We start from the raw sequence: 144179 nt of genomic DNA, 5'->3' as shown, positions 1-144179 counted from the left end.
ATAAGACCTAAATCCAATACGAAAAAAGGTTCAGTGCCTCTGTGGACTGGACTTAGTTGTCCAAATCATTAACCATTAATGATACGAGTGATTATCTAAATTTAAATAAAAAATCATCTTTGGTGGTGTATGTCTATAATCCCAGCAGCAACAGGAGGATCAGTTCAAAGCCATCAGCTACATAATGAATATAAGTCCAGGCTAGGCTATATGAGACTTTGTATTTAAACACACACACACACACACACACACACACACACACACAGAGAGATAAACACATGACACATGCATGTGTGTGTTTGTGTGTGTGTGTGTGTGTGTGTGTAGGTCAGAGGACAATTTTGGAGAGTCAGTTCTCTTCTTCCACCATGAGGGTCCCAGGGATTGAATTTGGATTGCCAGGCTTGACAGACAGCAAGACCCTTTACCTGCAGAGGACTTGTCTTTAAAATAAAATACACTTAAATATAAATCAATTAAAAACTGAATAGTAAAGTGTAGTGGTGCATGCCTTTAATCCCAGCACTTGGGAGGCAGAGATAGGCAGATCTATGTGAGCTTGAGGCCAGCCTGGTCTACAGAGTGGGCTCCAGGCCAGCCAGGGCTATGTAGAAAGACCTTTTCAGAATTCATTTCCTTGACATAACACTTTCTATTGGCTAGTGACTACTCACTTCTAAGTGAAGATATAAAAGATGTCTATCGCTGTAGGAAATTCCACTGCCTGGCACTGGACTAGAGGCCATCCCTCTAGCACAGAAGTTTTCAATTAGAATACAACAATTTATGATATTTCTGTTTGGGGGGTGGGTTTGTGTGAAAGCTAGAGGTCAGGTGATAAAAATGAAGCACAGAGAATGGGCTAAGTGTGAAATCCCCCAATGTTATGAAATTGTGTGAAAGACATATATTAGAAGTAAGTTTTTACCACATATTAAATACGCAAATGTTATACCATATGGTGTCTGTATTTGGGAAGGGGAAGAAAGATGTTTAGTGGGGGAAAGACTGATCCAACTTACTAAGAATTCCTAATTTTAGTCTTTACTAAATATGATGGCTTTAGTGAGCACTTCATTGCCAAAAATATATATAAAACTAGAGAAAAATATCGTTATTTCCTTTTTCTCCAAGGATAGAAAGATCTTATGACTTTTATCTTAGAGATAAGAATATATTACTTTTAAAATGCCAACTTTTGCATGTAACTAGTCAAAAAATTGTAAAGGTTTATTTCTTGGTTTTGGGTTTTTATTTTTAGACAGGGCCTCATTATACAGCCCTGACTAGCCTGAAGCTCATTATGTAGACCAGGCTGGGACTAAAGGTGCTCACCATCATACCCTCCCCAAAGTAATTTTTGACCCAAAAATTTGAACGGGTGTAATTGTAGCATGCACATGTTAAAAGTACCTATGTAAATTCTCCTAAGGTACTTGAACTAAGGGTCAGTATAAGTTCCTTTGATTAGTAAAATATGGTTTACATTTTGAGTTAAACACACAACACACACACACACACACACACACACACCAGTGTTGTAAAAATCAGATATAAAAGGTGGTCATGTATCTTATGACTCCACTTTATTTTTTTTTCCACTCTACGGTTTATTGGGTTTAGAACTGGACCAAGTTACACGAATACAAAACAAAGCACACTGTCCCAAAACAGAGTAGGGACTAAGGGCTGAGGATCTGTTACTGGTCTTTGGGGGAGTTCTGAGGGGAAGGGCAGTCAACCTTCCCACTGCAGAGGTGTGGCCACAAGGGTAGAAAGGAGAGGGAGCCACCTGGCTTTGGTCACAAAACTCAGGGCCTGGCACTAAGCCGGGACAGACAGATGGAAGAGAAGCCTCAGAAACCACCCTGCCCAGGAAGCCAGGGACAGTCAGCAATCCCACCGTGGTGGGTTCAGACCTATACTCAGGGGCTGCTATAAAGGAAAGGCAGCAAAGCAAGAGGAAGGAAAGACACTGACTAGTGGTCACTGGGGATACTTGGACCTGTGGAAAGGGTGGTGGGGAAGTGGGCCACCTGCCACTAGGCAGCTAGCCACCTGCCACTTCGGCCAATGTATCGCACCCATTTGATGACATCATGATCACTGTAGTTCAGCTTCGGTTTGAATACCTTCAAGTAGCTCACCTTGAGGCCAGAAGGCGTGAATGACACCTCAAAGTTCATGGAGATGGAAGGGTCAAGCCCATTTCTTCTTATCATTGGTGGGCAGAAGCTCAATCTCCGGGCTGATCTGTGATTCCTTCATGCCTGCCCTGAGCTTGATCTTCCACGCAATGGCGTTCTCGCTGGCCTTGTACTTTTGCAGATCACCTGCACCCCGCTTGTGTTCAGTGGGGTTGGGATCCTCGCCTCAATCTTCTGGGCCAGAAGTGAGGGCATGAAGTTGGACTTGAAGACTACCTTGCTCTCCAGTTTGGTGCGTCCCACTTCCCGCACCAATGGGATCACCCGGAAAGGAAGGATGATGTCCTTGGTAGGACGGTATCTCCTGAGTTCAAACTCTCCATCAGGTGGGATGAAGCTGATGCTGATGCTGAAGTGGGATGAAGTTCAGAGTCAAACCTGCTGAGTCGCACACACTGGCGGATGGTGCAGTCATCAATGGCAATTGACTGTTTACCGCTCTTGCCTGTTTCATCAGCTGTGCCTTTGCCCGGCTTTTCAGTGACAACCTTGTCATTCATTGCAAACTTGCACTCGGTAACTCTTCATCACCACCCGGCCTGACATATGGGCACCTAGCACCTGCACCTGTGGGGACATAAGCAGGTTTATGCTCTGCAGAACATCTAGGAAGGCTTCATTTCGGCGATGCTTGATGCCTTCCCGCCGCCAGCCAGTCTGCCCAATCACTTGGTTGGGGATCTGGGATTGTTCTTCTTTTGTCTGATGCTGGCTCTTGATGCCCTGCTGAGTGATGAAGGTGTTCAGTGCGCCTGTCTCCGAGTTCTGTGGGTAGCCAAAGTCCAGAATCTCATCCAGCAGCTCGTATATGAGCACAACATTGTTCTTGATGTTTTCCTCACTGAACTTGCCAAAATAAGCAGCCGTTACATCGCACAGCTTATAGAGGAATTCCAAGACCATGGCAGCATTGACATTCTGCTTGTTGACTGCTGCGGACAGCTTAACATGGAAGAAGCTGGTGTGAGCGATGTTTGTGACAGGGCTGCGCACCTGCTGCCGCGCATGGAAGACATTGACCCAAAAGGCATCCACTGCATTCCTCCCGAAGTCATCCCTGTAGACCGGGGAGATGAGCACCCCCCCTTGTGATTATAGATGAATAAACCTCCAATCATGGTGGCGGCTCAGTCTCTGTGACCCATTGCTCTGAGAACAGACCTGGAGTCAGTAGTCCCCACAAGGCCAGCCTGACCACTCTCGGATTCCAAGATGTCTGCCTGACCCCTGCTCGCCTCTTTGTTTTTATTTTTGTTTTTGTTTTTGTTTCTTAAGACAGGGTTTCTCTGTGTAGCCCTGGCTGTCCTGAAACACACTCTGTAGACCAGGCTGGCCTCAAACTCAGTGAGATTCGCCTACCTCTGCCTCCCTAGTGCTGGGATTAAAGGCGTGTGTTATGACTCCATTTTTTGTGAAATGCTTAGGTTAGGCAAATGAGAACCAATATAAATAATCAAGATTTATAGTGGCAGCAGCATACACCTTTAGTCCCAGTACTCAGAAGGCAGGGGTGTTGTGGGAGTATCTTCCGCTGCCTCAGCCAATAGTCGCTGAAGCACGAGCCCACAGTGCAGCGGGGAGCGACTTCTGCTCCGTCAGTCAATAGCCGCTGAAATACCAGCCCACTGGGGCGTGGTATATTTCTCTTTTAAAAAGAGACACAGATCCAGATCAGGCCCTTTTGGTTCCGGCGATTGGTCCCGGCTCCTGCTCCCGGCTCCTACTCCAGCGACTAGGCTCCCTTCCTGACGGTTTATGGTGTATGTAAGTTTTACCCCCCAAAATAAATAACCCCTTAAAACATAGCTGGTGTGGGATTGATTCGCCGATACAGGGGCAGGCAGATTTCTGTGAGTTTGAGGCCAACCCGGTCTACATAATGAATTTCAGGACAGCCAGGAATACACAGAGAAACCCTGTCTTGAAAAACTGACCAGCCAACCGACCAGCCAACCAACCAACCAACCAACCAACCAAACAAACAAACAAACAAACAAACAGATAAACAGACAACCATACAAAAAAGATTTATAGGTGTCTGGAACTAGTTGGGGGAGGGCAGGGAACTCGAATGACTGTTACCCGCTGCCAAACTTCTTGGGAAATTAAAAGATTCTACAATCCTTTCTGGTAATTGACAACAACTTTGTGTACAGTGGCTTTAGCCCACTGAATTAGATTTAAAAAACTTCACATGAACATTAAAAAAAAACATAACTTGAAAAGTAGTGTTTCGGGGGCTGGGGATGTAGCTCAGGTGAGAATGCTTACGTGGGACACGGCATGTACAAGGACCCTGGTTCCGTCCTTCGCACCACCCAAAGCAGCCACAGCATCGCTGGCCCATCCTCCAAGTGCTTGGGAAGTGGCAGCAGGAGGATCAAGGTCATCCTTAGCTACTAGTGGATTAATGGCTAACCTGGGCGACACCAGACCTGTCTCAGAAAACTAAAAAGTAAAAAAAAAAAAAAAAAAAGGAAATTGTGTGTGCATGTGTGTGTGCGTGTGTGTGTGCGTGTGATTTAGGAAGAAATATTTTCAAAGAATTGCTTCTAAATTTGTTGGCTTATAGCCAAGTAAAGTCTCTCATGAATACTAACAGCTAAGTCACAGGATCTTCTCACACACTCAAAAAAAATTAAAAAAAAAAGAATAATCACCAAACATTTTCAGTCTGATAAGTTCTTCCAACAGTATTCCTCATTAAGTAATTTGCAGGGCTTTCTGGTGAGTAAAATAATGAACAAATAGCTTGTTTTGATTTGGCTTTGTTTGTTTGGTTTGGGGTTTTTTGTTTTGTTTCCAGACAATGTTTCTCTGTGTAGCCCTGACTATCCTAGAACTTGCTCTGTAGACTAGGCTGTCCTTGAACTCACAGAGATCCACCTTTCTCTGCCCCTCCAGTGCTGGGAATAAAGGCAGGCACCACAAGCCAGGAGCTCAGTATCCCAGGCAGGCCTTGAATTTGCTAAGTACACGAGGCTGGCCATGAACTTTTGAACTTCCACCTCCTAAGAGATGGTATCACTGGCATACATAACCATTTCTGGCTCAGGAATTTTCACTTCTGCTCTTCATTTATTTCTGTGACAATGCTCTTGAACACTTAGACAGTAACTTAGACAGAAAGGGTGAGGTTATAAAACAAATGCAAATTAATTTATATTGGTTTGGAAATATGTGACCAAAGACTAGAAATTGTGTGTTTACTCAAAGTTTCTACATGAAGAAGAAAAGCAAAATGTCCACTGTTTTCTAAGTCTCCATTCATTCGAATTGTTTTGCCTGCCACCACGGCCTGGCAAACACTCAATTCTTGAGTGTTTTCTGTGTATTAGAAACTAGTATAGGAGATAGGAATGAACTGGGAGCCAAAGAGGCAAATCTCTGAGCCACAGAGTTTACAATTTAGTGGAAGAGACAGGGAAGCATCAGTATTAGAGATGAAGGCGTTACATTTAGATGGTGAATACGCTCTTTGAAATTAGAAAATGTATTAGGTTACAGGAAATGACCAGGGAAAGCAAAAGATGGCAGCATTCATTGAGCTAGGACTTGTGAGAGGTAAGTCAACTCATTAGGATTCTGGAATAAGAGCATTCTAAGCCAAAGCAACAGCTAGTGCAAAGGTCCTATGGTAGATGTGTGCCTGGCACAGTCGAAGAACAGCAAGGAGGCCAGTCTGACTGGTTCTAGTCCATAGCAAGGTATATGGGAGTGGTGGTGGTGATTTAGTTAGCAAGGAGCTATAAATGGTTGTGGGCTCTAGAAACCAAACCTGGGTCTTCTAGAAGAGCAGCAAATATTTTCCTTATTTGAGAGATGGAGTCTCACTCTGTAGTCCTGGATGTTCTGGAACTCACTCTGTAGACCTCATTGGATCAAACTCACAGAGATCCTCCTGCCTCTGCCTCCTGAGATTAAAGGCATGCGCCACTATGCCTCGCTTCAGCAAGAGACTGCTGAGTCATCTCTCTAGCTCCATATTAAACTTGGGCTTCTCGATATATGTTTGAAGTATAATCAATAAAATGGAATTTGCTTATTGATTAGCAAACTATTGTGAAAGAAAGCAAGGAGCCAATGTGGGCTCCTTATTGGAGTTTTCAGTTCAAGTAATACGAGGCAGCCGGGGAAAAGCAGGAGTTAGAAGACTGGAAGCTGAATTTTAAACATGTTAAGATGCTTATAACATATCAGTGTGTAAAACTTTAAGACAATTCTGAGGCCATTACTAAGCTCTCAGTCTTAGTGCCTTAGTGCCCCTCTCCTTCCCTGGGAAGCTAACAACTATACATGCACATACTAAAATATTGGGAACTTTTCATCTCCCTATGGCCTTGTGAATGTTCTCCAAATAGAGCTCCGTTCCTAGAATTGGGACAAGATAACCCACAGATGTTCACAGATGTTTTGACTCTGTCCCTGGAAAGGGGTCAGAATGACCCCCAGATGTTCCCTGTTACCTCGCCTGATCTGGTAACTGCTCTCCAGCTCTGGCTCAGACCACTAGTTATTAAAAGCCCCCCTAAATAAGGCAGTCCTACTACTTGGAAAACAACCCCTGAGCTACCCCCTTGTTTCTATGGCTTTTCCTTTAAAAATGGCTTATAACAGGCATTCAGAGTCCTTGACATTGAATGCTATTGACCCTACCGTGGCAGAATTAAAATCCTCTTGCTATTACATCAACTGAGGTGTGAGAGTGTATTCTTGGGGGTGACTCATCCTTGGTAATTGGACTCTAGGGTTCAACAAGTGGAGAGTTCTCAAGTTGGCCTTTAGATTTATGGGTCTGAGATTAAGTGGGGAGGTGCAGGCCTGGGAAAGAGTGCTAAGAGTTCTAGAAGCCAGGGAATTAGATAAGATCACCAAAGGTTGGTTAGACATAGAAGAGATTGCAGGCGTAAAATGTGGGGCATTCCACTACTAAAAGGTCAGGAAAGCAAACAACTGGCTGAGATAGAGTGACTCATGGAAGGGAAAAACAGAAACGCAACCTGCTCCAGCCATGAGAAAAACTGCTCAACAAAAGGAAGTAAAAACAGGGGTTGTTGGTACCAGGCCTGTACCTCATTTCAGCACTCAGGAGGCTGAGTTTGGGGGAGTTACATGAATCTGAAGCTACACAGTAAGTTTCAGGTCAACCTGTGTGCTGAATAAGAGATCCCTAACACACACACACACACACACACACACACACACACACACACACCCCATTCATACATACATAGAGACATTTGAAATACATACGTACATACATGAAAACTATCAAATGCTCCTGATTACAATTCAGTACCCACTGACCAACAATTTTAGGGCTTTAATGCTAGGATTTTCTTTTTTGGTAAAGATTTATTTATTGTGTATACAGTTTGTCTGCATGCACGCCTGCATGCTACAAGAAGGCATCAACTCTCATTATAGATGGTTGTGAGCCACCACGTGGTTGCTCGGAATTGAACTCAAGACTTCTGGAAGAACAGCCAGTGCTCTTAACCTCTGAGGCATCTCTCCAGCCTTGTTTTGGTTTTGGTTTTTTTGAGACAGGGTCTCTCTATGTAGCCCTCACTATCCTGGAGTGATATATAGACCAGGCTGGCCCGGAAAGCACAGAAATCCGCCTAGCCTTTGCCTCCTGAGTGCTGGGATGGAAAGCCTGTGCACACCAGGCTACCACACATTTTTATTACTTCTGAAACGTCATGCATCCCTTCTATCTCATTTTAAAATATGTTCCCTCAAGATATACAGAAACTTCCTGCTCAACCATTTGTGAGGAGTCTGCTGTGAGCAAAAAGTCCATGGACTGAATGGAAACAAAACTGCAGAAGTAGACATTTCTGCCTGACAAGACGTTAGAACTAAGACAAGCCTACCCAGTGGCCTCATGACTAGCAAGGCCCAGCCCACTTAAGTTGTGGGATCCTTTGCTGTTAGACATGAGTGGAAACAGACTCCGGCTTTCTTCCACTGAGCTGTGCCTGTCAGATATGAGTTATGTCCAATGCAGATTGGGTAAGTGCCATATTATGGTCATATTGTGGCCAAGGAAGGAAATTGAAACCACTTTTGTAGTTTTGGGTCCTCCATCATTTAAGGCAATGGTTCTCAACCTGTGGGTCTTGACCCCTTTGGGGGGTCGAGCGGCCCTTTCACAGGGATTGCCTAAGACCACTGGAAAAACAAGATATTTACATTATGATTCATAACAGTGCAAAATTACAGTTACGAAGTAGCAACAAAAATAATTTTATGGTTGGGGGTCACCACAGCATGAGGAACTGTATTAAAGTGTCGCAGGATTAGGAAAGTTGAGAACCACCGGTTTAAGGAGAGGCACAGTAGGTGGGGTCCAGTCAGATGACTCAGGGCCTCATGGGTACTCTTGGAAATTTCTTCAATTTTTGTTTCAATCCACAAAGGCAAATTTGGTGAGTTATGATGCCATTTGGCATCTTTTATAAGCAGCTGCATCTATGTTTACATCATTTCAGAAGTGGTTATATTCTGAAGATAAGACATGGTTTCTAAATGAATAATATTTGAATTTGCTTCTTACTTCGGTAACTTTTCCATGCCTGTTTTAGACCTTCAGAAATGTGTCATTATTTGAAAAGGATTAACAGGGCTAGGGATGTGGCTCAGTCAGTAGAGCATTTGCCTAGAATGCACGAAGTCCTGGCTTCCATCCTCAGTACCCCATAAAACCAGGCATGATGGTATATGCCTGTAATCCTAGCACTGGGAAGGTGGGAACAGGAGGATCAGAAGCTCAAGGTCATCTTTGGTTATGGTTGCATAGTACATTCAAACCCAGCCAGGTCGACCTGAGCAGCTGGCCCAAATAGTAATAGTGATGACGATGACAGTGATGGGTACCTTGAACTGACTCTTATATTCAGGTTTCATTTTCATTTTTTTTTCAAGACAGGGTGTCTCTGTATAGCCCTGCCTATCCTGAACTTGCTCTGTAGACCAGTTTCGGACTCAGGGATCCACCTGCCTCTGCCTCCCTAGTGCTGGGATTAAAGGTGTGCACCACCACCGCCCAGCTCATTTCCATTTTTAAAGAAGGCAAGAGCATACATCCACAAAAATTCATATATGAACTTTGAGGCCAGCCTCAGCTACCTTGTATTCTATTTTAATTCTTAACTTTTTATTCTAAAATCACTTACTTTTCAAAATAGCAGATGGCCACATGATGTCACAAAGAAAAGGATTCAAGGAGGCTCCTGTGTGTCAGAAGAGCTGGGGCCTGGCAATACAAAATGTGCGATCCTTTCAACACCAAGTTTCTGGCAGTGTGTGGTAGCATCTTTGGCCACCTTACTTTAAATATGAATAGGATTACATGAGGTTGCCGTTGGTTTGTCCATCTGATTGTGGCACTCTTCTGAGACTAAAAAGTTACTTCTTACAGCCTGGGTGCTTACAATAAGTACCTCTGAGAGACATAAAAATACTGTGGCAAAATATTTTCATTTACTGGGCATTATAAAAACAAAACAATTTGACCTAAAAGAGGAAGGTCCAGACCCTTTGAGCAAAGGCAATGGAGTACTGCCAGCCACAAGCTTCCTGCCTGGCACTTAGAAATGGTATCTGGGAATGAAAGAAGCCTCTCATCACAGGAAATACCCAGGGAAGAGACAGAGCCACAATTGTACTCAATTCTTCACATTAAAAAGTATGGACAAAGGAGACGGATTCGGAAAAATCCGTGGAGAAAACCTTCCCACATTCAGGTATTAAAATGGATGTTTTCATCCTATGTAGTTACCATGGAGACTGGGGCACGAGCTGACATTTTGCACTGTTATTTGACTCTTGGCAACAGGGAGAAAACTTTGAATTGGACATATTTTATGAAACAGTCATTTGCAAAATTGCTAAGGGTTTCATCAACTATCAGGATTCAGACAAATCATTCTATACTTTATTTACAAAAATTTATGTGCATTCAAGTTTTGTCTGCATATGCATCTTTGTGAGGATGTCAGATTCCCTGGAACTGGAGTTATAGAGTTATGAGCTGCCATGTGGGTACTGGGAATTGAACCCAGGTCCTCTGGAAGAGTAGCAGTGGTCTTAACTGCTGAGCCCTTCTTCAGTCCCTCTTTCTATACTTTTACTTAACCATTGTCAATGGCCACTTAACCAAAGCTCCCGCATCCATCCTTGTTTCTCTTATCACTCAACAAAGCAGCTACAATCATCTTCCTAAAAGGCACTTAAATTCCATGACTACAAATTGCCTAGCTTTAGTGGTTTTTTAAACACAACCACCCTACTCCCCCCAAAGTCCTCATTGTTATCATGACCTACAAGGGAACTCATGAACTCTTGGCTCTTTCACACTGTCTCTCATTCACATAAGCTGTTCCTTATAATCAGGCACTTTCCCATCTTGGAGTTTGCGGAGTTGCTCTTTGTTCCTATAAGGGCAATTTTAAATTAGAACCTACCCCACCAGCAACTGTAAAGAAACTCCTCTTTCACACCTTTAATCCCAGCACTGGGGGGGGGGGGGCAGAGGCAGGCAGATCTCTGTGAGTTCAAGGCTAGCCTGGTCTACAGAACTAGTTCTAGGACTGCAAAGGCTACACAAAGAAACCCTGTTTCAAACAAACAAATAAATAAACAAACTCCTTCCTCCCTCCATCTCTCTTTCTCTCTCTGGGATAAGACAGAGTGTAAAAGAATTATCTCTACTCAGAAAATGTAACTGTCTCACTGACCAAAAGAATAAAACCAACATCACCATTTCCCTAGTTGCAAAACTAACTGACAAAGCTTATGGGAAGTGAGGAAGACTGCACACATTAAAAAAAATCTTGGAGAATAAGAATTTTTTTTCCATTTCAAGTGTTTTTATTTTGGTAAATGTAGCTTATAAAATCTCAGGATATAATACTCATACATAGATACATAGAAAACCCAAATACCAATACTGACTTGAACAAATTAAGCATGGTTTTCATGTGCTGTGTGTAGTCTTGCATAACCAACATTTAGGTTTTAAGGTCATTCCAAGTCACATGAAACCACACTTTGTGAAACTTTTGAGTTTTTGATGACTCTATAAGTTTCAGTTTAAAGGACTAACACATTGCATTATGATCAACAGCCCTGGAATGCAAAATGGAGAAAATACAACAAAATGTAACTCAGACTTGACAGTCTCAAGTTGTTTTCTTCAAAACATATGAAAGAAAAAAATCTGCTAGTTTTATGCATTCATTGGGAAACTGTCATAAAGAGGTAAAAAATATACATAAGCAAAAGCCTACAGATTCCAATGAAGGAATACTGGGGATTGAGAGGACAATAACTGAAGAAAACATATGGACATACATGGAACTACGAAATAAACTCTTTATTATGATAAAATTAATAAATGGTAGTTTACACCCCAAATCAGCACCCCAGAGGTTAAGGCTAGCCGGTCTGAGTTTGAATCCAGCTTAGGCTACAGGGTGTTACCAGTCTTATAAAAACAGAAACTACTCACACATCTCTGGCAAACAATAAAAGAGAAAATGGGTATGTAAGCACTTGGTAAACTGTAAAAGGAGTACATATCTAAGCTTCTGTGTGGATGCATGATTTTCTTACATGTTAAAAAATCAAAATCCCAAATAACATTCTATCATTTTTAAGAAGAAAATTAGCCATAATCATATTAATGGCTTGTTGTATTAAGCATACAAATCGGTAAACACTGTTTAGAAAGGCCTTAGAGAAGTGATTTCCTCTTCAGTTAGTAGGTAAAGAAATGTTGATAAATTCAAAGGTTGAGGGAGTGAGCTTCCTCTGACAATTAGTGTCATTTTCATATAAGCAGGATTTTAACACACATGACTTTGAAGACAAAAAGATTCCTAACATCAAGAAACTAGTTATCATATAGACTTTATAAAGAGCTCACACAAAGGAAAAAAAAATAAATTCACAGCTCATTTAACTACAGAAGCAGGCTCTAAGTCAGATTCTAACTTATAGTGCAACTTTTCATAGGTTAAAAGAGACGTGTAAAAAGGAGAAAATTAAGGACAAAAGGATAAAACTCTAATCATGTAAACTTAGAGGCTCCAAACACTATTTGCTTAGCACCCATTTCCAGGAGTAGACTTTTTGTAAAGTCAGTATCAAGTCATTCTCAGACTGTGAATACTTTAGTTTTAACAGTGTTTCTCTACATAACCCCAGGCTGGCTTCAACCATGGGTTTCTGCCTCAGCATTCGCAATGCTAAGATTACAAACTTGAATCACCACAGAGGCCTTTTAATATTTTTTGAGACAGGGACTTTACAATCTAAACTGCCCCTGAACCCACTTAAATCCTCCTGCCTCATCCTCCATAGCATTGGGATTACAGACATGTGCCATCACACTTACGTCATAAGGACGCTGGAAAATATGAGGCAGACTACCTATAGTTATGTAACATGGTTAAGCCACTGAAGCTCCGTGGGCCTCTTTCCTCATCTGTCAAGTCTCCAGAGTAACATTCAGAACTATAGAAAGGTTCACATGAGAGACTATTTACATGTAGTTCTCAACTCTAACTACAACTTAAACTGAGAAATGAATGACCAGAGCAATGTTGATGCCTGGGTCCCATGCCATAGATTCAGACTGAATTATTCTAGGCTTGACCCTTGGCACCTGTATACTTTTAATGCTCTCCAGTAAACTCCAATGTATAGTCACTCCTGAGAGCCACAGGCCTGCAGCTCTATCAGAGCTTCTCAAGGTATCTCAGAGGATGGCCTGGGGATTCTGCCATATGCAGATCAGGACTCAGAGGAGTATAGGGTCAGAGTTTGTCCCTCTAACATGCTCTTAGGCCATGTGGTGCTACACTGCCACTCTATAAATGGCCACAAAGTACAGAGTGATGGTCTTCTACTCTTCCCAAACAACTTTTAGCAACAATGATCTTAACTTTGGCAAACAACTCTCGTTCCTTGTTCCCAGAACTGGAGTAGGACAATATACCGAGCCAGGTGTGGCAGTGTACACTTGTAATTCCAGCATTCAGGAGACTGAGGCCAGCTATGCCTACATAGTGAGCTCTTTCAAAAACCAAAATCCCAGACAAAAATAACAGTAAGATTCTGTTAAAAAATGAGCACAAAGGGGTTATGTTATACATGTAAAACATAACCCTGAAGGGATTATATACAAATTACAAGCACACCCAGTTGTTATGGTACCACTGTTCCCCACATTCATTACAAATGACATAGGTCATTTGTTCATCTGGGTTTGAATTCTGCACCCAAACGGGAAGGAAAAGTGTTCCTCTGGCAATTACAGTGACCTTGCAGTTGTATTTCTCACAGCGCTTGCACTTTATTTTATCTGTCTGTGTGCCGTCAACTGTGTGGGGAAGGTGATGTTCCTGAATACTGGCTTCTGTGTAGAAAGCTCTCAGCTGCTTCAGTTCCTCATTTGCCATGTCCAGGACACTCATTTCAGCAAATTCTCTTGTAGACATGGTTCCAGACAGCAGGCTTTGTTGTAAATGAGAATTCCTGGGGTTGTGCAAATTGGCAACTTTGCTTCGAATACAAGTTTTGTATTTTTTGATGTTGCTTGAATAAAGGGCAAAAATATGCTCTTCAATTTCTCTTGCAAATCTCTGCCACAAATGAGTTTTCATGTCATTTGTGGAAAAACTAGCTAACGCTCTGTAAAGAAGCTCTACACATTTAGATCTAACAGACACCAGGGGATCTTGTACCACACTTGAGCTCTTGCTAGTAGATTCAGGGTCAACACCCTCCAAATATTCTTCATTAATTTCCATTTGAGTGGTGCTACTTTCAGACCCAACTGCTGCAGCATACTTTTCAGCATCTTGAGATGCCAGCCTAGAGAGAGAACTGCAGAGACCTGCCATCTCATCATGGCTAAAACCTGATGCCTCATCCTGGCTCACCTCCAGAGAAACTGCTGCACCTTTTTCTTCATTAACATTAGAAGGGAGTAATTTAAGGCTTTCCTTTGTTTTGAGGTGTGTACTCTTATAGAAAGTTCTCCACTTTGCCAGCAGACACTTGGCCTTCCTTTTCAAAGACACGGAGGGGCAGTTTTTGAGGACTCTGTATACAGCTCTGACTAACTCTGTTTCCTGGAGATGCTCCTTAGACACATATATCATTTCAAGCTCAGTCAGATGTTTGCCAATATCCTCAAAATACCTTTTAGCCACCAGCTGCTCAATCAGGGAAGCCTTGGCAATGATACGTTTTTTGTCAGACATCTTCACAGCTGCAAAGAAAAAAAAAGATGGCTCAATCTTTTTAAGTTTGCCTTTACTAGTTGCAGCTCTTGGAGTGTGAACTAGCACTTCTGCCAGTTATCCATGTGATGCTTTCTGAAAGAGTAATGTGATATAAACGGGTGTGGCAGATTAAATAATACAGCAATGTGAACTAGTCAACTTTCAAGATTTCTAGTCTCAATAGCAGAAGGAAAAAAATGACGGCAAAGTTTCAGCAGAACATTCAAGGACTTGATAGATTATCAGCTATAACTTTTCCACCTGCACTGTACACATCAGTTTCTTTCTAGATTAAGATTATTCAGGAACCTAGCACGGTGGTGCAAACCCAGCACTTGGGATGGAGACTAAGAGAGCATGAGTTTAACACATGAGCATCCCAGTGCAAACCCAGCACTTGGGATGGAGACTAAGAGAGCATGAGTTTAACACAATATTTAGATACAGAGAAAATTTGAGGTTAGCCTGGAATGCATGAGACCCTGTCTCAAAAAAAAAATAAGTTCATCTTGGGTGGAATCTGATAATCATGTCGGGAATAAAATCATGCTCATGTAAGCAACCATAAGACAATGCTAAGCAAACACTGGGCTATTTTCTCCTCATATTCGGTTATGAGATTGATATACCTAATGCCTTTATAATCTTTGTACTGATACTTTTCTGAATATAAAGAAGGAAATAAAACAGAAATGGGGATACTAATGTTGGAACCAATGTAAAGAAACAGATATTACAGGTTAGGAAGCAGGTCTGGTGAACTCTGAAAGTCAACAGGATACAATGTGCTGACATTTGAGCTGTTGGAAAAACAGGGTCACATTCAGATGACCCACTTATTCCTTATTTGGAAATACTTTTAAATTTAGAGAAAAGTTGTGAAAAATAACAATACCGGTATTCCCTTTATGCAAATTCACATGCCATATAAATGCAGTTTAAAAAAATCCCCTATTATAGGGTCTTTTTTTAAGTTTGAAGAAAATTATTTTCTCTTTTTATAATTTTACAAGTATGGGTGTTTTGCCTGCTTGCATGTATATCTGTGTACCATATACATGCCTGGTATCAGTGGAGGCCAGAAGAAAGTACAGATCCCGGTGGATTGGAGTTATAGATGGTTTTCCTTGCAGAGTTTGGCTTCATTAACTCCTATGTGTGTGTTTTCCTCTGTTAAAAGTCCTTCAGACATTCCCCTTAACTGACAGGACAGAGTTTAGGCTGTGCCCATGTGATGAATAGCGCACCTCACCCTGCTCCTCTGCCTTGACTACTTTCAACCAGACATGCATGCCCCCCCCCTTTTTTTTGGTTTTTCGAGACAGGGTTTCTCTGTGGCTTTGGAGCCTGTCCTGGAACTAGCTCTTGTAGACGAGGCTGGCCTCGAACTCACAGAGATCCGCTTGCCTCTGCCTCCCAAGTGCTGGAATTAAAGGCGTGCACCACCACTGCCCAGCCCAGGCATGGGCCCCATTTCACAGTTGTGCCTTTGCACAGCAGCTCCCTAAACTTGGTCTCATGCTATCACCACAGGTGCTTCTTACCCCGACTGTGTATTAGAAATCATCCAAAGAAATCAAACAAAAACTAAAGTAAACAATGCTAGCCAGATAGAATGAATTGGAGTCTCTGGGGGTAGGACTTGGACATTTGTTCAGTTCTCCAGCCAATTCTGATTTAAACCACACACAAGAACTGACCCCTCCAACCACTTCACGAATAGGCTGCCATTAGTTTCAAAAAAAGTTGTACTCTTGCTCCTGGAGTGAATACACAGAACCTCTCTAACTTCAGACTTTGTTAGGTAAATCCTATTATATAAGAAACCATTAAAAACACTGCTGTGTACAATTCAAATTAGAAGCTTTTATGATTATAATGTAGTAAATGTTGAAATGTATACAATTTCTGATATTCTCGAATACTTACCTCTTAACAGTGGGAGGCAATGAATGTTTACTGAGCAAGTCTATGACGCTATTCACGCTCAGGTTACCTCAATTTGCACAGTAAGTCTGGGAGATGAATTTCATCTAACAACAGAAAATCTGTGAAGAACATAAAATCACTACAGTGTTTTCATGTTTACCATATTTAAGAACATTTTTTTCTATAGTTCCCACAAAGAAGTAGTACCTCTTTTATTCCCTTGACCACAGCTGCCGAAGAGTTTACAAGATTCTTTCTTCTGTTAAACAAGTGACAAAGCGTCCGGGATGCTTCCTCTCCTTTCAGCGTATGAGCTTCAATTCTAGTCACTATATAGCAACTTGCTTGGACTCATGCACTGTATGTAAGTCCTGGAAGACAAAGTCCACCTCAATTCCTGTTCTTTAATAAAATCATTCAAAGATCTTCTATCATAAAACTAGAAAGGGGATAATGAGAAGAAGGCAGGGGAAATGAGGGTAAGGGAATTTATCAGAGGGGGAAGAGAACATGGAGCGGGTAGCGGGTGATGGAGATAAAGTAGAATAAAATATAGTGACTTCTACAAATAAAAATGCCATAAAAAACCTATTCTGAGCTGGGTGGTGGTGGTGCACACCTTTAATCCTAGCACTCGGGAGGCAGAGGCAGGTGGATCTCTGTGAGTTCGAGGCCAGCCTGGTCTACAGTGGGAGTTCTAGGAAGGCCAAGGCTACACAGAGAAACCCTGTCTCGAAAAACCAAATCAAACCAAAACCAAAACAAACAACTCCCCCCAAACCCCAAACCAATCCAAACCAAACAAGCAGCAAAAAAACCCAAAAAAACAAAAAACCCCTACCACTCTGTATGCTAACAAAAATTTTTAAAATTCTAGATAAAAAAACCATTAAAAATGGTGTCCACTGTGGGCTGATCAGGTAGGTCTTAGCAGACTCTTGGATATGGATGCTGAGAAAAGTCTAGTTCCTGGAAGTGAGGGAGTATTAACAAATTGACTAAGTTTACTCATCATCCTGTACCTCTACTTCCTCATCTTCAAAATGGGGTGACTCTGCCACCTTGGATTAGTATTCAAATTAAATGAGATAGTTCCTTTTGCTGGTGACCCCCTCCCCCCCAACGCCCCAGACAAGGTTTCTGTGTGTAACACTTCTGGCTACACTACAGCTAGCTCCTGTAGACCAGGCTGGCCTCGAACTCACAGAGATCCACCTGCCTCTGCCTCCCGAGCGCTGGGATTAAAGGTGTGGGCTACCACTGCATGGTTTAAATGAGAAATCTTAATGAAGGGCTTAATCTTTATAAAGGGACTGACAATTATATGAATTTACAATAGAAATTTTAAAAATTTGCCAGGGGTTGGCAAGAAGGCTCAGTGAGTAAAACTTCTTATCACCAAGCCTGACCATGTGCGTTCAATCCCTAGAACATAGCAAAGGAAGAGAACTGACGAGTTGTCCTCTGACTTGGACAACATGATACATATGCATTCACACATAAGACATAAATGTAATTTTAAAATAAATAATTTTTCCAGGCATACTGGAACACACAATCCTAGCACTCAGGAGGCTAAGACAGGAGGGTTGTCAATTCCAGACAGCATGAATTTATAGTGAGGTTTTCCCCCTAAAAACCATATTTAAAAGATTTAATATCTACCATACCAGGTGTTGTTCCAGGGCAGGAGGTCAGCAAATGCTTTCTGTAAAAGGACAGATAGGAAACACTTTAGACTTCCGGCGCAGGGACTTTTCAACTCGACTACTTTTGTAGAAAGAACAACAGACAGCAAATACTGAATGGAGCTGGAGTAATGGCTAAGCAGTTGAGTGTGTAAGGCTCTTGCAGAGGACCCGAGTTCAGTTTCCAGCACCCACATGTGATGACTCACGACAGCTTTTGTAACCTAGGCTTCGGGAAGATCTGATGCCTCTGGTTCCCAGTGGCACCAGCACTCATGTGCACATACCCACACATCTATCTACATACAGTAGAACATAATGCAACATGCGGCTGGCACTGGGGAGATGGCTCAGCTGGTAAACTGCTTGCTGTGCCATGGGGACCTGGGTCTGGATCCCAGGCATCCACATCAAACGCCAGGCTCGTGGTGCACACCTGCAATTCCAGCAATGGGAAGGGAGAGACAGGTGAATCTTTGGAGTTCACTGGCCAGGCAGTCTAGCGGAACTGGTGAGTTTCAGGTTCAAAGACAGCCCGTCTCAAAATCTCAAAAACCAAGTGGGAGGGACGGTAACTGAGAAAGACTGAACTAAATTCAGAGTTCTAAATTGAACTCTGGCTTCCAGGCAAGCATGGGGGAGGGGGAGGAGCGGTAGTGCTGAACAGGAGGCTAAGTTTGTAGAGTGCTTACCTAGCAAGCACAGGGGCCAGAGTTTGCTCCTCAGCACGACATAAAGCCCTAAAACCGTGTGGTGACTCACACACAGGCCAGTAAGGGCTACAAGAGACCCTGTTTCAAAGTAGAAAATGGGCAGTCTGTATTTGGCCACAGGACACTGTTTGTTAATGCCTTTCTTCAAGCAATCCTGTCCCACAGAAAGATTTGAAGTCACAAAAATAATTTTTCAAAACGAGTAACAATCGTGGTAGAAAACTGATGGAATTAATTAGAATTTTACTTGGCCCAGTATATCGAAAATACTTTTTCTTTTAGAGAAATGTGATGCTAGGGATCAAACCCAAGGTCTTGTGCACACTAAAGATGTGCCCTACCACTGAGCTACACCAAGGTCACACCCCAATACTGTCCTTTCAAAATCTGATATGAACAGGTGTTTTAATCTTTGTGTGTGTGTGTTAATTCTCAAAAACTCTGATGCGCTTTACATTTATAACACGCTCTAATTCAGATCAGACAAATTTCTTGTCAGTTGGAGTTCAGTCCCAGAACATATGATGCAAATATAATGCTTATACATTTTACTGTTAACGCTTGAGTGTGTGTATGCACACACACACATACACAGACACACATATATATGATATGCGTGGACATATAAAACCTTTTATAGTAAGAGCAGGTCCTACAATGTGTTGTCTGAATGTAATTACACGCTTGGAAGTATGGAATTATTATGGGAAGGGCGTACACACATCTGCACTAAAATAGCCTAAACGTGAAGAAAAAACGCCAGGAACGCTCACAGTGAAAATTTCCAGAAGCTTAGGGAACACACCAGCAGCAACCCATCCTTTAAGTCTCTCTCCAGAGCGACGGGGAAAAATCGAACCTTCTAGCACTAGGTTATACCTAACAGTCGAGCTTTCCAGAAAGGCCTTGGCCCTGAGGGAACAGGAGACCGGGGACGGGGCGGGGGGGGGGGGGGGGGGGAAATCGCCGGCAGGGGCGTTGCTTTTTTTTTTTTTTTCTACGCAGCCGCATAAGGATCCAGCGCGAGGGAGAGCAAGAGGACCAGGCCCGCCCAGAGAGACTCCGGTGGGTGGGGTTGAATACTAAACAAAGCCTGAAGAAATCCACCCCCGGGGGACGTCCCTGAGACCTAAAGAGTAATGGCGTGCAAGCGTCCAAGCGACCTTAGCTAAAGGGAGGAGGGAATTCAACCTTAGAGCCGCCCGGACACAGGGCGCGCCGGAGCGCCTCTGCGAGCGGGGATGGGCTTCCACTGGAAACCGGAGTTAGCCCTTCAGCCGGGGGCCGAGCTAACGGAAATGGCGGAAGGCCACGCTCCAAAAAGCGCGCTCGCCGCCATAGCATCCTCAGCGCCGCGGGAAGTGCCGGAGCCGCCCTGTCGGCTCCGGAGGGAACTTCCGGGTCTCAGGGCCGGATGACGTAACCCCCACCAGCCCTAAACATTTTGGCGCGAGAACTCGGGCTAGGGACCCGCCGCTGACGTGCACGCGAAATAGCGCCTGCGCAGAGCGATCCGGAGCGGCGGGGGGCGGGCTCCTGGCTGTGCCCTGAAGGAGGGGCTGAGGCCCGTAGGGAAGCTGACTCGGCTGCTGTTTTTCCAGTGGCGAGGTTTGCTGACGGGCCCTCCAATTTATTCTCTTTATTTTTCTGTCAAAACAGTAAAATAGACGAACAAAACAAAAGCAGGCGGACCGTGGTGATGGATGCCAGTAGGCAAATGCTGAAAAATAAAGACTGGGACAGGAGGATCGCGAGTTCGAAGCCAGCCTGAGCCAAGGCTTTTAAAAAGGCTGGACGGGATACTCGCCTGCCTAAATAAATAAAACTAAAAACCTCCACCAGAACAATAAAATAAATTATAAATGACTGAATGGCGACTTGTAATAATAAGCATTATTTTTTTAAAAAATAAAACTAATCAATAGAAAATAAAAATGGCTGAACTTGGTGACCTATAATCCAAGCACTCCAGAGGGCCTAGCACAAAATGGAGTTTGTTTTGTTCCTTCATTAGGAGACTGTCCACAAGTTCAGGACTAGCCAGGGCTACATAGTAAAACCCTCTCTAAGTAAATAAAAGACTGCAATTAGTCTAACAAGCATTGCTCTGTTGCTTGCATCAGATGAATGAACGAAAGTAGTAAACATTCATTAGTCATGATCGACCTGAATTCACCTGTGCATACTGTTAGTCTGCAAGGACTCATTCAAACCAGAGGTGATCGAGCTAGAGAATGTGGCGGTCTCCTTTGTCAACCTCCAATTCCAATACACTTGGGGGGAAAGATTTCTGGAAGCAAACTCTCCTGTTCTGTGCACTGGGTACCTTCAGAAAGCAGGGCGCTTCTGTGATGAATGGAATAGACTTTACCTTAGGAGAGAGAGGACGAGCGACTCATGCTGATCAGGATAGGGGATACTTGATTATTTTTATGTTTTGGACTATGTTAATATCAGGGTATGATTACAAAAAAGTCTTGGTTTTGGTTTGGTTTAATACAGAATCTCGTTCTGTTGTCTAGCCTGGCTTAGAACTCACTGTGTGGTCAAGGTTGGCCTCAAACTCAGGATAATCCTCTTGCTCTCCACATGCTGAGACTATGACAGTATGCTGCTCTACCCAGTATAGAAGTCTTGGTTTTTGCTATGGTCCATCACTCCCGGAAAATAGCCCCATTTGATGTGAAGCTCTTCGAAATTATTTGTGTTCGACAAAACATCATGGTCTTGACTGTTGTTTTGACACACCTGAAAAAAGGGGGCTTCAGTTGAAGAACTGTCAGATTGGCCTGTGGACGCAAAAGGTTTCAATTGCTGTAGGAGGACTCAGCCCACAGGGGAATGGCAGGATTAGCCTAAGGCCTGGGGTGTGTGTGAGAAAGGGAGCTGAAGTGAGCCTGGGAGCAAGCCAGTAAGCAGCATTTCTCCACAGTTTCTGCTTCAAGTTCCTGCCCTGACTTCCTTCAACCATGGACTACATGTAACCTGTAAGATGAAATGAATCCTTTCCTCCCCAAATTGGATTTGGCCATTTAAAGGAAAACTGTCAGCATCCGGCTCAGGGTTCCAGGGACAAAGTTCTCAGCAGGAAAGAGATTTATTTGCCCCAGAGGGACAGAGGGCAGGGATAAGGGACAAAGACAAGAGATAAGGACAAGGAAGAAGAGGAAGGGAACAAGGGAAAGGGGGTAAGGGTATTTGTCCCAGGGGGCAAAGGACTGCCTCTGGATGGAGAGGAGACGGATGTGACACGATGTGGCAAGTAGGCAAATGGTGGTTTATAAAGGTAAAGGGGGAAACCCCTGTTAGGATGAGGTGTTTAAGTGTGCGTGTTAATTAGGTGAGCCATAGGGGGCTTTTGATTGCTGGACTTCAATACTTTCATAGCTAGACATTGGTAGTCACTCTCAGGACAAGGAAGTAACCAAATAAGGGAATACACCTTGGTGGCCAGTTTTAGGAATGTAGTCTCTTTGTAAATTGGGAAGAAGGGCAAGGCCTGCCAGAACCATGCCCAAGACGCTCAAGTTGGCCAGAGACCCTTCATTCTTTGTGTCCCTCACAGCAACAGAAACCAAACTTGGATGTGAGCCAGTAAGATTTGTTGCTGAAGATCTGACAGCAAGGGTTTGTAGGCAGAGGTGGGTGGTGCAGAATGGGGAACTGGGCCAAACACTGATTGGATATCGAGAGGGAGAGGTTGTGGGTCATTTCAAGTATCGGGACTCTGCTTAAGGCCTAGGAGAAGTTTTAGGAGCCTGACTTTAAGACTGGTTTACAAAGAATCGTTATCACTCTTTTACTGTTGAAGGAGGTTCAATCCCCAGTAGAGCATTAAAACCCCAAACCAAACAGGTCTATTAAACTCTTAAAAAACTTCCCTGAAGAATTAGTGTAAAACTTAAAAGTTATTTCAAAACCTGCCAGTAGCGCCTTCAGGGACATTATAACCAACTTCTTATGGCCCTGCTATACTGAGGAGAAAAAAAAGGCATTACTCAAAAAATGTGAAAAACAAAGTCAGATATAACCCAGACTCTCCTCTGGTGTGAAGGAAAAAAAAAACCCCTCAGAACTAAACCACAGTATATCACCTATGATGCCAGCTATAATTACCATGAAGAGCTGCCATGGTCACTACAATTGCCACCTGGGGCTAATATGTGTTTAGATACAACTTAAAAGTTCCTCAGCTATGCTGCCCCGACGCTGAGTTCTCAGCTACTATAGCTAACGGGTACTGTGATTCATAGCACAGGTAGACAACAGTTCCATCACTGCAGAAAGTTCTGTTGAACAGTCCTGGCTCATCTGGAATGACTCTTGAGATAGGGATTCTCTGAGTAGCTCTGACTGTCCTAGAATTCGCTCTGTAGACCAGGGTGGCCTCAAACTCACAGAGCTCTGCCTGCCTTTGCCTCCTGAGTGCTGGGATTAAAGGTGTGTGCCACCATTGCCTGGGAGGTCTTTGGTGTTTTTATTTGAAGGTTTATCTATTTTGATTTTCTGCATATCAGTGTTTTGCCTGGTTGTGGATTTGTATATCATGTGGGTAGTTGGTACCCACAGAGTGCATCAGTTCCAGGTTCCCTGGAACTGGAGTTGCAGATGGCTGAGCCTTGAAACTGAGCCCTCTGCAAGAGCTGCAAGTGCTCTCAAGCAGCGAGCCTTCTCTCCAGCCCTGGGTCTTTGTTTGAAGAATCATCTTTCAACAGTTTCAATACTCTGAGATTCTCTCGGATAAATTTCATTCTGTGCCGTGAAAACTCCTTTTCAATTCAAATTAGGTCTCTGAGTGGCAGCGTTGATTTCCTGAGCTCCCATAGACAGCCCCTTCCTGTAAATTCCCAAGGAACGGAGGCAAAAATCCTTCCTAGGGCCTCTCCAGAGGCTAGTGTTACTCCTTACTCAGGGAAGGGCTGCAGATGTTGTCCAAGGAATGAAGTCAGAATAACGGCGTCTTTTGGGGGCTCTAAGGTGCTGACTGACGTTCATTTCCTGATTAAACACTAGGGCCAGACTTTGAGTTTAGCTGGGGATGTTCATAAAGGTCAGAGAACATAAAGGATGGGATTTTTTTTTTAAAAAAAGAGCTATTCCCTTCAAATCTCAAGAGCTACAGAATAGCAGAAAACCTTTTAAAAAAGCAAAGGGTAGAGAAACACAAACTTCATGATTAACTGCTACAACAGATGCCTCAGACATACAGAGGTCAAAGGACATAGAAACAGTGTCTCTTCCAGGAAAAGTTACTTTTCTGCAAGATCAGACAGTGGCTAGCTGGTGGGCCAGGCAGAGGCAGGTGGATCTGTGAGTTCAAGGATAACCTGGTCTACAGAGTGAGTTCCAGGACAGCCAGGACTACATAGAGAAACCCTCTCTTAGAAAATAAGAAACAAGTGATTCTTACCTAGGAGTTGGGGAGTGGGGAAGTGGATGCTACATAGCCCTTTCTCCAAGCTCAGTAGGGCAACTGGATTTCTGCCTATATTAAAATATAGATATTTATATATAATTTAAAGTTTACAAATAACATTTATTTATTATTGTGTGTGTGTAGGTCAGAAGAGGACAACTTGTGAGACTCAGTTCTCTCTTTCTACCATGTGAATTCCAGGAATCATACTTAGGTGGTCGGGCTTGGTGGCAAGCACGTTTACTGCCACCACCACTGTGATGTGTGTGTGTGTGTGCGTGTGTGTGCGTGTGTGTGTGTGCATGCGTTCATGTGTATATATAGCATAGGTTAAAGACTTTTCACCTTTTTGTTTTGTTTTTTTTGAGACAGGGTTTCTCTGTGTAGCCTGGCTGTCCTGGAACTCACTCTGTAGACCAGGCTGGCCTCGAACTCACAGAGATCTGCCTGATTCTGCCTCCTGAGTGCTGGGATTAAAGGCGTGAGCCACCACACCTGTCTAAGACTTTTCGCTTTTAAAAACTGTGTTAAGTGACATTTCATTGTTGTAAGCCCTTTATTTTGGAGACAAGGTCTCACTCTGTTTCCCAGGCTGGCCTTGACTGCACAGTGATCCCCCTGCCTCAGCCTCCTGAGTGCTGTGTTTTTAGGCAGGCACCAGCAGTCCTGGTTTGATAGAACCTTTTACATTTAATTGTCACAGAGTTGAGATTTCATTTTCTCTTGTTGAGAAATAAACACAGTAAACTGGATACATCTTAAAGTTATATCCTGGTCTTCCAGATGAAGATTTGCTCTCAGGTGCTTCCCCTCAACCACAGGATGAGGGCCTATCTGACCTCTGGCTCCATAGATCTGTTTTGTCTGTCTCCACCTTATCAAAAGACAGGCTTACCGGGCTGGGAAGGTGAGTCAGTGGGCAAGGTGCTTCTTGTACAAGTGTGAAGACCTGCGTTCCTGTCCTCAGCACCTCTGTGAAAGCTAGGCAGAGTGCCACACATCTGTAACCTCGATGCTGAAGGCGGGGCCTTGCCTAGTCCCTGAGCTCCCCGTTTGGTGAGTGACCCTGTCTCCAAAAGTAAGGTGGACGGGCTGGAGAGATGACTCAATGACGAAAAACACTTGTTCTGGCAGAGAACCCAGGTTTATTCATTTCCCAGCTACCTGCATAGTGGTTCACAACTGTCTGTAACTCCAGGTATAGGGGGCTCACTTGCTTTACTCTTTACTGACCTCCCCACCCTCTCTCTGTCTCTTTCTCTGTCTCTCTCTGTCTCTCTCTTTGTCTCTCTCTCTCTCTCTCTCTCTCTCTCTCTCTCTCTCTCTCTCTCTCTCTCTCACACACACACACACACACACACACCCCACAGACTCATAGTTCTAGGTTGGCTCACTCAAGTTTACGTCTATGGAATTTATGACTGTGGTAGGTTTGTTTTCACTCTGTGTGATGTTGCCTCATATACAGCTAACATAATGAATGCATTTTGATGTCGGTGCTCATTTGAATTGTTTTCATTTTTGTTTTGTTTTTGAGATAGGGTCTCTCTACACAGCCCTGGCTGTCACTGTACAGCACTGGCTGGCCTTGAACTCACAGAGATCCACCTGCCTCTGCCTCCCAAGTGCTGGGATTAAAGGCATGGGACAGCACTCCTGGCCTTGTTTTTGGTTTTGGACAATCACGAAAGCTATGGGGATATTTTCATCCACATCTTTTGGTAGACATATGCCCTGCTCTTGAGTATATACTCAGGAGAGGAATAGTTGGGAAGTAGGGTAGGCATTTTTTGTAGTTAAACTGCCAAATAGTTTTCTAAAATGGTTGTTGCAATTGACACTCCTATCAGCAAGGTGCGGGAGTTCTCATAGCTTTATATCCTCAGCAACCCTTAGTTTATCACCGAGTCTTTTAATTTTAGAGATTTCTAGGGTGATCTCCTTGGGGAAGTGATCCTCGACTCATCTTAGGAGCACCTGGTGTGGCTTTCATGAGAAATGTGCCCCATACACTCTTGTAGGCACTTGATCCCCAGCTGGGGGCTGCTGTTTGGGAAGCTTGCAACTTTCCGAATGTGAGCCTTGCTAGAGGGGGCAGGTCACTGGGGGAGGGCTTGCATCTTGCAGTGGGCGTTATCTCCTGCCCGTGTGTGCTTTAGGTGTGGTCTCTCTGCTTCCTGCTCCCGCTGCCGTGCCTTCCCTGCCACTGTGGACATCTGTTCTGCTGCAGTCATAAGCCCAAAAAAGCTTCCTTAGGATGAGTTTGGTTATGGTAGCTGCTTCCAGCAGCGGAAAAGTAACTGGTAAACTTGCAGAGCTCTCTGGAGTTCAGGCTGAGCCTCAAACCAATGAAATTCGAATCTCTCGGTCAAAGCCTAGTCATTACCATGTTTTAACAGTTCTCCTGGACATTCAAGATGGAGGGCCACTACCTTCATTGGTTGTGATTCTGCCCTTAACTTCACCCCAAAAGTCTTTCAAGAACCACTGATTGGGTGGGTGGGTGGGTGGGGAGCCTGGAGAGATAGCTCAGTAGCTAGGAGCCTTGGTTGCTCTTGCAGAGGCCCTGGGTTTAGATCCCAGCATTCACACGGTAGCTTGCAACCACCCTTAACTCAAGTTCCGGAGGCCCCGCCACTGTGGGCGCCAGGCATGCGCAGGGTGTGCGCACATAACAAGCAGGCAATATGCTCATAGACATAAACTTTAAAAAGAAAACCACTGTTGCAAAACATTAAGAGTTGAAACGAAATGCACAAATCCCTTAGAGCACAAAACATAGCACACATTCTTCTTGATACTGAGTTAAGACATAAACCTAGAGATCCCCAAAGTCTCACCCGCACCCCCGCCACCCCCTTTGGGATTTCATTAAGAAGCCAGTTGACCCCTGGAAATAACTCACTAAAAGGGCCCTTGGTGTGACACCGCCCCCCCCCCCCCCGCCCCAATTGAGCTCTGGAGGCTGCCTTTACTCCAGGAGACCTTTTCCTCAACCAGAAGCTCCCAGCTCCACCCCTACAAATAAACACGTACAAAGTAGAACAGAGGACGGTGGGAGACACGCCCAAGCTGTAGGACAGGAGCCGACTCCGGCCCAGCGTTGATTCCAGCATGCTTCTCCACGGAGTAATGGCGGGGGGGGGGGGGGGGGGGAAGGGTAGAGGGGGTGAGGGGAGGGGACACGGACTAGAAATCAGGTGCGGCTTGCTGCTTCTCCAATTGTAAGTTTCCTAACAAACTTGATTGACCTAAGCCGCCTAGGTGTTAGGGGTGCGTGGTTCCACATGCTATCACAGGACAATTTACAGTGAGAAACCCGGAGGGGAGTGATTCAGGAAGACGACAGAGCAAGTTCAAGATGAGCCTAGTTAACATAGTGAGACCTTACATTCGATTTTTAAAAATTAGGTTAGAAAAGAGGGTGACATGCACGAGACCCTAACCAATCCCTAGTCAACCACAAAATTTAATAAATAAATACAAGAAAAAAGAGCCAGTTTTAGTTTCAGAATGTCCCGCTGGAGAGATGACTCAGCGCGTAAAGACCCTTGCTGCCAAGCCTGGCAGTCTGGGATTGGTCCCTGGAGCTGACAGAAAGGTGAAAGGAGAGACCTACCGCCTGGCCTCCAGGCGCTCGTCGTGTTTGTGGTCAACTGTTTGAGCAGGTATATTGCCTGAAATGGATAAGCCCACAAGTCCAGCTTTTGCATGATGGGACCTAGGTTGTGGACTTTGAAGGGGCAGCCCCAGCTTTAAGTGTACCTTGTAAACGGCTGGTCAGAGTGCCTGTTTACCTAGGTAAAGAGATCCTGACCTCAGCCTTCTTTGTGACCTTTCTTTCTTTGAAACAACAGGAAGCAACAGGATCTCTTTAAATTTTTTTTTTCTTCTTCTTCTTTTTTTGGTTTTTTCGAGACAGGGTTTCTCTGTAGCTTTGGAGCCTGTCCTGGAACTAGCTCTTGTAGACCAGGCTGGCCTTGGACTCACAAAGATCCGCCTGCCTCTGCCTATTGAAACAGGATCTCATGTAACCCAGGCTGGCCTGAACTTCATGTGTAAATGCCAAGGGTGGCCTGGATTTTTTTTTAATCCTTCTTCCTCTACCTCCTGAGTAGCTGGGATTAAAGATATGTACCACCACCACCACGACACACACACACACACACACACACACACAATTAAGTACATTTAAAAAGCATTTCTAGTCTCATCTAACATTAGTACTTAAATCACTCATTTTGTTCACCTTCCCTCTGGCCAGCAAAGAGAGAGACCCGTGAGTCAGTTTCTTCAGTGCCTGCACTTTACCCAAGCCCTCCATTCTTTCTCTTTTGTTTTCCTCAAGATCAGTGTGGGCAGAGAGTAGGAGGAGAGAGGGTACCATTTCTTATTTGATTAGGGTGTGTGCTTGAATGGAAGCGCCACCCAACAAAGATAGCTGTGTCTACTTCCTAACCCTGGAAACCATGCATGGGACCTTATTTGGGAAAATGTCTTCATACTTAAGCTACCATAGATTGATGGCGGTTGAATAAACAAAGAAATGATGAAGGACCCATAGATCTGGCTTCACTCATATTCATAAGATGAAAATTCAAGAGCACATTTCTTTCCCCACAATTTTGTTGCTAGACATTATTCAAAGTACTCAAAATTGTCAAGAAAATTAATCAAAACTCCATTTCATCAGAAAGATGTAGGAAAAAGTACAAGAAGAAACGAGGCAAGGAGATGGATGCTATTTCACTTAAATACCTCCTCTTGTCTGTTCCGTTGACTGTCTCGTTGCTATTTAGAAATCTGAGCTGAGGCCCAGCATCTGGGATTTGATTCAGTCCGTGTGGCTGGTTTCCAGGACTATAGGCGGCAGCCAGCAATCCCGCTCCCGACGTGTGGTCTGCTCCACGGAATGGCTCACTTACTTTGGTCGCTGGGCTCTCCTTTTATAGGGAGGTTGTTTTGTAACAGTTCCTTCAAACAGCGAGTAGTCATGAGTGTTGACCCACAGGGCAAGGGGCTGTGCTTCCTTATCTGCCTGACTATCTTTCTTTTTTTTTTAAAACCATGCAACCTCATGGTACTTTCTCCCAGACTGATAACTGTATGTTTCACCCATAGCCCTCACCGCATGCCTGGAGCCAGGAGCCAGGCAGTCCCTTCATCAGGGGGGAAAAAAAACCCTGATGATAAAGAATGGCTGTGTTCACTGCAGTCTTTTGTGGAGACACGTTTGGCCAGAAGTGTACTGTTCTGATTCATTGTGTATGAGAGAAGCGCTTCTCGGCTCACCCTCATTTGCTCCGCAGTAAACTAATGCACAGTAACGACACTGTTTGACTTCTGTGATCGCGCTTGTGGCTGCTGCTTTTCATTTGAAAGCAGACTCAAAGGCCACCTGGTTTCTTGTTGCTGAAGAGAATGGAAGGTGGCATCTCCTTTGTCGGGAGGTGATCACTCAGCCTGGTATTCTGGCTAGAACGGACACGGTCTCAATTCCAGCTTTTGCATGACGTTATCTAGGGGTGGACTTTGATGGGACAGAGCCAGCTTGCTCACTTTGTAAATGGCTACTCGGGTGCATGTTTACTCTAGGCAGGGGGAGTTTTAGCTCCCTGACAGCAGCACCTTCTGCGACTTTTCTTTTTCTTTTTGAAACAGGATCTCAAGTAGCCCAGGCTGGCCTTGAACTCCATATATAGCCGAGGATAACCTTGAATTTCTTATTCTCTTTTTTTCCACCACCCAAGTGCTGTGATTACAGGCATGCCCCGCCAGGTCCAGTTGATGTGGCACTGGAGCTTGAATAAAGAGTTTCTTGTATGCTAGGTGAAGATTCCATGACTGAACACCAGCCACCCGCATCCCCCTTTGGAGGATTTTGACTTTTGAGCAGAGTACCGGGGAGGTTACATTACTGTGGGGCAAAGATGACATCCTTAGCAGGCCATTCCTACAGCGACTCATTGTTCTGCTTCTCCCACCGCAGTTCACTTCCAAGGCTTCTGTGTCAACACACGCAGGCACACACGCCCACACACGCCCACACGCATACACGCGCGCGTGCGTGCGCACACACACACACACACACACACACACACACACACACACACTACTGTCCTTGCTGTAAGTTCCTTGGGGTCTGTTTCTTTTGCTTGCTACCAGTCCACACTGACACGGCCTTTTTTGTGTGTGGCTCTGGAATTCCAGGACAAGAAGATATTGACATTTAGCACGGAGCAGAAATTTCCCTTTGGATTAAGGCATTGGATGCTACTTGTATGAAATATTACTCAAGAGAAGTTACACTTGAAGCTCTTCTTTCCTTGTCAGAGACCAGTCAAATGAGTCACGGAACAAGTAAGCCATTAGTAAGGCTGAACTGAGAGAGAATGAGAGATCTGTAAGACTGGGTTAGAAGGAGTTTGGTACCCAGAGAGAAGCAAAAGTTCACCGAAGGGAAGGGGAGGCATGTGGAGAGAGAGAGTTGCAGATGCCTGTCTGATGACAACTGCCTGGTGGTAGGCATGCTAGGACAGTGACTGCCACCAGGGGGTGCGGCAGTGAAATCTTCTGAGAGAAGATTGCAAAAGCTGCAGGATGCACAGAGGCCTGCGTCTGACTATAAGGGAGACTCATCTTGGGATAGAAAACACTTTTTTTTCTCTTTCTTTCTTTTATCTCCCCCTCTCACTTTATCCCTCTTGTCTTTTTGTTTTGTTTTTTGTTTGTTTTGTTTTGAGACAGGGACTCTCTGTGTAGTACTGACAATCCTGGAATTCACTCTGTAGATCAGGCTGGCCATAAATTTACTTGTCTTTAATCCCTGCCTCTGCTGGGGTTAAAGGCATAGACTGAGTCCTGTTTGGCTTTTTGAGACAGCGTCATGTAGCTCAGGCTGGCCTTGAATTTGCTAGGTAACTTTGAACTGCTGATCCTCCTGCCTCAGTCCCTTGTGTGTTTACAGGAAGTTTTAGAAGGAATAACAGGATACAAAAGGTACTCTAAACACTTCTCAGCAAGACCAATAGATAGGGAGCGATGAGATCTCTAGGTTCCTATCTGTGGGATTATTTCCCTGGGCCTCAGGTCCTCTTGCTACTACACTGGCATTCACGACTAGTAGCCAGATGATGTCCAGGGCCCACTGGTGGGGGCCCTGGGGAGACATTCCCAATGTAAATCGCTGGTTGCTGGATTATACATGAATCTACATGTAACTGAAGTCGCAATCTGCCTGGCGTTGAAATGTGGATTCACTCCAGGTCTTTCAATCGTGGAGCAAAATTTCACATACATGACATTTTGACAGGGGTAAAGTGGGGTTGGGAGCAGAAAACTTTTGGTTTCTAAAAGCAATTTCTACTGAAGTATTACATACATAGAAAATTCAATGCATGAGCCATTAAGTGAACTGTTTAATACTTTTCACATACTGAACATGCTCACTCAGTAGCAGAAATCACATATACATGCACATATATAGAAATATACATACATACATACACACATACATACATCCGACACACCCCTCAAACACTAGAGTTACTTGTTTTCTACAACTTTCCCTGGTGGTCCCTTCCAGCACCTTCCCACAATGATAAACCCCAATTCCTTTTTCATTGATTAATTTTGCCTGGCTTTGACCCTTCTACAACTTATAAAGCATAGAACATACTTTCTGACTGCACTTGATGTGTGCTGCCTTTTTAAATTTATTTTTATTTTATTACTACTGTTTTTGAGGCAGGGTCTTATTATAGAGCCCTGGCTAGCCTGGAACACGCCACGTATTCTACCCAGCTGGCCTTGTACTCAGAGATCCTCCTGCCTCTGCCACCCGAGTGTTGGGATTTAAAGTCTGGCATGACATCCAGATGGGTGCTCCGTTTTAAAGGTCTACCTGTGTTGCTCTGAGCAGCACTGCGCTCGCTATTCATTCTCATTTCTTCATAGCATTTCATGGGACGCCTACAGCAGTTTATCCATTCTGCTCATGATGGACATTCTGGATGCGCAAGCTGTCCACTGGGGCTATGACCAACCGGTGCTGCTGCTATGCATTCCCACTGTGATAGAATTCAGATTTGTTAGGACTGTTTTGCGGGGGGGGGGGCAAAAACGATGCATAAATACAAGTTCACAGGGCCAAATAGGTATAGCATTTGTTCCAGAAAAAAGGTGAATTCAAATGAGGTTTGAGCCACACGGTCAGTGTAATAAGTTGCAGAGAGGGAAGAAGTAACTATTTCTTGCTTGGTCATATTTAATCCAGGACCCTTCATGCTGTGGGACATGAACCCAGAGTTGGAGATTCTATGACAAATGGAGAAAACATTAGCCTAGAAATGGAAAAAAAATCCTTATATGATGCTCCCAAATTGGCTAAAGATATATACATGAGAGAATTATTTTTCTTTGAATTTTCACTTGTAACTTTGTTATCTTTTTGTCATGCCATTCCTGTATTTTTTGTTCTTTTTTATTGATATTTATTGAGCTCTACATTTTTCTCTGCTCCCCTCCCTGTCTCTCCCCTCCCCTCTTCAACCCTCCTCCAAGGTCCCCATGCTCCCAATTTACTCAAGACATCTTGTCTTTTTCTACTTTCTACTTCCTGTGTAGATCAGATCTATGTAAGTCTCTCTGGCTGGCTTTCTTTGCTTTATGTTTAAAAACCACCTATGAGTGAGTACATGTGATAATTGTCTTTCTGTGTCTGGGTTACCTCACTCAAAATAATGTTTTTCAAGCTCCGTCCATTTTCCTGCAAAATTCAAGATGTTATTTTTTTCTACTGCGTGGTACTCCATTGTGTACATATACCACATTTTTCTAATCCATTCTTCGAGTTCTTTGTATATTTTGGAGATAAGACCTCTGTCTGATGTGGGGTTAGTGAAGATATTTTCTCATTCTGTAGGCTGTCGTTTTGTCTTGTTGACCATGTCCTTTGCTTTACAGAAGCTTTTCAGTTTCAGGAGGTACCATTTATTAATTGTTTCTCTCAGTGTTTGTGCTGCTGGGGTTATATTTAGGAAGTGTTCTCCTGTGCCAATGCGTTCAAGTGTACTTCCCACTTTCTCTTCTATAAGGTTCAGTGTGGCTGGCTTTATGTTGAGGTCTTGGATCCATTTGGACTTGAGTCTTGTGCATGGTGATAGATATGGGTCTATTTTCATTTTTCTACATGTTGATATCCAGTTACACCAGCACCACTTTTAAAATATGCTTTCTTTTTTCCATTTGATATTTTTTGCTTCTTTGTCAAAAGTAAGGTGTTTGAAGATGTGTGGATTGATATCTGGGTCTTCTATTCAATTCCATTGGTCCTCCTGTCTGTTCTTATGCCAATACCAGGCTGTTTTCAGTACTGTAGCTCTGTAGTAGAGTTTGAAGTCAGGGATTGTGATGCCTCCAGAAGTTCTTTTATTATATAGGATTGTTTTGTCTATCCTGAATTTTTTGCTTTTCCATATGAAGTTAAGTACCGTTCTTTCGAAGTCTTTGAAGAAGTTTGCTGGGATTTTGATGGGCATTGCGTTGAATCTGTTGATTGCTTTTGGCAACATTGCCATTTTTACTATGTTAACTCTGCCTACCCAAGAGCACAGGAGATCTTTCTACTTTCTGGTGTCTTCTTCAATGTCTTTCTTCAAAGATTTAAAGCTCTTGTCATACAAGTCTTCCACTTGTTTGGTTAGAGTTACTCCAAGATATTTTATGCTATTTGTGGCTATTGTGAAAGGTCTTGTTTCTCTGATTTCTTCCCCAGCCCTTTTATCATCTGTGTACAGGAGGGCTACTGATTTTTTTTTGAGTTAAGCTTGTATCCTACTACATTACTGAAAGTGTTTATGAGTTGTAGAAGTTCCTTGGTATAATTTTTGGGATCGCTTATGTAAACTATCATATCATCAGCAAACAGTGAGAGTTTGACATCTTCTTTTCCAATTTGTATCCCCTTGATCTCCCTTTGGTGTCTTATTGCTCTAGCTAGGACCTCAAGAACTACACTGAATAGATATGGAGAGAGTGGATAACCTTGTCTTGTTCCTGATTTCAGTGGAATTGTTGGGAGTTTCTCTCCATTTAGTTTGATGTTGGCTGTTGGCTTGCTGTATATTGCCTTAACTATGTTTATGTATGTTCCTTGTATCCCTGCTCTCTCCAAGATCTTTATTATGAAGGGATGTTATAATTTTGTCAAAAGTTTTTTCGGCATCTAATGAGATGATTATGTGGTTTTTATTTTCCAACTTGTTTATATGGTGGATTACGTTGACAGCTTTTTGTATGTTTAACCATCCCTGCATCTCTGGGATGAAACCGACTTGATCATGGTGGATGATGGTTCTGATGTGTTCTTCGATTCGATTTGCCAGTATTTTATTTAGTATTTTTGCATCAATGTTCATGAGTGAGATTTGTCTGTAATTCTCTTTCTTAGTAATTTCTTTCTGTGGCTTAGTATTAGGGTTTTTTTATGATCCAGTCTATTTCGTGTTCTGTAAGCTTCTTGTACCTTCATAGGCATATCTTTCTTTAGGTAGGTAAAGTTTTCTTCTAGGTTAAATAAATTTTCTGTGCCTTTGAGTTGAACTTCTTCTCCTTCTTCTCTACCTATTATTCTAAGATTTGGCCTTTTCATGGTGTCCCATATTTCCTTGATATTTTGTGTTATTCCTTTGCGGTCCCTTTAAGGATTAACCACGCCCACTCCCAGCCACTTCTGACCTCCTGGTCGCCATCTTAACTCTCTCCTTGCGTCCGTCCCTTGGCGTGTGCACACGTGTCTTTGTTTTTCTCTGTTTGTCTTTATGCCTTTCTGTCTTTCTCTTTTTAAGTAATAAATGTCTCCCTCTTCTTTAAGTAATAAATGTTTAGCTTTATGTATAGCCTTGTGTCCATTTACTCTACCATCCACCGCATCCAGGCGCCTGACTCTGCTGCTTGCCCAGGAAACACTGCTCTGGCGGCAGCCTCTGCCTGGCTCGCAGGCCGCTCGGGGCATCCCAACCTATTATCTTTTTAAAGAACAATATTTTGGGTTAAACTTTTGCTCGATTTAATGTTTTCTTTAACTGATGAGTCTATTTCCTGTATTGTATCTTCAGCACTTGATATTCTCTCTTTCATCTCTTGTATTCTATTGTTCATGCTTGCATTTGTGGTTCCTAATCTTTTTCTTGTGGTTTCTATTTCTATAATTCCTTCAGCTTGTATTTTCTTTATTGTTTCTATTTCAGTTTGGAAGTCCTAAATACTTTCTTTATATGTTTGATTTCTTTTTCTTGGTTTTCTTTAAGTGATTTGCTGATATCTTCCAATTTTTTGTTTGTCTTTTCCTCAATTTCTTTAAGGGAATTTCTCATTTCATCTTTAAGAATTTCAAACATTCTCTTGAAGTTATCTTTGAGGTTATTTTCTTCTGGTTCATCCATATTTGGTTGTTCAGGTCTTGCTGTTGTAGGGTTTTTAGGGAATTCAGGTGTTGTGTTGCTCTTTGTGGTGTAGTGTGTAATCTTACCTTTTCTACTCATCTTTTCCTCTAATAGATGTGGTTGTGGTGTAAGACTTTAGACAATTCTGAAGCCATTTATGACAATTCCAAACCCTCTCAGCCTCCGTGCCTTAGTGCTTCCCCTCCTCCCCTGGGAACCAAGGACCTAACAGCTACACATGCACGTACTCAGTTCCTGAACAATTACCCATACACGCATGTTTTGATTTAGTCCCCTGGGAAACGGGGTCAAAATGACCTCTTACCTCATCTGATCTGACAATAACTCTCCAGCCAATTATTGTTATTAGCCCTTTTTGAATAAGTCAATCATAATGGTCAAGGAACAACCCCTCTTGTTTCTATAGGGCCTTCTCCTTTAAAAGCAGACTGTACCAGCTATTCGGGGGCTCTCGGCTTCCCGAATGCTGAGGGACCCTGTCATGACAGAATTAATAAAATCCTCATGCTTTTGCATCTGCTGTGGTGTATGAGGTGGTCTCTGGGGGCGACTCCTTCTCGGGTTGGACACTAGATTCCAACAGTGGCTGTCTGAGATTCTGTTGAATAATCTACTAGGTGCCAGTGAATCCAAAGCTCAGATGGTTGTTCCTCATGGTACAGTCAGTGCCACAGTTCTAGTTACCCTGATGGTTACTCAGTGTTCCTGGAGATAGCTCAGCACTCTTGTGCCTTGCTCTGCTCCCTTGCAGTTTGCTGTCTCAGGCCTACTTTGGCCTAGGTTGCCATCTTTGCCCTGTTTCTGTAAATCCTGTTCTGGTTCCCCTACTGCAGAAGTCCCTGGCTTGGTGACTGTTCTGACTTGGTCCCTGTTATGGTGGCAATCGCTGACTTTGGATCTGGTCACTTCCTCAATCCTGATCCGCCATTGTCCTGGGACCGGATTTGCTCCTGGCCTCTGCCTCAGGTAGAGCTTATTTCCTAGGGCCCTTTCTGTCCTAGGTAGTTAGTTCAGAGTCACTCCTGTGAAATTTGTTGCCCCAGGTGGAGTTCCCTGCCTCAGGGCAAATGTGGCATAGGCTACTGGCTTCGACCTGTATCTGTAAATCCTGGTCTGGATTCCCTCCTGCAGAAGTTCCTGGGTTGGAGTTGGCCCTGGAAAGGTTTCTGGCTCTGATTTCTGGCCTTGGAGGTCCCAGGCTTGGGTGCGCCCAGGCCCACAGAGAACCTGCTTACTTTCTCAGAGGTCCCAGACTCACAGTTGGACCCACAGAGGTTTCAGGTTCTTGCCTATTCCCTTTGATGTCCCAGACCAGTACCTAGACCCACAGAGGTCCTGGCTCAGGCCTACTCCCTCTGAGGACCCAGACTCATGCCTGTTTCCTTGGAGGTCCCAGGTTCACTCACGCCCAGACTGGCATAGGTCCTGGCTCAGGCCTAGTTCCTGGGAGGTCCTAGACTCACGCTCAGACCCACCAGGGTCCTGGCTTAGGTCTACTCCCTTGAAGGTCCCAGGGGTCTTCATGTCTGGACCCCCAGCCGTCTCTGGCTCTGGCTTGTAACTTTGCTATCTTAAGCCAGTTTCAGGGCAGTCCTTCTTCATTCTAGGTCACATCCTCACCACCACACTATCCATCTCCCATGTCGTAAGTTGTTAAGGCTAGAATTTTCTGAAGCCTCATTATGATGTTGGGAACATAATTCCAAAATGCTTGTAAACAGCCACTCCAAATCTAAGCTCTCATCTTCCACTGGAAAAGGAAATCTTATTTATAAATTTGTAATAAAACAAACCTGCCAGGCTCTGAAAAATGCCAAAGTCCATGATAACGTACCAGTTCATGATCAGTTAGAATACAGTGGCATCTACACAGCACAGGGTATTTTGGATGGAGAGAGAACACAACTTTTTGGCATTTGTAATTATAGTCTGTCTGAATTGAAGAGAAAGGCGGTTGAATACAGTTTTATGTTGGTACTTTTTATTTGTTCCTTTTGTTTGTTCATTTTGTTTTTTTGAGACAGGGTTTCTCTTTGAAACAGCCTTGGCTGTCCTGGAACTTGCTCTGTAGACCAGTTTGAGGCTGGCCTCAAACTCACAGAGATCCCCCCCCCTCCTCTGCCTCCTCACGTGTCTGAGATTAAAGGTGTGCTCCACCAGGCCAGTTTTATTAGTATTTTCTAAACAGGATCTCATTTGTAGCCCAGGCTGGTTTCAAATGTGCTATGTAGCTAAGGATGACCTTGAACTTCTTTCTTTCTTTCTTTCTTTCTTTCTTTCTTTCTTTCTTTCTTTCTTTCTTTCTTTCTTTCTTTCTTTCTTTCTCTGTAGCTTTGGAGCCTGTGCTGGAATTAGCTCTTGTAGACTAGTCTGGCCTCGGACTCACAGAGATCCCTCTGCCTCTGCCTCCCAACCTGTCTGGGATTAAAGATGTGCACCGCCACCACCACCTGGCAACCTTGAACTTCTGATCTTCCTGACTTTATTCACTGCTGAAAATTAAACCCAGGACTTTATGCATGCTAAGCAGAACTCTAGCAGTTGAACCACATCCCAGCCTCTGCTGGCACTTTTTAGATATACAGTCTAAGCACGAGAGAGCCTCAGATTTGTCAAAGGACTTAATCTCAGGTGAAACCTTTATACTGGATCTCAGGAGTGGCAGTGCACTTGTTCAGAAGAAGCAAGGCCCTAGGTTCAAGCCCTAGAATGGAAAGAAACAAATAACACTGCACTACCTAAAACCAATGAATTGGGAGAAATTTATGAGCGCTCAATAAAAGCCAGTTTTTAAAACAGAAATGTATCTTGCTATTCACTATCTTTGCTTCTATTCTGTCTTGGGGCAGAATTATCAGTGTCAGCCTGAAAGCATTTATACGAAATGATGCTAAGTAGTCATTATTCAATTCAGCCTGTAAATTTCTCCCAGACTCTTTAAGTATTCTAAAATGCAAGACCATTTGTTTAAAAAAAAAGCCTGTGAAGCATAGTAACAAATTATAACATGGAAACATGTTCGCGAGTGTTCCGGAAATTGTAAATGCCTTCACTTCATGTGTGTTTCATTTTGAAGAAATTAAATCACCTAAGTACTGTTTTAAAGTCCGACTGGCACAGACTTTAAACATCAGGCCTGGAAAAAAGTGCGTTCCAGGAAGGACTGTTCACCTTCCCTCAGAGAAAGCGAGCCCTCTCCCAGGAGCGCAAGCTTTGTGTTCAGTGTCCTGGCCTGGTAAGGAGCCAGTGTTCCTGGGCGGCTTCGCTGGTTGTCATAGTCACATCTGCTAGATTTCAGAGAGTGTTGAGTGGTGGGGACTATTAGTTTCAGGTGTATGACTTTTGTTTCCGCTGCATTTGTTTAACTCTGTGGAGCTGTGTTACCCTGCCTCTCTAAAACACCTGATGGGCCTAATAAACAGATGAACGGCCAATAGCGAGGCAGGAGCACGGCTAGGAGGGACTGGCAGAGAGTCAGTACAAATAGAAGAACTGAGAACGAGGAGAACAGGGAGCACAAGGAGCAAGCGAGTGAGAGGAGGACTCCAGGGTCCAGCCACCCAGCCAGTCATCGAGTAAGAAGGAAAGTAAGAGACGCAGAAGGTAGAAAGGTAAAAGCCCAGAGGAAAAGGTAGTCAGGATAATTTAAGATAAGAAAAGCTGGCAAGAAACAAGCCAAGCTAAGGCCAGGCAATCATAACTAAGAATAAGCCTCCCTGTGTGATTTATTTGGGAACTGAGTGGTGGACCCCTCAAAAAACCCCAAAGAGCTAAAACTTGGACTACATATGAGTCTAATGGCAGGTGGCTAATCTGTATGAGTGTCTAGTGTTCTTTGCACAAAAGCATTGTACTGTTTTGTTTTGTTTTTTGCCTGTACTGTCTTTTCAGGGCTATGTGTACAGTGAACAGCTTCGGTGAATATACACAGTGTCTTCTTCCTGGAAGACAGATGCAGTGCACTCTCTCTTTCTTCACTCTGCTTTTGAACAAGGTCTCATGTAGCCCAGGCTAGGGTCAAACATACTGTATAGCCAAGGATGACCTTAAACTTCTGATCTACTGGGATTACAGGCAGGCAACACCACTTCCAATTTATGAGGTACAGAGGATTGGACCCAGGATTTTGGGCATGCCAAGGCAAGCATTCCACCAAGTCGCCTAAGCCCATTTTAAGCAGTTTTTATGAATACAAAGTATCTCAACAGAGAAAAGAACCACAATTATGTTTTCCAGAATCATACACATAAGTAAACATAGAATCACTAACATATCCTTTTATCTTACTATGACATAAGGTGATTAACTGGTTATGATTATAAAAAGTTAAATACACAAGTTTGACTATAAAAGAGCAGAATGAGCCATTTAGCCAAAAAAAACCCGTTTAATGTCATTGTTTTGAAGTAGTACCTTAAAAGTTAAACAATTAAACATTTTAAAAAACGATTTACTTTATTATTTTATGTGTATGGGCCAAAGTGTACCCATGTGTACCACACACATGTAGGTTTTCATGGAGGTCAGAAGAGGGCACTGGATCTTCTGGAACTGGAGTTGCAGATGGTTGTGAGCTGCCATTTGGGTGCTGGGAATTGAGCCTGGATCCTCTGCCAGAAATGCCTGTGTTCTTAACCACTAGGTCGTCTCTCCAGCCTCAACAACTAACCATTTATCTATACTATTTTTTTCCTGTTGCTGCAATTCTAGAAATGTTATTTAGAAGAGTCCATAAGCTCACATAGAAAAAGCAGATTTACTAGGTAGGGGGAGATGGGCTGGCATTTCCACATTTTATGACACGCTGTGGAGAATTCAGAAATACAGGAAGAAGGCACAGTGGTGCGACATAAGAAGCAAGTCTTAGTACATTTGAGACAAGAAAGAAATCTTCGGATGTTTCTGTTGGAACATTGCACATTTTCAGCTTATTTTATAAATGGAAGGGTCCTATGATATGATATAAAAAGAAACCCCAGAAAAAATGGCCTACAAAGCCACATATAAAGAGGTTATAAAGGAGGGCAAGGCATTTAGCCCTCGACAGATAAAAAGTCATCTGGACACAAGCCTGCCAGCAGTAAGACACCATCCACTGCAATTTCTCCAGTCTTGCCTTTGCCACGTTCTGCTTCAAAAATGACCTAATAATGGAGAGAGAATAAAAGGTTACTTCAAAACAATGCCCTCATTGGACTATTGAACAGCTGTTAGCACGGACTAAATTTGGGTCTCTACTGTATAGAAATTGCCTGTCATATTGTCCACATGGCAATGTCTTGGCTATATAAGCGGCATGTTTCCCACATGTCAAGTCCTCACAGTGGGGATTCTGTTTAGAGAAGACAAGGGTCACAGCTAACTCTGGAGGGTTTTGAAAAGTCCTGTGTCTGGTAGTGGTGTCACCCGCCTTTAATCCCAGCCCTCAGAAGCAGGAGGATCTCTGTGAGTTTGAGGCTACCCTGGTCTACAAGAGCTAGTAGTGCCAGGACAGTCAGGGCTGTTACACAGAGAAACCCTGTCTTGAAAAAAATAAAAAGTCCTGCTCTGTAATTCTGAGCAGGAAACTTTTGGAATTTACATTTAAGGAAAAATCTTTGTTTACTTTTAAGTGTGTGTGTGTGTGTGTATGTGTGTGTGTGTGCGCGCGTGCGTGCCTGCCTGTGTATGCACACACACGGGAGAACAGATGTTCATTATGCAGCCAAGGATGACCTTGAACTACCACTCCTCCTGGGTCCACCTCTGAGTACTGGAATTGCTGGCATGCCCCACCAGGCCTGGTTTATACAGTACTGGGGACTGAACACAGGGTTTTGTGCATGCTAGGCACCCATTCTACCAACTGAGCTACACCCCAGCCCCTCTCTGTTCTTCTATTGTGTGATTTTTGACCTTTCTCTCTCAAGAACCAGCTCTTGCCAAAGTCCTCCAAACTCAGTAGCCTCTTGATCATTTTATCCTATTTGTTCTTTATCAAGTTCATTAACCAACTTCCTCTTTGAGCAGTTGCCTTTTCCTTTATCAAGCCTACTTCTACAGTAAAAGATTAACTCAGCAGGTCTGAGTTCTCCAAAACCTGAACATTTGAAAGACAGTTTTGTCCTTGACTGCTTGTTGAGAGTTGGCTTCTAAGCACGTGAAACTGCTTGGTTAAGAGTATTTTTGTTTACCTGTAACCTTTAGCTAAGTCAGACGGCTTATGCTCAGAATGTGATTTGTGATGGGGGCCTTGGGTTATATGATATCAGGGTAGCGGCTGGAAATGCTGAAGAGTGAATACCTAAGGTCAGACATGCCAGCCATCATGCGGGCAGACTGATCCACATTAGCAACTTTGAGAGCCTGGAGAGATAGCTCAGTGATAAAGTGTTCGCCTTGAAAGCATATGGGCCTGAGTTCAGTCCCCAGAACTCGTTTGAAAAAGCCCTGTGTAGTGATGTGTACTTATAATTCCAGTGTTGAGAAAACAGAGGCAGGTTGATCCCCCAGGCTTGCTGGTCAGCTACTTTGTCATACTTGGCAAGTTCAAGGCCTGTCTAAAAGAAACGAGGTGTACAGGGCCCAAGGAGCAATACTTGAGTTGGCTGTACTATGGCTTTCGCATTAACATACAGACATGTATACACACATACACACACACACCCCTACACGTACACCATTGGATACCGAGGCCTGGGTGAGTTTCTCTGATGTGCAGTACTTTGTGAGTTTTGTCATTTGTCATATGTGGATATTGGGAGAATTAAAATCTGCTCAGGGGTCTATGGGGCAAGGAAAACTATAAGCTTCTGTCTGGTCCTTCCTGACCCCTGTGCTTACATCCCATTTACTTCTTGCTGATTTTAATGTATATAAACCACAACTGAAATTTGTAACAGCCTTTATCAGTTCTATTAGACCTCCTAAAAGATCATTCCCCCCCAAGTGTGGGAATTCTACAACAGCCACCCCTTCAGTTCAGTTAAAATATCCTTAAAACAATCATATTCTGGCTGCCACTTATTGAGCTAAGTTCCATAGAGTGAACGAGAAACCCTTTTCTTGCTTGCTTATTTGTTTTTAACATATCCTAGAATGCATAGCCTGGTTGCCATGGAACTTAGAAGGGCCAGACACACCAATGGGTCATTTGGGAAGAACTGGACAAGTACCCTCATTAGTCAGGCTGACTTGGCAAGTCTTGCCTATCTTTGTACTCCTGAGACCTATGGACACCAGCAAATACTTTGTCGAATCACTGAAGAAGGAAAAATGGAACTATGGGATTCCTTCTCCACTTACACTTTTGGTAGTAGTATCAATTCCTTGGTACAACTGGATTTTTCCTGTCTTCCATCTCTCGTCCTCATTTTTCGTCTCTTCCCATGCCAGAGCACTGTTGCTGTTTTTCACGAACACTCGAAGTTTTCCTACTTTGTCGCCAGCCAGCCGGTAATCAAAGAGCAAACAGAAGTTGCGTCGGGGTGTCAAGTTGGGGAGGAGAAGTTTCAGTCGGCCAATATCCTTCTTGTGCCCTGCCAGTGCCGGGACGGCCATATAATAACCAATAGCTTTAAGAGAGCAAAAGACCATGAGAAAGGGTCTAACTCTACTACGTAAACAAGCGAGAGAAATGAACAACAGTCTCCCATAGGACATGCGGAAGTCCTTTATATTCGAATGGAATAGTCATGCAAAAGTGAGTCCTATGGATTGGAGAGTTGAAATCTTTTCCTATAGAGAGAAGAGCTCTAAGGGTCAGAAAGCTGAGGAATTTTCCACATTCACAAATAAATAAGAATATAATGGAATGGTCACTGAGCCCTGAAGGTAATTTGTGGCTAATGAGTTCCAGAACATTTCCACCCTGAGTATTTGAATCTCAGAATGCATTTTCCATGGAATCAAGAGTGACTTGTGTTGTTACTGATACAAAGCACTCTAATAAAAGCAACTTAAGGAAGGATTTATTTTGGCTCACAGTTCAAGGATATGGCCCACGGTGGTGAAAGAAGTCCTGGCAGCAGGAGTTTAAGGCAGCCAGTCACATTGCACCCCACTTCAGAAAGGAGACAATGATGAACCCTCACCATCAGCTCACATTCTCCTTTTTATCCAGTCCTGAATCCCAGCCCAGGGAATGGTGCTGCCTTCATTCTAAGTGGATTTCTCCATCTCAGCTGAAAGCTAGATAACCCCACAAAGGCATTCCAGAGGCTAATCGACTCTAGATAATCTTTCGTAGGTATGTTTGTCTCTTAGGTGATGTTAGATCCTGTCAAGCTGACAATACTAACCATCACAGGTATGATGGCCAGCTACTTAGGTGGATCCAGAGAGAACTACCTCATAAAAATATACTTGACCTACATTGTCCTAATGGCTTCTTAAGGCTCAACCACCATGTGGTAGCATATCATTCTTGAGTTCTGATGTAGAATGACAGGAAAATATTTTCTTCTATGTTTGTGAGGCTTCTAAGTACCTTGTAACCTGGGGAAGTGGACTTTCTGTCAATTTCTATTCTTTTCATTGTGGCTTTGGTGAATTTCAGCAACTCTTTAAGAATTATTATTATTTTATGCATATGGGTGTTTTGTCTACATCTATATTTGTACAAGTACATGCCTGATGACCCAAGGAGCGAGGAGAGGGCATGGAACTACATGGAACTGGAGTTACAGATGGTTGTGAACTGCCGAGTAGTTGCTGGGAACTGAACCCAGATCCTCTGGAAGAACACCATTGCTCTTAATCCCCGAGCCATTTCCCCAGATTCAGCTAAAATAACTCTTACACAGCATGGTCTGAAGAAATAATTCAAAAAAGAATTCCCAAAGGAGTTGGGAGGAAGACACTGGGATGGTGTGTAGTAGTCTGGTGTAACTTCTGGAGATGCTTGCAGGACCCTGACTGATGCTGCCTTAGTCTTCCCTGGATCTAGACACTGCTGGGTCCTCTTCCCCAGCAAAAGCATAGTTTTGCTAGGTGGGCAACATGACCCTCGATAACAACTATTTGGAAAAGGAGAATGCTGACATACTTAAAATGTTTCTGGCCGTATACAACATCTTTTCTGTGTAAATCTTCCATCTACCTAAGTGGCCAGACTTGCATTCTCCTGTCTCTCTGCCTCTGTTTAAATTGTTTAAAGCTTAACCTGAGGCTGGGACCTGAAAGAGACGTAGGGGTGACAGCTTATGTGGAATGCTAGCCTAAGGTGCACATAAATTAGCAAACTATGCTAGTCAAGGCCAGCTTCTCTATGGACATCAGCCAGAGCCAGACATGTGCTAAGAGTCTTATTCTTTATTGATCTGTGTGTGTGAGCAGTGATTTCTCATTGGGGTGGTATATTATTTCTACAACAGTTGCACCAGACTCTGTAACCATTGTAACCGTGTAACCGCAATGGCTAATATTGATTGTCAGTCTGACAGGCTCTGGAGTCACCTAGGAGACAAGCCTCTGGGTACGTCTGTGAGAGATTGTCTAGAGTAGATTAACCTCTGGAATGTCTATGTGGGGTTGTCTAAATTTAAATTGAGGTGAGAAAATCCACTCAGAATGGAGGCAGCATCATTCCCTGGGCTGGAGTCCAGGACTGGATAAAAAGAAGAAAGTGAAGCTGATCTGAGTATTCATCAGGTTAAACTCCAGGATGCCCAGTGGAGTTTAAATTTCAAATAAACCGCATGTTTAAGACCTGCTAAGAAGTCTATCTCAAATGAAGGCATCCTGTACTTTATCCAGTCACTCTATCAGCTATACTCTTGCTTCTGTGACCTCTTCAATCCCAGCTAAAGGCTTGTCTTCCAGCTTTCATCTTTCCTTGAAGCTCTCCAATACTACCAACTCATTCCATTTTTTTTCTCATCTACATTTATCTCTATAGGGGAAGACAAATCCGTCTTCAGACCTGATGGACATGCCGGAAGAGAGAAGGTGTGATGTGCGTGCCTCAGATGCTGAGAAGCTAGGGGGTCATTTGCAAATTGGGTGTTTGCAAATAGAAGACTTCTCACTGATGAAAATTCAACACAAGGCAATGCTGACTAGGTGAGCTGTCAGTCTGGGACTCCCCGTGTGCTACAGAGGCGCCAGCGTCTACATTCGCATGAGGGTAGAAAGGAGGACCTCGTGTTAGTTCTCAAGACAGTTTCTCCAAGGATGTATTATCTCTTCTTAAAGTTGTCCACTGCCTTGATTCTTTAGTGGCTGGCCCACCAGAACAACTGCTGTGCGGGCTACATTCCTTCTACCCCAAGTACAGGTTCTAACAGGAACTCTTGGTACAGGATAGTAAAGTTTTCTGGCTGCAGGTATGGGCTTGCAATGAAATCCCTTAAGAAGGAATTTGTCCTAAGAAAGGATCTTTTAACCCAAGGCTGAGCCTGCCCATCCCCAAAGAAATACAACTCTACTGGTGGGGAACTGAGCTGGGAGCTGTTTCACAGTTGTTGCTGTTGTATGGCCAGCTTTCGGGGGAGCAGGTTTCCATATGTGTTCCACATTGTGTCTGCAAGTCAAATCCTTCATCCAAGGGGAAGACAGGGCCTGCCAATCGGTCTGAAGCAGACACTACAAAAGGCCGGACGTTCATGGCTCAGCGCTAACGTTGAGAACAATCCAAGGCCAGGTGGTCACGAAGAATCCCTTAGGTAACCCAAAGGGTAGCTGAGTCTTGGAGTTTAGGTTATTAACTTGACACTCATCGTGACTTTGATCCTTTGAGAAGTGTGACTCCACTATAACTCCAGTGTAGACAGAGGTCCTATTACCTTTAAAGATTTGCTTCCTATCAAAACACAACCTGAAAACTACAGAGGACTGTGGCTGGCTAACTGGGGGGGGGGGGGAGGGAGATCTCAGAGACATCCCTCCACCTTCCTCTCTTTCCCATCTCCATCTCCCTCTCCCTCTCTTAGAAGAGGGTAAATATCAAAGAGGGATGCTGGGACACATTTCCTGGGTCTTAAGATAAGGGTGAAGAGGAAATAGATGCTACACCAGTTACTCATTCATCAGAGGCCACCTCAGAAGGTCAAAGGTTCCCAAAGATGATAAACAACCATCTTCTCAGCAGTAACAGGACTAACCCTATAGTAACAACAGCCTTCTCCCTACGTCTCCTAGAACATGTAGCAGAGAAATTTAAATACCATTGTCTCGACCAGCAGGATTCCAGTCAAAATCATCTTCTCTATCCTGTTTCCAATCACAGACTCCATGATCAAAGCTGCAGTCAACTGAGATGTTTAAGTCTGCTAAAAAAAAAAAAAGAAGCATATTCAGAACCAGTAAGATCATCACGAAAATAGCTAATTTGGAGCTCTGGAATGTCTGGGATGTCATGGGTTTAGCTGCACAGAATATAGCTCATGGCAACTGACATGCTTGTAGGGGTAGTTTAAACCAGATGCACCATCTTTAGACTTTTACATTTTATGAGCATGAGGGTCTTGTCTGCATGTACATCTGTGCACAACGAACGTGCCTGGTGCCCATAGAGGTAAGAAGAGGACATTATATGGTTAATTATATGTATATTATGTTACAGATGGTTATGAGCCAGCATGTGGGAGAGAATAGAAGCTGGGCCCTCTATAAGAGCAGCAAGGGTGCTTAACCCACTGAACCATCTCTCCAGATCCCCTATTTTGAGCTATGTCTGTAGAGTCATTCTCAACAAATTCTGTTGTAATCTTAGAAAATAAAACAAAAGGAACCAAAAAAGATGGCTCCATGGGTAAAAGCACAATGACCCTCATTAGTGAAGCAAAACAAGGAATATAACTGGTTGTTCATAAAATTCAGAACAGAGTCAAAGCACAGAAAACAAGTGTCTATGGAGCGCTCAGCCATAAAACATCGAACTCACAACCCTTCCTACAAGGCTCAGGTATTTTGTAACAGTGAGGGCAAACTGACCAATACACACATCAAACCAGCATTTCCCTTGACCGACATCAGCTCAGAACCAGATAGAGATGAATAGCCCCTGTGCCCTTAAGGCAGTGACTCTCAAGCTTCCTAGTGCTGCGACCCCTTAATACAGTTCCTCAAGCTGTGATGACCCCCAACCATAAAATTATTTTCATTACTATTTCATAAGCATAATTTTGGTATGAATTGTAATGTAGATATCTGTTTTCCGATAGTCTTAGGTGACCCCTGTGAAAGGGTCATTTGACCCCCAAAAGGGTTGTGACCCACACAGTTTGAGATCCGCTGCTCTAAGGCCTCTGAAATTATTCAAATGATCCAAACATGAATGGTCCCCCTTGCCCTTCCCCATTGACCTTCCTTCTACATAACCCTTATAGACCTTGGTCGAGTTTTCCACTAGCTCTTGCTCAGTGTGTCCCATTCACTTGTGACTGTACGCAATAAACCAGTGTCTTAATAGCATAGGCCTCATGTTGCCACCCAGTCACCTCCATTCATTAAAATCTAGTGGGCATTTCAGGATTCCAACATTCCTGTTAGAAATTTATCAGGGGCATACTGCATCAAATAGGCTGACCTACTGGCAGTTTCTCAATTGTATTTTTCATTGTTGTTTGCTGTGACGGCAGAATGACTGCGTAGTGCAAACATATCAAAGGAATATGAGCGGAGTCAGCTAGTGCTAGGCACTGGTTCAAAACCAGTGTTACTTTTATGTAAAGCAGAGGTCTGCACTTTAGCCTACTGGCTACTTGTTCCTTTACGCTACAAGGACAAAGGAAGCTATGCGGTTCCAGAGACCATATGCCTCACAAAACCTCACGTATTTGCTCTCTGGCCCTTACCACAGAGGAGTGTGCTGACTCATGATGAAAGATAACAACGGCAGAGCACCATGAAAGAGGACAAAGACCAAGATGTTTCTGATTTAAAGCTAAGGCAGCCCCCTTTCTCTCCAGCGTAGCCCTGACTGGCTGAAAGGTACTACATAGAGCATAATGGTTTCTCACTATAGAAAGCCCACTTGTCGCTGCCTCCAGAATGCTGGCATTAAAGGTGTGGATGATCATGTTAGACCAACCTGGTATTAAAACTTTTAAAATTACATTGTAACTATGCATGCGGAGATTAGAGGACAGTCTGTGAAAGTCAGGTCTGTCCTTGCCCCATATGGGTCCTGGGGATCAAAATCAGGTTGTCAGGTTTGATGGCTGGTGCTTTGACCTTCTTCTGAGCCGTCTTGATGGCCCATAAGTTGCTTTTTCTTGACTCATCGCAATTTGCCTCCCCTCCTCAAAGCCCTGTCATTTAATTTGATTATAAAAAATATCTGTCATTGGACCCTCAATAAATCTAAGACTCCTAAGTGGGCAATCCAGGCTCCACAGATAGTGAATGCTGGAACTGAGCCTGAGCCTAGATCAGGCTGAGATCCATGACTGTCCATTTTTTAAAAAAAATATTTATCTATTCATTATATATATATACAATATTCTGTCTGTGTGTATGCCTGCAGACCAGACGTCATTACAGATGGTTGTGAGCCACCATGTGGTTGCTGGGAATTGAACTCAGGACCTTTGCAAGAGTAGGCAATGCTCTTAACCGCTGAGCTATCTCTCCAGCCCCATGACTGTCCATTTTGCAGAGGCTAGGTTTGGCTTTGCGGTGGGGCAGCATTGACGGGGGACAGGATATCCTATCAGAGGCAGCATGATAGAGATCTTAATGGGAAAGGGGCTCGCTTTTAGAACCTGGAGAGGCGCTCCATTAAGAGAGATGACCTAGCCAGGGTAGGGGAGGCACATATCCCAGCACTCAGGAGGCAGAGGCAGCTGGATCTCAGTGAGTTTGAAGCCAACCGGGTCTGTAGAGTAAGTCCAAGGACAACCAGGACTACACAGACAAACTTGTCTAGAAAAACAAGAACAAACAAACAAAAAAAAACCCCAAAAGAACAAGAAAAAGGGAGGCACCCTAAAGTACAAGAGACACAGCAGCCATGGAAGCATGTGGGTGGGATGTCCAGAGGAGCAGAAGCCTTTATAGAAGCCCCTTTGAGTGCCTGGTGGTGGTGGTGGTGGCACATCTTTGTAATCCCAGAACTCGGGAGTCAGAGGCAGGCAGATCTCTGTGAGTTCAAGGCCAGCCTGGTCTGCAAAGCGAGCTCCCAGACAGCCAGAGCTACACAGAGAAATCCTGTCTCGAAAAATGAGAGGGGGAAGGGAGAGGGAGAGAGACACTCTGGACAAAGGGGCTAGTTGGGCTTTTATGTTTTCCTTAACTGATAGGAAGTTTCATACCATGAAGTCTAATTCAGTGTAGCCTATGTGATAAATAACATGGAAGAGTTAGGTCCTGGGTAAGACTATACTTGATTGACTGTTAGGCCACAACACAGCATGGCATCACAACTCTGACCCAGAGGGAGAGCTACAGGGATATATGTCTGTGAGATCTGGCCTCTTACAGTGCCTGACCTGGCATCTTAATGTGATCAGCTTCTTAAAGGGGCAGAGCCATGACCTAGCTCTAACAAGCAGAGTAGGAACGAGTTGGGAAGAGGAATAGAATCAGTGAGGCAACAGGGATGAAAATGATCAAAATACTTTATAAGCATATATAAAATGTCTTAATGAAACTCATTATGTATAACATATGATAATAAAAACCTTTAAAAATGAGCTACTATTTAAACACCTGTGGTTAGGGGTAAAGGGATTTCCTCCTGGCCTACTATAACCGTCTTTTATCATGGAGGAAAGGATGCTGAGCTAACCTACAGAGTCCTGTAGTCATGATGACACAATAAACAGAACAATACAGTGATGAGTAGGTCTATAGCAGTAGTAATAGAATCACTAAGAGTCCTTAATGGGAGAGGGTCACTGGACTCTCACCTAGGATTCCAGTCATCTGCTCCCTCTTGACCCCCTCCCTTCAGCTGCACATAGTCTTGGGAGACACTAGAACAGATAGGACCTGAAAATAAGGCAGGACTCCATGATGCAGCTTTAGTGACGTCATCATCACCTTTGCTGGAATGGGACTTTGCAGCGATACACTATTTTTCATTCACTCAACACTTCTTTGAAGGAAGCCTCATAAGCTCATTGTTTCACCAGCTTAGACGGGTGGGGAGGATACTTTGGTCTGTTATTAGTGCCACCTCTAGAGAGAATGGATATTTGTTTACTCATTTCTCCCCAGGGAGAGTATCGCACACTGGTTCTACACCCGCGGTGTAGTGAGTTCTCACTTGGTTGCTTACGACTGAAGCAGTAACTTCGGGAAATGAAAGATGATGCCGGAGTGAGCAAGCACAGGCTCTCTAAGCTGTTTTTCTCTCTCTCCCAGGGGCTGGTGCTGTGCTGTGTTCTTGAAGCCCCTCCACCTCATAAGGTAAGTTTATAGAGCTATCTAGTGTTTGTCTCCAGACTGGCTTGTAGGCCAGCTTCAGCTAGATCACACAGGGTGAAGCCGGACTCCCCAGCTCCCAAATCTCTAAGAGTCAGAAATCTCTTTTTTTCTTCTTCTCCAGTTTTACAGAGAAGGCTCTTTCTTCCTTCAAGGTCCCTGTAGCCATGATGCTGTTCTCTCCTGAGTTGAAAGGTCTCTCTCTCTCTCTCTCTCTCTCTCTCTCTCTCGCTTCATGGCCGCATCTAACAAAGGTCTTGCTGAAGGGGTGATCTCATGTCAGCTCCTTTCCTTGAGTCTGCTACTATTTTCAATTATAGGCCACTTAGAAAGAAAGCATTAGTTACTGTGAACAAACGTTCCAGAAAGGAGCCAAACCAAGGGCTACTCCCATGACTGCAGATGTAGATTCAAATTGACTTTTGAGCTATTTTTAGCCCCTTTAATAACCATTCATTGCCAGCCTCCATGTCTGACCTGAGATTCTTGTGACTATCAGGTGAATCCTTCTGCGATGTATTAACTTAGCAGACTCCCAGATACTGTCAACCCCAAAGCTAAAATGTCATTAGATAACGGCTGGGGCCTATAGCAGAGGTCCCCCTACTTGGCTGGAACCTATCGACCTGGTGTTCTCATCATTGCATCTGAAAAATGATTTGATTCGTGACCTTTGTTCTTTACCATTAAAGTCTAGAAAGCTGTTGCTACACTGAAACGTGATGGCTGAGGCACCTGAAATCTCTGTTCCTAGGCTGGGGTTACTCATCATGTCTTCTCTTTGAGATGAGAGCTGGGACTTTTTTCTTATTTTTTTTTAAATCATTACCTTTGTGTTCCAGTTTGGAATTTAGTTCTTTTCTTTGGACGTAGACCAGATCCAAATCCTCTGCTTCATTTACCTTAGCTGATAAAGAATCTTGATTAGTTAAGAAATAACCCAAATCCCCACATACACCAAAGAATGAATTTAGTGGCGGAGTCTAGAAAGTGTTGCCATGGAGTCTGATGGCAAAAACACGGTAGATCACCACCTCCCTACCATTTCTCACCCAGTTTCCTCCCCTGGAATAGTGTTTTCTAGAAGTTCCCTCGAGAGAGTGTGACATTCACACTCTGGACTCACCCTTTCTCACCAGGTTTTGGAAACCCATTTTCTTGAAATTTTCATTAGTAAGGGGGATTGTGTGACTGGTATACTGTTTCTGACCTAGATGAGCCCATTTCTACCTATTCTTTGATTAATTCCGCCTGGTTTTTGTGTATGTGCTCACCAGTCACACAGCCAAAAATACAAGATAAAACGGAACAACCAGAAAGTGGGAAATGGGGGTCTCAGTGTGGTGATTTGGGGTTAACACACAAACTGTCTCCGAGGGGCTGAGACCTATGGTGGACTCTGTACAGCAACCTTTGCAACAAGGATGTAGCAAACAGGTGTATCGGCCACCCGTTTCATGCAGCAAAACCAAGATCTGTTGTAGTGTTTTTGCTGCTTCTGTAATTTTGTATTTTGGCTTAAAATTCCTTTTGACACAAAATCTCATTTTGTAGCCTTTGCTGGCCTGGAACTTGCTATGCAGACCTGCGTAGCCTTAAATGCAGTGAGATATGCCTACCTCTGCCTTCTACATGCTGGGGCCAAAGGTGTACATCAGCAGGCCTGACTATTTTGGCTTTTAAAATCATAAACGTACAACTGTGATAGTCTCTTTTCATACAGTGAGCCTTTGAAAAGTGCCTTCAATAAATAAAAAAAAGTGAGGTGAGAGAGACTCACAAGGCCTCACCAACTTCCTGAGGGTCTATTGGCAGTTAACAGTCACCGGGAGAAGGGAGAAGGAGAGACATTTTCTTTGGTTAGTAAGTTGTTCCTATAATAACCCCTTAATCTTACCTCTGGTGACTGTTGATGTTCCCCCATAGAAGGAGAAGGTGGGTGGGGTGTCCTTGGACCCTCGCCTGAGTTTCCAGCTGCTCCTTCCTACACCTCCCTAACATTTGTATATAATTTTTCTCTAACTGCGGTCCTGTGGTCTTGATAAAGTATCCAGGTTGTGGATGGATAATTGATGGAGTACTCCATCTATGCGTTATGGGGAAGTTGTCATCTTGCGGAGATAAGACTGAATGGTGGTGTGGCTGCTTTGAGGTCACTCACTCCTGTAAGCAGCCCATCACTCACGCTTAGGAAGTAAGCCCAACAGACTCATTGGGTGCCCAGGATAGACTGTAGTCCAATCATCCCTTGTGCTATTGTTGGGGTCTTATAAGGAGGGGTAGAGAGGGGGTGTTTATATCTCCCTGAGAAGAAACTCAAATGCACAGCAGGTTACAAAAAAAAAGATATGAGAATAAGAAGGAGACTAGTTGGGAAGAAGGAGGGGATCAGCAGGAGTGAAAATGGAAAATAGGACAAGAGAGCATAATATGACAAAAATGTATTCTATACATGTATGAAATTTCATTTGTATAATTCCTGTAGGCTCAGAAAATCCTTTTTTTTTTAGACAAGGTTTTTCTTTTTTTTCTTCTTCTTCTTCTTTTTTTTTTTTTTTTTGAATAGCACTGGCTGTCCTGGAACTCACTCTGTAGACCAGGGTGTTCTCAATCTCAGAGATCCACCTTACCACTGCCTCTTCACCACCATGGGCATCATAAAAACTTTTCAGATGCTGGGTAAGATGGCACACATCTTTAATCCCAGTACTTAGAAACAGAGGTAGGCAGATATCTGAGTGCAAGGCCAGCCTAGTCTACATAGTGAATTTCAGGCCAGCCAAGACTACATAGAGAGACCCTGTCTCAAAGAAAAAAATAAAACTTTTTAAAAAAAGAAGTAAAGAGAGAGTGTTTGGGAGATCTGGTGATGAAGGTCTCTGATTTGGTGGGTAAAAGGTATCCTGCATGAAAAGTGGCAGCCACACAGCTATGCTTTCTGGGTGGTGGCAGGGAGGGGCTGTGCCAGACAGGAAGCACCCAAGTAAGGGAATAGGACAGGACTTACCCTCCTGTTTTCCAGGGCAGTAGCTCCCGTTTAACACCCGTGGAAAAATTCTCTAGATCTTACATAGCCCTTGTTTCTGAGCATTTGAGGGCCAAAATCTTCTCTTTTTTTTCTAGTTTAAAACATTTAATCACGTGTTCTTCTTCATATGCTGATCCTAACCCCTAATGTATATATGTCTATATGTGTATATATGTATATATATGTATGTATATATGTCAACAGATGTAAGTATGGGTATAGTATATTATTTAGAAATAAGACCAAGAAAGGGTAATATTAGGTGGTGAGAAGGACAGAATACAGGCAAAATTACACATGAGTCATGAAAGAGAGGATATAAAGTTATTTTTTTCAAGTTTTAACTTTGTTCATTTTTTTCTTTTTTTGTGGCGGTTATGTGCATAAGGATGTAATTGGTAGTGAAACCCCAAGTGCTGCTCCACGGCTTCAGAATGGCCATAAGTGTATAGAGTTTGGGACTACATGAATGCTTGAGTGCCCTCCTCAAAATTGCTGTGTGATGTTTTTATTTATGAGGTAATAAAGTGATTATATTAAACATGTTTTTTTTTAAATAAAAAGTTTGGATGTTCCAGACTCGGTATACAGAAAGGAAGCTAAACCATCTTTCTTTAAGGCGGGAATTGTTTACTCTTGCTTGTTGATTTGTCATGAGGAATTACGTTTGTTTTTGTAAAATGCAAGAATAACAGAAGCAGCCGGGCAGTGGTGGCGCACGCCTTTAATCCCAGCACTCGAGAGACAGAGGCAGGAGGATCTCTGTGAGTTTGAGGCCAGCCTGGTCTACAAGAGCTAGTTCCAGGATATGCTCCAAAGCTCCAAAGCTTCAGAGAAACCCTGTCTCGAAAAACCAAAAAAAAAAAAAAAAGAATAACAAAAGCAATACTTACAAAACACATCTCCTCGAAGGCTTCGCTCCTGTTCTACCTCGTTCTTTAGGATTTTGTCTCTTTTTTCTTCCTCAAGCCCCTGTCTCTTTCTCTCTTCCTTCCTATTTTGTTCTCCATCAGAATTCCCGCTCCTGGAAATGCTCTCTTCAGAGCTGAAAGGCAAGTTAACCTTAGGGGTGCGTGTACTGGTGGGTCTTGGGGTGACATTTTTCAGCTTCACCTTTTTCTTCATATTGTGCTTGTGAGCCAGTAACTTCTTGATTCGATCTTTGATGGTCCCAGGTCCTCTGAGGATTTCTTTCACAGAATTTTCAGGAATAACTAAACCAAAAAGGAAGACAGGAGACTTCACATTTGATTGAGCTCATTCTTGAACAATCAGCCATTTTAGAAGTGTCAAAGTGCTTCTAGAATCAGCCCCAAATAAGACCTCTACAACACCCGCTCCAAGTCTCAGGGAGCATCACGGAAGAGGGGATGGATGCTGTGAAGCACTGTCCTCTGGACATGACATGGCTATTGCACTTACAAACTCACAGTAGCTATGGTAACCTGAACAAGATGGAGCTTATCAATATTCCATTACAGATGGAGGAGGGGCTATGAAGCCCCATCTTCTCTGAAGTGGTGTTGGCAGTTGATGGTTAATGGAGGAGTGCGTGTCATTTTTTTCAGTGGCTTAGATATTGGTAAACTGCCCATGCTTCAGTAACTACCTCCATGCCATGCTCACGCAAGCACCTCTAATTAGTTAAACTCAGTCGGCCGCCACCCTTCCCCTAAGAAAAAAACAAAGCAACGACAACAACAGACTGAAACTAGGAGGGGGACTTCAGATAAAGGGGTTCATCAGGAATGGGATGAGAGGCTATGGGGGCGGTGGCAGTGTCAAAAATGACTAAAATCTATTGGGCACATATATGAAATTGTCAAAGAATAAAGAAAATCAATTTAAAAATTATCAGGCTTGATAGCCATCATTGCTGGGCCACTTGTAGCAGTACTTCCCGTGTCCCTGGCAACATAGAAAAGCACTGATAGACAAAAGAAGGGGTAAGGGTCAGAACTGCCTGTCTTTAAAATTTGAAATATCAAATGAAAAGAGAGAGAGTATTGAAATTGCCCTCTTTGTTCAAAATTAAAATGCTATATGAAAAGAAGGAAGGACGGTGGACAGAGCAGACGATGGGTCTTTGTTGAGACCCATCAACAGAAGGCTGTGTTTTCCCCTGGTAAAGCATGACTTTTAAAAGGTTTTTTTTTTTAATGTTTGTCTTTTATATTTTTCTTTCTTTATTTTTTTGTTTCTTTCTTTAATTCTTTTTGATCTACTCTGCTACATGACTTTTGGCTACAGAATGGGGTCTGACCGGTTCTGGGTGGAGTCACGACTTTCTAAATAGTCACGACTTTCTAAATCGGCAGAAAGATTCCAAGATTCTTACCCGCCAGGAGGCTTTCTGATAAAGAACAAAGATACATTCTTGTCCCCTCTCTTAAGAGTTACTTCAAAAGGGGCCTTCTGATCAGCTGGAGAGGAAAACACCCCTCAGAAAGGCAGTCTAGTCCAGAGACTGTGCTACTTATTTTTGGGTGAGCATACATAATAACTGGTTTTCTTTTTTTTCTTTTTCCTTTCCTTTCCTTTCCTTTCCTTTCCTTTCCTTTCCTTTCCTTTCCTTTCCTTTCCTTTCCTTTCCTTTCCTTTCCTTTCCTTTCCTTTCCTTTCCTTTCCTTTCCTTTCCTTTCTTCTTCTTCTTCTTCTTCTTCTTCTTCTTCTTCTTCTTCTTCTTCTTCTTCTTCTTCTTCTTCTTCTTCTTCTTCTTTTTTCTGAGTCAGAGTTTTTTGTATAGCCTTGACTGTACTGGAACTAGCTTTGAAGATCTGGTTGGCCTCGAACTCACAGAGATTCTCCTGCCTCTGTCGAGTCCTGGGATTAAAGGTGTGTGCCACCACTGCCCAGCTAATAATGGGTTTTCATTATGGCGTTTTCACACTGTCCCAGAGACTTTAAAAAATAATAGCACATACTGGAGAGATGGCTCAGCCACAAAAGGCTAGGCTCACAACCAAAAAGCACACATTTCACTTTAACATGCTGGCCAACCCAATTGGTCCTTTAACACATTGTCCACTCTGACCCTGTGAAAGCGTTTTCCTCCTCGACTGCCCTTTTGGCCATTGCCCACTCTTAGCCCTGGTAGTGCCCCATGTTATTCTGAGCTGTACCCCAGCTGTCTTCTACACTACACTGTGTGTCTTACCTGAATACTTTCAGGGGCAATGATAAAGACCAGGGAGCCAAGAGAAAGGCCAGAGCTAGACTTGGGTCATGGGGAAATGCTAGTGTAAAAGAACTCAGAGGCAGAAAAGGGCTGCTTAGGTGGATACTGTAGATGGGTGAATTAGTGACTTCCCCGGGGGCGCTTGGTTAGCTAGCAGCAGAGTCAGGACCTGAGAGCAAAGCACAAGGATACCTTCTATTTTCTACCAGGCCCGTGATGGGCTTATTCATATTTTAAGGCTAGCAGTTATTTTTCTCTAGACTGTCTCACATTCCTTGAGATCTGTGATTCAATGATACATGTCCCTGTTCTACGAAGAAATCAAACTGATGTTAAAAAATAAGTGATTAGTGTGTTTTTAAAAAATTAAGTTTTGAAATATCTCTTGGTGTGTGTGATGTTCAAGTGTGTGTGTGTGTGTGTGTGTGTGTGTATCTGTATGTGTGTTCACATGTATGAATGTGGGCATAAGCATGCTACGACGTGTGTGGAGGTTATAGTAGAACATCAGGAGCCTTTCCTCTTCTTCCACCTTGTTTGAGACAGGGTCTCTTCTTGTTTGCCCCTGCATATGCCGGGCTAGCTGGCCTGAGAGTTTCTGGTAAGTGTCCTGTCCTCAGTTTCCTAGCTTACCATAGTACAGATATGGGCCTACTATTTCTAACTTTAATGAGAGTTCTGGGGATCTGAACTCAGGTCCTCATGCTTGTATGCCAAGCATTTTACCCACTGACTTGTCTTTTCAGCTCATGAATGATTAAAGGAACATATCAGGGCCAGCAAGGTGGCTCTGTGGGTAACAGCTCTTGCCTCACAAGCTTGGCAACCCGACTTTAATCCCCAGACCCCACACAAATGCAAATGAAGGGAACCGACTCCACAAGATTGTTCTCTGACTACCACACTTGCATCAGGGCATGCTCACCCTGTGCCACATTTTATGTGCATACAAACAATAAACAGAAATTTAAAACTTAAAAATACTAATCTTTAAACCAGGTCTGAGAATGTAGCTCACTTGGGAGCATACTTGCTTAGCATGTGTAAAGTCTTGGCTTTGCTCCCCAGCACTGAATGAACTGGATGTGTTGGCGCATGTCTGTAATCCAAACAGGAGGTTCGGAAGTTCAATATGATCCTCAGCTACACAAAAAGTTTATGGTTGACTGGGAATAAGAGAGATTCTGTTCCAAATATACAAATTGGAACAAACAAAAACACTCAAAGATACCATGAAAAATAATCAAACGTATTTTCAAGTATTATATTCTGGGATATGGTTAGCACTATATGTGGACATTTGTTTGTACTTTATTATTTCATTTAGTATTAAACATTATTAAGGGATAAATGCTACTATACCTATTTTTGCACATGTGGAAACTGAGCCATTGGCAGTTAAATACTTGTTCTCAATCCACAGGTATGAGGTCAAGGCGCTAGGAGTCAAGCTAAAGTAATCTTATTCCGAAAGCTGTGCACATGGATGCTAAAAAATAGAAGTTTATTTGACACAAGAAATGTTTGTGTTGATTTATAATTTTAATGCACTTGGCTACAGTACAGAAAACAGGGGCTGCAAACAACTCCATACAATTGTGCCCCCTAGTTAAGCTGGCTTGTGCTCTCCCCCCCCCCCTCCCACTCCTTCTCCCTCTTTCAGATAGGACCTCACATAGTCCAGGGTGATCTCAAACCCACCATGTAGCCAAGGATAGCCTGACTGTTTAATTATGCAGCTATTTCCCCAGTGCTGGGATCACAGGTGTGCACTACTATGTCTAGTTTATGGAGTACTGGGGATGGAACTCAGAGCATTAGGCATGCTAGGCAAGCACTCTACCCCAACTGAGCTACATCCATGGCCCCTCTAGGCAGTTATTTCTAATTCTTCAATTCTTAGCTATGGAAGTTAGGAGATAGTCATGTAGAGGTGAATCGCCCTTTTAAAGAAACACGTATTTTCTTGGGGCTCCTGTTTTTCTGCAAGGCACTTTTGCAATTATCTTTATACAGTTTCATGGTACAGCATCTTGCCCTCAACAGGGGGTTGATATGACGCTAACAACAATACTAACCACAGCCAACTTTACTGAGCATCTATTGTGTGGCCAGCCCTGATGAAGCTTTCTCCAATACGCCACCTCATTTCAACCCCAAGATGAGCTTCTCAGAAATGTATTAGTCTTAGTTTGAGCTACCTTCGGCACATCCCCAAAGAAGGATTTGGGTAGAGGTGGTTTATCTGGGATTCCAGAATGCACAGTAGGGGAAGGAGGACAGTGAGTCAAAGAAGGTGAGGGGAGACACAAGATGGTGTCACAATGGGCAGGTCATCACTGTGGGCAATGAACTCAGTCTGGCTAGGGAAATCTGGGAGCCTGTGCAGCATTACTGCTCAGGATTGCCTCACACTATGAAAGGGGAAAGATGGGCATTTCCTTGAAGACTCCAAGCCCTCCACTGCCTGAGGGGGTTCCCTGGAGACATTGATTTCCCATCTCTAGCTGCACCTGCAGCTTTATAGACAATAATCTAAGGTTTCAGGGCATGGAGAATCTGCTGCTCTGCATCTAGAATCTAGGAATATGCATGGTCTATTTTGCCTTCTCGAGTTGAAGAACTCCTAGGTACTGTGAACTGGCCCATTACAGGCACCTACCACAAGAACTATCATGAGTTCTATTTGGGGTCCAATTCTTTTTTTTCCCCATGAGTATGTGCATGAGGTATCTGTGAATGTGTGTATGTATGTGTGTGTATGTATGCATGTTGGGTACCCATGGAGGCTAGAGATCAATATCAGGTGTTCAATTGCTGTCCATCTTATATATTGAGGGCTAGTTTCTCAGCTGAACCTAGAGCTCACTAATTCAGCTTGTATGGCTAGCCAGTTTGCCCTGGGGATCTTCTGTCTCCACTTCCCAAGCACTGGGATCAGAGGCTGGCCACCATGCCGTCACAATATTATCAGGATGTTGGGGATCTGCACACAAGTCATTATGATTGAGAGGAAACTACTTGACCCATTAAGTCATTTCCATACCAGCCTGGTGTCTAATACTTTGTTCTGGGACTCAAGGGCCAGGCTTTCTCAAATGCCCCCTGGACACGAATCCATGCCCATGTCATTACTACTCTGTGAGGTTCCCTGCTCCACTGTCTGTTCAGCTTGATGAGAGACTATGATTTCTTCCCATTGGTCCCTGTCTTCTGTGGAGGGGCCACTTTTGTTTCACGTTTCTTAAAAAAATTTCCAGGCACAATTTATGCTTCTCATCATTATTTTTCTTCAAAATAAACGCTGCCCAGTTCTTTTGGCAGTTCTTCATGAAATCTGATATCTAAACCCAGTCACAGCCCAGCTGGATACCAGAACCTTTTATGTGTGTGCTGTTGAATATCCGTCATGGCACATAGTGTTTAGTCTTGCACAATCTAGAAGATATTCGAGGTGTCATTGGGAGTCTTGGCTGGGTGGGGCCGCGAGGTGTGAGGCAGGCCAGCATATGATTTACGGATATACTTATGAGACTTATACTGAAGAGCATAGGAGATACTAGAGACAGGGCATAAAAAATGTCTATAGCAGGCGTGGCAACATATGCCTATAGTCTCAGGACTCAGGAAGCCAAGGCAGGATGGTAGTTAGTTCAAGGCTAGCCTGGACTACATACTGAGTATCAGGCAGTCAAAACTACATTGCAAGGCCTTATTTCAAAACAAATAAGCAAAAAAGTAAACAAATAAACAAGGCCAGTGAAGTGGCTCAGCTCATTAGAGGCTCTTGATGCCCAATCCTGGGTTGATCTCCAGAGTGCACAAAAAGGTGGTTGGAGAGAGCTGACTCCAGAAAGTTTCCCCTGACCTCCACAGGCATGCTGTGGTATGTATGCATGCTCCCACAAACACCATGCACATGCATGTGCGCGCGCGAGCACACACACACACACACACACACACACACACACACACACACACACGCACACGAACATAGCCTTTAGGATGATAAGAAGAACTGATGTCTACCACATCCGAGTTTGTCTTGTTTGCCTTTCTGAAAAAAATCCTGACGAAAGTATGTTGTGACCAGAAAAATAAGCTGTATTGCCTTTGTTTGTTTGTGTGTGTGTGTGTGTGTGTGTGTGTGTGTGTGTGTGTTTTCCTCCTAGGATTTGTTTTTGAAACAGGGTCTCCTGTGTCCCAGTCTGGGCTCAAAATCATTAGTATTAGAGGATGACCTTGAATGTTTGAATGTTTGAGTCTCCTGCCTTCACCTCTGGCACGAGCTGGGATTACCACGCCTAGTTTATTCAGTCCTGGGGGCAAGGCTTTGTAAGTGTTAGGCACTCTGCTAACTGAGCTACATCCCAGCCCTGGATCTTTCAGTTTTGTCTATAACTTTTGTGAGTCTCAGGAATACAGCCCAACTAGGAAAAGGCACAAGGGTGATTGATACACACACACACACACACACACACACACACACACACACACGCACACACACACGGGGGGGGTATCTGGAAAGAATGCTTTTGGGGGGCCAGATAGGAAAGTGCCACGACCAAATGCTACTTACCAGAGCACTGAAGTCCATTGCCCCTATATCCGTGCTTGCATTTGCACTTGAAGGATCCTAGAGTATTGAGGCAGTTGGCATGGAGGCTGCACACATGGGTATTCAGAGCACACTCATTTATATCTGAAAAGGGGAACATTCCAGTGAACAACTTTCTGATAAAAAGGGCTTGCTCAAAGAGTAGCCTTTTCACTTGAGCAACTTCAAGACCAACCACTCAACACCTCAGCAAACTAAGTGCGGCCTGAGAGTGAAGAGGTGTTCAAAACCAGAGGCTTTTTGGCCCAGAGCCCTGCCTTTGCCTGGCGCCTGTCTGGTATGTAGGGAAGGTGCGTGCAACTCACCTCCCCTGAGCAACTTCACGGCCTGCTTATTATTAATGCTATTGAAATCTGCTAAGATGTTTGCAGTTTCTCCTTAACATCTTCATCTATGTAATCTGGAACTGAATAACACTATCAGAAAACAATTGCTAGATTTTGGACGGCTTTGCTTTTTATCCTTGTAATCGGAAAACTAAGTAATGATACCAGAAAATGAATTCTAATTTTGGATGGCCTTGAAACTCCTCATAAACAAAATACAGGATCAGCCAGGAACCTCTGACATCACCTGAATTCATGGGCATGGGCATTTTGTTGAGAAGCCACAAGGGGAAAGGGTCAGGCTGGTTTGAGCTCGTCTGTTGGATTCAGAGGTGGAAAATTGGCCAGATTCCACCCAGGTGGCAGCTGCAAGTGCTCTACTCTGTACCCCATGTCCTGCCTATGCTTTTGTAGATGTAAGCATACAAAACAGGGTTTTGTTTTGAACTCAGTCATAAAAGGAGCGCTGATGCTCATCTTAAGCGCTTGTAGCACATCCGAGATTTGCTTCCCTGTGCAGCTATGTGGATTCCCAACTTATTGTGTGGGGAATGTCCTTGCAGTGTCAGGGAACTGGGGAATACTGTACCACTGTCATTGGACTGCACGACTGGTTGGGTCAACAGGAGAGGGTGAGGGAAATTTGAGCGGATAACCACGGAGGCCTCCCAAAATGCTTCAAAAACCAGCAATGGGGTGTTGCCCCAACATGAAGGTACAAGACATGTCCCAAGAAGCCCTAAACACAGGATTTAAATAATCACATTTTCTCCACTGGTTAGCTTTCCATGTCATGTGCATACCGTTGTCACCCATGTTATGTGAATAGAGAGCTAGAGGTAACCCAAATTTCTCTTCACTGTAGGACAATATATTAAGAGCAATTGCTGTGGGATATTTGTACATTGTGTGAAGATGTATTGCTGGGATTGGTGTAATAAAAACCTGAACAACCAATTCTAGGCAGGAGGAAGAGGTGGGAGTTCCAGCCAGAGAGAGCTCTGGGAAGAAGAAAGATGGAGTCGCCAGCCAGACACAGAGAGGAAACAGGAGGTACAAGACTGAAGGGAGGTAATGTCACGTGGCAGAATGTAGATTAATACAAATGGGTTAATTTAAGTTATAAGAGCTAGCTGAAACAAGCCTAAGCTAAAGGCCAACTTTTCATAATTAATAATAAGTTTCCATGTTATTTGGGAGCAGGTGGCCAACAAAAAGGCTCTACAGGCAATGGGTATACAAGACCTCACAAACTCTCGAGGCTTGGGATCCCTTCCCTAAGAGTTAAAAATGTTTGACTTCATACAGATGAGACTAATCATTGACTAAAAGCAGTGTTAGCAGAGACTGAGTTTATTTGACACTTGAGCTATGGAAAGGCCCAAAGAAGAGGAAAGAACATGGGCCTTTTCATAGAATTTTCCTTTTAAATAATTGATGTGTGTGCGCGCGTGTGTGTGCAAATGTGTGTGCGGCTGATGAGGGCATTGAGTGTCCTCTTCTATGATTATCCACTTTTCTTTTTGAGGCAGAGTCTCTCCCTAAGGCTCCTGTATTTCTTTGGTAGGCCGGAGCCAGCAGACCCCAGTGATCCACTTGTCCCTGTTTCCTAGACCTGTGATTCAGGTGTTTTCTGGGAGAGTTGGCTTGTTAGGCGGTTGCTGGGACCCAAACTCAGGTCCTTGTGTTTGTAGATCAAATACTCATAACTACTGACTGAACTCTCCGGTCACCGTCATACATTTGTCTAAAGTCATTCCAATGGAAAACATTAGGAACAAACCCCTCAGGTCTTCTTAATCTTACAGCAAATATAAATATGTATTGCTCCCATTCTTGGATGTATAATTGGAAACAGAGCAAATATAAACTAATTGAAAACTTACAAAATTATAAAAAAAGATCTCACAGGTATCATCTCAAGATATTTGCCTCCATAATAATTATATTCATTAGTTTAAGTCACTATGGACCTGGCTTCATAATTAATTTCACTGGGGTTACCTAAATGGTACAAACTTAATATCAAGGTTTTTTTTTTTTTTTGTGTGTTGTCTAGCTGGCCAGTATAGTAGATTGAATGGAGATTAAAAAAAATAGCTATAGCGAAAGCCTGTGGGCTTGGAGGCAAGGGAAAAAAGTCACTATCTTACCTACGCAATCATACCGGCGACTGACATATTTCAATTCAAACCCAGTGTGACATTTGCAGTAGTAGCTTCCAAACGTGTTCACACATCTTCGATTGGAAGGGCAGACCGCTTTCCTGGAAGCGCATTCATCGATATCTAAGGTATCGGAGTAGAAGCTGTCAGTGACTGCAGGCAGAGGACTCCAACGCATGCGCATGTACTCACCTTAACCCCCAGCATGCAATGCTCAAGCACATGCAACCTCCTGGCCTAGAAAACTGATTATCTGGTGCCCATGTCACTTCTTCAGGAAGTATTCTAGATTTTTATCAGGCACATGCACAATACAGGTTCACATCACTGTGCCTGTCTCTCCTTGGAGGCGTTTTCTGGCTATAATGTCATTATCTATATTCGCCCCCCCCCCCCCCCCCCGCAACATGTGTATCCTAGGTTGATCTTAGACTGACTATGTAGCCAAGAATGACCTTTAACTTCTCATCCTTCTGCCTTCACCTTGCTAGTGCTGGGACTGCAAATGTGTGTGCCACCATGCTTTACTTGTGCATTGCTGGGGATGGAACACAGGGCTTCATGCAAGCTATGCATTAAAATGGCATCCAATCAATTAAGGAGATAGGCAAAAAAATTGAATTAAGTTCGATTGAGACTTAGTCATATCAGGTAAATCTTATACTGAAGGCTACAAAGCTCTGAATTACTGAATTACACTCCCACTTTTTATATCTCTGCTCATTTGTGAGACCCCAGCTCTTCTAGTGCTGAGTGTGTGTCTGGCATATGGTACCTATGCTTTAACATGTGTTCCGAGTGAATATCTTTCTTCAGTTAGTAATTACATTGTATAGGATACAATGTTTGAAAGTGAAGTCAGTCACACTTTGAGCAAACCAAAATGCACACACATTTAAGATGTGCATTTTGCCAAAGTATTAAATACCTCGTTCTAAGCTCTGTAAGATTGACTCAAATCACAAAAATGTAGTTGTGTAGGAATGCACTGTTGTCTAAAGTTGTGTGTTGGGTATAACTGTTTAATAATGCACTTTTAACCAACTGTGGGTATGTTTCTTTTCTCCCACATGAGTGATATCACAGGGCACAGGGGCTGACAGCTATGTTGAGCAATCTACTAAGACTCAGGCATTGCTCTAATTTCCAGATATCAAGTAGGTTAGATCTTTGTTTAAGTATGCAAGTTGATGCTGGCTTATTGTTTCCATTGCACAGTTGCCCCTACCCCATGAGTGTATGTTGGGGATCAACTTGGGGACACATGTATGCAAGGCAAGTACTTCATCAACTGAGCTATTCTGCATTTAGTAAGTACTGAGTTGAGCAAAGTTATTGTTCAGTGATCATTTTCCTGAGCATCCGCTCTCCCTTTCAATTAAAATAGCATTTAACAATTAAGGAGGTAGGCAAAAAAATTGAATTTAGTTTGATCAAGACTTAGTCATATCAGGTAAATCTTACACTAAAGGATCCTAAGCTCTGTGAACCCTAATTAAGTCTTCGATCACTCTCAAAAGGAAGACAGAAGCCGAGGGTGCGCAGTGGAGGGGGGGTGCACACCTTGAACTCCAGCACTTGGGAGGCAGAGGCAGTCAGATCTCTGTGAGTTCAAGGTCAGCCTTGTCTATATAGTGAGTTCCAGAACATCCATGGCTACACAGAAAAACCTTGTCTTAAAAAATAAACAAACAAAAACAAAGAAATAGTTTAATATTCATGCATGTTTTTTTTAAAAAAGTGCTTCCCTGGTCTGTATGACTGAACTACTTTATACACAAAAATCTATCAAATTATATACATTTAGAATAAATAAACATGCAGCATCCTCACTGAAAAATATTTCTATTACATTGAATCATACTTATATTTGCTTATTTAAATCAAAGACGATGAACCTTTTTCAAAATTCTGGTCTCATTTTCTCTCCCTTATTGAGACAGTGTGTTCATCCAACCAAAATATTATGTATATTTGGTGCAATATGATTGTTAGGAATATATACAATTAGTATGCATGCATACTTCTACCTCTGTATAAAACATTTTTTATATATTGATATATAGTTACCATATGCAATGTACATTTCTACCTCTCTGATCAAGATACACATTGTTTACATTTGGAGGTCAGTGTCCTCATTTATTGCACAGTTGTTTATTGTCTTAGTCTTAAAGTTATATAGATATTAAAAATTATAGATCAATAGCCATCTATGTTTGTCATACTTATAGTTAGACTAATCAGGTTCTTTAGTTACATAGAGATTATATTTTGCATAGATAGATAATCTTCAACTACCTCAAAGAGCTGTAGAAAATGGCATTTAAATAACTTAGAGATCTGTTGAAGTGAGGCACAGTTGCTCCTGGCAGCACCAATCTCTTCTCCAGGGAATGTTGAGCACTGAAGACACTCTACCTGGAGCTTGCTTTCTTTTCGGCAAAACTGGTCTTTAGACAAATAAATGCCCATGCCTCAACTACTGACAAGATACATAATATCCAGCTATGGATAAGCAGGACTGTCAAATCCTGCTAAGACAGGGGTAAGATAGTTTTGAAAAGTTTCTTGCTTTTGAAAATAGTCTGTCTGTTATTTTAGGCCTTAGCCAAAGTTGGTTGCTTCAACGTTGCAAATGAGACTTTGTGTGATTGCCCAGGTAGCCAGTAGTCTCTGTCATTTGTTGCACATTTTGGAAGTTGCTTGATTGCACTTTCTGTTTACTCAAGTAATATTATTGTAATATTATTTCCCTTCTCAGATTTTCGATGGGGTTGAAGATTAGATAGTCGTAGTTACCTTCCTCATGATTTAGCCAAGCTTATTTCTGATGCAAGATTTAGACTCCTTGAAATAGAATGTATATTAAAAATTTTGTTATGTGTTCCTTGCTTAATATTGCTTATTTTGTTTGTAATTTTATACTTAGTATCTGTTCCTATTGTATATAGTTGTATTGGGTTTGGATTGATCTTGTTTGGACAAAAGGGGGAGGTGATGGGGGAAGCTTTGCTAACCAATCATCTTTAAGAAGTGGAACCTAGTTAAGGCATGGCTACCTGGAGCCCAGGAAGAAATACCAGGATGGACCAGGTGCTCGCTCTCTCTGGGTGATTTCCACGGGACACAGGGGAACTTGGACTTCCCATTCTTGTGGCGTGAGTTTCCCCTTATAGTAAGTAAAAATACAGTTGTTTATCTTTAAACTGGCCTGGTTATTTTCCGAATCGAGCTACCTTATACAGTATCTGTTCAGCACAAGCCTTGTAATGAATGAAAATGGAGTTCAGTGGAGGGAGAATGGAGAGGGATGGAGAGGAAATGGGAGGGGACGGAGAGGCACGGAGGCTATGCCTTCTGTTTTACCTAGGCACACTCTTCCATTTGGGCCCAGGCGGAGGCCAGAGGATGGACACACACATCGTGGCCCTTCTTCTGTTTCTTCGCAGCTGTACTGGCAGTTTGTCCTGGCACACGTCCTAGAGTCTGCAAAAGTAGACGGAGATTAACAAAGGAAGTCTCTCCCAATTCTGTGACGTGAAATGTAATATGTCTTAGGACAGGATTCATGATCTGAGTCCCAAAAGGAAACCCACAAGGAAGCCGGGCAAGCATGTTGTTGTGGTGGCCCCTTGGGATGAATCTCACTCATGGTTTGTTTCATGGAGCAACACATTGCACTTGACTATCTCTAGACAAAGCATACAGCTCTGAGTGCACCCCTATTTCTTAAATTGCCACATCATCTTATGTTTCTCAGACTGGCCTTGAACTCACTTTAGCTTTAAAACTTTTTAAAAAAGTAATATTTCATCAATTATTTGGGAATTTCACATCATGGACTCTGATCACACTTACTTCCCAGTTCTCCCAGGTCCTTCCCCACATCCTTGTAACCTCCCTCCTCAAGAAAGAAGAAGAAAAAGAAACAAAACAAACCAAAATAAAGCAAGACTCCAATGAAGTTGATTGAGATAGGGTCTCTGTTGCTTTTCAACTAATATACTCCAGGCTAGCTGACCTGGAGACCTCCAGGGATCCTTCTGTCTCTGCTTCACATCTTCCTGAAGGGTTGCTGGAATTACAGACCCTTGTGCTTTGTGGTTTTTTGTTTTTTTTTTAAACCAGGGTTCTGGGGATTCGAACTCAGGTCCTCATGCTGGCAGGTCAAATGCTTTTACCTCCTGAGCCATCTCCCAACCTCCTCAAAATTTCTAATATTTCCTGACCATTGACCACAACCATGATTTTGGTAAGTCTACTCCACTCACCCAGCTCCATAAAATGCTAGTCATCCAGAGGGATCAAAGACAGTGAAATGGGCCAGGACAAATAAAACCAGCACCCAGGAGAGAGGCCAAGGACTATGGTTTAAGCTCTAAATGGAGAGGCACAAATAATTCCTAGAGGAAAGGAAAGAGTATGTAGGGATGGAGACCGAAGGTGGGAAGCAGATACCTACTGATAGTTATAGTACTCACTTCTTTTCTTCTCTTTTTAGTTATCTTCTTTGAAATGTAATCACCAAAATTAACATAACTCTCTTTCCATTTGGGGAAGATATCTCTTTTGGCACTGACTGAGTTCTCCTGGAAACTTTCAGAATCATCCATTAGCATCGATCTTTTTTAAAAAAAAAGTTCGAAGTGATGGCTGTAAAAGCCTAGATAATGGTCCTCTTTGGGGAGGCATAAGCGAAAAGTTCCGGCCAAGTTCTAGTTGGTGGTAGTCACAAAGATGCTGTACACGAATTCATTAAGCTATCAGATTGTTTCTTGGGGGCGTCTGTTTATGAGAAGAAGACTATTTGAAAAAGACACCGTGAATGTTTGAATGTTATCTCTTAGGCTTGTTTGCTACGGGAGGATCTGGGTAAATGGTGACGAAGGGGACAGGACAGAGAGGAGCCAGGGGCACTAGGCAAGTCTAGATGAGATGACCTTGGCAAGGCTGGGGTGGACTGGAAGCCTACTTGACTGCAACCCTAGGAAGCTGGCTGAAGGCAGCAGGTTTATGTTTGCTGGGGGTCACAGGGCAGAAGAAAAGGAGAGGGCAAGAGGGGAGGGAAGGCAGGCAGGGAAGGTGGGTTTGCTTTTCAGCTGCAATGTGAAACTTAAAAAGCCTCTCCTCTCAAGACATGAGTGGATGGAGACTCGCACCCTCCCGTAGAACACGGGTCTCATTATCACAGAAAAGCTTTTCTTTTCAGGAATGCGAGTCAGAATGCACTTCCAACGAGACAGTCTAATCTCAGGGAGTACGGCAAGGGGCGTGAGAAAGGTAGCTGGTGGGAAGGATTGATGGCTTGCGATGATGTGGACATTTATCACCTCCCTTTGCTCACTAAGCCTAGTTTCATGATGAAATCCAACTTGTCTCCACACATACAGAGAATGTAATTGATTTCCCCCCACCCCCGTGAGTCTTTATTTTTCATTTATAAAATGAGTATCTAGAAGAAACAAGTCCACAGAGACAGAGGCAGATTTGTAGCTGCTAAGGGCAACAGGGGGTGGCTGCTAATGGTTAGAGTTTCTTCCCCTTTAGTGTACTTTAAATTTCATTTATTAATGTAGTGTGTGTGTGTGTGTGTGTGTGTGTGTGTGTATGTGCGCGCACGCACACATGCACGTGCGCACCCACGTGGGCTTACTAGCTTGCGAGTGTATGGTTCCATGGGTGCTACAGCACACACCGGAGCTCAGACAGAGGACAACTTTCAGAAGTCTATTCTTGCCTTCCACTGTGTTGAGCCCTGGTCTCTCTTGTTACTTCTGTTGTTATACTGCGTATGGCACGAACTTCCTGCCAATTCTTCTGTTCCCACCTTCCACCTTGAAGTAAGAGTGCTGGGAATTCCATAGGGAGTCAGGCTTTTGGTGGGTCCCAGGCCTCAAGCGTAGATGTCTTTAGCTTGCATGGCAAGTGCTCCTACCCACTGAGCCACCTTACCTCTTCAATGGTTTTGCTTTCTTTTGGGGTGGTAAACCTTTTCTGGGACTGACTTGATTGTGGTGATGGTGGGCAAACATTGCGAAGGGAGCAGGCCCCTGATTTGTCCATGTTTGAAAGATTAAAATGGTAAATTTTATGTTGTGTGCATTTTACCATATTTTTAAAAAGTAAGTACCCAAAGATGTTTTAGCTTATGGTGATGTTAAAGATCATTATTTTTTGAGACAGAATCTCATGCATGCCCACGTGGACTTCAACCTTGACTTCTAACTCAGTTTGACTTTGAACTAATTTCTTATTCTCCTGCCTCCACCTGAATGTTGCAATCACAGGCATGCACTACCATGCCCTGTTTGTGTGGGGCTCGGGATCAAACCCAAGGATTTTTACATGCCAGGCAGCACTCTACCAACTGTACCATATCTTCAACCATAGACATTTTTTTTTTGAGAAATGTTTCATTATGTAGTCCTGTCTGGCCTGGAACTCACTGTGTAGATGAGACTGGCCTCAAACTCACAGAGATCTGCTTGCCCCTCCCTCTTGGATGCTAGGATTAAAAGTGTGCACCACCACACCAGGATAACCCTAGATATGTTTTTAAAAGTTGCCCACGTAAGTCCTTTCCCACACACCGAATACCAAAAGGCAAACTTTTCATGTTGAGTGACTGCTGAAACTTACTTGCACATGTGGCATCGGGTAGAAGCATGTAGCCACTGAGGCAAAAGCATTTGTAGCTGCCATGTGTATTCACGCACCTGTGCTGGCACGGCCGGGGTTTGACTCCACACTCATTCACATCTGCAGGGCCAGTCAGAAAAGGGAGAAAAGTTAACAGAGTCAGAAAACAACCACGTGGGAGAGACTGGATGCCAATTTTTTTAAGGACACAGGCTCCCTACTTCTATCCTTCCAAACTGTCAAGTGTCTTTCCACTTGGAAAGATTGGCGAGGACGTGGAGCAAATCGGGCAATTGTTCACCATTGGAGGGAATGGAAATTATTACAGGTACTTTGGAAAACTTCAAGTTAGAAAGAGCCCTACCTATGAGCTAGCAGTTGCAGTCCTAGGCATGTTCTTAATAGAAATGCCTCTTGTCCTTTCACACCACACACAGAAAACACACTAGCATATGTATAGTTCATACTAGCGTATGTATAGTTGGAGTGATTCAAATACACCTCAACAGGATAGATATGTGATGAGTATGTCGTACAGCAGTTAAATAGAAGAAACCACAACTATAGGCAACAAAAGAAGATTTTCACAAGCAGAAGTTGAGTAGAATAAACTGAGTACCCCCATTGCTTACATACTGTGATAAAAGAAGTAAAGTCAAAATATGCTTTTCTCTTTTTTGGTCTGTCTGTCTATCGAACCATCCATCTATGCATCATCCATCTATCCTATCGTATCTATCGTATCTATCGTATCTATCTATCTATCTATCTATCTATCTATCTATCTATCTATCTATCTATCTGCCATCACACTGTAGCCCAGGCTGGCCTTGAACTTGAGGCAGCCCTCAGGCTTCATCCTCTCCAATGCTAAGGATAACAGGCATAAGCCACCCACCATCCATGGCTATGCTTTTCTTGTTGATGGAAGAAATACTTAGATGAGTCAGAGGCAGGAACTGTTGAGTTTCTGTTTTTTTCATGTTTTTTTTTTAAAAAATCTGGGTTCCTATTAGAAAGATACTGTGGCAATTTATCACGTTGTATATTTTTTATTAAAACATTTTATTTAGTGTGTGTGTGTGTGTGCGTGTGTGTGTGCGTGTATGATATGTATGTGAGAGTGTGGGCACATGGATGCCATGGCGCATGTATGGAGGTCAGAGGAAAACTATCAAGTGTCAGTTTTCTCCTTCTGATGTAGGTCCCGGGAATCAAACTCCGGTTATCAGGCCTGTACAGCAGGCGCTTTTACCTGCTGACCCGTCTCACTGACCCAAGTTATACATTTCTAATATCTGGACACTTCTGTATGATGCTACTTAAAGAGTTAGAAACATCAAATTTTAATATTTCTGTTTGTACTACTTCCTAAACAGGGAGCATTGCTGTGGTTTTGGTTGACTCCAGGCTTCCACCCAATGTCGTAGCTCATATCATTCTAGAGAAACCCTGACAAGCAGTTGGTAGTGAGGTTGCAGTGTATTTAATTGCATGTGAAGGTGCACACGGGGTGTTTACAGAGCTACATGTACAGATCACTTGTAAATGAAGAAATAACAAAACAGAAATGTGTACGGAACAAAAGCCTGGGGTGAACCGCTCTCCATGCTAGCCATGGTTGTGGTTAATTGGTTTGTTCAAAGATGTCTTTTTTTTTTACTGTGCTTCTCAGTGTATTTTGTTAAAAAATTAAAGATTAAAAATAAATAACATTTTTTTTAAAGATTTATTTATTTATTATGTACAACATTCTGTCTGTGTGTATGTCTGCAGGCCAGAAGAGGGCACCAGACCTCACCACAGGTGGTTGTGAGCCACCATGTGGCTGCCGGGAATTGAACTCAGGACCTTTGGAAGAGCAGGCAATGCTCTTAACCACTGAGCCATCTCTCCAGCCCAATAAATAACATTTTTAAAAAGAATAAATAACATTTCTTTTAAAATAAGAACACGATAAAGGAGGTGGGCTGGGGTGTAGCTCAGTTAGAAGCGTGCTCTCCTAGCATCCACAAAACCCTGAGTTCAATACCTAGTGCCACAAAATCCAGGCTGGTGGTGCCTGTAATCTCAGCACTCAGGAGGCAGATGTGGGGGTGGAGTAGTGGGGGAAGATTGGGAGTTCAAGGTCATCCTGGGATACTTGAGACCCTGTCTCAAAAACGAAAAAAAAAAAAAAAAGCTACAGGAGAATAAAATTGTTAGAAGACATTGTGATGAAAGGATCTATCTTGTTTTTGCAATCTGATTGTAGAGGAGGACTCGTAGCATAAGCCTCCTAAGGGAGAGACAGAAAGGAGAAGAACAGCAAATTCCACAGAAGACAAGACAGTTCTGAAAGGCAGCAAGCAGAATGCGTCCTTGAAAAGTAAATCAAAGGCTCTTCCTGCCTGTGGAAAGTTCTGTGGACGCAGGCTTTCTTTTCTTTTTTCTGTTTTTTAAAACAATCATTTAAAACCTTATATACCAATTCCAGTTCCCTCTCGTTCCCCTGTTCTCGCTCCCCCACCTTTCCCTCACCCCCTCCACCCTGCCCCGTGGATGCAGGTTTCCTATCACCTGAAGAAGCTTCTTCTCTATTGCTCGTCCCCTCGACCCTACCACCTTCCTTACACACTCCAACCACCTTATTGGGTTTTTTTTTAAACTTTTATTATATTTTGCAAAAATGTGTGCATGCATATATCATCTCCCTGGCCCCCAACTCCTCCCTCTTTTGATAGGGGAGTTGAAATATGTTGACTGGACATAATGGAAAATCCATTGTATCCCATCATTTGTCTTCAAGCCCTCAGTGACTCATTCATGTCCTAGAAAGAGGATTTTCGGGAAACACATTAGTTGAGGCCTGAGGCCCATTGCCATGAGTGAGTGGCCTTTGATCAGGCTGCCATGGGGCCCGGGGAGGGGGGCTGTCTGGGGAAGAGAGAAAACCTTAAAACTTGAGCCAACTGGACCACTCTCTCAATGTTAATATTTTACCAGAACCTGAGAACTATCATGAGAAATAGGTCTTCTAGTGCAAAGGGTTCCAGAAGCGATCTATGGAAAAAAACAAGAACCCGGTAAGAAAGGGCTAATATGTCTAATATGAGATTTCACAGCTGAACCTGTGATTCTCAGTGCTTGCTGTATGTGCGGGGTTGGGTTCATGAGTATGAATCAGGAAGCTAGCTGCCATTCCCAGGGCTTTGAAGACAGAAAGAGCGAGTTCGGCTATTAGGCTAGGTTGGCCAGCCAGCAGGCCCCAGATTACAGTTCTTTAGCACCATGCCCAGCTCTTTTTGTATGTGGGCTCTTGGATCTGAACTCTTAACTGCTGAGCCTTCTCTCTGGCCCTCTGGAAGTTTCTTACAAGAGCAGTTAAGGGCTGGAGAGATGGCTCGGCGGTTAGGAGCATTGCCTGCTCTTCCAAAGGTCCTGAGTTCAATTCCCAGCAACCACATGGTGGCTCACAACCATCTGTAATGAGGTCTGATGCCCTCTTCTGGCCTGCAGGCATACACACAGACAGAACACTGTATGCATAATAAATAAATAAATATTAAAAAAAGAGCAGTTAAATGTGATTTGCTGGTTATGCTTGACCTTATCTCAGGGCGAGGGGGCACTTTGTTGAGGCTTTCTTTCTGTAAGGGTGGCTGGACCTCTCTTGATATCTGAGCCCGATCATTCCTTTATGTGGGGCTCATCTGTACTTTGGGGTATTTAGGAAAAGGGATGGGATTTGTTCAATAGATACTACTAGCAACCCCTTCCCTAGCTGTGACAACCCAAACTGTGTCCAGAAATCACCAGACATCCCCCGAATGACAAATCTACTCTAGTTGGAACTTTGAGTCTACAGTCAAGACCAAGATGGCCCTTTTCCCCATCAAAGTGTTTTTGTTCATGTGTTTATAATCTTGAGGTGGGATCCCTTGTGTCCCAGGAACTTGCTATGTAGCTAAGGATGAATCTCTCATCCTCTTTCTTTTACTGTCCAAGTTCAAGGATTGCAGGAATTTGCCATCAAATCCTGTTTAATTCCATATTGGGGATCAAATCCGGGGTGTTGTGTGTACTATGCAAATACTCTACCAACTGAGCTCCCGCATTCGGGGGTGGTTTTTGTTCACTATAATTTCCACAGTCTCTCAGCATCAACATTTGTTGCCATTTGGGCCAAGCTATTTTCTGTAGGTACAGGGCATTTCTGGGCACTGTAGAGTGTTGTGGTGGTTTGAATAGGAATGGCCCCCATGGGCTCATATATTTGAATGCTTGGCCATTAGGGAGTGGCACTATTAGGAGGTGTGTCCTTGTTGGAGGAAGTGTGTCACTGGGAGTGAGCTTTGGGGTTTCAAATGCTCAAGTCAGCCCCAGTGGAACTCTCTCGTCCTGCTGCCTGAAGATCTAGATGTAGAACTCTCAGCTGCTACTCCAGCACCGTGTCTGCTTGCATGCCGCCATCTTCCCACCATGAGCTAATGGACTAAACCTCTGAAAGTAAGCTATCCCTAGTGAAATGTTTTCCTTTATAAGAGTCTGTGGTCTTGGTGGTTCTTCATAGCAATAGAAGCCTTAACTAAGACAAATGTTTAGCCAGTAGATGCCAGCCAGCAGCACCTCTTCTAAATGTCTTTTAACAGTGCCAGATGTCCCTTGGGTAAGGTTCCTGAGTTTGGCAACTAAAAATATAGGACTATCAGTTAATTGAATTTTAGGTAAGTAACTAGTATGTTTTAGCACGCATCCATCCCATACAATTTTTTTATATTTATTTATTTATTATGTATACAATATTCTGTAGGCCAGAAGAAGGCACCTCATTACAGATGGTTGTGAGCCACCATGTGGTTGCCGGGAATTGAACTCAGGACCTTTGTCCATACAATTTTACTGCATAAACATACTATACAGTTATTGCTTATGTGGGAGGTAAATGAGAGTGGACTTTATATATGATCTAACAGCTCTCTCTATAAGACAGAACTTTTGTTCTAGACTTTTCTTGTTTGTGACAGGGTCTCAGATAGTCTAGCCTGTTCTTGAGCACATAATGGAGCCCGGTCTCAAACTCCTGAGCTTCCTGCCTCTACCTCCCGTGTGCTGGGATTGTAGTCATGTGCCACCACACCTGGCCAGTGTCCAAGATAGTAAATAAATCCTTAATTGGCACCAGATAAATAGATGAAGACAAATATCATACATTAACTTTTGAAATATGTGACTGGGCTGTAGGTGTAGCTTCGTTGGTAAAGTGCTTGCCTAGCATGTACAAAGTCTTGAAATCCATCGCCAGCATCGTATACACTGGGCATGGTAGCCCATACATATACTCCAAACACCTGGGGGGTGGTGGCAGTAGGATCTTAAGTTCAAGGTCCATCGTGGGCTATATAGCAAGCAGATCTGTTTCCAAGCAAAACAGATCAATGTGGTGGCACACACCTTTAATCCCAGCACCCAGGAGGCAGAAGTGGGCAGATCTCTGTGAGTTCAAGGCCATCCTGCTTTACAAAGTGACATTTAGGACAGCTAGAAGTACATCGTATGACACTTTCTCCAAAACAAAATCAAAACTTCTCAGAAATGTATTTGCTGGGATAAAAATAGGCACCTGATTCACCAATTCCCTTTGTAGATACTTACCTCACAAAGTCAATCACTCCAGACTGAATGGCCGTGAGTGGATAGGAGTAAAACGTTTGATGCATTGTTTGGAGACAATGTAAATGGGGATGGTAAGAACGCATTTGCTTCCTAAATGACAATTATCTTCACCCTAAGAGCTGGGATATGACTTTAAGAAGTTTGAGCACTGTGCATACTGGCAGGTAAGGATGCCCAGGAGAAATACTGATGCTTGTAGGGTCATGAAAAAAAGCCTCTGAAGATGTAGAGCAAACTGTTAACTTTGGTTCTAATAAGGGTTTGGGGTAGAGCCTCTCTCTGCCCCATCCCCCTCAAATGGGTCTCATAGATGCCAGTCTGGCCTAGAAATTGATGTGTAGCTGAAGATGACCTTGAACTTTTCTGATCATCCTGACTCCACCTCTCAATGCTAGGGTTACAGATGTGCATCGCCTTGCCTGGTTTTTATGCAGTGCTGGGGATTAAACCCAGGTCTTTGTACATGCTGGGCAGATACTCTACCAACTTAGTTACATCGCTGGCCCATCCTTTTTTATTTTTATAGTCTTATGCACTGTTATTTTTTAAAAAGAATGTATATTACTTAGATAATCTTAAAAATAATAGTTATTTTAAACAAGGCCTTTTGATGTGGGATTTCGTCTCTTATTACCATTGATTAATAAAGAAGCTGCTTTGGCCAATGGCTTAGCAGAGGAAAGCCAGACAGAAAATCCAAACAGAGATATATAGAGAGAGTAGGCAGAGTCAGACTGCCAAAGTAGAGGAGAAAGACACCAGCCAACCATCGAGGAAACAAGACACGGCGAAAATGAGGTATGCCACAGCCCCATGGCGATACACAGATTAATAGAAATGGCTTAATTTAAGACATAAGAGTGAGATAGGAATACATGAGCCATTGGCCAAACAATGTTGCAATTAATATAGTTTTTGTGTGATTAATTGGGTCTGGGTTACTGGGAAGTGAAAGGGCAGACTCTGATTATAGTCTTTTATTGCATATTTTGGAAAAAAATCGGAAGTTTCACACTTGATCAAGGAGAGATTCGCTGAAAACTCTCATCCTTACACCATGTTATGTTCAAGATTTGACTTTTGGGGAGCAGAAGCCAGAAGCCAATCCAGTCCCGGAAGCCAATCCAGTCCCGGAAGCCAACCCAGTTCCGGGACCCTGGTGGATCAGGATCGAGCCAGCGATCTGACCCAGAGTTAGCGATCTCCACCAGAACTGGAGTGGGACAGAACCAGCTCCCTAGGACAGAAAGCGAAGAGCTCCACCCAGTCCCAGGACACTGGTGGATCAGGATTGAGCCAGTGACCAGATCCAGAGTCAGAGTCTTGAATTTTGCAGGAAAATGGATGAAGCTAGAAAACATTATTTTGAGTGAGGTAACCCAGACACAGAGAGACAATTGTCACATGCACTCACTCATAGGTGGTTTTTAAACATAAAGCAGAGAAAGCCAGCCTACAAACCACAATCCCAGAGAACTTAGACAACAATACGGACACTAAGAGAGACTTACATAGTTCTAATCTACATGGGAAGTAGAAAGTAGAAAAAGACAAGATCTCCTCAGTAAATTGGGAGCATGGGGACCTTGGGGGAGGGTTGAAGGGGGGAGGGGAGAGGCAGGGAGGGGAGCAGAGAAAAATGTAGAACTCAATAAATATAAATTTAAACAAAAAAAGATTTGACTACCACCCTGTAAGAAATTCTATACCATCTTTCCTCCCTGAACCCATTGTAATGGAATTTGTTTCCGGATCCTGATGTCATACTGACCTTGGCTGCATGTCTTCCCGGTGTACCCTGGAAAGCATCTACATTTATTCAGTCCCACACACTCCCCGAATTTGCATCTGGGCTCACACACAGCTGTAAAAGGAAAAGAGAACCTGAAAATAGTTGGCGCAGTGATAATGTGCACAGGCAGATGGCCTCCTACATGGTAGAGAACTCTTTCCAATGAACTGAGAACCTGTCTCCTCTCGACTCTGCTTTGACCTTTCTGACACTGGGCAGGAATTTCCTTTTGAACAAAACAAGTCCTCACACCCACTATGCAACACATGTAAAGATATTGTACTCATTTACTTAGCATGGCCATGTCTCCAGTGCTATAAAGCCCCTACCCCCAGCCAACCATTTCTGAATGTCAACCCCAAATAATAATAAAGAAAGAAGAGCATTTGAGAGAAAGACACATCAGAGTAATACGGGCAAGTTCCAAGGTCCCTCTATTTCTTGTCATTGTCTCTTCTCATTTCTTAAGTATTTCTCTATTTTTCTTTCTTTGTATGTGTATGTGTATATGCTCACATATGTGTGGATGTGAGTATACATATATGTCCTTTAATGTGAAAGCTAGACAACAACCTTTGTTGTCTTCAGTTGGCACCTACTTGTTTCAAAAAATATTTATTTATTTGTATTTGGGTGCCAAGGAATGCATGTGCCATGATATACGTAGGGGACGGGTCAGAGAACAACTTGTAGCAGTTGGTACTTTTCTTCTACCATATGGGTCCTGGGGGATCAGACTCAGTTTTCAGACCTTGTGGCAAGTACCTTTACCCATTGAGTCATCTTGCTGCCACCCAAAACTTGTTTCTTGAGACTGAGTCTCTCAATGGCCTTCAGGACCACATACTAAGTTAGACTGGCTGTCCAGTAAGTCTCAGGGATCCAGTTGACTCTGCCTCTACAGTACCAGGATTGCAAACATGCACAACTATACCTGGCCTATCTATCTATCTATCTATCTATCTATCTATCTATCTATCTATCTATCTATCTATTAACATGGGCTCTGCGGATCAAACTTAGCTCCTCATGTCTTTGTGACAAGCACTTTACTGTCTGAGCTATGGGCCCCAGCACTACTTATTTTTCTTTGGGATGATCAAGACAGTTTTAGTGTCATTTAGAAATCATTAAATCTGAATAGCTCACTCTGATGGGCACTCAGGGCATAGTGATGATGGCAGTTAGAGAAGCCTAACCCAGGCAGGGTTTGTTTGTCTGTTGTCGACTTTTGTATTCCGATACACGGCATAAAGTAGGCATTCGATAAGTCATTCTTCAATGGACAAAATGGTAGGCTGAAATGAGAGAGCCAGAATGTTGTAGCTGAATTGTTGTAGCGTTAGGAAAAAAGGATCAAAGGCGATGGCAAGTTTGAGTCAGGCTCATGGGAAGGAGATGAGCAAAATGAGCGTGAGAACTTCTGTCTATTACTGTGTTCTCAGTGTCTTTGGGCAATCACTTAAAATTCATTTTTCTCCTGCAACATTTTATATTATTTGTGACTAAGCTACATATGAGAAAATAGATGCATCACATGCAAATATATGCCACACACAAATGTATCCTATACATGCAAATATCCTGCAGTGCTCGGGTTGAAACCCAGAGTCTTATGCATGTTAGTTAAATGGTCCACCACTGAGCTACATTCCTAGCCCTTGTTTTGTTTTTGTTTTGAGACAGGGTCTCCCTTTGTAGCCTTGAACTCAGGGTCCTTCTACTTCTCCTTCTTTAGTGCTGGGATTAGAGATGTGTGCCCAGAACACATATTTTTTTTCAATAGTGAATAATGCAATAGATATAGAAATTATAGCAGGGAAACATTCTGGTATTGAACAAGTCATAACTAAGAAGGTAAGGAGAGGAAAAAAAGCTCGCCCAGCAAAAAAATTTCCACTTCTAGAGACTTACGAGATGGAATTTAATTTTCAGTGTCTCCTTTGTTATAAACGTGCATTTGGGGATGCAGCTTTGGGTTCAGGTGTCAGAGAAATAAATCTTCAATTGTTTTTCAAGTCCCAAAGACACGTTATTGCTCCCTAGAAGCGCATTTCCAATGCGATCCAGACAGGAAAGCCCAGAATGAATGCCAGATAGCACACAGGAGAAATGATGAGCAATCATCTTGCTTTAAGGTCGAAGCTTCAGAAAGATGTTTTCAATTTACAGTCACTTTGGACCTGTGACCAGAACAGCCAATCCACCAAAGGGAAACGCAGTTTGTGTCTAAAATAGCCAGAGGCCGAGGCACACTGCACAAAGTCAAACTCTCCTTCTCAGTCCTCCTTCCCCCACTCCTCCATCTGCAGTTTTTCATCTGGAATTTGTCCTTGGCCAGCACTTCATTCCGTCTCAGTCTCACTAGAGTGACATATATTTTGAGGTTAATGATGCAGACTTGATCAGACTCCACCACTGAGAGATTTAGACAGGGGCAGAGGCCAAAGGCTGGGGGTGGGTGGGCTCCAGTGTGCATGGGTGCAGGTAATTGAGAGAAACAAAGAGTCAACAGTAAATGGAAGAGAAGGTGTGTGTGGACTGGGAACTCCCAGCCAGGGTCTGGTATTGCTTACTGGGGCAGGTTGTTGTTGTTTTTGTTGTGTGTGTGTTGTTACATAGGCTGAAGTCTGACTTAGGGATAAGGAACCTAGGAAGAGGGGAATAACGCTCCTTGTTATTTCGTGCTTCTAGGAACATATGACCTCACCAACAAAAAGGAAAATACTGGGGTGGGGATGGAGCTGTTAGTAGAGTGCTTGCCTAGAGTGCAGAAAGCCTTGAATTTGATCCCTAGCACTACGCAAACTGGGCGTGGTGGTGTGTGGCTGTAATCCTAGCACTCAAGCAGAAGGATCAGCTATGGGAAGGGTTTGAGGCCAGCCTGGGTTTCATGAAACTCTGAAAACCATCTTTAGCTTGCAACATCTGCATACTGAACATTTTTTTTCTTAAACTCTCCCACCGGGTCTTAGCCTTTTGCTTCACATTCCTTCGTGCTTGTGATATTTAAGATTGTGATTGGCTGGGCATACTGTGGCCAGGCTACTCTGATCCAATTGAAGAACATCCCTTGCGGAAAGCCAAATTTCACTCTCCTTTACTCGCCAGTGGCATGCTGGGTCTGACCAAGTTTTATGGCAGTAAGTATCGAGGTTCATGAGAGTGTGAAGGATTCCAAGTTACACGTCTCAGATGACTTTCCCCTCTTTCCACATGACTTCCTTCAAAGAAGAATGTTTTATGCCATTTCTGGGTAAAGAACAAATCTGTGTTTCCTACTCCTATCACCTGGCGCTCTGAAGAACAGATGTGTGACATGAATTAGTACATTGTTTTTGCTACGTGACAAGCAGAAAGCACATGCTTTAGTGCCTCGACTCTGCACCTTCTGGGGGATATCACCCTCTCCATTCCAGAGGAGGAACCAGAGCCTTAATTAACTTCACTACCTTCTCCAAGTTCACCCGCATCAGTCTCGTGTATGATATCTTTGATCATAATACATTAAGTCAGGGTGAGGACTGAAGTGTGCTAAGCAAGCATTCTAGCAGCTGAGCTACATCTGTCTGCCCTTTCGATTGATCCCGGGCCCAGATGGATGCTTTAAGTTCCTTTAACTGGATGGACAATGATGGTTTTCATTCTTCCCTTAGTATCTCCACACTCTGGCCATTCCATTATGAAGAAACCCTGATGGCTGAAAGTTTTGAATAACAGGGAATGTGTGGAAATAGTGCCCATGCTTTCTGTTGTTTCATCGAGTTCAGATGTTATCATCTTGAGTCATTTGATATATTTTAAAATCTTGTACGCATTCTTTGACAATTTTAAGCATGTATACAATGTATTTTGATCATAGCAAGCTCCTATTACACCTCCTCTTGTCTCCTTCCCACTCCCACTAAACCTCTTCTTCTCCCCAAGAGGTCTTCCTTCTACTTCCACGTCTTTTGCCTTTTTAGACCCTGTGGTGATTTGAACGAGGGTGGCCCCCACAGGTTCACATATTTGAATGTTCACCCCTTAGGGAATGGCACTACTTGAGAAGGATTAGGAGGTGTGGCCTTACGGGGGTACGTGTGGCCTTGTTGGAGCAGGTGTGCCACTAGGGGTGAACTGTGATGTTTCAAAAGTCCAAGCCCATCCCAGTGCCTCTCTTCTTGCTGCTTCTGGATCCAGATGTAGAACTCTTAGCTCCTCCAACACCATGACTGCCTGCATGCCCTCATGTTCCACCACGATAAGGAACTAAACCTCTGAAACTGTAAGCCATCCCCACTTACATGCTTCCTTTTATAAGCATTGCCTTGGTCATGGTGTCGTTCGCAGAAATAGAACAGGGATTAAGACTGACCTACTGAGTTTAATTAGAGTGTTTTCATAGACATGGGTAGTTATGGGGATATTAACTGGGGCACAGGAAGCTTACCAGACCTCACCTTACTGAAAAATAATGACTGTTAGCACCCCAGCAGCTATTAACCTAGCTATTTGGGACCAGTTAGAATGGAGGGAATTGAATCAGGGACAGGCTTATGGTTACTTCTAAAATAGCTAGCATTTTAATGCACTTATGGAACCTTCAGATAAGTTATTACCCCACTTAACAGACAATAAACTCATGATCAGGCATTTGGGATCAGAATTCTACCCTGAGGTAATGAACTCTATCCCAGATAATGTAACCAACTGCCTTGGAGAAATGCAGGTTAGATGGTTCTCTATCACAAATACGGGTCACTATGGAAATCCACATAAAAATCAACACAAGGCAGAAATCTGTGTTGATCTCAGCTCTCAGAAATCCTCTAGAAATTATCATAGGTCTCTCACATAAGCTTCTAATACAGAATATGAGAAATCATGCCTTAGTCTGTAATCTGCACAAAATAATACAAAAACAACACGTTTGCAACCATGCCTGTGCCTGCTTTTCTTGCCTTTAGAAACTGCACTTTCTAAAGGAATTTAAAAATGAGAATGACATATCTATAAGGTATAAAGGTTCTACCTTGTAGCCAGGGATTATTTGGCTATTAGACTAAGACTAATAATTAAAATGTGTATTTCACTAGAATCCTGTTGGAAAAACTATAATTAGAAGGAGTTAATTGGTCTGGTTTTGACCAACTCAGTTTCTACAGATTAAATCAAATCAAAGCCAAAGCAAACCCCAGTTATACTTACTCAGAGAGTAGCAGAAATAATGATAGACAAGAATCCCCTAAAATTACTCCCATTAAGCATGATAATGCCAACCATTCCAGATGGGACTTTGATAATCCTTTGGTGTTAGTGTCACAGATTGAAAACTGACCCAATCACTGGGTGGTTTTAATTTTTGCAAAAAATTACCTTCACATACTCCCTTGCTGTTTCTTTTCCAGCCATAGCAGCAGGCCATCTTAGTTCCATAGCGACAGACCCCAGGCTGGCGTGCCAGTGCTGGCAACCCATAATCCCTTGGACTGTGGATAAAGAACCACATGTTAGTACTGATAGAACAGAGATAGCCACAGAGACTCTTCCTTGCTGAAGGAGCAGCAGGAAAGATGTTAAGTATCTGTGTGATTTCAACAGACCTGAGGGAAGTGCTAGATTCTAGATTCTGCAGAGGACAAAAAAAAATCTGAATTTGGGAGTTGGCAGCCTGTCTTCCATCCCTTGCCAGCTTCCCTCTAGTTTTGGTCATTTCCTTCTTGTGTAGGGCTAAAGAAATTGGTTGCAGAATCTATAAAGGTAGAGTGCATGAAAGTGACCAAAAATGAACATTTTTGAAACTAGTAGAACGCCACTTCTCTGATCTGCTTTGACTGGGCACAGTGGCTTTGCAGTTCTGTTTTGTGTCCGTGACTCACTGGCTAAGTGGCTTTGGCTCAGATGACAGCTCTGCACTTTTACTTCATGGGCCACCTGGGAGTCATTGAACGATCTGGAGTCACCGTACACTACGGACTGTGGGAGACCATTCTGCTAAATCATCTCAGGTTCCAGAGGAGGGAACTCCAGCAGCATACAGTGGAGGCATGTCCCCAAGCAGAGCCAGGTGCTGCGGAACTCACTGTTTAAACTTACTGTGCTTCATAACGGCCTCTTGGAAACACGATTTGCTAAACTCTTAACTATTGAGCAAGGACCAGCAAACATTTTCTCAGAGGGACTCGAGGAAAATACTTCAGGCTTTGCAGGCTATAGGTCTATGTCCAAGAGCAGCCATAGGCAATAGCAAACAGATGGGTATGTTTGTTCCAATATACTTATTTCTGGATTTGAGAAGCTGGCTAAGTCAGCCAAATGTCTCCTGTAGTCAAGACTGTCCTTGAACTTGCAGCATAACCAATGTTGACCTTGCTCTTCCTGCTTTCTCCTCCCTACAACTGAGGTTACCTGTGTGCAACACCATTTCTGGTTTTGGTTTCTGTGTTGCTGAGGATTAAACTCTGGGCTTCCTTAGGGTCGAGGGAATTATATCCATATCCCTAAACATAATATCTTTTTATCCCATCACCAGCCATTTGGAAATGTTGAAACTTGTTTTGACTCATATGTTGTGTAAAAACGGGGTCACCTTGGTTTGTGGGTTGTAGCTTGCTGACTCCTGATCTGAAAAGTGAGTTCCTGCCTCCCAGGAAGAGCCCTAAGTGACACTCCCAGGTAAGATGTTCCTTGCCTGTTTACCTGCTTGATGTCTTGGGCTTGGGCAGGACTGATACCAGACTAGAAGAAAAGTCATACAATTTATGGAGGGCTACGTTTGATATTCCTTGTGCATATGAAATACAAGTGTCAAACCACTTCTTGAGCTCTTTAACAGATAAGCAATGCACATTTTATCAGGTACAGGCTTGAATACATGCCAAGCCAGGCAGTTAAACGATCTTCTTGCCCGTTTCTCTCATGATCTGCTTTTCCAACAAACTTTCTTTATTAGAGATAAAAAAGGTAGAGTTTGGGACATCTCATTCACCAAGAGCACAAAATGCGACAGAAAATAAAGTTCTGCAAGAGAACTTTTCTTCCGTTTAAAAAGTTTTCTTTTATGTGCTTTGATGTTTTGCCTGCATGTATTTCTGTGTGAGGGGGCTGACTGCCCTGGCACTGGAGTTGTAGACAGTTGTGAGCTTTCATGTGGGTGCTGGGAATTGAACCCAGGTCCTCTGGAAGAGTGACCAGTGCTCTTAAAAGCAGAACCATCTCTCCAGCTCCCCACCGTTTTATTTTTAATAGGAATTCATAATTCAGCTACTTAGAGCAGGGTTTCTCTGCACCTCTATAAGACTGATACTGTAGGCTGGATGATTTTTTTATGAGGTGGCTATCTTGGGCATTCTAAGATATTTAGTAGCATCCATGGTTGCTGTCTATAGTCGTCAATAACACATATCCTCAAAGTTGTGACAATCAAAAAACATCTCCAGCTTAAATGAGTGTGGTGGTGTACACCTTTCATACTAGCAATCCTATAACACCCATAATCGTCTGTAATGAGAGATAGGAGACTCATAGACCAGAAAGATAGACACAGCAAGTTCCAAACTGGCTAGGGTCATATAGCAAGATGCTGTCTTAAAAACAAAAGTGACTTTTGCCAAAAAAAAATTCCCTACAAGGCAAAAGTGTCTTCTATTAAGTACCATTATTTTAAAGTGAAGCGTTTGTTGAGCTTTTTCTGTTCTTCAAGCTCTTATTTGGCCCACACGGATGGAGCAGAGGATAAGAAAGCGCCAGCCTTTGATTTTCAGTTCCCAATCTAGGCAAACAGATGCACTAGAGTATAGAACAGCCTGGTAGCTACCATTCAAATGCATTGAGAAAGGGCTGTTTCCAGTGCTCAGTACTGCACACATGTCTAGCTAAGTGTAGTGCATGTAGGCTAGTGCTCCACCACTGCATCCCCAGACCTGAGAAAGACCTTTGACTGAGAAATATTGCAACTATGTGTTATTATCAAGTCCATATATTCTTAACGATTCTTCGAGGGGTAGGTACCTTGCTCTTGACCCACAACTTAACTAACAATGGGCAAGGAAGACACAGTAGAACACTAAACATAAACGGTTCCTGAACATAAAAAACTGTTACTCCATACATAATGTTATAAAATAGCTTTGATTTTAGCATTTAAAAAATTGAGATATGACTCATAAAATACATGTGACATGTTAATGTACATGTTTCCAGTCAGTGAGTTTTGATATTTTCATTATATTGTGCACATACTACCTAGTAACTAATTCCAAGACATTTTCATCTCCCCAAAAGGAACAGTTATTTCTTTTTTCCCCTTTTAAATTGATTTTATTGAGCTATATATTTTACTCCGCTTCCCTCTTCCTCCCCCCCTTCTGCCCTCTCCTGTGATCCCCATACTTTCAATTTACTCAGAAGATCTTGTCTTTTCCTACTTCCCATGTATATTAGATCTATGTATGCCTCTCTTAGGGTCCTCATTGTTGTCTAGGTTCTCTGGGATTGTGATATGTAGGCTGGGTTTTCTTTGCTTTATGTCTAAAAGCCACTTATGAGTGAGTATATATGATGTTTGTCTGGGTTACCTCACTCAATATGCTATTTTCTAGATCAATCCATTTGCCCACAAATTTTAAGATGTCATTATTTTTTTCACTGTGTAGTACTCCATTGTGTAAATGGACCACATTTTCTTTATCCATTCTTTAGGTGAGGGGCATTTAGGTTGTTTCCAGGTTCTGGCTATGACAAACAAAGCTGCTATGAACATAGTTGAGCACATGCCCTTGTGGTATGATTAAGCATCCTTTTGATATATACTCAAAAGTGGTGTTGCTGGATCTTGAGGAAGGCTATTTACTAATTTTCTGAGAAATGGCCACACTGATATCCAAAAGGGTTGCACCAGCTTGCACTCCCAACCAATAATGTAGGAGTGTTCCCTTTACCCCACAACCTCTCCAGCATAAGTTGTCATTGGTATTTTTGATCTTTGTCATTCTTACAGGTGTAAGATGGAATCTCAAAGTTGTTTGGATTTGTATTTCTCTGATGGCTAAGGATATTGAACATTTCCTTAAGTGTCTTTCAGCCATTTTAGATTAAGCAGGAACAGTTATTTCTATTTCCTCTACATGTCAATGTAATGTCCTTGTAACCATAGATCTATTTTAATCTTTGCATTTACCTTTTTCTGGATACTTAGAAACATACAATACAAAGTTTTGTGTGTCTAGCTTTGTTAACTTTAGGTTGTAGCATATAATAATCCTTTACTCCTTTTTGTTGCAGAGTGATACTTCGTTGTATGGATATACTGTGGTTTTATTGTTTCCTCACCCATAAATTGATGGACATTTGAGATTTCCCCTATTAAGTATTATGAATAGTGTTGCTATGCATATTGGCATACAAGCTTCATATTTCATGGTTACATAGATATGAGTGGAATTGCTGCAATATTGAATATATCGATATCAAATATATTGAAATCCTAGTTCAATGTGAAATCATTTGGAGGTGGGGTCTAGGGGAGGCAATTAGATAATAAGAATGGAGCCCTCATAAATGGTATTAGTGCCTTTATAAGAAGAGACAAGAGAACAAGCTCACTTGAGAAGTCTACGCCTGGAAGAGAACCCTTGCCTGAATGCAACTGTGCTATCACCCTGATCTTGGATTTCTACCTTTCCTAACTAAGACTTAGGATGGACAGAAGTCAGCCACATATAGTGAGAGAAGGAAGACTATGGGTAGTGGGAAGAAAATGAGTGCAGACCGAGAGATATGAGAACTGTGTTTATGCTTTCCGAACCGAGAAAGTTAGCACAAACAAAAAAAGGGAATGAACTGGTATAGGAAGATTGGTAGGCAAAACCCTCGTAGTCCAGTTAGGGCTCTGAGGTTTTATGTCCTAATGGCAGCAGTGCAGCAGTGAAGGGAAGCAAAAAGTTTATTGTTCAAAATTTTCTTTCAACCAGGTAAGATAGTGCATGCCCCTGATCCCAGAACTTGGGAGGTTGTAACAGGCTTTCTTTTGGGCCGCCAGCCAGCTCACAAATCGTGACGTGAAGACTTCTTATTAGTTATGAAGGCTCAGCCTTAGCTTATGCTTGTTCCATTAACTCTTTTTTAATTGATTTTTATTGCTCTCTACATTTTTCTCTGCTCCCTTCCCTGCCTCTCCTCTCCCTCCTTCAACCCTCCCCCAAGGTCCCCGTGCTCCCAATTTACTCAGGAGATATTGTCTTTTTCTACTTTCTACTTCCCATGTAGACTAGATCTATGTAAGTCTCTCTTAGTGTCCTCATTTTTGTCTAAATTCTCTGGGAGTGTGATTTGTAGGCTGGCTTTCTTTGCTTTATGTTTAAAAACTACCTATGAGTGAGTACATGTGATAATTGTCTCTCTGTGTCTGGGTTACCTCACTCAAAATAATGTTTTCTAGGTGCTGAAAAGATGGCTTAGTGGTTAAGAGTTTGCCTGCTTTTCCAAAGGTCCTGAGTTCAATTCCAAGCAACAACATGGTGGCTCACAACCATCTGTACTGAGATTTGGTGCCCTCTTCTGGCCTGCAGACATACATGCTGGCAGAACACTAAATACATAATAAATAAATCTTAAAAAAGTTTTCTATCTCCATCCATTTTATTGAAAATTCAAGATATTGTTATTTTTTCTGCCGTGTAGTACTCCATTGTGTAAATGTACCACATTTTCCTTATGCATTCTTTGGTCAAGGGACATTTAGGTTGTTTCCAGGCTATGAACATAGTTGAGCACATGTCCTTGTGGCATGATTGAGCATCCTTTGGATATATACTCAAATGTGGTATTACTGGGTCTTGAGGAAGGTTGTTTTCAAATTTTCTCAGAAAATTATCTGAGAAATTGCCACACTGACATCCAAAGGGATTGTGCCAACTGGCTTTCCCACCAGCAATGCAGAAGTGTTCTCTTTTCCATACAACCTCTCCAGCATAAGTTATCATCAGTGTTTTTGATCTTGGCCATTCTTACAAGTGTATAATGGAATCTCAGAGTTGTTTTGATTTGCATTTCTCTAATGACTAAGGATATTGAGCATTTCCTTAAGTGTCTTTTAGCCATTTTAGATTCCGCTGTTGAGAGTTCTCTGTTTAGGTCTTTACTCCACTTTTTTTTATTGGATTATGTATTTTTTTGGTGTCCAATTTCTTGAGTTCTTCGTATATTTTGGAGATCAGACCTCTGTCTGATGTGCGGTTAGTGAAGATCTTTTCCCATTCTGTAGGCTGTCGTTTTGTCTTGTTGACCGTGCCCTTTGCTTTACAGAAGCTTTTCAGTTTCAGGAAGTCCCATTTATTAATTGTTTCTCTCAGTGTTTGTGCTGCTGGGGTTATATTTAGGAAGCAGTCTCCTGTGCCAATGCATTCAATTGTATTTCTTACTTTCTCTTCTTTAAGGTTCAGTGTGGCTGGCTTTATGTTGAGGTCTTGGATCCATTTGGACTTGAGTTTTGTGCATTGTGATAGATATGGGTCTATTTTCATTCTTCTACATGCTGATATACAGTTATGCCAGCACCACTTGTTAGATATGCTTTCTTTTTTCATTTTTTTTGCTTCTTTTTCAAAAATTAGGTGTTCGAAGATGTGTGAATTAATATCCGGCTCTCCTATTCAGTTCTATTGGTCCTACTGTCTGTTCTTATGCCAATATCAGGCTGTTTTCAGTACTATAGCTCTGTAGCAGAGTTTGAAGTCAGGGATTGTGATGCCTCCAGAAGTTCTTTTATTATACAGGATTGTTTTGGCTATCCTGGGTTTTTTGCTTTTCCATATGAAGTTAAGTACCGTTCTTTTGAAGTCTTTGAAGTATTTTGCTGGGATTTTGATGGGCATTGCATTGAATCTGTAGATTGCTTTTGGTAACATTGCCATTTTTACTGTGTTAACTCTGCCTACCCAAGAGCATGGGAGATCTTTCTACTTTCTGGTGTCTTCTTCAATTTCTTTCTTCAAAGATTTAAAGCTCTTGTCATACAAGTCTTCCACTTGTTTGGTTAGAGTTACTCCAAGATATTTTATGCTATTTGTGGCTATTGTGAAAGGTCTTGATTCTCTGATTTCTTCTCCAGCCCTTTTATCATCTGTGTACAGGAGGAGTACTGATTTTTTTGAGTTAATCTTGTATCCCACTACAAAGCTGAAAGTGTTTATGAGTTGTGGAAATTCCTTGGTAGAATTTTTGGGATCACTTATGTAAACTATCATATCATCAGCAAACAGTGAGAGTTTGACTTCTTCTTTTCCAATTTGTATCCCCTTGATCTCCCTTTGGTGTCTTATTGCTCTAGCTAGGACCTCAAGAACTATATTGACTAGATATGGAGAGAGTGGACAACCTTGTCTTGTTCCTGATTTCAGTGGAACCGCTGGGAGTTTCTCTCCATATAGAATGATGTTGGCTGTTGGCTTGCTGTATATTGCCTTAATTATGTTTAGGTATGTTCCTTGTATCCCTACTCTCTCCAAGACCTTTATTATGAAGGGATGTTATAATTTTGTCAAAAGCTTTTTCGGCATCTAATGAGATGATTATGTGGTTTTTATTTTCCAACTTGTTTATATGGTGGATTACGTTGACAGATTTTTGTTATGTTGAACCATCCCCACATTTGTGGAATGAAGCTGACTTGACCATGGTGGCTAATGGCTCTGAATTGTTCTTGGATTCGATTTGCCAGTATTTTATTTAGTATTTTTGTTTCAATGTTCATGAGTGAGATTAGACTGTAATTCTCTTTCTTAGTAATGTCTTTCTGTGGTTTGGGTATCAGGGTAATTTTAGCCTCATAAAAAAGAGATTGGCAATGTTCCTTCTGTTTCTATTGTGTGGAATAATTTGAGGAGTATTGGTATTAGTTCTTCTTTGAAAGTCTTGTAGAATTCTGAGCTGAAACCATTTGGTCCTGGGCTTTTTTTGGTTGGAAGACTTTTGATGACTGTTTCTATTTCTTCAGCAATTATAGGTCTGTTTAATTTGCTTATCTGGTCTTGATTTAATTTTGGAAAGTGATATTTATCCAGAAAGTTGTCCATTTCCTTTAAGTTTTCCAATTTTGTGGAGTACAGGTTTTCGAAATATGACCTGATGATTCTCTGGATTTCCTCTATGTCTGTTGTTATAGTCCCCTTTTCATTTCTGATATTGTTAATTTGTATATTCTCTCTCTGCCTTTTGGTTAGTTTGGATAAAGGTTTGTCTATTTTGTTGATTTTCTCGAAGAGCCAGCTCTTTGTCTTATTGATTCTTTGCATTGTTTTCTTTGTTTCTATTTTGTTGATTTCAGTTCCCACTTTGATTTTTTTCCTGCCATCTAGTTCTCTTAGGAGAGTTTGATTCTTTTTGTTCTAAAATTTTCAAATGTTCTGTTAATTCACTAGTGTGGGATTTTTCCAGCTTCTTTATTTTGGCGTTTAGTGCATGAACTTCCCTCTTAAAACTGCTTTCATTGCGTCCCATAAATTTGGGTATGTTGTGTGGTTGTTTTCATTGAATTCTAGGAAGTCTTTAATTTCCCCCTTTATTTCTTCCTTAACCCATTGATGATTCAGGTGAGCATTGGTTAATTTCCATGTGTTTGTGTGTTTTCTGGAATTAGTATTGCTGTTGACCTCTAGTTTTACAGCATGGTAATCTGATAAGGTACATTGGGTTATTCCATTTTTTTTTTTTTTGTATTTGCTGAGTTTTTTTTTCCTGAGTATGCGATCAATTTTTGAGAAGGTTCCATGAGGTGCTGAGAAGAAGGTATATTCTTTTCTCTTTGAATAGAATATTCTACAGATGTCTGTTAAGTCCATTTGAGTCATAACATCTGTTTTTCCCCTTATTTCCCTGTTCATTTTTTGTCTGACTGACCTGTCTAACGATGAGAGGGAAATGTTGAAATTTCCCACTCTTAGTGTGTGGGGGTTAATGTTTTATTTAAAATTTAGAAATGTTTCTTTCACATATGAGGGTGCCCTTATATTTGGGTCATAGATGTTTAGTATTGAAATTTCCTCTTGATGGATTTTTCCTGTGACTAATATGAAATGTCCTTCTTTGTCTCTTTTGACTGACTTTAGCTTGAAGTCTATTTTATTAGCTATTAGGGTAGCTACACCCACTTGTTTCTTAGGTCCATTTGATTGGTATATTTTTTCCCAACCCTTTACTCTGAGACGATGTCTGTCTTTGAGGTTGAGATGTGTTTCTTGTATGCAGAAGAAGGATGGATTCTGTTTTCATATCCAATCTGTTAGCCCATGTCTTTTTATAGGTGAGTAGAGTTCATTTACATTAATGAATAGTAATGACCAGTGTTTTCTATCTCCTGTTAATTTAGTTTTCATTGTTGGTGATATTAATTAGTGCTTTTTTTCTTCTTTGAGATCATCAATTTTCTGTGGTTTTTTTTTGGTGTAGCCATCTTTGTTGGGTTGGAGTTTTCCTTCTAGTATTTTGTGTAGGGCTGGGTTTGAGGCTAGGTTTTGGTGAAATCTAGATTTGTCATGGAATATTTTGTTTTGTGCTTCTATGGTGATTGTCAGTTTTTCTGGATATAGTAGTCTGGGCTGTCATCTATGGTCTCTTAATGTCTGCATAATGCTTGACCATGACCTTTTGGCTTTCATTGTCTCCAATGAGAAGTCAGGTGTAATTCTGATAGGTCTACATTTATATGTTACTTGTCCTTTTCCTTTGCAGCTTTTAATATTCTTTCTTTACTCTGTATATTTAGTGTTTTGATTATTATGTGGCAAGAGTACTTTTTATTTAAATCCATTCTGTTTGGTGTTCTGTAAGCTTCTTGTATCTTCATAGGCATATCTTTCTTTAGGTAGGGAAAGTTTTCTTCTAGGATTTTATTAAATAAGTTTTCTCTGCCTTTGAGTTGAACTTCTCCTTCTTCTATACCTATTATTCTAAGATTTGGCATTCTCATGGTGTCCCATATTTCCTTGATATTTTTGGTTAAGCTTTTGTTAGATCTAATGTTTTCTTTAACTGACGAGTCTATTTCCCTATTGTATCTTCAGTGCTTAAGTGCTTCTGTCTCTTGTATTTTGCTGTTCATGCTTGCATTTGTGGTTCCTCATCTTTTTCATGATTTCTGTTTCTACAGTTCCTTCGGCTTGTGTTTTTTTTTATTGTTTCTATTTCAATTTTCAAGTCCTGAACAGTTTCTTTCATATGTTTGATTTCTTTTTCTTGGTTTTCTTTAAGTCATTTCCTGATATCTACCAATTTTTTGTTTGTTTTTTCCTCAAATTTTTTAGGGAATTTCTCATTTCATCTTTAAGAATTTCAAACATTCTCTTGTAGTTATTTTTGAGGTCATTTTCTTCTGGTTCATCCATATTTGGTTGTTCAGGTCTTGCTGTTGTAGGGTCTTTCTGTTTTACTGGTGTTGTGTTGCTCTTTGTGGTGTAGCGTGTGATCTTACCTTTTCTAGTCATCTTTTCCTCTAATAGGTGTGATTGGGGCTGTCTGAGATTCTGTTGAATAATCTTCTAGGTGCCAGTGAATCCAAAGCTCAGATGGTTGTTCCTCGTGGTACAGTCAGTGCCACAGTTCTAGTTAAAGTTTTTTACTTGGTGTTCGTGGAGATAGCTCTGCCCTTCTGTGCTTTGCTCTGCTCCCTTGGATTTTGCTGTCAGGCCTATTTTGGCCTAGGTTGCCAGCTTTAACCTGTTCTGTAAATCCTGGTCTGGTTCCCCTCCTGCAGAAGTCCCTGGCTTGGAGTTGAACCTGTTCTGGAAGAGATTGCTGATTCTGAATCTGGTTGTTGGCTCAATCCTGATCTGCCAGTGTTCAGGGACTGGGTTGGCTCCTGGCTTCTGCTCCTGGTGAGCTTGTTAGCTCTCTGTCCTAGGTAGCTGGCTCTGTCCCAGTCTGATTCTGGTGGAGATTGCTGACTCTGACTCAGGTCGCTGGCTCCATACTGATCTGCCAGTGTCCCTGGACTGGGTTGGCTTCCGGACCGGATTTGCTCCTGGCCTCTGCCTCCAGTGGGGTTTATTTCCTCAGGCCCTTTCTGTCCTAGGAAGCTCCTTCAGAGTCACTCCTGTGGAATTTGTTGCCCAAGGTAGTGTTCCTTGCGTCAGGGCAAATGTGTCCTAGGTTACTGGCTTTGACCTGTATCTGTAAATCCTGGTCTGGATTCCCTCCTGCAGAAGTCCCTGGGTTGGAGTTGAACCTGGAATGTTTTCTGGCTCCTGTCTACTGCCTAGGAGGTCCCAGGCTCGGGTGTGCCCTGACCCGCAGAGGACCTGCTTACTCCCTCAGAGATCCCAGAGTCATGCTCAGACCCACAGAGGTTCCAGGTTCCTGCCTATTCCCTTTGATGTCCCAGACCAATGCCTGGACCCAAAGACGTCCTGGCTCAGACCTATTCCCTCTGAGGACCCAGTCTCACGCCTGTCCCACTAGCTCTTATAACTTAATTTAACTTGTTTCTTTTCATCTGTGTTCTACCCCAGGGCTTTTTACCTTTCTTTCATCCTGTATGTCTTATTTTCTTGCATCTTCCATGTTTGGCTGGCTGGTGACTGACTGACTGACTGGGCCCAGGTGTCTCTCTTTTGCTCCTTCATTCTCTCTTCTCTCCCCCCCCCATCACCTATATTCTTCCTCCTACTTATTCTGCCTGCCCATCAGCTCCATCTATCCCTCTGCTGCCTAGTTATTGGCTCTTCATTTTTTTATTAGACCAATCAGGTGCCTTAGGCAGGCAAAGCAACACATCTTTACATTGCTAAACAAATGCAGCATAAACGAATATAACAATTGGAGGGGAGGGGAGAGAAATGTATAGCTCAGTGAAAGCAATAAAAAACAAATATAACACAATTTTACATAGTTAAAGTGATATTTCACAACAGGAGGTTGAGGCAGGAGGATCAGGAGTTAAGACCAACCTTAGAGACACAGTGAATTCAGGGTCAACCTGAGTGTCCTCACTAGTATTATGATGTCAACTTGATTCAAGCTAGAGTCATCTGAGAGGAGGGAATCAAAATCAAGAAAAGGCCTTCATAACTGTAGGGCATTTTCTTATTAGTGATTGATGGGGAAAGACCCAACCCATGGTGGGTAGTGTCACCCCGAGCTACCCCAGGTTCTATAAGAAAGCAGGCTGAGTAAGCCAGGGGAAGTAAGCCAGTAAGCAGCATCCCACCATGGCATCTTCATCAGCTCCTGTTTCCAGGATCCTGCTCTGTTTGAGTTCCTATCCTGACTTCATTCAGTGATGAAAAGTGATGTGAAGGTGTAAGCCAAATAAACCCTTTCCCTCTCAACTTTATGGTCATGGTATTTCATCACACCAATGCAACCCTAACGAAGACACTGGGATATATGGAACATTTTCTAAGACCAAACCCCAAAACCAACCAACAAAACCAAACAAAAAAGGAGAGTCTAGGAAGATGGCACAGTTGATAAAGTATATTCTGTGCAACCCTGAGTTAGGATCCCAGTGCCTTTATTTAAAATGTCAGGAGTTGTGGTGCCTACTAGTAACTCCAGAACTGGCAGGCAGAGATAGGTGGATCTCTGAAGCTAGCTGACTCAGCTAGTCTAGTTGATTTGGTGAACTCCCAAGTTCAGTGAGAGACCCGGTCTCAAAACATAAGATGGAGAACAATAGCTACTTCTGACTCGTGTTCATACGCATGTGCACCTACGTGCACACACACCTGATTTTCCTTTAGAAAAACATTCTCATGGCCGTAATCTGGAGCATTCACTGGAGGCAGGGTGGTGTAATCTGAATATCATTTGGCTCAGAAGACAAGTTATGGTTTGTTGGAGTGTAGCAGTAGAGGAAGGAGTTGGGAGGAGTAGATGGAGTTTTGATTAGAATATTCATCCATTCATTCTTTCATTTATTCACTTAACTGTTATATTGAGTTCCTACCATGTATTAGGTCAAGGATAGTTTCAAAAGAAGTGGTTCTCAAACTGTGGGTTGTGACCCCTTTGGGGGTTAAGCAGCCCTTCCACGGGGTCACCTAAGACCATTGGAAAATACCAATATTTACATTACTATTCATAACAGTAGCAAAATTACAGTTATGAAGTAGTAACAAAAGCATTCTTATGGTTGGGGGTCATCACAGCATGAGGAACTGTATTATAAGGGTCACAGCATTAGGAAGGCTGAGAACCTCTGATCTAAAGGCTCTAAAGAATCCACAGACCTGTTATTCTTCTGAGTTGTGTAGAGTGTAAAATGCAAGCACATCGGAGGATAGCAGTACCATGTTTCTGGAATGGGGAATATGGATGGTGGGCTATGTTAGGGAACAGGAAAAACAATGAAATGTCAGATTTTGAAAGCTCATTAAGCAAAAAATGTTGAGTAGAAAGCTGGATATTTGGGCCCAATATCTAGGAAGAGGACTCAATTTGGGAAACATCTATAGGTAGATCGTCCTGAAGCTGAAGGAGGATATATAGGGAAGGAAGAGAAGGAGACTTAGGACAGAGTGCCAAGGAAACTAACACATAAGAGATGGGCCAAGGAAGAGGAAGGAAGGTTCAGGAAGATGGAGGCAATTCCCAGAGAATAACAGGTTTGATGGATTGAATATGAAAGGCCCCACAGGGCTCAGGTGTCTGAACACTTGGTCCTAAGTTGGTGGCACTGTCTTAGGAAGTTGTGGAACCTTTAGGAGGTAGATCCTTGCTTGAGGGGGTGAGACATTATGGGACAGTCATCAAGGGTTAGGGTCCCATCTAGCTTTCTACTCTGTGGTCCAGCTCTGCTATACACTCCTGATACCATAAATAGAACCAGTCACTATGACTTTCTCATGATGGTCTGTATTCCATTCAACTATGAGTCCAAATCAATAAATCATTTGCTGTGGGAATTCCTTCAGCTAATAGCCTTTAAGATACTGGCCCACTTTGGGCATGGTCTCATGTACTATAAATGCCGGATTCGGTTCTAGTTCCTAGAGCATGTAGAGGACTGTGGCTTGCTACTCTTTCTGTGAGTTTATCCCCAGATAAATCAACCTTTGTTATACTCCATTCTGGGCAAATGTTGAACTCTTTTGTAATTTTTTTGTAATTGTACCAACAATCTTTCCTCCTTTAGGCAGCTGGTTTTGTCAGGCATTTTGTGACAGTGGTGGGAAAGGTAACTAGCACACTAGGTCAGTACAGGAAAGTGAAGCGAGGAAAGAGAATAGGAGCAGGTGAATAGTGAGAGACTGATGAACCTGATGGTTTGTATCATGGCTTCCATCCTGGCTTTGGTTATTGATTTTATATATATATATATATATATATATATATATATATATATATATATATTAGCTCTGTGACCTTCAGAAGTTCTATCATTTTTTTATTCCTCAATTATCTCATTTCTGAAATGTATCTAAGAAAATTACCTCCTAGGTATTTATGATAATCAAACCACTGTGAGCCCTGAGTAACAGTAAATACTCCCCAACTGATAGCCTATTGTTAGCCCTAGCTGTGGAATTAACTGTAGAGGGGTTTTACTGATCTGCCAGCTAGCTTCCAAATAACCACATGGAGATTTATTATTAACTGTGAAACTTGGCCTATAGCTTAGGCTTATTTCTAACTAGCTCTTACAACTTAAATTAACCCATTTCTATTATCCATGTGCTGCCCTGAGACCCGTTTACATCATCTATGCACTGACCATTCTGCTTTCCTGTTTCCTCTGTCTCTCCTTGTGTCTCTAGCCTTCTTCTTCCCAGCATCCTCTGTGCCTGGAAATCCTACCTAGCTGTTGACTTTTCAGCTTTTTATTAAACCAAGCACAGTGATATCTTCACAATATACAAAAAGATTATTCCACAACAATTAACATTAATAGATGTGCTGATTTTCAGAAGAGAGCAATGTTTCCCACAAAAATGTCCACCATAGAACCCTTGCCTTCTTCAGGGGAAGTTGTGACTTTGCTTAAATGTGATGATAGACTTCCAAGAGCATACTCATTGAAGTCCCTTGGCAACTATATCTGTGCAGCTGGAAGCCTTCAAGGTGGATTCTTATGATTGAATGATTGAATATCATTTCCATATAATTTAGCTTTGTATATTTGTAGGAGTCATTTTTCAATATAATGGGACATTTATAGAATTTTACCTTAGAGAAAGTGACCTTATATATTACCTAATTGCAACACATCAATTTATATATAAAGAAACAAAGGCCAAGATGTTACTAGCCAGAGGAGAGCACACTTCACCAAATTATTCATCTATCTCTTGTGTAGTTGTTTCTTCAAGGTTGGAGGGAAGAGTAATTGTAACAAGACTCATGAGGTTTCTCCTTGCTGTTAGACAAGCAGTAAATAGTCTCTGAAAGAGAAGATACTGTTCAGTGGAGCTGCCTGCAAGTAACAGCTTTTGTGAGCCATCATTCATGCTAAGGTGGGGCCTTCTGGTCGTGTAGCTGCCAGAGTCAATCACATTCTTGTTAGTAACTCTGAAGGCCGAACTCAGAATCATTTTTTTTTTAAATTTGCCATTCTCCTCTTTATGTGGGAACAAACCGAAACAGACTCCTTGGGAAAAGTCAGGTCACACCTTCGACCTGCCCATTTCACTACACAAAATGTTAGGGACTTATGCAACAGGAAGTGTACTAGACACTAAGACTATCAAAGGTTATAAAAGACCAAAGAACTTAGAGACTAGTGGTAACAATGGATAAGTACAATAATTGTACTCTAGTATATGAACTGTACCAAAGGGTAGAGGTCTCAAGAGCTAGGGGAATATATAGGAAGTATTTGATAAGTATGGGTGAGTGATGGGTTTTCTAGAGGAAATGAGTTTCAATATGAAGTCTGTTGACCGGCAGAACTTAGCCTGGTGAAGTGGGAAGGAGGCTGGGGGAAGGAAAATGTTTCAGGAAGAGAGAATGGCTTATGCCAAGGATGCAGCTGCTAAGATCATGCGGACTGGTGGCTGACAAATTTGAGCCTCGACAAAAACATGTTTTTAGTGTCAGGGAGGATGAAGGGAAAGCTAGGAGGCATGGTGATGGAGAAGGGGTAAAGAGATAAGCAGGAACCAGAAAGAAAATGTTCATGGGAAACATTTTGTTGATTGTGAAAGCTCCAGAGAGTTCTAGAAAGGTTTTAAACAGTGAAAAACAGTATTGATTTTGCAGTAGAAGTGTGGGTATTTCAATGAGCTCCAGTCATTTTTTTGCAATGGTTAGATATGAAGTAAAACAAAAGAAGATAGAAATTTGTTCTATGTTCAACACCTAATTAGAAACCAGTACAGTGTCTCTGGTACGGATGGCCAAGCCTCTCTTCTATGTACAAGTCAAAGTCAATTAGTCTGGATTGGAAATAATACCACGTGGGGTTAATGAGTAGAAGAGTTACCAGAAGATGCCATTCACATGGTGTTTGCACATTTATGAAGCTCTTTAGAAAAATGCTTTCTACAGCTTTATTACTTTCACATGCCTGACCAGGTGCAATGGGGAACCCAAGAAATCTGAGGTATATTAATTTGTCCCATATTATCATTTTGATGATTAAGTGCCACACAAAGAATGCTCCAAAGTGCCAATGGCAAACGCAGGGGCCATCAAAATCTTGTGAAGAAAAAAAATCAGGATTCCTTCCCTACTACAAAAGATACATTTTCTATCACAAATGAAGCTTAGTAGGCACAGTGACCCAGGGCTGGAATCTCAGGAAGTCTAAGCAGAACAAGCATAAGTTTGAAACTAACCTGGACTATCTAGTGAGCTCCAGAATAGCCTTGACTAGGCAGGGAGACACTGTCTCAAAAACAGAAAAAAAAATTAGAGCTGGAGAGATGGCTCAGTGTTTAAGAGCACTCGCTGCTCTTGCAGAGGACCCAGATTCAGTTTCCAGCATCCACATGGTAGATCATACTAACTCTAATTCCAGCCCCAGATGATCTGATGCCCTCTTCTGACCACTGGAGGGACCAGATACTTAGGTGGCATACATACGTACGTTCAGACATAAGAGTCATATAAAAATAAATAAAATCTTTTAAAAAGTCCAGTCTTACTTTCACTTATTTAAAAAATGCAGTTGAGGGACTGGGGACGTGGATCAGGAGATAAAATGTTTGAGGTTCAGAGATTTGGATCCCTAGAGCTTAAGAAGACAGGCAGGTATGATGGCTGCTTGGAATCCTAGCACTTGAGATCTAGAGAGGGCATTCCCAGGGCAAGCTTGCTAGCCAGACTACTCAGACTTGGCAAGTCCTGGATTCATCAAAAAACCCTGCCTCGATAATTGCGCCCACACTCATGCCCTGCCTTGTGCCCCCACACATGCAACCATGCATACACACACACACACACACACACACACACACACACACCACATACATATAAATGCAAAATGCAAATGACAGTCTCTTAAGAATTAACTCATGATTGAGAATTGCATAATAGATCCTGAAACTCAGACAGTAACACAAATCAAAACATAATAGTTTGGTCAGTGGTTGTTCCATGAGTAATAGCAATATGTCTTCTGCACATGTCCTAAAGGAGACCTGACACCCTGAACGAGTACTCTAGGAAAAACCATTCGAGGATATAAAATATGCCAGAGGAAAATGAGCCAATAAACTAGTAACATGCCTTGTAATTAGTAAGGGTGAGGTCTGCGCATTCACCAAGTTTGGAGAATACACTTCAAAGGACCAGCCACAACTGCCATTTTACTGGTTTAGTCATCAGATTCTACATCTGGCCATGAAAACTGAAAAAAAAAATCACTTAAAGAGGGAAACGTGTTAGTAGGTAGAATTGCTAATAATTAACTTGCTGATTTCTAGATTGCCATAGGAAATTGATTTATTGCACCAAGAATCCAGTTCTGTGTTTTGTGTTGCAAGTTTCGAAAATGTACATGTGCATCTATTTAAAATTACAGAAAATTGGTCAACTATTTATGTTTAAGTGGAAACAATATGGTTTGGGGGAAGGAAGGAATCCAGGACAAGCAGGCATGACATGCTTGATGATAGTGCAGTATATGGCTTGGAAAAACAAATTCAGAGTGCTCAGAACAACAGCTTGATTTACTTCTCCTTGGTGTCGAATGGCATTTCAAAGTAATATTAGCAAATAACCTGAATTATTTTCCTGGCATCCTCTCCTCCTTGCTCACTCTAACTTATCCATCACTAATTCAATAATTCTCCTTCTTGAATACTGAATACCTAGTGTATTGCAGGTAATGAACTCAATCCCCCCCCCCTCGTGTGTGTGGGCTTATCTGTGCAGGGACCTGTTGAAGTCAGAGTTTGGCATTGAGATGTCTTCCTCACTTGCTCTTTTTCCTTATTCTTTTGAGAGAGGGTCTCTCACTGAACCTAGTCTTCCCCATTTTGGCTAAACTGCCTAGGTAGTGAGTCCCAGGGATCTATCTATCTCCCCTACCCTGCTCCTAGCTCTGGGGTTATAGGTGTGTGCCACTATGCTCGACTTTTTGTATGTGGTTTCCGGGAATCTGAACTCAGGCCATCATGGGATCTGAGCTCAGGCCCTCATGCTTGCACAGAAAGCATTTTACCCGGCCTGGATGGGCATGCCGCTCCCCCCAACCTCTGTCCCTCCACCCTCTCCTTTTCCCTCTCTTTACTTTTCCATTTTTCTCTCTTCCTAACCAATGTTTATCATAGGACCCAGAGAATCCAGCCTTGAGGCAGGGGAACGTCAACATGGGTGATCAAGTTTTAGTGGAGAGCAGGCTCGAAGCATAGAGAGTTTGAGCTACATGCTGACTTTCCCAGAGTTCCTTTCATGCATTATACACATTGCTGTCTACATTGATCGCATTAATCAGAACATCACTGTCTCCGCAGCTGGAGTCAATTTAGAAACGTTCCAAGGATTGTGCAAGCAGTGTAGTATTTCTGCACAGGATTCCTTATTTTCTGCAAAAATAGAAGGTGCCAGGATCTTTAGTATGCTTGCTGCTGATCAGATTCCAGAAAACATCACAAAACTCTCCAAGTCAAATTGAGAGTTACATTTCTTTTGCTGTTGTTTAAATATATTTAAATATTGTTCTATAAATAAAAGTTTTTCTAAATAAGGATAACTAGGGCAAACAATGGGGTATTTCTTTTTTAAGATTTATTTTATTTTTAATGATGTATATGTGTGTCTGTGTCTGTGTGTATATGTACACGTGAAAACAATACCTGCAGAGGCCCATAGAGGGTGATGAATCTCCTGCAGCTGGAGTTACAGGATGTTTTGAACGATACAATGTGGGTGTTAGGATCCAAACTGGGGTCCTCTGTAAGAGTAGTACATGTTCTTAGCTGCTGGGCCATCTCTTCAACCCCCATGAGAGTAATTTTTGTTACTGATTTTTAAAAATTTTTTACCCAGTAGGGCAAGGTCATTCATTGTATATAATTGGTTAAATTAATTTTGAGTTGTCATCCATCTTCGTGTTTGAATTCACACGTGTGCACATGTGTGCACAAATCTCTGTGTGTGCATGTGGAGGCTAGAGGACAATCCTAGGTGTCAATTCTTCAGGAGCTGTCTACCTTATTTGTTTGAGACAGGGCACCCCACTAGCATGTAGTTTTCCAGTTACTAGCTGACTGGCTGGTGAGATCTAGGAGACCACATGTCTCTGCCTTCTCTGCACTGGGATTACACACATGTGCCAGTAAGCCCAGCTTTTAAACTGTGGGTTCTGGAGATGAAGCACAGGTCTTCATACCTTCAGCAAGGCAAGTATTTTACCCACTCAGCCCTCTCCCTAGCCCTGAGTTCTCACCCATCCTTAAGAGACAGTAAAAGTTCAGGTTCCCCCAGGCCATACCACTCTCTAGATATATACAGGCTTAAGATCAAGAGCTCACCAAGCTGGTCCTGGGGATCAAACTCAAATTATCAGGCTTGGCACCAAGTACCCTTACCCACTGAGCCACCTCATTGGCCCTGAAGTCACACTTTGAAGTCAACTACACAGAGATGGGGTCGAAAACCCTAGGAAGAGAACAGCTACCTAGGGAGAGTATCGATCAGGAAATCCCGAACTTCGCTTCTCACAGAAGGGAGCCTGGTAAAGAAGGCAGAGGAGTAAACAGCATAGGGGGAAACAAATCAGAATGTGTGGGGAGGGGGTTATCAGTTGGATCTGCAGAGTCTTTGATATTCCTTCTTGCAAAAGGTGAAGCTTGCTCTCCATGCTGTTATGGTTGGGTTCTAATGAACGGTGAACTGTGGGAGTGATGGAGGGTAACCTAATGGGGACACCAAAGGCACTGTGACTTCTACCGTGTTTCTTTGCTTGTATCAGAGACTTCGGGGTCGGAGTGGGGGGTCAGCTTATGCACTAAGGACAGTCATGTCACTTTAATGGAGAATTGTCCACATGGAAAGGATATGAGGCTTCCAGTCAGCCACCATGAAAGTGTGCCGTCTTGAAAGAAGATCCTCTAAACAATGTCAAGCTTGCAGACGACAGTGCCATTGGCCAAAGCTTGACTACAAACTTGTGACAAACCTGCATTTCCGCTGTGAACCTAAAATTGCTCTCAATAAAAATAAAATCCATAAAAAAACAGCCCCAAATCCCCAGGCAGCTAAGCGGCTTGGATTTCTCCATCCACAGAAAACTGTCTGAGACAAAAATATTGTTTTAAAAAGCGTTGAAGCACTCTGTAGTCCAGTAACTGAGAGCAAGGAGATATGGTCAGCACCTGAGTAAGAGGAATACTGAAGAGCGAGCTGATAATATTTGCAAAGGTGTTCATTGCTTTTGGTATATTCGAGTTCTAATCACGCACTCATCAAATCTGAGATGCCAAGGATTATGGGTACATGGCTGACGCCCCCATTAGGAAAGGGAAAAGATGTTTCAGATTAAAGTATGGCTCATTATCATAATGGTAATCCTGAGCAGTTTTGTCATGATTTGGGGTGTGAAAGTCATGACTGGGTTATACTGAAAAATGGCAGAGCCTGCAATGGCCTGCTATCCTCTCTATTACTCTTGGCATGAAGTCCAAGCTCATTCGCTTGACATCCTAGCTTTCTCGAAGCCTGGCTCCAGCCTCCTTTCTTTGGTTCTTGGCAGATATTGTGGGTTCATGATGACCAGTCTACCCTTTGTACCTGGAATGTGTCTTTCTTCCACATTCTTCTTTTATAGGCACATATCCATCCATTTATTACCTTATTCCTATGCAAAATGACCATCGATTAAACACTGACTGACTTGCTTTCTCCTCCATTTTATTTATTTATTTTTATTTATTTGTTTATTATATATACAGTACTCTGTGTGTATGCCTGAAGGCCAGAAGAGGACACCAGACCCCATTACAGATGGTTGTGAGCCACCATGTGGTTGCTGGGAATTGAACTCGGGACCTTTAGAAGAGCAGGCAGTGCTCTTAACCGCTGAGCCATCTCTCCAGCCTTTCTCCTCCATTTTAAAGCTGATGGATGCACATTCATCCACAAGGATAGTTCAGATGCTATGCCCTGTTTTCAGTCTTCCCTGGCTCTTTCAGACTCAATTTCTCTCTCATCTATATTCTATGGGATATTTTCCCTCTCTCCCTCCCTCCCTTCTGTCTTTCTTTCCTCCTTCCTTCCTTCCTTCCTTCCTTCCTTCCTTCCTTCCTTCCTTTCTTTCTTTCTTTCTTTCTTTCTTTCTTTCTTTCTTTCTTTCTTTCTTTCTTTCTCACAGGGTCTCAGGTATCTTAGGCTGGCCTTGAACTTGCTATGCAGCTGAGGATGACTTTGAACTCCCAACCCTCCTGAGTGCTAGGATTCCATGTTTTCAATACCACACCCAGTTCATGTGGTGCTGAGGCTCCAACCCAGGATTTTGTGTATGCTAGGCAAACACTCACGGAGCTACATCCCCAAACCCTGAAAAAAGAATCCAGACAGAGCTTCTCTGTGCAACAATCCTTGCTTTCCTGGAACTCACTCTGTAGGCTAGGCTGGCCTTGAACGCACAGAGATCCACCTGCCTCTGCCTTGTGAGTGCTGGGTAAAGGCGTGAGCCACCACTGCCAGACTGAAATTTATTTTTTGGGGTGATTAGAATATAATTATATCATTTCTCATTTCCCTTTTCTCGCTCTCAATCCCATATATCACTACTTGCTCTCTTGCTCTCTTTAAAGTTCATGGCCTCTCATTTAATTAATTGTTGTTACATGTATATAAATTTACTCCTAAGTATAATTTTGTATTTTGTATACACACAATATAAGTAAGTGGTACAATATATACATATCTGTTCCTCTGAAACTGTTCACTTATTGTTCATGCACAAGTAATATTATTTGCCTTTTCCATCCCCTTTCCTTGGTATTTTTTTTTTAAGATTTCTTTGGTCTCTTCAGCTGCCAAAGAAACAAAGAAAGACATTTTTTTCTGGCCCTCCGAAGTGCTCCAGTGGGGGCGGTAGATAGATATGTATCTCTGGCATTCAGGAGAATGTTTGAGCATGCTAGTGTTCAGTTCATGTTCTTGAATCGGACCAAATTAATTTTAACTCCTTCTGGAATTTGTCTTCATCATTACAATCTGGAGATTTAAAACAGTTGCTCTCTGTGTGTGGTATATATGGCTACACACACATATATGTGTGTGTGTGTGTGTGTGTGTGTGTGTGTGTGTGTGTACACATGTGTGGCTGGCTTCTTCAGTCACTCTGAAATTTAGGATGCTTTTTTAAAGACAGAGTCTCTCACTAAACCTGGAAGTCACCGATTCCGCTAGGCTGGCTGACCAGCAAGTCACCTCAGCTTCTCCTGTGTTGGGATTACAAACATGCACCCCTGTACCCCAGCTTTTATGAGGACGCTGGGCAAGGAACTCAGGTCCCGATGTTTGAGCAGCAAGCACTTTACTGTACCGCCCCCCTCAGTCAAGTCCCCAGCCCTAAAACATTTTAGTTGTTGAAACCAATACACTTGAACCTGTCTGGGAAATCATCTAACAGAACTAATCAGTACTACTGAACCCTTTGGACAAACTCCTGTACGTGGTGGTAGAAAGAAAGGCTTAACTGTTTGTGAGAGACACTGGGAACTTGAAACCTGACACTTCTTTACTGTGACAGTCTGAGTAATTCCAACACAGATCCTTTCGTAATTCGGTTTCCGTAAAAACCATACCACCTTAGGGCACCTGTCTGCTTTGCTTCCTCTGTCTCCCCGAGGGTTTGCGTTCTAGAAGTTGTTAACAGGAGAAGACACTCCTAAGGGGTCTCCTGGCTCATCAGCCCAGTGACAAACAGGTACATCACAGTAGACAGAGACCTTCATGTACTCTTTCTCCCCCTGAATTTAAAATTCATTATGATTGCATGTGTGTCTGTATGTGGATAATGTGTGTGGGGGCACCTGTACCACAGTGTGGGTAGAGTGGGGGGGGTCAGAGGATAACTCCGTGGAGTTGTTTCTTCCCTTCCACATTTCTGTGGGCTCTGGGATTGAACTCGGGCCCATAGACTTGCACAGCAAGTGCTTCCACCTACTGATCCATCTCACTCGTCCCCTGCTTCATATCTTGATATTCAAGAACCTTCGCTGCTAGCAGGCGTCAGGTTTTCCTATGGACATAAAAGGCAGAAAGCACAAGAACCTTCCACCCCAAATCCCTTATTCACGTCACCGGAGCCTAACCTTTGCTCGTTTGCCTTTGGACACACAGGTCTGAGGCTCATGTCCAACTGACCCTGCACAGGGTTAAGTGTCTTTGTCACTGTCCCTTCCCTTCCTGCTGTATCCTTTCCTGTTGTCCTTTTCCTCTACCCTTCCAGAGCACCCCAGGGGTCCAGCCATGTCTTTCTGCACTGAGATTGCCCCTGAGCGAAAATGATGGGATCATTGGGAGGAAGGAAAGTGTCCCTGAATCATGATGAAGGAGACGTTACAAGTGTGGACAAAGTGTTTTGAGATTTTGTTGGATGATCCACACACGGGCTTCCTATAATCACAGAGGCATTTCATAATGGGAGGAAGACAAGGAAGAAAGAAGGCGAGGTGATAAAGGAAGGAGAGATGGGAATTCTTTCCACAAGCCAAGACACTCAAAGAACAAAGGCAGATTCTCCTTTGGAGCTTCCGGAAAGGACTAACATTACCAATACCCCAACTTTAGTCCCACAAGACACATTTTAGTCTTCTGACTTCCAGAACTGTAAGGCAATGCATCTGGCTTGATTGAAACAATGAAGTTGGTGGGTTAGTAGTACTGGAGACCTTTCCCTACTAGGGCTCCGAAAAGTTGCAGCTCTCCATGTAGCCTGTGGTTAGCAGGAAGCAGTCCCCTTGGCACAAATCCCGATGTCCGTTCCTCTCTTATACACTACTTTTACTTGAGTTAAATAGGGAAAAGATGTGTAGCAGATATATATTCCAAGTAGAAATTTGCTTCAAATTTACGTCCAAGAACAGCAGTGTTATTAGTATATTTATCCTATGTGCCCAAAGGAGTGGAGTTCTGGAACTAGAGTTCTAAGCAATTCTTTCTGACCAGCACTGTCTACTGGCACATGTGGCCTGCCTGATTTTCTGGTAGCTTTTAAAATGAGAAATAAATAGTAAAATTAATTTCAGTAGCCTACTTTATCCAGTGCACTTTATCTACAATGTAACCAATAATAATAATAAAAAAGATCAGTGACCTAGTTTCTATTCTTTTTCCCTCCATACTAAATCCTGAGAGTCCAATGAATATTTTTCATTTACAGCACTTCTTCCCTTGGACTGGCTACATTCCTGGTACACGGTCACCATCACGTTTGCTGTTGCATACACAGTAGGTTCAGGGCATCTAAACAGTCCTGATACCCAAAGGGCATAAAAAAGTGCAAGCTAAAGCCAAATTCTGATACATATGAGAAGGTTAATATACAACTAATGAATTATTCATTAGCTCAGTGGTCACTGTTACCTCCACACTAAACATCGCTTAAAGAGGCATATAGTTTTCCAGGCCATACAGTTGTGATAGTGTTCCAATGAAAAAGAATCTGTACATTCTTGTCTCATTACTTTTTAAGACAGGTTCTCAAAGGCTTTTTGTAGCTGAGAATGACCAAGATGGCTTGGTCACCCGGCTGCATCTCTCCCCTCTCCCACTCCCAGGGCTGGGATTCCTGTCACGCACCACTACACCTGGTTTATTCCATGCTCAACATCGAACCCAAGACTTCATGCATGCCAAGCAGACACTCTACCAATTGGCCTACCTACATCCTCCGTTCCCTTTTTTGTGTGTGTGTTTTTAATTAGAAATCTGTATGTACCAGCTTTAGGGGTTTTTTCCCCCTCTAAATTTCAGTGAAACATTAGGGAACAACGAACATGTTGGGACACCTTTTTATCCCCCAATGTGTGCCTTGCCTTCTCTGTAAATGCCCCCCCCAAGATGGAGTCTAGAGCTAATTAAAGCTGGCCCTGGGGCAGATCCCACAGTGCCGACCACTTGACATTTCCAAGCATGCAGAGCAGATCAGCAGCACACGGGCCAGCGAACCTGACACTGTCAAACAAGCCCACTTCACATCTTGAAAAGCGCTGCACGGCAGATTCTTCACACAGATTCTACGGGCTAGTTTTTTTTTTTTTGTTTCTGGAGTGGGGGATCCTTTCAGCTTTTAATTTAATTTGGAGGCACTTTGAAAGTGGATCTTCCAGAGTCGCTTTGCCCTGCTGCTAAAGAACTGTTAATCTCATCTCCACGAAGTACTTGAGCCGGCTTTCTCACAAAACACAACCCTCCAGCCTTCAAGGGAAAGGTGATTGGGTAAATTGCGTCGGCTTGCATTTTTATCACGGGAAGGAAATTGAAACTTGCAACCATACAGTCTAAGAACCTGGTTTGAGGGTTGTTCTGTTTGAACTTCAAAACCCCCGAATACCGTGGCAGACCCTGATGAAAGACTTTTTCCTGTAACTTAAACAAAGTCAGGCTCACCTTTAAGGAGCTGAAGCCAAACCAAGGTCCGTCCCCCTCCTCCTCTTTTTAGAATCAGCACCGAAAAACCTTACTCAACTGGGAAGGAACTTGCTTCCCAGGGGACTTTGGGAAATACCTGGAATTTTTTTTTCAGAAGTTGTCCCAAGTTGGCTGCGGGTAGGTGGTGGTGGTATCCATGTTGTTCCTGGCATCTTATAGGGGCCAGTATATTTCACAGAGATGCTGTGAAACCTCCCACAGAACACAGGAGAGCCTGCCGCTCCAACAAATGATTATCTGACTCCTTAAATCTGCTGCAAAGAAGCCCTGTGTGGACACGCAAGGAAGAAGCAAGGCACGGGCGGGGGCGGGTGTCCAGGGAGTCTTCCTGAAAAGGCTGCCCCACTGCACTTGAGAGGATGATGGGCCACGTTGACTAGGATTGTTCCTGCACTATCACTCACTGCCTTTGTCTCTTTGGGCAAATTATTCGACCTCATTTCACCTCTTCAAGACAGGGCTGATAACGATAATAGCTCGAATACACAGGGGTTAGGGGCTTCTGGTGGGTTAAAGAGCTGAAAGTGCTTGGTCTGTAAGACACACTATGCCTGTGGACGTTTACTATGTGGCTCTGTAGCTTTCTCAGGGAAACGTTTCAGGGCTCAGAAAAGCTCCTGAATAGAAGGAGTGGCAAAACCAAGAAGGGGTTCAGTTGTCATTTTCCCAACGCGAACTTTGCAGTTCATCACCTCGAATCCAAAGGCAGCTAGAACCGGAGCCCAGAAACGAGCTGCTTCAGTGCTCAACAGTAAAAGTGTAAGTGCGCGTTCTGCATCCCCTTGCTTTTATAAATTTCTCCCCTAGCAATACTAGCCATTGGCAATTAGTGAGCATCCTTCAGGGACGGTGGAAAACACTAAATTCACACCGGCGCTAGGTACTCATGCATCTGCCTGTTCCGGAGGTGGCTGCACCGCCGCCAGGCTCAAGTACACCCACGGTCCAGGCGCCCAGCTTCCCTCCCTCTGTATCTGCCCAGCAAACTCAGCCAGGTGGGTGCGGGATCCACAGACCACCCGAGGCGAAGCCCCGCCCAAGGGGCGCAGGGAAGAAAGTCAATGGGCACTCGGGTCTGGCATCCTGGTGAAATCCATCCCAATCAGGCACCTCAACCTCAGCACCTAGGTGCCCCTTATATTTGTGGGTCAATGAGAAAGGGCTTCAAAGGGAGCGTTCAAGCCAAGGGAAACGTGGTCAATGCAGACACTCACCTGGTCCCTACTCCACCTGCTACCCAGGGGAGCAGCAGCAGGAGCGCCAGACCCCAGGGCGGCTGCATATTGTCGGGGGGATCTTGTTCCTTGTCTGTGCCCCTCAGGACATGGGGCACACAGAGGCCACAGCCTCTTCTCTGCTCTGCTGATCAGGACCTCGGGTTTGCACACACAGCTGGCAGGCTCCGCGGCAGCGGGCGCCGAGGAGACAGCGGGACTGGAGAGCTGGGGAACGTTTGGAGCTGCGAATGGCTGGGGGCGCCCTGGCGAGAAGCTCCGTCGGGTGAAGCGCCCCGGTGCACCACCAGCGAGGGCGGGGCGGGGCGGCCAGCACTCTGGCTGGGACCCGCCTCCTCCAGGACGACCCGCGAGGCCTCTACACTCTACTCTCACCCTTAACTGCCCCCACCCTCCAGCTTCAGTTCACTGCTGGCTGCTCAGGGGGACTCCCCTCCCCCCATTGTCCTGTGTTTCAGGCTTGGGACAAGTGTGTACTGCTGAGTTCCAGGGATTGAGATTTGAGAAGTTAAAGCAGGACCACAAATACAAGCACACTGCAATCTCATTTCAACGGAGGTTTTATGGTCGGCTAAGTTTTTTCCACACAAGGCAAATCATAGGGTGTTAGGGGTCAAAGATCACCAAGTTTTGTTCAAACTTCATTATCTAACCAGTGTCTCCTTCTAATCATTCACAAATGTGAGTCCAAATGATATTGCAACGTAATAACCAGTGGCAACTTGGTTGTCTGGGAAGAATGAACCTTAAATGGGAAAATGCCTCCGTCAAATAAGCAAGGCTTTAGGGATATTTTCTTAGGGTGGTGTGGAAAGGTCCCGCTCACTGTGGGCAGTGCCACAGCTACATAGGTGGTCTTGGAAGGTATGAGAAAAAGTCCTGAATGGCATTCAACAGTGTATCTGAATCACCTCTAACTCCAGATTTCTGACTTGAGTTCTTGCCTTGCTTTTCCTTCAGGATGGTTCAGAATGAGGAAGCGAACAAACCCTGTTTCCTCCCTAAGTTGCTTTTGGTCATGGTGTTTAATTACAACAATAGAAAGCAAGCTAAGCAGAAAGGCACAAACAAAGAAACTTTATGAGTTCAGAGAATGCGTTTAGGTACTGCTGAGTAATTTATTTTGACTTGGAGCAGAAGGAATATTGGTTCTTCTTGTCCTCACATTCACACCCTTTGACATTTAGGCTCAGCTCATGACCCCACACCTTGGCACGGGCCTTGCTTTGGCTGATGATGTTTGGGCAGAAGCACAGTGTGACTATACCAACTCCATGCCTAAAGACCCCAGTGCCTCTGTTTGGGATATGAGAAGACCATGCCAGTTAGCTTGCTAGCCTAAGCCGGATGAGGTACAGGTGGAACACAGCTACCTACCTGGCCCATTAGCAGACCTTCAGCTCAAGGAAGAGCTGCCGACGGGGACATGAAGCCTCTGACCTAAGGTCAGTAGTACAGTCAAGCTGGAATGGAGTCTTTTCTTGTTTTTAAAACAATTTTTTTAATGGGACCGGAGAGATTGCTCAGTGGCTAAGTGCAGTTGCTGCTCTTCCAGAGGACGAACAGAGACCAAAGAAAGCATTCCACCTTCCACCTAACTGAGTAAACATTTGTGTTTATTGAGTTTACTTAGAGAAACATGGGAGAGACTCAAAGCCATCACAGAAACAAAACCTGCATCCCTGACGTTCTCTGTTCAACCTGCAGGAGGCTCCCCTGAAGAAAGCCTCCTCTTTCCACAGTTGTTTGCCGGTTTTCTTGTAGTTTGAGATGGACTCTCACTTTGCAACCCCGGCTGACCTGCAACTATGGAGACCGGACTGGTCCCGAACTCACAGATAGATTACCTGCCTCTGTTTAAGTGCTAGAATTCAAGGTGAGCACCACCACAGCAGGCTTTGTGTTCTGGTTTTTAATAGCCTTGGGGAGACTTAGCAATCTTATAACCTTTGAAGCTTCCAAAGCCTGTGAATTTGGTTTGACCGGCCTTCTGTGCACGAGCGAATGGTTCAATGGAGAGAAAATAGCTACATGTCAGGTTATGAACTCTATACCTAAAATATTTTAAAGGAAATAGGGCACGCATTTGATCTTGGTGTGGGTTTTCCCACAGGCAGACACTGGGACATGGATTTGAGTGGAAATAGTTTGTTCTGGTGGCATTCGAGAAAACAATAAATATGTAGGTTTTTGTTTTTCTTTTTGCTCTTGGGGGCAGCACCACCCAGCTCTCAAATAAATACATGGAGACTTATTCTTACTTATGAATGCCGAGCCTTAGCTTGGCTTGTTTCTAGCCAGCTTGTCTTAAATTATTCCATCTACCCTTTGCTTCTGAACTTTTATCTTTCTCTATTTCTGTATACCTTTCTTTACTTCTTACTCCATGGCTTACTGTGTAACTGGGTGGAAGGCCCCCAGTATCCCCCTCTCCTTCTCCTTTTCTTGTTCCCTCTTCTCTTTTTTTCCCATTCATTCTCTCTGCCTGCCAGCCCCACCTACCCTTTCCCCTGCCTTGCCATGGGCCATTCAGCTCTTTATTAGACGGATCAGGCGTTTTAGGCAGCATAGCATAGTTTTACAGAGTTAAACATTGCAACAGAAAAGAATGCAACACATCTTTGCGTCATTAAACAAATATCCCACAGCGAAATGCAGGTGACACATCTTAAATTAATATTCCACCACAACAATACAAGGTGTGCATCATGTCACTGAACGTTCATGCTCCTGGAATCCTCGGTGAACACTAGCCTCCAAAGATCTTACCCTAATGTGAGGAACCTAGAGAAGTTATACTTCATCCCAACTCAGCCATGGCCTGCCAGTATCTATCAAGGGGTTAAGGGACATGAGCAAGATGCCATGTTACCTGTTACCTAACCTGGAAATTCAGTCGAACTGAAAATTATGAGTATTTCTGCCACTTTCCCCTAAATGCTCCGATACTGAGTCTTCATCCAACTTCCCATTCCTTCAGAGAAACAACTCTCCCAAAACTCCAAACTAGTCGCCTGGTATATGGGGCTCCTCCTTTATTCTTAGACTCTCAATTATAAAGTGCAAAGGAACATCTTGCATTAATATTTATCTGTCAATTTCTGGTTTCTGGCAATTCGGTTTTCTTCGTTCCTTCATTCCTCCCATCCTTGTTCCTTTCATTAGTTTTCAGAACAAAGTTGCCTTCCGTAAGCTTAAGTGCAGTGTACATTTGAGCAGGTAGCTTCCAGCGAAGTCAAACACTTCTCAGTCAGTTCACCTCTTAATATTAGATCCCGGGGAAGCCTGGACAAAGGAACTACTGGCCATATGAGGCACAGGGAAGGAACTTGGAAATGAGCTAATGGCAGGTGAGATGTCAGATACAAATTGCCACCTGGAGGCAAGTGTTTTGAATAACCGCGCTGGCACTGCTGACTTTGAAGAGAAAGTTGGCAGCTGATCTTTAGGAGGCTGTACTCCATTCTACAAAGGGAAAATGATCTTTGATCAGAATACCATAAAATCACCTGTGCCTTGTATAGGAATTTATCTTTTAACTAGTTCTCATTTAGCTCCCTGTGAGGAACAAGTTTGATGGACTATTTTTCCTGAACACACAAACGGGGGAGGGGGGGCGGGTAGAGAAGGAAGAGGGAGGGAGAGAGACAGACAGAGACACTAGGGCAATGTTTTCAACTTCAATGTCAGTTCAAATGTCCTGGGATCTCCCTGAAAGACAGAAGTAGTGGCATTTCATTTATATTTTAGTAAGTAAAGCTTGCCTGAAGATTAAAAAAGTAAAACAGCCACACTGGCCAGCCTTACAGACCAGGCAGCAATGACACACACTTTTAATCCCAGGAACCACACTAGCTTGCCATGGATGCCAGGCAGTAGTGGTGCATGTCTTAATCCCAGAACTAGAGAGGATTATAAGATAGGAGGAGACAGCTCTCAGTCTCAGTCTCATTCTGAGATTCCTGGAGGCAGGATCGCTATTTCAGTCTGAGGTTGAGGTAAGAGCCAGTGGCTGACTGCTTTGCTTTTCTGGTCTTCAGGTTGAACCCCACTATCTGTCTCTGAGTTTTTTATTAATCATGCTTCATCAGATACTGTTGTTAGGTGGGGCTAAGGTCCAAAAGCCTTTATAAAAGCCTTCTAAAAGACACCCGTGTTGTTTTCTGGAGGGTCACATTTAGGGTAGTGACAGTCTACAGGTCATCTAGATTGGTTAGAAAGTTCAGCTGTTTAATGGCATCGCATGGGCTTTGCCACCACAGATGCCTGGGCCACACCTCCAGAGATTCTAAAGCCTGGACTATGGCTTGGGTATAGAAACACCCAGGAAATACCTAGGTGATTCTCATGAACAGTCAATGTTGAGTGCCATTAGTATGAACAGCACCAACGTTTTCATTGCTGAAATAAAGTTAATGCTCTTGTGTTTCCAGCATACAGTCTTTCCCCTCATAATCCATGGTGCTTTCTTTCTTTTCACCCCCTCATATGTGTGTGTGTGTACATTTTTGTGTGTGTAGGTATGTGTGTGCTATAGCATGAGTGTAGAACTTAGAGAACGATCTGGAGTCTCATTTTTGTTTACTACTCTGCATGCCATGCTAGCTGGCTCAGGAGTATGCAGAGAGCCTCTTGTCTCCATCACTCATCCTACTATAGGAGCTCAGATTATACGTGTGCATCATTATACCTGGATTTATGTGAATTCTGGGGACTTGGACCCAGGTCACTTGTGTAGCAAGTGCTTTACTCACGGAGCCATCTTCCCAGCCCTGGCACAGGTGTGTGGTTCCCTAGAGTTTGCTGATGTAGACCAGACTGGCCTTGAACTTGCGGAGATCTCTTACCTCTCTCTGCCTTCCAAGTGTTGGGATCACAGAGATAGTCCACCATACCTGGATTACTAATGATGCTTTCCTGATCACTCTTCACACTGAAGACACCTTCTAATCCTTAATCTTCCATGTTCGTTGAAGCCCATCAACATATTCAACATGTTTGCCATGTTTTCTGAGTCAATTTCTTGCCACCTCTTCTTTTTTTTTTTAATTTTTTTTTTTGCAGGTAGGTTTTGGTTGTTTTTTTTTTGAAAGTAATTTTATTAAATTATAAAGAGTTTCCATTTACGCCCCTCCTCCCAATGCCCTCCCACTCCCCCCCTCCCTCTTCTCCTCCCTCTTTGTCCCCAAGGGCAGTCAGGGTCTCCTGCCCTGTGGGAAGTCCAAGTTCCTCCCCCCTCCCTCCAGGTCCAGGAAGGTGAGCATCCAAACAGACTGGATCCCCAAAATCCAGTATATGCAGAGGAAACCAGTCCCAGTGTCATTGTCAATGGCTTCTCGTAAAGACTGCAGGCCAGCCACATTCAGAAAATCCGGCCACATTCAGAGAATCTGGTTGGATCACATGCTCGTTCAGTCCCGGTCCATCTGGCCTTGGTAAACTCTCATTAGATCCGACCCCTTGTATCAGTGGGTGAAAGCATCCCTCGCAGTCCTTCGTCATTTTCTTCCTTCCATTTGGATCTTGGGGGGCTCAGTTCCGTGCTCCAACGCGAGCCTCCATCTGTATCGTCATCCAACGCCAGATGAGGGATCTCTCTGGGAAGCTTGCCACCTCTTCTTATTGAGTAAGTGGAGTCAATGAAGAAGAGTATGACAATGGGGGTCTGCTGCCCTCCCTGTCTTGGAAGGTTTGTGTCGTTGCAGCATTCATTGGATTGGTTTCCTTCATCCTGTGTCTGTGGCAGAAAACAGCTACCAGTCACTTGGTGTTTCTTTCCTTCCTTTCTTTTCTCTTTCTTTCACCTCTCTCTGGTCTTTCCTACTTTGCTTGCTCAAGTGGCTTTTTGGATTCCTATTAAGTGCTAGACTGTGGGCTAGTTAGTGAGAACCACGTAGTGGGAAAGTCCATTGGATACTTCCTGCTTCTCCATTTCCCAGGTGAAGTGAGCTGGACCAGTTGGCCTGCGGTTTATAGAGTGTTTGGTCGTCTTTAATAATGATTATTACCGTTCATAGAAGAACAAAATCTAAATCAAGCCTGAAAACGAAAAGGAAACGACACTTGAATCAATTCTTCCTATCAAATTTTGATAGCTCTTAGAACGTTTCACTTGGTACATGAGGAAGAGGGGGCTAATAATTGCACAGTGATTACTACATGAGAGATAGTTTATAGAGAGCAGTTGATTTAATGTTGACAACATCGACACAAGGCAGATGCTATCACTCAATTTTACAGATGAGAAATGTGAATTTTATGGCATCTCAATATGTCACTTAAGATGACCTAGCAATTAATGGTGTGGAAAGTCCTTCTGTCGATGTGTTGCTTTTGTTGGTTAATAAATAAAGAAACTGCTTTGAGCCTATAGCAGAGCAGAGCAGAACAGAGCTAGGTGGGGAAAGTTAAACTGAATGCTGGGAAAAAGGAGGCAGAGTCAGAGAGAGCCATGAAGCCCCACCAATGACAGACAAGCTGGGGACCTTGCCGGTAAAGCACTGCCACATGGTGATACACACATTAATGGAGATGGGTTAAATTAATATGTAGGAGTTAGCCAATAAGAGGTTAGCACTAATGGGCCAAGCAGTGATTTAATTAATACAGTTTCTATGTGGTTATTTTGGGAGTCTGGGCAGCCAGGAAATGAGCAAACAGCCTCCTACAACAATGTAACATTATAAAGATGTGAGTTTTGGAACTCAGCTGTTAAGAGCACTGTCTGCTCTTCAGAGTGCCCGAGTTTGGGTTCCAGCACCCATATGATAGTTGAAACTATCAGTAACTCTAGTTCCAGGGTATACAGTGCCCTCTTGTGGCATTTGTGGACACCAGGCATTTATGTGGTGCATATATGTACATGCTGACAAAATACTCATACATATAAAATGCATCTAAAATACAGAGAAAGGTTTGAGTTTTGAACTCAGACCTCACTGGAGATTAATTTTGAAACCTAATTTCATTCTTTTGGAGACAAAGTCTCAATGTGTAGTCAAGTTCTACCTTGAATTCCTTTTGAAGCCCAGGCTAATCTCAAACTCACAGCAATTCTCCTGCCTCAGTAGTGTTATAGATATGTGCCACCATATCTGGCTTCTGTCTTTAAATCAGGAGTGTGTAATCTGGTAATGCTGGAGTGATGTCGATTCCCTGTCAGAAACATATTTGATCCCATGTGCTGGAAAAAAGAAAACAGTGGGATAATACTTTATGCGCAGGGAAGTATGTTCTAGTGAGAGACATTATGACAGTTTTCAGGGGCCCATGAATCTTTCACCTGATCCAACCCATGGCCCTTAGGCTACATGCAGATGATGATAACTAAGAATGGAGCCCACCACAAAGTTGTAGAGTTTCTGAAACCATTATGAAAATTATTTTTGCAATTTGTGTGCATGTGCCTATGATGCATGCACATGTACACATTTGTGTGTTTGTGTATGCCCGTGCATGCTAGATTTCAACACTGGGTGTCTTTCTCATATACTCTCAATTTTACTTAATTATTTACATATATATTTTTGCTAAAACTTCTCCTCACTGAATCTAGAGCTTATAAACTCAGCTTGACTAGCTGTTTAGCAAGCCTCAGGGATCCCCCTGTCTCTGCTTCTTCAGTGCTGGCATTTTTGTATGCTCCTGTGCATAGCTTTCTATATGAGTGTGGGGAATCTGCTCTCATGCTTGCGTGAAAAGCACTTCACTGACTGAGCCATATTCCTAGTCCTTCAATTTTTTTAAGTTCTGTAACTCAATTGCCTAGTTCTTGAGGGTGAACTTCATAGTGTTGAAATGTCAACCTTTTCTTTGTCACTAATAAATAGAAAGATTTTCTTGTTCGTGAATGAAATCTTACTGCCTGGCTGTTAACTCTCTTGGTTTCGGATGCATAGCTTTCTAACTGAAAACCCTCCACCAGCAATGGCTTGGCTTTTGTCTTGGATGAAGTAGGATGGTGGATTATAGGCCTAGTCCATTCTGTGTACTTCATGCCTCACTGTGCATAAATATCCCCTGCTGCTTTCCTGCCCACAGTTGAATGTTGGAACTTGGCCTCCTGCTGCAAGGCTTGTCTGTCTGTGTTTTCCTGTGGAAATCCTATATGATGCTTTTTGACAGCTGGAGCCAGGCAACCTAGTTCTGACAAGTCACTCCAACTTGATTTGGAAAGATTTGCTTGAGAAATGTACTGTATATTCTGCAGATTGAAATGACATTTGTGACCCTTTAGAATCACTTACAATATCAAAATTTACCCAAATGAAATACTTTTAAAAAGTGCATTCCTATTTTCAAAGACTTCTCATGCATAACATATGGGCACGCTCATTCCTTTAGCCCACATTAATTGTCCCCTCACTAATCCTGTGCTGGACACTGTGTGGGTGGGATCGAAAGATGAATAACATATAATCCTTTGCCCTGGGTGACAGAAATGCAAACACATTATTAGAATTCATGGCATAAGTGTTAACAGAAGTACTTCGGGGTGCCTTGGAAACGAGGAAGGAAGAGGCTCAATCCTTTGTGTTTCATACATTTAAGTGTTTGCCCCTGTTTTATCGTTTACTTTCAGGAACTATTTTCTAGCATGACTTCATTTAGAAAGGAGGAAAATAGGAAATCCTGAAAATTGCCTTCTCTCAGGTGACTTGTTGCGAGCATGTCCTGACACAACATTTGTGCTGCCTGACTACAACAGACATTTAGGGGAACCAGGATTTAGTCGAGGCTTCTGCCAACCAACTTACTTAATTTGGACAAACCAGTTCACTTCTTTCAGCCTCCACCCCCTCTCTTCTCTATTCTTTCTTCTCTCTCTCTCTCTCTCTCTCTCTCTCTCTCTCTATCCTCTTCTCCCCCTCTTCCCCTCTCCCCCTCTCCCTCCCTCAGTGTGTGTATACATGATATACATATCTGCTAAGGATTCTGGATCAGTAAATAGCTCCTTCCAATGTTCTTTGACTTTTTGGTCAAAAAAATGAGGAAAAACTATTATGATCCCCCCAACTGTATTTGAAATTACAAAATCAGGTTAGTTTCAGCAAAGAAGGGATGTTTGTTTATTCAATGAACGAACGACTGAGTGAACCTCCATGTTAATTTGCTCCTTTAATTCCACTGAAGTAGTGGCTTCAATAGTGGCTTGTAGGCGGGCATAGAGGAAGATACTTGGAATCCCAGCACTCAGGAGACAGAGGTGAGATGATTGTCACAAGTTTGAAGCCAGCCTCGTCTATACAGCAAGTTTCAATCAGCCAGAGTTACACAGTGAGACCTTCTACTCCCCCAACCCTGCCTCAGCAAAATAAATAAATAAATAAATAAATAAATAAATAAATAAATAAATAAATAAATAAATAGCGGTTTGTAGGTGCACACTTCTGACTACACTCTAGTGATTAGGCCAAAGTGGACACACTGGCTGTGTTGTTCATCTCTAGGGATGTGGAATTAATGCACTTAAGAACTATGGTCATTCAGGTGCGGTGAAGAGTTGTGATCAGCTATTTCATCAAAGCATGTCCATTTATCTATCATACACTGAGTAACCAAGGGAATGCAATCCATGCCTTTCTCCCTCTCATTGCCTGGGTGTACTTTTTATTTTACTAAACTTGTAGACATGGTGTGTTGGTTGTATGGTGTCAAAATAGAAAAAAGCTATGTCTTTACATTCTGTTCTTACTTCAGCAAAGTGTACCATAAATTCACCACCTAAAAGATTTATGATGTATACAAATTCCAATATTTCCTTCCTTTGTCAAATGTGTTGGATAAGAATTAATGTAACTGGGAACTTCTGTTAGAAACACAATGTGATAATAATTATGCCCCCTTTTTCAAACAGAAAAAGAATATTTAATAGCATTTTGCCCATGTTGAAGTCTTTGGCTTATGCAAATTAAATACCCTGCAGGTACAGTTAGGTTCCATTAATATCATGAAGACAATTTAGATGGCTACTTATGCTTGGAGATCCATATGACACCATAGATCTGGGCTTCATGGTGCACGTCTAGTTATTCAGGAGTCAAAGGCAAGAGATTTGAAAAAGTTCAAGTCATATCTGGGCTACAGAGTGAGTTCAATGAGGCCAGTCTGAACAACATGATTTCATTTTATCAAAATGAAAAAACAAAAAGAGGGCTTGATGTAGCTTGGTGGTAGAGAACTTACCAGCTTCAGCACTATAACTAACAGCAACACCGGCCTAATGGGAATGTATGACCTTGTTTAAAATTTAAAGTTTTATTTTGTTTGCTCTTTGATTTAATATATTTTTACTTGATGTCATTCTTTTTTTGTTTCTTTTTTTGTTTGTTTCTCTGTGTAACAGCTTTGGCTGTCCTGGAACTAGCTCTTGTAGACCAGGCTGGCCTCAAACTCATAGAGATCCATCTGCCTCTGCCTCCTGAGTGCTGAGAATAAAGGTGTGTGCCACCACCACCTGGAACTTAATGTCATTCTTATGGTGGCCACTTGGGGAAACAACAAGGGACAACAGAAAGCAGACAGTAAACAAGTAAGTTAATATGTATTTAATATAGCTTTCATGCATTTAAAGATTTATTATTACTATTATTTTAACTGTGTGTATGTGTGCATTTGATTATCTGTGTGTATCTGTGTGTGGGAATGTGTAGGTGCCCATAGAAGCCATATGTGTCAGATACCCCTGGAGCTGGAGTTACAGGCACTTGTGAACTACCTGATGGGGCACTAGGAATCGAACTCAGGTCCTCAGGAAGAGTATTGCATGCACTTAGCCATCTCTCTGACCACCCAGAGCTCTTATATTTAGTTCTAAACCATTAGAAAATAAGTCAGAGATAGTGTTATAGTTTGACTTTACCTTTACAAAAGCAGTATGGAGATTTTAGTGCAGTTGCCGTTCCATGTCTGGCTTTATAAATCATTTCTTTAAACTACATCTGCTTTCCAAAAGATCCTTAAAAGAAAAATTTTACGAAGTATTTTTTAATAATCAAGTATTCATCTTGTCTCTTTTGATTCCATAGGGAGAGATATTAACTACCACATGTGTGTCTTGCAAATGTGACTTGGGAGCTCATGCAAAATGGCTGTCCAAAGTCTAATGTTGCCAACTCTGGGATAAGGAGGGATCTTCCAACATTAGGAAACAAGGGAAAACAACACGAGTGTGAACCTTCAGCCTGAGATATCTTATTCCTGCAGGGAGGAAAAATACTTCTTCTTTTGAGTCAGGGTCTCGTTATGTAGCCCCAGCTGGTGTGGAACTTGATATGCAAACCAGGATGGCTTGTACCTCCCAGAAATTTACCTGCCTCTGCCTCTGGGATTAAAGGTGTGGGTCACCACATCTGGCAGGAAAGAAATTTTTTATACCAGTGGTGGCGAATCATTGAGTGTTATTTCTAGTGAAACTAAGGGGCTATGAAGAATCTCCTATTCCCCACTCAGTATTCTTCTTGAATTGAATCAGACACATGACCCAAACCTGCTAGGGAGAGGGCAAGAAGATCTAAGCAACACAATTAAGGTGAAGTCCAGATACTCACCCTAAATTTCCCACAATCTATTTTTCTGGGATGAGGATCTTGAGCACGCATTTATGAGAGCAAGTAGGGGTGACCTTCTAAGATTCCGAAGTCAAATGATTTATCTAAAATTGCTCTGAATTCTTGGTAAAGGTGAACTATTTGATGGAACCTTTCTTCATGAGTCTATGAAGGTCAATGAAAACATTTTTTAGTGCATAAAATATCCAGAAAGATTTTATTCAAACTTGAGTGTAAGCAGAAATCAGTTCTCAATACCACCTTTAAAGGAGGCGAGGCAAATTCTGCCATTCACGATATTAGACAATGATTCCCTTTTTATCCAACTCAAACCTAGTCAAGGTCAAGTGACACCTGTTTTCCGTTCTTAATCACAGAGGTTCCAGAGTTGAGAAATGATGCATTACAAGCTTTGGAAAACAAGCTGTAGTGGAAGTAGATACCACTTTATCTGGTGTTTTTTTTTTTTTAAAAAAATCTCTGTTTTGACTTTGTTTTTGATGGAGAACTTTCCTAGCTAGATGAGACCCTGTGAATATGAGATAAGGTAGGCAAGGAGTCAGACAGGAGGGAACCAAGGAAAACTTCAGCTATAAACTGCTAGCCGTGTTTTCCTGGTTAAGCAAGAATTTAGGCCTTAGGTAACCATGGAAACTGCAGCTGTTATCTATGGCTTAGTCTCCTATGAGTCAGGATACTCTTTGCAAACATCCTTGAAGCTTCAGTTAGGTTCTTTCCACTATGCCAGAAAAGCAGGTTCCTGGACACTTTCCCAACTGCCACACGGGCACACCAACAAAGGGTCTGCACCCTCTAAAGACCCCGACTTTACTACAGTATCACTTGTATTGTGACTTGGATCGTGGGAAGAAGCACCCTGAAAGAGAGATCTGGTCCATTGTAATTAAGAAGGGGAAAAAGGTCATTTTACCGCCATGAATATGCAATCAAGCTCATAAATATGCATTTAAAACTTCCTAAAAATACACAGTACAGAACTCAACATTCTGCTCCTCCCATTTGAGGACAGCCCACTCCATTCTTTCTTTGAAGTGTATGCATGTTTCCTGCTTAAACTGTCTCTCAGCTCAATCCTTTCTTATGGGAAGAGGAGCACAGAGAGCCATCTGCTTCCTCTAGCAGATAACAGTTTGGGATTTACTAAAGGTGTAGCTGAGATTAAAGCCTGGCCTTTTATTAGTTGTCGAGGAATTAAGTTTCTGTTTCTCACATTCTTCAACCAGGACATGGGAAAATCCTAGGGTCATTTGCAATGAGTCACTCTCTGACAAGCCCTTAATTTGGCACCTGGTACAAGGTAAGGCCCTGCCATGTCAGATATCAGCAGGGGAGGGAGCCTATTTTTATGTGAGTGGGAGAATCAAAATGGTAAGCAGAACTTTGGACCCACCCCCCCACCCAGTCCAGTGCTCTTTCTACAAGACTACACTATGGCTCCCCACCAAAGTTAATATGGGTTTCAGGATGAAAGGTGGTCTTAAATAGAAGTTAATCCCTCAGTTAACTGTTGCTTAAGATATTAATAAAGTATGCAGTTTGAAGGGCCTAATATTCTGCATAGTAACACATATAAAACCAGTGTTTACTGAAAGAATTCTGTTAATGCTCTCTTACATAAAAAAAAGCTTATGAAAGAGGCATGTTTTGTTTAGCCTCCTGTTTTCCATAATCCCTCTGAGATTTCATTCCACAGCTATGTAAGATCTGAAACATAGCAATACCAGTGAGAAGAGTCAGTCCAACAAATTGTGACCAGCATGGGTTTGCACAGGGACACATTCATACTTTAATAAAAAGCAAAACGTTGTTTAAATCCTACCCATCTTGATTTTTTTTCCCTGCTCCTAGCCTTTGGTTATCTCTAATGACTTCATGACTTTGCAAGTTATAGTTGACCAGTAGCAATGAATATCCTGTTCTGTGGACATTCAAATGGCCTCTGTCTCCCATGGCCAGTTAGAGTTCTAACTTGCACATTCATTTTGGTGTTCGTTGCCAACATATGTGTCTGTTCAGCTTCTCCTCTGAGCTAGCTGAAATACCTCCAGTTTATAGTGCTCTTCCCTACTTCGTCTCCTGGAGCCTGGGATTGCAGCCACTCTCACCACCACAATTTAGTGCCACCTATTTCTGGTAGAGTTTTAAAATTTAACCAAAAGCAAACATATCTCCGTCACCTATTTTTATTCAGATAGAAATAATGGATTCTTGCATTAAAATGAAAACAATAGGGCCACCCACGTTGACAGGGGAAGGCTATTCATAAAATGGAAATGACAGGGGTAGGTTGATTTTTCATCGGAGAAGCTGGGTATGACTAGTATGATGTGGTCAGAAATTGTCCTGACTGTCATTTGATGTCCACGTGACACAAATCAAGATGACTCTGTAGGTAATTGAGACCAAAGTTATTTCTCTTTGGAGGTAGATGGGGAAAGGCTAGGGTTTCATTATATGAGATGAAAATCTCTAGGTTTGAGTCTATATGATGAAAATTTCTTCCAAGTTTACCTATGACTTTTAGGTTTATCCCCCAAATCCCCTGCTCTATCTATCTATCTATCTATCTATCTATCTATCTATCTATCTATCTATCTATCTATCTATTGTTTGCCCCTCAGTCTGAGGCAAACTGGGATGGTTGGTTGTTCCAGGTTTGAGTTACCAAAAAAGCTAATGACATTGAATATAATCATTCTAAGACCATATGATATATGTCTTTCTGGGTCTGGGTTACCTCACTCAATATGATGTTTTCTAGCTCTATCCATTTGCCTGCAATTTTCAAGATGTCATTATTTTTTTTCTGCTGTGTATTAAGTACTCCATTACGTAAATTTATCACATTTTCCTTATCTATTCTTTGGTCAAGGGACATTTAGGTTGCTTCTAGGTTCTGGCTATGACAAACAATGCTGCTATGAACATAGTTGAGCACATGTCCTTGTGGTACAATTGAGCATCCTTTGGATATATACCCAAAAAGTGGTATTGCTGGGTCTTGAAGAAGGTTGTTTCCTAATTTTCTGAGAAATTGTCATACTGATATCCAAAGGGACTGTACAAGCTCGCATTCCCACCAGCAATGTAGAAGAGTTCCCTTAACACTTCCAGCATAAGTTGTCATCAGTGTTTTTGATCTTAGCCATTCTTACAGGTGTAAGATGAAATCTCAGAGTTGTTTTGATTTGCATTTCTCTGATGACTAAGGATGTTGAGCATTTCCTTAAGTGTCTTTTAGATTCCTCTGTTTAGAGTTCTCTGTTTAGGTCTGTACAACATTTTCTAAAACTGGATTATTTGTTCTTTTGATGACCAATTTCTTGAGTTCTTTGTATATTTTGGAGATCGGCCCTCTGTCTGCTGTGGGTTGGTGAAGATCTTTTCCCATTTTATAGGCTGTTGTTTTGTCTTGTTGGCCGTGCCCTTTGCTTTACAGAAGCTTTTGAGTTCCAGAAGGTCCCACTTATTAATTTTTTTCTCTCACTGTTTTTGCTGCTGTGGTTATATTTAGGAAGTGGTCTCCTGTGTCAATGTGTTCAAGCATACTTCCCACTTTCTCTTCTATGAGGTTCAGCATGGCTGACTTTATGTTGAGGTCTTTGATCCATTTGGACTTGAGTTTTATGTATGGTGATAGATATAGGTCTATTTTCATTCTTCTACATGTTAGTTATGCCATTATCATTTGTTAAATATGCTTTCTTTTTTCCATTTTACATTTTTTGCTTCTTTGTCAAAAATCAGGTGTTTGTAGGTGTGTGGACTAATATCCACGTCTTTGATTCAGTTCCATTGGTCCTCCTGTCTGTTTTTATGCCAATATCAGGCTGTTTTCAGTACTGTAGCTCTGTAATAGAGTTTGAAATCAGGGATTGTGGTGCCTCCAGAAGTTCTCTTATTGTACAGGATTGTTTTGTCTATTCTGGGTTTTTTTGCTTTTCCATATGAAGTTGAGTACCATTCTTTCGAGGTCTGTGAAGAGTTTTGCTGGGATTTTGATGGGCATTGCATTGAATCTGTAGATTGCTTTACTCATAGGTGGTTTTTAAACATAAAGCAAAGAAAACCATCCTACAAATCATAATCCTAGAGAACTTAGACAACAATGAAGACCCTAAGAGAGACATACATGGATCTAATCTACATGGGAAGTAGAAAAAGACAAGATCTCCTGAGTAAATTGGGAGCATGGGGACTATGAGAGAGGGTTGAAGGGGAAGGGAGAGGTAGGAAGGGACACAGATAAAAATATTTGCTCAATAAAATCAATCAATTAAAAAAAACTCCCAAAAAACACAATCATTCTAAGTCTTCAAGGATATTTATATAATTTGTAAAAAGGGCACAGGTTTCAGAATTTGACTTGGAGTCCAATTCTTACATGCTATGATAATCCAGGTGGTTATGAAAATTACTGCATGGGCTCCAGATATGTTTGTATCTTACACAAGAGTTCAGATTTGGGTGGGTAGCAGCAACAATATAGATAACAATAATCATCTAACAACCAACCAACAGTAACAGCACACATTGTGAGGAGTGTGGATTGCTTACTGGTCCAAGAGTTTTACTGAACTACGTAAATCTTTTCATAGCCACTGTAAGAGGTGAGATACTGTTGCTTAATTCTATGCTGCAGTTGAGGGAACCTAGGTAGAGAGGAGTGAAGTGACTGCCCCAAGGGGACATTAGTAAACGTCAGAGCCAGGGTTCTGATCTAGAGACTGGGGCTTGGTCAAATTGGAGAGGCCTCTCCAGGATTAACAGGCAGTTAGAACTACATTCTATAGTCCTGCTAGAAAAGAAGAGTCATGGTTCAGAACGTAGGAATGATATTCATGGAGAGAGCCCTTCAAGGAAGACATGAGAAGAATAGGAGCACTTTCCCCAAAAGTACATAAAACCTTGGATTTGATCCCTGGCACTACACAAACTAGGTTTGCTCGTATATGCCTGTAATCCGTACATTAGGTTAGACCAGAAGTGCAAGGTCATATACATATTCCAGGCCAGCCTGGGATATATACAAGACCTTGTCTCAATAAAACAGAACAACCAAATGAAAACAAACGACAAAACAATGAAACAGAAGGCTAGTGACTGGAGGTCTTATAGAGGTGTGACCCTTTCATGAAAGGATTCATTCCTTTGGCTCACTCTTTGTGATATAATTCAAATCACATAGGGCTTGTGGTAGAGTCAGGGGAAACTTCAACATCGCTCCCCCTTCTGAAGACCTTGCAATAGCTGACTGAAACTAGGTCTCTGATTTCTTTGCATTTGGGCTATGGCACAGCAAATAGAACATGTGATATAAGGAACATTTAACTGGGGTGCTTTGAAAGAAGACTACCATGTTCCTGAAAACTCAGTTGTGCAAAGTAGGAGCAGTAGTATACATTTAATTGATATTTTTGAAACTTTAAAACATTTGCAAAGGTACGGGAGTTTCAGGAACATGTTACCCAGCTCAGCTACTACAGTCATTCTATTGTTAGTCTCTGGATTATCATTGTTAGTATTTGCTGCAGAGTTTTAAAGCCAATCTAAAACTCATATAGTTTTATCACTAAATACACCAGTGTATATCTTCTAGTAGATAAAACCTTTTTAAGTAATAATTCAAGTATCAGAGCCAATAGAATTAATAAGCATTCTTAATATCAGCTACCAAACTGTATTTAATCTTCCCCAGTTGTCTCAAAAATTTTTTTGTGGTTAGCTCTCAACAAGATCCACATTTCTTTTGGTTTCTGGGTATCTTGGGTTTCTTTTAATCTACACAGGCATTTCCTGTACACAATGTGTTGCAGCACTACCAAATGGTGGCTGTGGGCATGCTCACAGTCAGGCAGCAGCTAAGAAGTGCAAGATTTATACATGCAATTACACAGTTGTGTTTTCATGACTCCTGGAGACAGAATGCATCTAGACAATGGGAGCAGTAGAAGCTGAGACTACTGCAGAGCAATTCCTGGGGATTTTATAGTGGAAGAGAAAGACTGACAACACTGGAGCCTACATCTCAATCTGGGTATTACTGAATATGGACCAAGTAGAACCACATGTTCGCTGGCAGGAGGCAGTAGGAAGCAGAGTGGTCCCTTGACATCTGCAGAGAATTGGTTCTAAGATCCCCCATGAATATCAAAATCTTCAGATGCTCAAGTTCCTTATATAAAATGGTGTTTATTAGTATTAAACCTATATACTGCCTCTTTAAGTCATCTCTACCTTATGTATAATACTAAATATAGGGTAATTGCTATAGAAATAATTATTATTTTAGGGAACAATATTAATAATAACAGCAATAAGAAATTCAGGATATACACATCTTTTTGAGTATTTTTCACCCACAGTTCATTGAATTAATGGATGGAGACTGTGGTTTGAATAAGAATGGCCATCATAAGCTGATATATTTGAACGCTTATAGTCATCACAGAGTGGCACTACTTGAGAATGATTAGGAGATATGAACGTGTTGGAGGAAAGTGTGTCATTGGGAGTGGGTTTTGAGGTTTCAAAGCCCAAGCCAGGCCCAGTGTCACTTTTCCTGCTGCAGATCCAAATGTAGAACTCTCAGCTCTTTCTCCAGTACCATGTCTAGCTGCATGCCACCATGCTCTCTGCCAAGATGCTAATGGACTAAACCTCTGAACTGTAAGTCAGTCCCAATTAAGTGATTTCTCTTATAAGAACTGCCATGGTCATAGTGTCTTTTTCACAGCAATAGAAAACTGGCTAACATAGGGACCTTACAGGTATATGGAGGGTTAATTTTATATTGCAGCACTTATGAAGTTTTCTTGCCTCCACTGAAAGAGGTTAAACATATGGGGCTAGGAAGATGGCTTAGTGTGTGTGTTTGTGTGTGTGTGTGTGTGTGTGTGTGTGTGTGTGTGTGTGTAATTTATTAGACTGGTTTACAGGCTTTGGCCCAGCTGGTTCAACAATGGCTGTCTACCCACAGAATGTCCAAAAATCCAGTAGTTGTTTAGTCCATGAGGTTGTGGATGTCTTAGTTGTTCTTTAGTATATGCTGGAATCCTGAAGAAGTAGGCTCTATGCCAGTGAAGGAATGGATTTGCCTATCGAGAGCGAGGGCAAATAGGCAGAGGGCAAGCTTCCTTCTCCCATGTCCTTTATATAGGCTGCCAGAAGAAGCTGTGTCTCAGATTAAAGGTAGACCTTTCCACCCAAAAGATCTGGATTGAAAGTGGCTCTTCCCACTTCAAATGATCTAATTAAGAAAAAAAATCCCTTACATGTATGGATTTTTTTAGTTAATTCTAGACTCCCTCAAGTTGAGAAACAAGAATAGCCATCACAAATATATAATGTTCATATATGTAATTTTTAAATCTTAAAAAAATATTCTTAACTTCCAGATGGAACAAAAGTAGAATTCATGTAGGAGTTGTTCGAAGGAATCACATTTTGGTAATTCCCTGCTATATAGAAGAGCAGTCTCCCCATTCAGTTAGGAAATTCCTGTACTATGTAGGACACATTTCCACATCCTAGCGAGACATTCTGTAGGACAGAGCAGATAGTGACTAAACTGCCTTTAAAATTTCCTGCTTCATGGAAATATCTGCTAAAAACTGTGGGCCTGTAGGCTAAAAATGGATGCCCTAACGGTACAGAAAAACTTTGGGTGACTGTATAGGTAGTGAGATGTCTCTATCATTTCTAGAGTTTTGGAAATTGCTTACTTCTTGTTTACTTAGGTAATATTATATCCTTCTGGAGTCTTTTATGGAGTTAAAAAATAGATAGATAGTTATAGTTTTCCATTGTTATGTGTAGTGAGGGAGCTGTGGGCAGGCCTGCTTTTTGCCTCACCCAGCTCCCGCATGGCTAGCTTAGTCCCAGAAATAACAACACACAAATTGTATTTATTTAAGCACTGCCTGGCCCATTATCTCTAGAGAGTTAGTTACTGACTAACTCTCATATCTTGATATTAACCCATTTTTAATAATCTGTGTAGCACCACGAGGTGGTAGCTTACCGGAAAAGATTCAGCATGTCTGACCTGGTGGCTGGCTCCATGGCTTCTGCCTCATAGCCCTCTTCCCAGCATTCTGTCCTGTTTTCTCTGCCTACCTAATTTTCTGTTCTATCAAGGGGCCAAGGCAGTCTCTTTATTGACCAATGAAAATAACACAATAGACAGATAACCCTCCTCCATCATTTCCCCTTTTTCTGTTTAAACAAAAAAGAAAGGCTTTTATTTTAACATAGTAAAATTACATATAACAAAACAGTTATCAAGCAAGAATTACAGTCACAATATTTATAACTATATCGTTATCATAATAATGAAAAACTATAACTATGACTATCCATTCTTTAACTCCATCAAAGATTCCAGAAGGATATATTACCTAAGTAAATAAGAAGTAAGCAACTTTCAAAACTCTAGAAATGATAGAGACATCTCGCTGCCTGGACAGTCATCCAAAGTTTCTTTGTATCGTTTGGGCATCCATTTTTGGCCTTCAGGCCCATAATATCCAGCAGACATTTCCATGAAGCAGGAAATTTTAAAGGCAGTTCAGTCATTATCTGCTGTGTCCTGCAGAATGTCTCATAGACTCTTTCATGAATCAGGAACCCCGAAAGATCATCTCACCTTTAGGCAAGTTTAGCAGTCCTCTGTCTGCGGGTTCTCTGTGTCCAGTTTATATAACAGTCCAGGCAAGAGCAGTTTCTTGCCCAAATGGCTAACCAACTCCATAAGAAGCCTCTTTGATGCCCATCTTCCTCTTGAAGTAGACTGGTGCTGCCAGGAGCAGACGTGTCTCATTGTCATGAAAAGTCCTAAGTTATTAAAACATTAAATGCCATGTTCTGCAGTCTTTGAAAGATATGAATGTCTATCTGAAATATATCTATGTATTTTTAGAAAATCAGACTAACATTACTACAAGCTTGACTACTATTGATGATTATCCATTAATAACCTATATTTTTAATTATACGTTGCATTTTTAAATGAACTACACAATTAAAATCAGAAATATATACACATATAACAAAATTGACCTTAAAATCCATACCAATGCAAATTATTCATATCTATATCATATCCCCCTTTAAATGTAAAAGAACATTTATAAGCAATATTTGGGAATATGGACGTAGTTATTTCTCTCCAAACTTCTTCCTGCTGTATAGGGGCGCAGTTATCAAGTCTTTCATGGTATAACCTGTCTGCCAGGTTTATCTCAGTCGGCAGTTGAGTGAAGTAATTTTTTGAGGGTGTTTACAGAAACCTTTCAGGAGGGCGTGGTCTATCATACCATATTGGGATAGAAGCAATCCACAGGGTCTCATCCTTTGTGAAAACATGTAGTGAGGGGCTGTGGGCAGGCCTGCTTTTTGCCTCACCCCGCTCCCGCATGGCTAGCTTAGTCCCAGAAATAACAACACACAAATTGTATTTATTTAAGCACTACCTGGCCCATTATCTCTAGAGAGTTAGTTACTGACTAACTCTCATATCTTGATATTAACCCATTTTTAATAATCTGTGTAGCACCACGAGGTGGTGGCTTACCGGAAAAGATTCAGCATGTCTGACCTGGTGGCTGGCTCCATGGCTTCTGCCTCATAGCCCTCTTCCCAGCATTCTGTTCTGTTTTCTCCGCCTACCTAATTTTCTGTTCTATCAAGGGGCCAAGGCAGTCTCTTTATTTGACCAATGAAAGTAACATATAGACAGAAGGCCCTCCTACTCCATTTCTCCTTTTTCTGTTTAAACAAAAAACAAAGGCTTTTATTTTAACATAGTAAAATTACATATAACAAAACAGTTATCAAGCAAGAATTACAGTTACAATATTTAGACCTATTTTATCTTTTATCATAACTGATGGAGGAGGGTTATCTGTCTATTGTGTTAGACACAATTTTTCCTTTCTTGGAGGAAAAATTGCTACAGATAGACTCTTCCCTTGAAAATTAGATTGAAAGACCAAACTGACTGCGGGTTGGAAGAATTTTAAATCAAAATAATTAAATTGAAGACTGAAGGAAGATAGCTCTAAAAATATGTAATAAAACTATCTCAAATGTCCATGTTTTCTTTGAACTTGACTGGAAATAAAAAATACACTAGAAATTGAATCTTAATTGAATGACCAGAGTATTTCTGGAAAGATGATTCATAGAATATTAAAAACCATTTAATATTTATCTGTGGAAAGTTCTAGAAGACAGGTGAAATAAAAATTTTGTTTACGTGAATATTTTTTATTTACTTGAATATTAAACATTCTGGGTGCTAGAACTGAGAATCATATGTAATGCTATGTTGTAACAGAGTCATTTTAATATTTGTTTTCTTTTTCTTATGTAGCAAAGTTACAAATTCTTTAAAAATTCCAGCAACGAATTTTACATATAGAGCAGGGAAGTTATTTTAACTAGAAATAAAATGCCAAAATGTAGCTGCAGGTTTTAAAATACCAATTTGCTTTTCTTGGTTCTTCTTCTTCCTCTTCCTCCCCCCTTTCCTCCTCTTTCCTCTTCACAGAATTTTGCTACTTAGCTTAGGCTGGTCTTGATCTCAATGTAGCCTACATTGGCCTTGAACTCCTGCTCATCCTGGCTTAACCTCTGGACTGCTGGGAAGCACAGGCTTGTACAAACACAGCCCAACAGCCTCTGATATTACAAATGCTGAGTTCAAAATCAATTGTTTAAGCAGCTGGAAGGAGTTCACTGGAGCCACCCGGGTTTAGGTTTCCTGAAAGAATATATGGCTACAGAGAAATATAGTGGCAAGGTTGTATTTTTAGACTTCAGGGAGTTTAAGAGGTCTTGTAGGGAGTTTGGCATAGCTGAGACGGGGTTGCTGCTTTAAATAAAGCATTGCTTTTGATAGCAGTCCATACTTTATATGCTGTAAAGGTATTATTTTGAGTTTAGTCCTGTCAAGTTAAGGAATGGAGTCCAAGAGAAAACAAGGGTCCTGGGAAGACCTCAGGGGCTTGCTCTGCCTTCCTGGAACTGGTGTCTAGGGATTATGCTACATAAGTGTGAAGAGCCTGGGGTCATCGGGAAAATGTGTACCTTCAAGTCCTGGCAGAAGATACTGAAGAGGCAGAGTCAAAGGAGAAAAAAAAAAAACACCATGAGATTTGACAATAAAATTGAAACCAATGTCAAGATAAAGCAAAAACTGTCAAAGATAATTTTCATTTGGTTTCATTTGGTGCCCCCCCCCCCACTGGTAGAAAGCAAGAGGTTGGAAAGAGCAACACGCGTCCTGGCTAAATGGAAAGTTCAAATAACCATGTTCACCTCAACAGGAGAAAAATTGGGGAGCATCACCCTGTGTGCGCGTGGAGGCATGGGGCTGGGTTTTGGGTCAGGACCAGGGGCAGACACACATGAGGCAGTCATTTATGTGAGAGGGGCGTTCTTAGTGTCTGGGGCTCAGAAGGAGCTTCTTGCATGCACAAGGTACCAGGTTCAACGGCAATAGGCAAGCAAGCAAACTGCAGAAGTTTTTAACATAGACGCTTATGTGACAAGACTCCGGGCTATAATTTAAAAGTAGAATGATTAAGGCTTACTGTTTTGGCCAAACATATTGTCTGAAATTGCCATAATGCTGTTGAAAATATGAAAGACAATGATAATCTTTGGCAGTTTGTGACATAATTGTAAATCTCTTTGAAGAAACGGCCTTTGCTTTAAAGAGGAAGAGGCCCCTCGGGCTCGTGATACAAACACAAAGGCCCCTGAGAAGAGATGTGACAGACTGGCAGATCTTGTGGCTCATCAAGCTTTTAAGGGGTTCCCAGGCTATGCCTTAGAAATGTGCCAGCACTCCTCCATCCAGGCCTTTAGCAAATCCTGAGGTACAGGGGCAGTACTGGCCAGGAGCCAAGCGGTCTCCAGGCTTAACTGGAGAGTGGGTGAAAATGAAGTTGGGAAAAGAGATTCCGTGCAAATCTGTCTAAAGCTTCATATTTCATTGGGGAAGAAAACGTAAACTCCTTGCCATGGTCTCTAGGGTGATCCCATCCTGATGTCACTTCCTTCCACCTGCCCTCCCCTGCTGTGCTTGACACATTTTATTCCCCCCCCCCCCCCGCCGCCCCTTTGCTCTGAGATCAGAATGCTGAGTTTCTCTCTCTCTCTCTCTCTCTCTCTCTCTCTCTCTCTCTCTCTCTCTGTGTGTGTGTGTGTGTGTGTGTGCATTGCGGTGTCTGCAAACACAAGTGTCTGGCTGCATGTGCCCATGTGTGTTCAGAGGTCAGAGGAGGATACTGGGTGTCCTGATCTAGTTTGTTTTGTTTTGTTTCAAGACAGGGTTTCACAGTGTAGTCCTGGCTCTCCTGGAACTCAATCTGTAGGTCAGACTGACCTGAACTTTCCTTTGGAGCCTAGAAATGAGGTCTACCTTAATCAGTCATGAGACACTCAAATCCATGCCATTTTTGCTCGTTAGTACATAAAGAAAAACAACCATATGTTTTATTGAGTGACATTTTCCCTCTTTCATGCTTTGTTTTACATGGAGAGCCAGGAAGTCTTCTCCTTCATCAGGAAATAGACCATCTATCATTTTCCGGAATAAGTGTGATGGGAATGCTAGCTTCATCTTGGAAGTATTATAAGTATAAATCACTGGCTTTAGAATGATGTGGGGGAACTGCATGCCTCTGGCCAAGAGCCGAAGGTTTTGTGTTGCTGCATTTATACATTAGCAATTTAGTTCTTCATTTCGTAAGTGTTCATAATTATAACCAGGGTGAACTCCTGGATGCAATTCAGTGCTATTTTACCTCGTGGTTTCTAATACTTTCCATCTGTTGCCCTAGAAATAGTCTACCTCTCTCTTTCTCTCCTTAAAAAGTCATCAGCCCTGAAAGGCATTTGGGAGTATTTGACTTTTTGAATGGAAAAACATTACAGTATTACAGGTCGTTATTTTTCTCCTCTGAGGTATTTCTGTGCCTAACATACATGTGGACTCTTTAAACAGACCATCTTTAACTGAGATCTGTCAATCATTGATGACAGAAGCTTTTCATTTAAAAAATTTTCCTAGGTGCTAAGTGGAGGCAGAAAGTATGAACTAGATTTTATTAGAGTCTACATTATTGGAAAAAAGAAAGGCAAGGGAAAGAAAGGGTGGATGGTCAAGGTGATGGTGGAGAGGATCAAGACTTTTACCATACAGATGTTTTTGTCAGGACTGGGCCTAATGTGCTCCAGGCAAGAGTGTTTCATATTTGCAATTGCAGTGCTGGAGAAGTGGAGACAGGAGCAGTTCTGGGGCTTGCTGCCCGGTCAGTCTAGCCTAGCTTGTGAGTTCCAGGCCAATAAGAGACCCCGTTTCAAAGGAAGCAGAAAACATTTCTGAGGATGATATCCAAGATCGTTCTATGACCTTCACATGCACATGCACACATAGGCATGCAAACCTGCACACACAAGAACATACACACACAGGTGCACATATACACATAAAATAAATAAACAAACCATTAGAAGAAGGTCAGTGGTGAGACAGACAGTAGATATACTTCCATGGGAGACAAATGGCTAATCAGTGAGTCAGGGACTCCTGGGCCAAGGGGAAGCCTTTTAGGAATCATTTCCAATGTGCTTGTTGCTATAATTCCCCCAAATCCTGAAAATACAGCTCTCTCTGACAACTCCAGTCCATCTCAGAAAGGCAAGTCCCAGATTGCCCCCTATTTACGTAGTTGTAAGGGAGTCAAAAGACATGCTTAAGCTCACAGGGACTGGATAGCCATCAGCATGTCCCAGACTGTACCAAAGAGTAAAAGATGGAGTTTTCTGGAATTTCTTAAACCTGATATAATAATCAGGGAGTCTGCAGCCTAAGTCCTTAAGAAATATTTGTATTAGTTCTTAGAGCATTTGCTACAATGTATTTTTGATCATATTCACATCTTTTCCCCGTCTTCTCAGTATGCAGCCTTGACTGAATGGTATTGCTATATAGCTCACAGTGACCTCAAATTCACAGAAATCCTCCTGCCTTAGCCTCTGGAATTTTAGAATTACAGGTATGTGTAGGTGGAGACTGCTCATTTCTTCCCAGCCTGCGCGCCAGTACAGGTAAGCCACAAACCTTGTGGTAAAATATAAAATAATGGAAATGGGATAATTTAAGATATAAGAGCTAGCTAACAATATGCTTAAGCTATTGGTTGAACAGTATTACAATTAGTACAGTTTCTGTGTGATTATTTTGGGTTTGGGTGCCCAGGAAACAAACGAGCAGCCTCTGCCTACAAATATATGCAGAATCTAAATCATAAAAACACAATTGTCTTACTTAGGGTTACTATTGCTGTGTTGAAACACCACAACTCGAAAAGCAAGTTGGGGAGGAAAGAAAGGGTTTATTCAGCCTCTACTTTCACATCACTGTTTATCATCAAAGGATGTTACAACAGAAACTCAAACAGAGCAGGAACCTGGAGGCAGGAGCTCTTGTGGAGACCATGGAGGAGTGCTGTTTATGGGCTTGCTCCTTGTAGCTCGCTCAGCCAGCTTTCTTACAGCATCTAGGACCACCAGCCCAGCCGATAGCTTCTCCCACAATGGGCTGGGCCCTCTCCCATCAATCACTAATTAAGAAAACTCCCTACAGGCTTGCCTACAGCCCAATATTATGGAGGCATTTTTTTTTAAAGAAAATGAAGTTCCCTCCTCTCTAACGACTCTAGCTTGTGTCAAGTTGACATAAGACTAGCCAGCATACCAATCATCGCAGGCCACGTGTTCCATAAACAGACATAACTGGGGGAGGGAGGGAGACTAAGATTTGTTCATAATCAGGCCACTCAGAACATCTGAATGAAAGAAATTTACTGTCCCCATAAGGCTGGCATGAAATCTAAAACAACATGGGGCAAAACTCACACCCAGGCCAAGAAACAGAAGCAAGATCTAAAGAGGGCTGGGGTTTAGGCTTGGTCTGCCCCAGTGGCACAAAAGCTGCAAGAATTGTATTAAGGGGGTTGCCTGAGAGAGAAAATACGGACAGAACTAATTGAGGCTGGAGTCATCAGACCTCATGGATGTGTGCCCTGTGTGAAGGAGAGAAGGGAGAAAGGTTGCTTGAAGCATCCCAGAAAGCTGTGCAAACCAAGAAGGGGTGGCAGAATGGCACAGGTATCTTGGTGTTCAGGCCATCATCAGAAGAAAGTATTTTTCTTAGCAATGGGTCTCTTAAATCATCCACCAGACTCAATCAGCAGCAGACATGGGACTTGGGTGTATATGCACTGATGGATTCCAGAGACAGCCCCTGGGCCCCTGGGTTACTTAGATTTTCTGCAGCTAGAGGTCTGTAAGATACATCCAGATGCTGGACATAGGCCAGGACAGATATTTCTCTTATGTCTTTCTGTTTAGGAAATACCCATTTTTATTTGAGGAGAAATTCAGAATTGATGTAAAAACAAGTCCATCTCAAGACTGGGGAGATGGCTTAGTTGGTCAAATTGTTGCCGCTTGAGCATAAGGACTGGATTTGGAATCCCAAGCACTTACGTGAAAGGAGGTGCATGCCTGTAACCCCAGCACTGGGGAGCTGGAAAGAGGATGGGTCTCAGAGCCAGCCAGGTTCTAGCAGCATTGGTGAACTTCGGGTCGGCGAGAGGACCTGTCTCAAAAAGAAAAAAAAAAGGTGGATGTTTTGTGTGGTTTAGAAAATGATCTGGGATAGCTGAAGCTTTGGTGGGGAGAAAGGTGGGCGAGGAAAGTAGAAAGACAGACAGAGAGACTGAGACAGAGGTAGAGAGGGAAGAAAACTCCATCAAATTAGATATTCACAATATCCAGCAGAAACCAACCAAAGGGGCAGCTGGACTTCCCAGCTGAAAGAGTCCGGGCAGCAGACTGAGGTAAGGCCGTCAGATGGGGCACTCACCACACCTAGCAGACTCAACTGGAGAATTTGAAGTAGTCGTCTGAAGTTCCTGATTGAGCAATTTGCTCCATGGCTGAACTTCAAGCTTTTATTCCCCACTCACTGCAGGCACTTTTATACTAGGGGATAAACTATAGGAACACCTGTTGGACAAAGTTCACCTTTTGGCTGTTCTCAAGGACACAATGTTTTGCTCTGGGGCTGTTCTGCTGGTCTCTTCCTGAGGCCGTCCAGAGGGTGGAGAGGTTCAGAACACGTTCATTTCCTCCACTGATTAAGAAACTAAGAAGCGGGAAAAGTTTTGAAAGTTATGCAAAACTGAGGTTTGTTCCAAGGGGACAGTTTTATTAGAATTGAAAAGAAAACCCCAGGGCAGGCAGGCTGGGAATCTTAGCAGCTGCTTAGGGGAGGAAAACAGAGAGGGAAGAGAAAAAGCATGTTGTTTGTCTTGGGCTTACACGGAGATTAGTCACAGGGTAGACAGGCAGCTAGCCACTCGGCTTAGAGAGAGTGAAAAAAAAAAGCAGACTTATGCTCAGCCCAGCACTGGCCAAAAAAAAAAAAAAAAAAGATAAGAAGAATAAAGAAATAGTTAAATAGTTTCAGATCCAGCCGAAAAGAAATAGTTAAATAGTTTCAGATCCAGCCGAACGTGATGGATCATAGGGACTGTGATAGGGGCTGGGAATTCTGTGAGGAAAGGTTCATTATCTCATTATAACGGTAACTATTCCAACCTATCTCTTCATCATGGCTTCAGATGAGCCTTCCTTGGGGAGTGCTTTCTTAGCCAGGTGTTTTAGTGGCCTCACTCTGTTAACTTGTTTACAATTGGGTAGCTTCGGATGCTAGATTCCACCCAGGACAGAGATTTCATCTTCTCAACCAAAAGGAAGTAGTTTTCCCTTAATGGGTCTTCACTGTTTCTGTATCATTTTCTCCTGATATCACAGAATTAGGGGGCCCAGCCAGCCCTAGACCTTAAATAGCACTTTGAGACAAACATGTTTGTGTCTGAAAGGGGAGGAGAGTTGCCATCTCACTTCCTGAGCAAACTTCTTTGAGCTCAAACAAGCCTCATGCTTGTACCAGCACTTTGCCCACTGAGCCATCTCCTCAGGCTCCATAACTCCTCTCTCTCTCTCTCTCTCTCTCTCTCTCTCTCTCTCTCTCTCTCTCTCTGTTTCTTTTAATTTTTTTAAGATAGGGCTTCTCTGTGTAACAGTCCTCACTATCCTGGAATTCTCTTTGTAGACCAAGCTGACCTCAAACTCAGAGATCCACCTGTCTCTGCCTCCCGAGTGCTGGGGTTAAGATTGTGGTCCACCACTGTCCAGCTATTCCTTTTTCTTAATAAACTGTCTCTGGTTCTACCACTGTACACATCCCTGATCCAATTTCTTGTTCTGAGATACAACAACCTAGCACCCTCTTTCATCTTCATGTGTAAACATGGCGCAAATATGGCAAAAGACCGGGTCACAAACAAAAACAAAACCCAAACAACAACAACAAGCAACCAAAACAAACAGTAATGTCGTGTCAAGCTCACGATGGAGGGGTGAGTGGTTTCCTGGCCAAGACTGAGAGTGTGCATGAGCAAAGGAGCAGACCCAGTGACGAGTGAAAAGCCCCCAACTCAGCTCAGTCTCTCAGGAGCCTATTCAAGGCCTGAGAACTGGGACAGACCTGCCCTGCTCCCACAAAATCCGGCCTAGTTCTTCTGAATGGGACTGCTGTATTTGCAAACGTTTGGCCTGGAGTCTGTCTACTATTTCACCGTTTGTTCTCATTTGTATGAGAAGTGGAGATTAGGAAACCCAAGTGTAGTCAGGAGAATGGATGCCGGTATCCACCTGTGATGCGAAAGGAGCCTCGGGGCGAGACGGAAATGTTTGTTGCACGTGCACTGTCACGCTGGTCCCTACACTGCTCTCCTGCTGTCTGTAACAGGGACGCTCAGAAGCCATTCCTCGAACATTGCCAGCATCTTACCGTCTCTCAGCAGTTTCACCGAAGTCTCAACAGACATAGTTTTTATTTTCTTTCTGCACCCAGAGCCGTGGTGGAAGAATTTAGAATTGCAACCAGAGATTAGAGTCGGGAATTTGGGGCTCCTGCTTCGTCGTGTCAAATAGATTCAGGGTTGTTTAGTACTGAATCCATTTGTGCGTACATAGAGAAAACACAGGAAGTACAAAGAGATATGCAGTAGAAAGTCCCCTTCCCTTCCCTTCCTTCCTTCCTTCCTTCCTTCCTTCCTTCCTTCCTTCCTTCCTTCCTTCCTTCCTTCCTTCCTTCGTACCAGTGTGGACCTCTACTCCAGCTTGTGCATCTGCAACACAGTGGGAGCCCCAAAATGGCCCAGCCTTCTGAGTGACAGAACTGGCTCTCTTTTTACAAAAGCCCCCCCATCTTTCCTCATGACGTTGACAAGACTAAGACAGTGCCAAACACACTCTTTAAATCTTCATTGCTTGCCTCAAAACTGAACGGTCAACGTTTTTGTACCTATTGTTCAAATTGGACCCAAATACTTTCTCCTCTTAGGTCCTGGGACTTTGGCCCTGTTATAAATTGTAGAACTGAGCTTGACCTAGCTGAAATTACCAGGTCTTGTGTCTCCAAACAATGAGATACAGAGACAGTGGATTGTAACAGGAAAAGAGTGTATTGAAGGATTGAGCTTGGAAATAGGCCCGAACTGCATGGAGCCAGGTTCAGGCTCCGAAAGAGGTTGAGCCAGGGGCTCTGAGACCTTTTCTGAGTCATTTCTGTGCTATGCGTTCCTTTCGTACTGCTTTGTTTTGATGACGGTAGCTTACAGTTGGTAGGGTTTCCAGGGTTCTGTGGGTTTCTTTCATATATTAATCTTGATGCCCCCTTCTCTCTGCCTTACCCTCCTACCACAAGCAGACCCTCAACCACTGAGACCTGCCAACAGGCTTTATCAGCAGATGATTCAGTGAACATCCCTGGCTGGGCAGTTTCTTTATCTGCACTATCGGACAAGAGTTCTATTCATACCATTACTAATATCACATTATTGTTACATGTGAATTTTGTTCAAACCAGTTCAGTAAGCACCAAGACTATATGGCAGAATTTCTAGGCGTCAGATCTACAACAACAATGTATCAGGTTTCCACCAAGGCATTTTGAGTGGAGCTTAGCTGTATAGACACACATCCTCCATCCACAGGGTTTCTCAGCTGGGTAGGGCTTAAAGAACCAGATGGGATCTGGATTCTGACCAAGTCTATATTTTAGCTGTGTCCCGAGACACATGGGGACGTAGAGGAGGGAGGCTGCACATTATGAATGTCCTTTTCTTTGTTGCCTCTACTTTGATCAGCCACCATATCTGTCATGTTGAAGTGAACTGTCATAGCACGAGGCTGTCTAACTGGAAATACAGAGTGGCGCGCCAGCTGTGCTCACTGGGGAGTAGAATTGGAATTCGTTCTTTCTGAAAAACTCTTTTGAGAAGAATGTTTAAGGAAGCTTGCCCAAACAGTACACAGACCATCCATTGCTCTGGGGCTACAGCTTCTGCTTCAGAATCATCTAGTGAGCGGGTTAAGAATAGGTAAGACAAGGCCCTAGGCAAGACATTGCATATTTAGTCCACGGTGATATCAAGGTGACCTTGGAGAAAGTTGCCCATGTGGTTTTCATGTCTGCATCTTAGTACGATCTCACCAAATTATCTATTCTTCCTGAGGTTCCCACTCTACTGGTGTTGCAGGTCCACTACAAGCTTGCTGTTGAGATTTATTTTTATTGATGTGTTTGTGTGAGTGTATATGGGTACCTGAAGAAGTCGAAAGAGGGCATTGGTCCTCTGGAGTTGGAGTAAAAGGAGATTATGAACCACCTAACATGAAAACATGCTGGAAACTGAATTTGGTTTTTCTGGACAAGCAATAAGTACTCTTATGGTTGAGCCATCCAGCCTTTAATTTTCTTCAAATTTTTATTATTTAGTCCTCTCCCCACCCCTGTGTGTGTGTGCCTTTGTCTCTGTGTGTGTGTCTGTCCAGGTGGGTATTCATACGTGACTTCTGTTGTCTGTTAAGAGCAGAGGCACTAGCCTCCAGAGCTGGAGTCGCAGGCAATTGTAAACTGCCCGATGTGGGTATTGGAAACCAAACTCTGGCCATCTGCAAAAGCAGTGAATGCTCTCAACTGCTAAGCTAACTTTTCAACTTCAGGTTTCTGTTAATATCTAAGGGGACGATAGTCCAATCTCGGGGGGGGACGGGTGGCAGGAGAGAAGGAACGCGCTTCTTTCACTTGAAACATCTCTTCAGTTGGTTGAAACAGGATCCCACATATCCCTCTCTGCACCAAGAACCACAGCACTGCAATTTACACCCAGACTAAACAAGCCGTCAAAAAAATCTGTTTAACTGCACAAAGCAAATCTATTTTCAAGCCAATTGTGTCTTGAAAGTCTCAGCGCTGCCCATCTCCATTGGTCTCACTAGAAAATCAAACAGTAAACTCCTCTGTTATTCCAGTCGTCGTGAGGCCCTTGTTTGCCACTGTTGTACTGTCCTCTTTGCTAGGACGGGGAGAGGACAGGACTTCTTAAAAACTGCCGTTTCTCATGGACACTGACTTGTCTAGTGTCTCTCTTTGGCTTGTCTGCTTGAAAGTCTAGAATCAAATTTATGGCCAGAGTAGGTATCCTGAGCAGTCCACTTGGGGTTGCTTCTAGCTCCCCCCCCCCCCCAGTTTTCTCCCTGATTCCATTTTTCTTTCTTTTTGAGAAAGAAAGGCTTTGTTTTGGCTCACAGTTTGAAGGGGTATGGTCCACCATGGCAAAAAAGGCTCTAGCTGTGGCAGCAGGAACGTGAGGTGGCTGGTCACACTGTGGGACTTATGATTAATGTAATCTTCTATGGAGAAATATTCTTTCAACCAATATATTTTTTAAAAAATCCTTTGAGCCAGGTGGTGGTGGCGGCACATACCTTTAATCCCAGCACTCTGGAGGCCGGTCTCTGTGAGTTCAAGGTCAGCCTGGCCTACAAAGTGAGTTTCAGGACAGCCAGGGCTGTTACACAGGGAAACCCTGTCTTGAAAGAAAAACTTAACAGAACAAAACAAAATAAAACAAAGGACCTTTACAATGATTGATCCATTTTCATATAATATATAACAAAGTAATTGATAGCTTTATTTATTTGTAATGACTGACGTATTTACACAAACTGATGTTTAAAAATATAAATTTTATTGTCTTAAATTAATTAGTAAAAGATAGATAGTCTGCTATAGACAAACAAAATGACAGATTTTGATTGTGGAAGTACTGATGAAATGTTGGTGATTTTAAAAGAATATAGAGGTTTGAGAGATGGCTCAGAGGTTAAGACCTGGTTTTGATTCTTAGCACCCACATGGTGTCTCACAACTGTTTGTAACTGCAGTCTAAGAGGATCCACTGCCTTTTTCTAGCCTCCTTGAGCATCAGGACCACATGTGGTGCATAGACATACATGCAGAGAAAAATACCAACACACATTAGATACATAAACTGATTGAAGTTAAAAAAATAATGCAACTGATAGTTGGTAAGTTCTAACATGTGTTTACTTGAGTCAATGGCATTAATTCATAGTTTATATTTGGGGTCTCTGAATGAGGATTACTGGGGAAACTGAAGCATATTTTTAAAAATTATATAATAGTTCATAGACCCCAATTTGTACTGTGTATATACTTCTGGGTATGGGGCTGTCCACTGGTGCTTCTTAAATTTGAAATGACTCAAGTTTGTCCATTCAGCTGTATCCAAACTGATGATCTCTTTTGAGATTCAGAGCCTTTGAGGATAAATTTATCTTCATTTCTACCATCCTCTTGATATTAATGGGGATCCTGTAAATAAACAAAGACATTCAGTTTTTGCATACACATGCCTGGAC

The 144179-nt window shown here is 42.6% G+C and overlaps 2 protein-coding genes, 1 long non-coding RNA gene and 1 pseudogene across 7 annotated transcripts; 1 reads left to right on the top strand and 3 right to left on the bottom strand.

Annotated features, from left to right (window-relative positions):
• Positions 1 to 1966: 1966 nt before the first annotated feature.
• LOC125408119 (AP-2 complex subunit mu pseudogene) lies at positions 1967 to 3325 on the bottom strand (annotated as a pseudogene).
• A 7736-nt stretch (positions 3326 to 11061) lies between these two features.
• On the bottom strand, positions 11062 to 29155 carry Tceanc (transcription elongation factor A N-terminal and central domain containing). 4 transcript variants are annotated; one of them, XM_085685174.2, is made up of 5 exons: positions 29011 to 29155; positions 18106 to 18143; positions 16643 to 16806; positions 16436 to 16554; positions 11062 to 14493 (listed from the first exon to the last, which is right to left on the bottom strand). In XM_085685174.2, exon 5 carries the CDS (start codon positions 14483 to 14485, stop codon positions 13406 to 13408), a length of 1080 nt encoding a protein of 359 aa, XP_085541300.1. In that variant the 5' UTR covers positions 14486 to 14493; positions 16436 to 16554; positions 16643 to 16806; positions 18106 to 18143; positions 29011 to 29155; the 3' UTR covers positions 11062 to 13405. The 4 variants fall into 4 exon arrangements, with proteins under 4 accessions (XP_085541300.1, XP_048302184.1, XP_048302187.1 ...); XM_048446227.3 differs by lacking the exon at positions 29011 to 29155 and adding an exon at positions 20028 to 20262; XM_048446230.3 differs by lacking the exon at positions 29011 to 29155 and adding an exon at positions 19610 to 19744.
• LOC146889049 (uncharacterized) lies at positions 19832 to 20779 on the top strand. The gene is made up of 2 exons (XR_015000484.2): positions 19832 to 19901; positions 20496 to 20779. It is a non-coding gene; the product is annotated as an uncharacterized LOC146889049 (long non-coding RNA).
• A 10929-nt stretch (positions 29156 to 40084) lies between the features above and the next one.
• Egfl6 (EGF like domain multiple 6) lies at positions 40085 to 111004 on the bottom strand. 2 transcript variants are annotated; one of them, XM_087902810.1, is made up of 12 exons: positions 110710 to 111004; positions 83828 to 83940; positions 78449 to 78541; positions 71023 to 71142; positions 67750 to 67869; positions 64369 to 64503; positions 61851 to 61973; positions 54987 to 55307; positions 51895 to 51972; positions 46862 to 46963; positions 43002 to 43270; positions 40085 to 40861 (listed from the first exon to the last, which is right to left on the bottom strand). In XM_087902810.1, the coding sequence occupies exons 1-12, from the start codon at positions 110775 to 110777 to the stop codon at positions 40751 to 40753; spliced, it is 1653 nt and encodes a 550-aa protein (XP_087758936.1). In that variant the 5' UTR covers positions 110778 to 111004; the 3' UTR covers positions 40085 to 40750. The 2 variants fall into 2 exon arrangements, with proteins under 2 accessions (XP_087758936.1, XP_087758935.1); XM_087902809.1 differs by having other exon boundaries at positions 46862 to 46966; positions 110710 to 111002.
• Positions 111005 to 144179: the final 33175 nt, after the last annotated feature.

The sequence above is a fragment of the Myodes glareolus genome, chromosome X, assembly GCF_982192425.1.
Source record: "Myodes glareolus chromosome X, mMyoGla1.1, whole genome shotgun sequence".
Lineage (NCBI taxonomy): Eukaryota > Metazoa > Chordata > Mammalia > Rodentia > Cricetidae > Myodes > Myodes glareolus.
The sequence above is the reverse complement of the archived record's forward strand: the minus strand, read 5'-3'. Positions and strand labels throughout refer to the sequence as shown.

Excerpts from the sequence above, each read along its gene's own strand:
- Egfl6 (XM_087902809.1), bottom strand. The coding sequence starts at position 110,777 with ATGCAGCCGCCCTGGGGTCTGGCGCTCCTGCTGCTGCTCCCCTGGGTA. Across the intron at positions 51,973-54,986 it reads CCTTCGAGGAGATGTGTTTT|CTAAGGTAAATGAAGCAGAG; the intron begins GTAAGTATTGCT and ends ATTCTTTATCAG. Across the intron at positions 46,967-51,894 it reads TTCCAAACTGGAACACAAAG|CAGACTTAAACATCTCAGTT; the intron begins GTAATGATTTAA and ends TTTTTTTTTTAG.
- Tceanc (XM_085685174.2), bottom strand. The coding sequence starts at position 14,485 with ATGTCTGACAAAAAACGTATCATTGCCAAGGCTTCCCTGATTGAGCAG.